We start from the raw sequence: 144179 nt of genomic DNA on the forward strand, positions 1-144179 counted from the left end.
CCGGTCAGCAGGAAAATACAGCAGCAGCTCTATTGTCAGGAAGCCATGGTCCAAGACTTTCCTGCAGACAAGATCTTAATGGATTCTGCCTCCCTCAGCCTGTTTCTCAGTTCTTCTTACCTCTGCTCATCCTCATGGCTTGCTTAAGGTGCCACAGAGACATCCTCTCTCGTGATCAAAATCCCTACAAGTGGATCCCATCTTTTCCTCTCCCCCTGCCCCAACTGCTCCTGCTCTTTCTCACCATTCAGAAGTCCCTGAGGTACTATGAAACAATTCGCCAAAAAGGTAGATGAAAGTCTCTGCTTTTGCCCAACTATAGGCTGAATTTATACTTAAGATTAAATTCTGTCAAGGAGGTAAGTTACAGTGGCAAAAAAGCTGAACAATTTAAATTTTTTACACAGGATGCATACATACTTTATTCGGGAAATACATTAAAAATTGTTTCTTAGACTAGGATGTCTATACAGAATTCAGAATATGCAGAGTGCCCTTTTAAACTCAAGAAATATTTGTCAAATGTACAAAAGCGTTACAGAGAAACACTTGTTAATCAAAGCACAGTAAATGGATGCCATTCTTCAACAGTTCAAATCCGTCTCTAAGCCAGTGCAAATTTTATTGCATTAAAGAAAGCTTCCCAACTCACTTAATAAATTCATTATTTATTCACACTACATCCTTTCCATCCTCATTACAATAGTTTATTTTAAACTCCTAGAAGTTTAATGTGCTTCTAAAAAACAGCAAACAATCCCTTTTATTTGCACCATTGATTGATGCAGACTGAAAGAACAAATAAGAACCCCATCCATTTCTCTCCTTGTATGCATCACAATATACAGCACTGTAGGATACAGAACTAGAGTCCAATTCAACCATTCAGTTTCAAGACTTAAAAGTTACAAGGTTGTGTGTTTGTTTTTTAAAAAGTTCCATAATGAGAAGCTGATATACAGAAGGCATTTTAAGATTTTTATTAGTTAAAAGAAAAAAACCCCTTTGTTGGAAATGTACAGTTATATGAATGTAATGACCTGCTTACCATTTAAATGACCTGCTTACCATTTATATATTTAATGGAATATTGTTAACTGCGTTGAAATAATTGTTGAATAAAGAGTTTCAAAAAGAGAAAATGACTAAGTGGATTCTTCAGTTACTTACATTTTAACAATTTGTTTTAAAAATATAATTTCAATGATCTAATGTAATATACATTTTTAAAATATCCCCTATGTTGCAGTTATTCAAGGAAAGCAGTAAACTCAATGAATGGTATATTCTTCTAGCTGCAGCAATATAAAAAGCCATTAATTCACAGTTAAAATGGAATAAAATTACTCATTCACAAGTGCAATGTAGCTTGAGCTTAACCATTGTGAAATTCCACTAGGAACAAGACTAAGTTACTAGCAAAACAAATGAATGTAGTTTGGAACACATATACTAAATTATTTTCCATTAAAATTGTATTGTCTAAACTCGAGTTATACAAAATGTGAAGACACGACTATAAGTAACATAACGTATAGATGCTTCTAGTAACATGTAAAAGCTGGTACCTATTACTGTGCCGATACTGCAGTCTCTATACCTATGGGGCTTTGAAAGTTCTTACGTCTTGGTAATGTGACAGAATATATTTATAATTCACAAAGAAAAACTTTGTCACTTAAGAATCCTGATTCTAAACTTTTAAGACACTATTTGTTGTTTCAATTCTACAAAAAAATAGCTATTTTGATATGAACACACAAGCTATATGTAACTGCTTTACAGCTGGGTGAAAGGTGCAGAATGGTATCTTCTCACCATAACTTACTGCAGTTCAACATCCTTGGGGCAACGGTGCAAGGAAGCTTCTCTGTGATAACTGTTCTTCCTGCACAAACTTTCTAAGTTCTTGGGCTTACCTGAAATTCATTAACGGTTTGCATCCACGTATACAATCAGTTTGCTTTACACCCTCACTTTGTGCATGCATTGCAGGTTTTGAAATTAACACTGATCTGCAAGCATTTTCTTCACGTTTATACATGAGAATTCCAAACACACAGAGAAGAGCCATCTCCTCCTGAACACTGGCTGTTGAGTTACTAGACAGAGTATTTGGAGGCAAGAGTTTTGCAAGTGAGCAAAATGCTACTTTTTCTGCTTACATGGAGAGGAAAACAGAACCAAGATCAAGCTTATTGACACCCCTCCTTCGCAACACTTCATCAAGCTCATTCATGCATTATGGATTCAGATAAATTTGGATTACTAGGAGTGGGGTGTCAAACACACTAAGACACATTTGTAGGTGACTAACACACTCCTAAGTAGCCCAAGAAGTTCATGCTGTTACTGACCTGCAGAGAAGAACTATGCCTTTAGCACCCAATTTTCAGAAAGACAAAAGTGTTCACAATGCACTCACAAAAAACTTTTGAAGTCCTTTCGCTGTTTATTTTTGGCCAAATTTTCAACCATACAAATACCGAACCATGCTATGCTATTTTATGCCATGCCCTTTTCTTACGCATGCTCACAGTTCTTTCAGTGTTCAGATTAGGGAAGCCTGCATCTCAGAAAGTTTGTGTAGGAAGAACTGCAGTCTCTACCTTTTTGTAGGAGGAGACCTGAAAGTCAATGGAAGAACAGGCAGTGCCATCATGCATTTGAAAGGAGAGAAAGCAGCTAGGAAAAACCCACTCAGTTCTTAATTCCTTTCAAATTTTTGTGATCTTTTTTCCTACAAAAAAAAAAAAAAAAAAAAAAAAAAGCACCTCCTTAGATGAAAACTTAATAAACAAATTGCTTTCACAGATCTGACTTTTCATTTGAACTATGGACTTCACTCAAGAACCAGATGATAAGTTAACTATTAAAAACTAGGCATTAAAAAATCCAAATTAAAAAAAGCAAGTGCTTACTTTTGTCACTCTGCATTAAAGAATTAGTATCAATAGGCTGATGCAAGATTTCAAGTAGTCACATGCAGGACTTCTACCACAGGAAGGCAGGAACAGAAGTTGATTTGTAGTGTACAGAAATGCCAATATGCAGCAGCAAACCAAAGCAAGTTCAGTCCTGCAGCTGTGCTCTTCTCCTCAGGCTTTAGGTTTTCTTTTTTTTGTTTAGTGTATATATACCCAGGGAAAGTCTAATATTTAGCACTAGATGCTGTGACACAATCTGCTTTGCTGTTTCTACAGCAAATGAATCTGGATTTTCAACAACAGATGAGAAGTTTGTTTTGAAAGAAGGTAAACTGCTTACAGAATTTATTTTATAGTAGTATTATTTACAATGGTTTGTCATTTGGATGTCACCAATTTACAACTGGATGTCACCAATTACCTAAAACAGCACTCACCAAACAGATTTTCTTTGTAATTTAATGGGCTGGGAGAATTTAAGGGTAACGAAAACTTGATTCCTTGCAAGTTGCATCACATAATCATATGGTTTGTCCATTTAACACTCAAAAATTATCTTTGTATAGCTGTATGTTTAAGATCAGTATAAAATTATACAGGAAAATTTGCCATTTTGATTTGTAGAACTATCAATTTGTTTGGACGAATGCTTCAGGCAGATTTTTACTTTAAAAGGATGGAACCGCACATGTCAACTATGTAATAGAAGAAGAGAGGAAAATACAAAGAATCAGGCTCCACCCTTCATTGTGATGTAGGTTAGGTATCTGCAAGCAAACATGCATAAACCCAAATAATAAAGAATGAAAAAAAAAGACAGTGTGTGCTCTCCTGCTTTTAATTGTTGAGAAAGCACAGTATTTTCATCAGGAGAGAATCTGTCCAGACAATATCCCCATATTTACTTAGAATCAGCACTTTTAGACAAAATACAAGGAATCAGTCTAGGATGCAAATGTATTTTGTCACAAATAGTGCAAATCCTATGTTTTAGCCTCATGAAAAAAACAAAACTTGGGTTTTCTTTTTTCATGTAAAAGCTGTTCCAGACAGATCTTCATCCCTCATCATTTTCAAGAATGAAAATTTTTAAGAAAGAGAGTAGCATGAAGTAAATACATTCATACTTAAGATGTGATTATAGTTTTAGCTATGCTCCTTTAACATGATATAGATCTTAGAGGTGGTTTTTTTTCCTAGGAATAATTCCATCAGAAAAGCTACACCATTAAATTTCAGAAAAAAACCTGGAATAAATCTTACGATATTCCTCAAGTAACAGAAACATTTAAACTGTTGAACGGTATACAGGCTCTTCTGGTCAAGACTACAACTACTGTAGTCAATTACGTATGTGAGGTGACAAATTGTCTTACCTACTAGAAGCAATCAAAAAGTTAGATTCATTTTTTCATGCATACACTCAAGCACTTTGTTTGTGATAATATACACCTTGAAGACCACATTTTAAAATATATTTAAATTGAAATATTGAATTTGGACTATCAGTGCAAAATAACTAACCCACAGGCTAGCATGAAACCATGGACAGGATGATAAAGAATTCCAGGAAAAGACACTTTTTAAGCATACATGTATACAATATAAAGCATTTTTTTTCCCACACAGTATCTGTTTAACAAACCTTGTATGTATCCTAATGCCATATAAGTTTCCCATCTAATTTTTAGACCACCACCTATTTCTGAGCTCTTAGTGTAGAATGCTATCATTCTTCTGGAGAAACCAGCAGTATGTTCATAAGATCCTGAATTTGTGATATTGAGAATACAGGAAAACTGAGTGTAAGCTTCTGTTTTTTACAACTATAGACATACATTATGAAAAGATCAATCAAAGATAATTTAGAACACTGATTGGGCAAGGGTCAGGAGAAGGGTAGCAATTTTAGGTGCTATAATCTGACAAAAGCAAATGCATTGCAACTTCCAATCCCAGGACTCAAATATTTACATACAAGACTTAAGTATTCTGCTGCAACAAAGGTATTTCATTGGAATACACAAATATTGCTGGCCCTTAAGAAAGTCACCAACTATAGGCTGCTGGTTAATTATCACCCTTTTGAACAACTTGGTATCATGGGGGAAAAGATTTGAGGGAGGAAAAGGAGAAGTATATACAGGGGGAAAAAAAGCAGGTCAATCACTGAAACCAATTCACCCTATTAATGCAGTCTGTAATCACTTTAATGTATTTCACACTGTGTCTCATGAGATGAAAGACAAGAATGTATGTTGTAGCTTAATGAAATTGCTTTGTCAAATTGCTCAATTATCACCTTTTGGGATTCAAAGTGTATATCACCATGCTCCTGGTTTGTTCACCTCTACTTCTGTCTCACTGAAGTATAGCATGTGTCTTCCTCATTTTTATATCAAAGGTGCTCCAAAGCACTTCCTACAACACTCAACCCTGCTGCTTGGTGGAGCATCTATTTTCTGCATCTTTTCAAGAACATCCTTTGGTAGATTTTTATGTGCAAGTCTGTATTCACTATCAAAGACCTCTGAAATAGAAAAAGAATGGTAGAAGTTATTAAAGAAAGAAACCCCGTACAGTGCATGCTACTGTTAATATAAAATACTTCTGGTCATTTTTATATAACAACAAAATAATTAACTTAATTAGCCACTGATTTATTTTTTTCAGAATGCATCCTCTCAGAGAACCTGAAAAGCATCTTCATGCTGGAGCATCACAGAGCACCACAGTAGGTGCCCATTACCTCTATCACAGTTTAGCTTGCCTGTTCCCAGGGTATTTCCCCTGCCACACCCCATAAGGGAGTCCCTTCACTTGCATACTACCAAATAGAAGTCAGTTTAGAGGAGATGAGGAAAGGGTGAGCAATCAGGTGGCTAGATGTCATAGGTCTAATATTTGGGTCAGAGAAAGATGGACCAGACTGGGAACAAGTTTTCAGACACGAGGAGTTAAAGCTTCAAGCTAATACATTTTGTTTAGATTAACCGATTACTGGTTTCAAACAAAGTCAGAATTAATGGCCTCATCTGAATTACATTTTCATAAAAGCAACACCTAATTGAAGAGTGACAGCCCTGTACTTTTCACTATAACAGCTATTAAAAAGTTAGCTGGAAAGTCATAGATGAAAAGTCAATTTTATACACTAGTCTTCATATAAAGTACTTATATATTTCATACACAGACACTATGCACTTCACAGTATTTTTCGCTTACCAATGTCAATGTTCTCTCTTCCAAGAGACACCAGAGACAGGAAAAGAATTTCTCTGTAAAAACTCCTAGGAAATATTTTAAAGGGCAAGTCAATGAAAGCACCAGCTATCCGAAGTTTAGAAAGTCAATGTTGAAGACACTAATCTTCCATTATGTAGTTTCTGCAACTGTTCCGTTAATCTTGCTTGTGAAGAAAGTGATCTATCTACATGATTACTAGCTTAAGGTTTTCTCATGCCTGAGTATTTTTCCTTAATGCATGCAGTTATGTTATCGCCAAATCCCAGCAGTTACATTTTCTATGAAAAATCTCTTTGATAAACATGCCATAAAAACTCCAGAAACCCAAGACATATAAAATTAAGCACCATTTATTAATTCATTCCTGCCTCATGGTGAAGTACAGGGAGCAGTCTTATTTTAGATCTCCCACACTTTTTGTTTTAGGATGTCACCATCTGTCTCAGAACTAGGTGTCACTGAACAATTTTTTTCTTGTGGAACTCAAAAGATTCTCCTCTAGGCAGATTAATTCTTGCTTCTTTTTAAGAACTACAAACCACAGAAGCAAAGGTAACTTAGCATGACAGACTCCAAACACATCTTGTATCTGCTGTAATTTATTTCAAAAGCTATGCTTTTGTGGGAAGCCCTCTTTGAATTGTAGTGTAGATGGAAAAATGTACCGTACAAGTGTTATTTACAAGTCTCACTTTGTTTGTGGATCATGCAGTATCCACTTTTCTTAGCCAATTCTCCAGGCTGGTAGAATTTCTATAGATATAACTAGGTAGTTTGGAGAATACTCCAGACACTGCAACAGGATGCCACATGCTTGTACTCATCAATTTGCTAGATATGGAACAACATGAAAATCTGCATAATTGACATCTGTGTTTTTCTTACTCATTTGTAAAACGTCAATTTTGATAACAGAATTGCATTTAACTATTTGGATGAATTATGCATCTAGCTACAGAATGCACCTGTGTGTAAACATGGGCATAAACAAATTCACACAGTGTTTAGTGGACACAAATGAAACTGAATATTCCCAAGAGGTCTTTATGGAATAATCATTATGAAGTGTATATGGTCTGATCTTGTTTAAGTTTGAATGGAGTCAAAGTAAGAACAAATCACCCCTTTACCTCTGTCGTTTCACATCTGGCTTAACTTTCTGTAGGAGGAGGTTGATTGGTTTAACAATGTCATTGTGTTGAATACTTAGTTTGATGTTCTCCAACAAAGTGTTTGTTGCCAGCTGATCTTCTGCCATTGTGGAGGGTCTCTTTTCAGAAGAATCTGGGAAATGTAACCATATAGATTACTAGAACAGTGAAGATATTTTTTTCCACTTTAATAACCAGAAGGTATTTCAGAAATTGAGATACATATACAGAACCTCTAATCAAACTACAGAACCATATTCAAGAGCTCCCACATGACAGAGAAATACAAGAGATTGAAGAGCATCCAGCATCAGATGTTGCCTGTAATGTTTTTTTAGCTCAGATTTATCGTTGTACTTCAGTTTCAAAAACTATGTTCAATCCAATAAAGTTATTTTTTACACAAAAAGAAATAAACCAAAAGAAAACACTGTCACATTTCTTATCAACGAAACTTCTCTTATCAAAGACCTTCCTAAAAGCCACCTAGAATTTATTGATAACTTTGGGCTACATGGTAATGCACAGTTGCGTCAAACAGGAAAGAAAATTATCAGGACATATACCATCATGATTTTTTGCTTATATTACCATTTCCAGAAAAACACTGAACTATTATTCTTTGGAAAACAATGACTTATGAGGGAATGAGTCCATTTACTGGCAAAAAAAATAAGGCTACAAATTAGGCAGCAAGAACATGGCACAAATGAAATGTAGACTTAGACTGAAGCCAGTAATCAAAATCACACCAGCCTAAAGTTTTCATATAACTGACATATATGATGGCTTACAAATATAATTTCCTGTTTTCCATATAGTTTCTGACACTGCTGTAGACCCTATCTACAATACTATCACTTTTCTTCAACATGTAAACCAGGCCTTTTGCTCCTTTATTTACATAAGAAAAATATATTTCTGCATCTTCATTCACATCTGAATGCTTTAGGGATGCTTTTCATGTATTGTGCTCAAATCAATATGCTTTTGTAGAAACTAAAGGAAACATCACATCTTACCCTGTGCTCTTGTCTGTAATTTTCTGATCAGCCTGTTTATTTTTAGGACTGACTTCAAATACACCCTTTTTTCTTCCTTAGACCCAGAATATCCATGCTACGTATTTTTTAGCATAGTTTTAAAAATTAAATACAGGCTGAGAAGTTTAGGTTGATGAAGGGGGTTTTGCTGATCAGAAGTAATGAAATTCCAAAGTTCTCATAACCAGTCTGTCTGTCTTTTGTTCATTATGGCAGACGATGGCTTTCTTGGACCTTATTTTTTGACAGTCAAGTAGGCTGCCAAATGTTATTAATGGGGCTTGTATCTTTCATTCCTCTATAGAAACACAAGATACTTTTTTGTAATACAGTCTTCTTTTTCATGCCTGCATAGATATAACCAGATAATGCACTGAAACACTCAGATCAGGTGAAGCTTATTTAGCACCATATCTAGAAAAAATCCTCCCACTCTGTTTTTAAGTGTATGACATATAAAGGATGAGTGACATACCTTTTCACACAGATCAGGAAGATATTTTCACAAATAATTTGACACTGAGACTAATGTTTACTACCTAAGGGAATGTGGATGCTTCACACACTAAAAAAGCTTTCCAACTTGATAGGCTGTGTACACTCCAGACACTACAAAACTCTTTCTTTCCACAGCTTCTGCTCCCTCTGCTTTCTGTAACATTTGTTTTACTTACTGAGATTTCTCCAAGATATATACAGGGGCTGCCCTGGCTCTTGGTGGAGGTTGATATTGTCCCACAGAAGATGGATGTATACTAGCTTGCTATCTTGAGCAAGAGATGTCAAAGGAAGCTAAAAAACATGAGGAAAGGGAAGAAGTTTTAAAAACAACAGGACAGTCTTACTGTTTAAAAAACCTGGTTTTTGACTCATTTTGGAAACAAAGAAGGTTTACTTTCTTTATCTTGAATCCAACAAACAGAAAAGTTGATATCTTCTAGAGGAAACTGCACTCAACCAGAGCAAAGTCACAAGAATCGCAACATTTAGTTCCTTTTTTTTAGTTTACACTAGTGTATGAAGACCATTCAGTCTTCTTCTACATCTATCTGAAGAAAATATTTATGGGTATTGTCCTGGCTGTGGCTGAGATAAGAGTTCATTTTCACCTCAGTAGCTGGTGCTGTGCTGTGTCTTGGATTTGGTGTGAGAGCCATGTTGATGGCACATGGATGTTTCTAGTTGTTGCTGGGTGATGTTTGTACCAAGTCAAGGACTTTTCAGTTTCTCAGGCCCTGCCAGCCAGAGGGCTGGAGGGGCACAGGGAATGGGGAGGGGGCACAGCCAGGACAGCTGGCCCCAACTGGCCAAGAGGTATTCCATACCATAGAATATCATGCTGAGTATATGAACAGGGGGGAGTTGACCGGGGCCTGTCAGTTGCTGCTGGGGGACTGGCTGGGCAGCAGGCAGCAGGTGGCAAGCAACTGTATTGTTCATCACTAGGGTTTTTTTCTCGCTTCCCTTTGGATTTTATTCCTCTCCTCTACTCCTTCCTTTTCATTATAATTGCTATTACTATAATTATTGTTTTGGGTGGTTTCCTCCTATTTTATTTTAATTATAAAATTGTTCTTAATCTCACACCTTGGCTTTACATTCTGTTCCATTTCTTCTCCCCATCCCCTCAGGGGGCAGGGGGAGTGAGTGAGCAGCTGCATGGTACTTAGTTTCAGGCTGGGGTTAAACCATTACAAGCATATATCCAAAAATGTTTTTTGTGCACCAAACACGTTACTTAATTTGTACTGCTCATCATGCCCTGCCTTAGTATTTTCTGACCTGATTAAGACCTGGTATGCACGTCTATGTGTTGGTCTTCCCATCAAGAAGAAACAATCTGTATTTGCATACAAATATGAACCCTTTCTTCCCATGAAAAATATATATCACTCAAAACCATAGTTCTGTAATCATTTTGTAATTATAAGTGCCTCTGGAATCATTAATACAACAAGAATTAGTGGACATGAAAACTGACCAATAGTGTGCTGATTTAGAGTATTAATTACAAGGTATTTATTATGTCCCACCTTGTGGTTTTCCCTGATACTACATTGTATTTTGCCAGTATGCTTTAACTTTCATTATTATTGGTCTTCAACTACATTTCCTGGAAGACTGTTCTTGGTTCTGCGTGGGTTTGTTAGTTGTTGGGTTTTTTTCAAATTGAGGGAGAGAATTTTAAAAGCAAAGTTCATACACGTAGATAGGAAAATACTACTTTTTCGCATGAATCATATACTTATTAAATTTGGTACTTACATACACAAATTATATAGGTTTCAGAAAAACACCTGCTCCTTAAATGGGAAAAGCAAAATACTAAAACCACAGCATCCATTCTGCGTTTTTGTGTTCTATTCATATAATAATGAAACTTGGTGGAGTATGAATAGTAAAAAATATTAGTTTAAAAGAATAAAAAATATTGACCAATAACTTAAAAGGTTTGTATACTGAAGTATGTAACCCACACTATGTGGATTAAAACGTATTGCAGTTTCTGAGTTCTCCACAGACACGTCTTGTTTCCTTCTATATATCAGGCCTCTCTTTAATGAATTCTAATGCCTGGCTTTTTAAAAAGAGAACAGCCTGACTAGAATTTGAATGCTATCTTCATTCATCTTCCTTCAAGATTCCTTGCAGAAAACAAACCTATCTGTATTACAAAAAAAAAGGAACCCAGATCCAAGCTACTCAGAAATTACTTACCCACTTTTTTTGAAGCAAACTCTCACATTTAGCTTACTCTAATATCTGCAGTTCTAATTTGAGGAAGCCACTTACCTGCACTCCATCATTACAGTGTTCGGATGTTAGAATGAGTCCAGGTAAGTTGCTAGGTAGATCCAACCGCCGGAAATACCAAACTAGGTTCCAGAAAATTATGGGGTGTTGATTGATGAATTTGGATGTATGAATTACTTGCTCTCCCTCATTTTCCAACAGTGATTCAAGCTCTTTATGCAGTACCAAAGGACTCAAGTAGGGCACAGATACAGGAAGAGGGTTAGGTCTTTTTATTAAAGGATCCTAAAAACAAAACAATACACACAAAATAAAATCAGTAATTTTTTACAAAATCAAAAAAAAATTCTTCCAGAAATATGCTTCAGTATTACTTGCCTAGAAAATCCCTGATTGCACAGTTTCTTTTGATATTTGTACTGAACACACAACAACTTTAGTAGCATCAGCAGGTTTGACTGTTGAGGTGTTTCTTAAAGAAGAAGAACTTAAGCTCTATTATGTGAAAAAGAGAAAACATTAATTTGTTCTAAGGTGTTCCTGACTGTGCAGTTTCAAGCTGTCTCAGCTGGTACTAAGCCAGTGGTGATGGAGATTGCAGAAATATGTCAGTAATTACATCAGCTATGGAACTGAATCATGAGTTCACGTTAAGACAGCTTCTTGCCAATAAAAAGCACCAAGAGAGAGGAGAAACACTGTTTCATATGTAAGAATAATGCAATAGTCTCAATCCTGCCTCTTACCTTCTCCCATACACTCAGTGGGTGAGCCTACCAGAATACAGAGGAGTGCAAGTAAATAACGTCAAAAAGGAACAAAAACTTTCACTCTTGCAACAGTGTGTTGGTTGTACTACCGTGTTTAGTCTGCTGTAGAAGTTGTGTTATTTTTAAAAAGAACTTCCAGTTTCAGAAAGACAAAGGGTAGCTTCATTCTGCTAGGGAGAACATTTCAAATCAAGCAGCACTGTTTGTATAATGTACGGAAAAAGCAATTTTAGATTAACTGAACCAAGATTTTTTTTTGTCATATGAAAATATGCTTGGCCATTCCCATTCCCCAGATGGACAAGAATGCTAGTAGTAGAATATTATTAATTGTAAGTTTATTGTATTCAGTATTTTGCTGTCAACTGAATGTGCAGGTTCTAGACGTACCACAACTTCTTGCAAACTATTTGGAAGGCTAACTGTTGAAATGCCATGAGACGGTCTCTGGGAAAGATCAATGTTTTGCAGTGGACCTCCAACGCTGTGGCTCCGAGTCAAGGACACTCCCCTTTTTGGTGGATTATTGGCAGATGTCTTCAAGGTTGTGGGATCTTTACTCTGTTCTTCTGTCACATCACTGTTTGGATTTTAGAAGAGAATATGCTAATATGAAACTATTCAGCATTCCTATGGCAACAGGAAGGACACAGAGAAAGGCTGCCAGGTAAGTTATCCCAAACCAAGTTTCTCGATTAATATTTGCCCAGTTAGCTCTACCATTGAGGGAAAACAAAACCAAATGCCTTTAAAAACAGTACAACCATCCCTCCAGAAAAGCAGCTAGGTATAACCTAAGACATGAATCTGAAAGCAATTAAGTTCTGTATGGGTACTATTGCTCTGGTACAGTTTCACCTTGCTTAGAAAAATGGCAATGTACAGTTTTGTCAACACACAAAGATTATCTTGTTCTGACTATGCTCCTTTTTCCTTTCCCTTAAGTTTACTTCCTCTAAACGCCATAAGCAGAGAGCAAAAATATTATAGAAAACAATTTATAAGTTGCATGCTAAAATAGCTGAAAAACTAAAATTGGAAGTGTCAATGTCATCCTACAGGATAATTTAGGCAAACTCCTACTACAGGCTTGTCAAACTTAACCCAAGCAATCAAGCTGCTTGCAGATCTGGGAATATTTAATTTGTGCCTGTTATAACAGAAACAATGGATAAAAACAATCCAACTACAATACAGAAGAAAAAACATCAAGTGAAACAGAAGTGCCTGCTTCCAAATCTGCAAAGAGAGGGAAGAGATTAATGTAGAGGTGATCTTCACTCCTAAGTTTGACTTGAGTTAAAAATATCCTACATCAGAGTTAAGAGATTAACATAAGCAATACTACTTTTCATTTTTAGAGTATTAAGACTAAGTACTATCACGTTGATTGAAGTTTTAATAGTCTGACACAGGCATTAGCTCATTAGCTCACAGGTACTGATAAGAATTCCCAACTGAACAACGATTTTAAAAAAAACTTTACAACAAAACGTCAAGAAAACCCTGCAAAAAGGTCACAGTTCAGAACAGCACTGTTTCAGTTCTTCATTCTACCAACATGACACCTTCTCCTTAATGCTTTTTTCTATAAGCTGTTTCACAAGTGGTATTGTTTTTCTGAGTTTCAGTTTTACATCAGTGTTAATTTGTCACAGAATGCATGCTCAGTACCAGCATCGAGTGCTCCAAGACCTTTCCCTCAAAAAAGAGCATTCCAGCAAGTGAACTTCTTTTTCCCCATAATGCTGTGTTGTCCTTCTTGTTAAATTCTAAACTCAAGCAAAGGAGAAAGTTCTGTGTGACTTTAAAAGGTGAGTGCGTTCTAACAGTACCGAGTAGAAGTTTTACTTACTACTCAGTAGTGGATGGACCTGAAGGTTTATTTCTATAGTTTTATCTCTAAAACCTGCTCATTTAGTGGAACCAGCATTGCTAAAAGCATGCTTCAAACATGCAAAAAAACCAAGAGAAAACAGATGAACAAGTCACAATTGTAATTCTCCACTGTATTTGGTACATAAGTCAACCTTCACTTTTTAAGTAGAGGAAAAATACTGGAAGCATTAATACATTTCTGACAGAAATAACAAACCTGTTTTGCCTACCTCTGCTCAGCTGCAGAGCTAGTTTCTTCAGCTATGGTGTGGCTGGATTGTGGGTGTTCTGAAAAACTGATCAAGTCAGCAACAGCTGGACTGGACAACTTCTGCTCCAGGGGATCAGTGGTTAATGGAAGGGTACCACTCTGTAAACTATCTCCTGAGGTACTTTGCTTCAGGAAAAAGCTAAGTTACAACATGAATGGCAGAGGAGAGAAATAAAAAAGTTAAGATGTAAGTATAAAGTAATTTTAAGAGTTACTATTTTCTACATTTACTTTCAAAAAGTAGCAAAAATAAGGAAACACAACATTAAAAAGCTTGACAATGGGACACAAGCTTCATCCTGCTCTTTCCACTGTAACTTATACAGGCAGAGTAAATGAACAACACAGAGATTTGAACTGCAAAAGGAGAAATCCTAAAGTGTACATAAATCATTACAAGTCACCTTAGTTTGTCACAGCTCCCAAGCGGCAACAGCATACCAATAGCTGACACATCACTGAAAATGGTTGTTATTGTAATCTGACATTGTAAGACTAGAAGACCATACACCATTCTAGGCACAAGACAACAAGAACATGTTTTGCTTTGCTAAGGTTTTCTAAGTACACACCCTACAGATGTTCAGTTTCAGCATCAGAGAACACTAGCAGAAGCTCTGTTTCATGGCAATGACTACAGTGAGAATCCGTTTTAAATTAACTTAAAGTAAGTTTCAGCCTTCAAAGTGCAATTGAAATCAGTAAAAATAGTAAGCAGAGAACCTTAAACTGGAGAGCTACTGAAGAAACTATAAGCTGGAGCATCTGTAACTAAAAGCTGTTAGCACACTTGATTTGGGATAAATTCTTTGCTGACAGATTTGAAAACTGCTTCATATGCTTTTAAAAAGTACATGATCCATTAGCTTTGTTTTAAAAGCTAAGAAAATGAAAATAGATTTATGCCTTCTAAATAGTTATGCTTACAAAGAAGACACAAAAAGAAAAAGTGGTAAAAAGGCAACCAGTTTTTTCCTTTTTGGCCATTTTACAATGAAACTCAATAGTTTTTATGACTTGGAATTTCCTTCAGTATGATCATGACCATTAAATGAACAGTGATGTTCTTATTAGCATCTAGACAAAAACATTGGGAGGTATAACTAAGAACCTTCTGTGAAAAAAATATAACCATTACAGGCGGAAAGACAGAACAAGAGTATCTATAAAACACACTAACCTTGCAGTGCCACGTAGGTCCTTAAATTCAACATTAAGTAAAGGTAGGAAGGTACTTTTACAGAAAGGACAAGTAGTGTTCAAGTTTGAATCATCTGCTGTCCATCCAGCCATGATTTCTTCATCGTAAACCAAAGCACCACAAGCTCTACATTGAGAGCAGCTTGACATCAATACCTAGAACAGCAAAGAATGAATACTATCAGTCTTGTTTCAGGGCTGTTTTATAATTGGGTTTATAGGCTTAGTAATCACAGGAGTTTAAACGGGTATCAGAATGCCAACTGGGAGGCATGAGTTCATCACTTCTTACCATGCTCACAGTTATCTTGTCTACATAACTTTTACCTATGAAATGCGAATACTAATAATTTATTTTTCTTAAGTATTTTGAGACCTGGAAGAAGCACTACCCTGAAATCTGAAATGCTACTAATTTAACATTTGCAATTGCTTGCTCCTATGAAGCCTTCATCATATATGAATTGTTTTGAATTGTGTAAGTAAACGCAAGTCTACTTTTCGAAAAAAGAAAAAAACCCTCTAAACAGCCAAACACAAAAGAAACTGTTATAGTGGTATGGTGGGTTGGCCTTAGCTGGATGCCAGGTGCCCACCAAGCTGCCCTGTCACTCCCTTCTCCTCAACTGGATAGGGAGAAAAATATGACAGAAGGCTCGTGGATCACGATAAGGACAAGGAGATCCCTCGGCAATTACTGTCAAGGGCAGAACAGATTCAACTTGGGGAAATTAATTTATTGCCAGCCAAAAGGCAGAGTAGGGTAATGAGAAATTAAAACCAAATCTTAAAACACCTTCTCACCACCCCTCTCTTCTTCATTAGCTCAACCTCACTCCTGACTTCTCCAGCTCATCCCCCTGAGCAGTGCAGGGGAACAAGAAATGGAGGTTTTGGTCAGTTCATCACACATTGTCTCTGCTGCTCCTTCCTCCTCACTCTCTTCCCCTGCCTCAGTGTGTGGACCATCCCACAGGAGATGGTTCTCCACCAACTTGCAGAACATGGGTTCTTCCCATGGGCTGCAGTTCTTCATGAACTGCTCCAGCCAGGGTCCTTTCCATATGTCCTTTCCACAGGGTGCACAGTGCTCCAGCATGGGCCCCCCATGGGGTCACAAGCCTGGCCAGCAAACCTGCTCCAGTCCAGGCTCCTCTCCACAGGTTCACAGGCCCTGCCAGGAGCCTGCTCCAGTATGGACTCCTCTCCATGGGGTGCCAGCTTCCTTCAGGAGCACCCATCTGCTCCCCGGCAGACCTCCACGGGCTGCAGGTGGACAGCCTGCCTCACCATGGTCTTTACCATGGGCTGTGGGGGAACCTGCTCTGGCACCTAGAGCACCTCCTGCCCTCCTTCTTTAATGACCTTGACGTCTGCAGGGCTGTTTCTCTCACATACTCTCACTTCTTTTCCAGCTGTGTTGCACAGCAGTTTTTTCTCCTCTTCTTAAATATGTTATCACAGAGGTGCTACCACTGTTTCTGAAAGGTTCACCTTTGGCCAGCAGTGGGTCTATCCTAGAGATGGCTGGAACTGGCTCTAATGTGACATGGGAGAAGGTTCTGGTACATTCACAGAAGCCATCCCTGTAGCCTCCCTGATACCAAAACCTTGCCATGCAAGCCAAATAAAAGTGGAAAAACCCCAGATGTTGGTGAAGATGTGATGCCCTACCAACTGCTCTGTTTCCCCAGATAAAAGGTAGGATGCTGTCAGAGGATGATCCAGAGCATCAACAGGTTCAAAGGGAATGGGAAGCTGACAGCACGTCCCTGTGTTCTTTCCTCCACAGAGCCAGCACCCTGACCATGGTAATAAGCTCCCCCCTTGCTGGGACTCCTTTCCATGGCATCAGCAGGAGACTTGCCTGTGCAGAAGGACACAGAATCAGTTTCAGCATCAGAGAACACAGCCCCATGACAGGGGCTGGCATGGCCTCACTGTCCCTCGTGAGAGGGTTCCTGCTGTCACTGAGCAGTGACTATCTCAGGGCTGCGCTCCAGTGTCACAGCAGAAACCCCCTCAAAAATGCGTTGCTCTTTACCTAATAAAATTTGGTTTTACCTAATAAAAGTCTCATCACTAAACTAGAATGAGAACTGGAGAAAAGATGATAAAAGTTATCTTGTACTAGCAGAGTAATGTTCTATAAACTGTAAATTTTAGGCCTCCTCCTCACTGTTTCACTCTCACAGGAAACAAAACCAAAAAACCACCACCAAACACATCATGTAATATATTTTAGATCTAATATATTTTAGATTTGCCCAATAGCAACATTTTTCTTTTATTATGCTATGCCCCTTATATAACAAAGTGCCAAAGTCTGACAAGATCTCCAGAAAGTCAAACATAAAAGAGAATTACATAGGACCTAGCAAAATAACACTACAGCTGAAAGAAATGTGACCAGTGCAAACACAGTGACCATTATCGTCATAGCTGAAGTCTGAAAACAACTATAAATGACAACTGAAACAGAAAGGCATATTAAAGCTTTATTGTTCTAGGCGTGGCTGGGATAGAGTTAATTTTCTTCACAGCAGTCTTTATGGTACTGTGTTTTAGAGTGGTGACCAACTCTGTGTTGATAACACACCAATGTTTTAGCTATTGATGAACAGCGCCTTACACACCATCATGGCCTTTTCTTTCTCATTGTCCCCAACCCAACAAAGGCTGGGGGCGAACAAGAGGTTGGGAGGGGAAATGCCCAGGACAGCTGACCGAAGGGATACTGTATAACGTCACACTTGGTGATAAAACTGGGGATGTGTGTGTAATTCCAAGGTAGCAGTTTCCTGGGGTGTCATGGTGCTGACTGATCACCTTTGCATCACTTTCTTCTTGTCCCCCCTCCTGTGTTCTTTTTCCCCAGTTCACTTATTAAACTGTCTTTATCTTAACTTGCTTTTTTTCTCACTTCTGCCCTTCTGAGTCTCTTCCCCATCCTGATGGGATAGGAGTAAGCAAGTACTTGGGTAACGGCCGAGCTGCTGGGTGTGGTCAACCCACCACAATTATTTAGTAATAACACATCATTTTCTTGAAGGAAGAGGGGATGGAGGGGGTAAGCTTGAAAGGGAAAAAAAACCCCATCAACTTTCCTCTCTAATTTCTCATTTCAAGTTTTGACCCTTACCTTAGTTGTCTCTTCTTTATATATATTTATATATATCTATATCTATGTATCTATCTCTCTCTATATATATCTGAGAGATACTTTGAGAGATACTTAAAAGCATTTAACACATTTTTCTTTTTTAAAGGTACTCTCATACCTTGGGCTAAAAGTATTAAGCATCTTTGAAATAGAAATGTGGAAAAAATTGTTTTGAAAAATCTAACTGCATTCAACTAAACAGGTAATTAATGTATACAGTAATACTGAATAATTATATCTTTCATCTATGAGTTTATTAATCTTACCTCCATTGCATAGTTCTGGAAAATGCTGGATAAACTAGTATTATGTGAAGAGCTGTGCTCTGACTTCTCAGAATCTAGAACTTTCATACTTCTTGGGAATGAAACTTCACCTGTGCAGAAAGAGTTGTTTGTGTCTTGTATTCAAGGAAAAAATAATTCACCTATTCCCAAAGAAAATAACTTCTATTCAACCAAGGCAGAAAATTGTACCAGAAGATCTCCAGATATGTGTAGCTCTGTAACTTCATTAATAATATAATTAAAACATAGATAGTTATAATTTTTGTGTTATCATTTTGTGCTATTATTTTTGTGAATAAGCAGGTATTCCTGGCTATACCTAGTTAGGAAGTATTTTTACAGTTAAATCCCTGTATTTTGTATCAACTTTTTAAACATTCAACAAAGAGAGAATCATTAGGTATTTGCTACTGCAAGGTAAGAATTTAGAATGGAAATACAAATTTCCTTGTACTTCTCTTAACGGCTTGAAATAATTTCAGATTACCATAGCTTCCACTGTTATGAATGATTTCACCATAATAGCTTTCCCTGTTTGTTGTATTATAAACAAGTTAGGAGAGGGAAACAAAAAAAACCCCAACAATCTCACCTGCACTGTAATGCTGTCTTCCTGCATCTCCACTGCTACTGCTACTGCCAAGACTTGTAGTGCTTTGTGCAAGCTCATTCGTAATCAGCCCTGGGACTCCAGTTCTTGATGACAGATTATCACCTAAAATATTATCTTCAAAACCAGCAGGGAAATTAAAGTCTGGTTGATTGTTCTCTTCCTTTAATACAAGAAGAAGAAAATTAGCATTTCTGAGTACTTCCAGATCCATTATTTGAGTTCCATCTTTATCCTGATAAATAAAAATTGAAGTAGCAGATTAAGACAAAATCCTGATGTAGGAATGACCAGAAAAAAAGGTCCAAGTTAAAGTCATATTTTCAGAACTTAAGACAGGAATGAAACATACCAGCTGAAATGATGCAGCAATAACACAGTCACTAAGACACAGGACATGACAAAGTATAGTAATTGGGACATTAAAAATGAAAGTTACAGAAATAAAAGAGGGGAGAATTAAAAGATCCCTGAAAGAAATTAAAATAAGTCACATTAAGGGAATTATGATGTGCCATTAAACAAAATTCTGTGGACTATGTCAGTATAATAGAAAGACACACAGGAAAACCTAGGTCCCAGGAAAAAAAAATATCAGGGAAGGCAGCCAACCAGTAAGTTTTCACTGTCACAGGCAATATCTGGGAAGGAAAAAAAAAATTTTTATATATAAAGAAAAATGTTTTATGTCATAGAAGAAGAACCCTATTAGTAACACCAGTTAAATCTGTTTCACATAGAAATAAAGCCAGACAGCTATCTTCCTCTCTCCCACCTTTTATGGAGGCTGGGGAAAAGGAGGAAGAATTTGAAAAACGTATCAAGAAGGTATCTTAACAGCCTGAAGAGGGGAGACAAAAGATCCTTAAAGCAAAACACGACATTGAGGAGTAAACTGGATCAAGCAGAAGCCTTCCAAGACAGAAAACTATGTTTGGAAGCACAACAAGAAGACATACATAGGAAGGAGGAAGTTGTAATATTCACCCCTCCATCTCCTCTTTCATTTGTGTCATTATACTCTTAAATGTTTTACTCTGAAAAAGACTGTTAATTAAGTGTGTTCACACAAGTACAAGAACACTGCTTCCAAATCTCTGATTAAATTTACTAAATCTCATGCTGTCCCTCACTATTTGCAACTTTAATCCTCATCAACCTGACTTCTTAGGTTTGTGATTTGTTTTCACAACCTTTTATTTATTAAAATAAGACAGACAGTATGATATCATTTAAGATGACATAATTTTGTTCTTACAAGCGTTTCTTGGTGCAGTTTCTTTAAACATAAATAAAAAGATAAATAAATAAATAAACAAATAAATAAATAAATGGGGAGGGGAATGTTGAGAACAAGAAGTCAAAGTATACTGCATCAAGACCTTTTAATTTGCTTTTGTCTGAAAAGTGGTTTTTAATGACAGGAAAACTGCACTATACGTTAAGTGCAATTTTCATTAGCTAACTGAAGTTGACACTTAATACAAAACACCATCTCACAAAGCAATCTAGTGGACACAAAAGTTACTCCTCTAAATTCCCAAATTTTTCATATTGAAAAACACTTGCCTCATCATCTGAGTAACTATATGCTGAAGTAACAACTCCCCACATCTTACTGGCCACATTGGCGGCCTGCTTCATGCCTGATTTCAGAACATCCATTTTTGGTCCAGACAGTATATTGTCTAACTTCAGATTTGATAAAGTTGTTACAACAGATCCTAATGAGCCATGTGGAGAACGACCCAGTCCTGTCAAAGATGAAGATCGTTCCTTTTGAACTTGAGGATGGGTTTGTTGCTTTGGTCGTCCAGTGAATGTTTTGGATCTGGAGACAGGACTTCTCCGATTTTCGTAAGACTTGGGGGATGGCAGGCCAGGATCCAAAGGCAGGCTCGACCTCCTTTCTTGGGAGTGACCAAGTGTACCAGAGGCTTCTGCTTCCCTGTCTGGTTTGTGAAGTTCCATGCTGGGAAACTTACTGCCCAATGGGTTCTTCAGATTCATATAGCTCTCTATTTCATCTGCCAAATTACGTGCTGCAACTGGTGACACCAACTTTTCCTCAGGTTCTGGATGCCTTGGTTGTGTGTTGTCAGTAGCCAGCAAAGATAAAGGGTCCAAGCCTACTTCAACATCTTCCCTTTCAACAGGCTTAACCACTCCATAAAAGCTATTCCTTTTAGTAGTTGCATCTTTGGATTCTGCTTTCTCATTTTTGGACTCAGCTGACTGTTCCAGGTTCATGTCTTCCACTGTGGTCATGTTTTCATCTCTTCCATTCTCAAGATGCTCCTGCCCTTCCCCAGGTTCTTCCAGCACTGGTGAAGACCTATGCTCCATTTCCCAGTCACTCTCAGTCACACAACCCCAGGTGCCACTTATTCCAGAAATCTGCTGGTCAACAACACTTTCAAAGCTGTGGGATTTATTCATATGACAGGGTGAAGTTTTGGCCCCAGATAGAGCTGCTGTGAGGATCTTGGCATCTGCTCCCATCATTATTGCTATTTCTTTAGAATTCAAGTCCAAGCTGCCTTTTTTCAGCAGCATTCCAGCTCTGCTTTCACTGCTGAAACTGCAGCTTCTCTCTGAAAACAGTTTCTGCCTCTTCTGTCTTTTTTCACTCGATTTCTTAAAAGAAACATCACCAAAGACTACATCTTCAACTGAATCCTCAGTAACGAATAGTGGGCTAGAACCAGTTTCTAAAAGAGAAAAGGCATTAATATGGTATCCATAGCCACCAAACATGTTTATTTCCTGAAATTACATGAAAACTCTACATCTCCTTACCTGTGAGGAGACTGGGAGCAAGTTACCCATTAGGAAATTACACTAGTATTAACAAGGGATTTTTACTGGCTGTAAAGGCATCGTACAGATCAAAAGTCATCTACTCTGACTCCTTGAAGTCAAAGCTTTTTACAGCTTCTACTTCCTTTCCCTATGCCAACACCCAGCAGACAATAGGTACTACATCCATGAACTAAAGCAAAGTATAATTAAAGATTGCACGTTTTTTGTTTTCCAGAGCTGTATTCACAGATCTATACATCAAACCCCATAGTTCACTCTGGTTCTGAAAAAAAAACTACTGTGTGTGTCTGCACAACACAGAAGCATTACTTCATTTATGATACAGGCGTATTTAGAAAACACTAATTAAATGTAGCAGGTGAAGATGTAAACTAATCTTATAATCTTATTTCCTTGGGGGAATTGGGAGTATTTATTGTCTAGAAAGCTGTCTTAGCTAGGCAAAAACCTCCAGAAGTATGGGAAATCTACTGTGTTAGGGTCACCAACAGAGGACCCAATGTATCATATCCACTGCTGGAGGATGTTTGAGTCTCACACTGATGCTGCTTCTTGACAAGTCATCCACATTCATAATTGCCAGAAACATTCTGGGCAACTTTTTGCCTGAGACTAAGTTCTTTGCTATCAAGTTATACTGAAGCTGGACTACACTGCTTCAGTATAGACAAGGACAAGCACAAAGGCAGAAAAAAAAATGGGCTCCAAGATCTGGCTTTTATGTCCATAAGTCTTCCTCATCATAAAGCTCCAGATATGTAAATAAATTTTGTATGGCACAAAGACAACATGTATTGCTCCTAGATTATACACTGGCAAAGTAAGCCACAGGAATGAAGAGATTTGTCCAATCTTAGTGAGTTTAGGTGACAAAAGTCAAGAGCAGAGACCCTAGTTCTCTTGGCTTTCTAGTACACCACTGAAACAACTCTCAGTGTGGAACAGAGACAATCTTGATTTCAATTACTCAACAGTGATTTTCAACCTTAGAATCCACAAGTTCCTTCTAAGTCACCTGCAAAGGATAATGACAGAAAGCAAATGCATGAAGTATATGCACCTCAAATAGCAGCTGTGTTTCTTTCCATAGCATGGAAAAGATTGTAAAACACTACAGCACAAGATTAAGACTTCAGCAAGTTCTATTTCACCCAGTGACTCACCACCACTGCTCTTCCTTCCACTGCTATCAAAAATGCCAGATGGAACTTTCACAATACTGTTACCTCCAGCAGGCACGTCTGTTGGATTACGGGTTTCTATATTCAGCTGTTGTTTTTCATCAGATTTCTCAGTACCAACCTCTACAAGAAAAAGAATGTGAATTTTAGTTAATTTAACTAAATAGTTGCATTTGCACTATCATGGAAAATATAAACTCAAACACTTAGAACCTAAAGGATCAGTCCTACTATGTACTGAGCATTTCCTGGAAATAATATCCAGATGGATGTCACTAGGCAGCATTATGCAGAGTGCTTAGCTGTTCAGAAGGTTAGAACACATGCAAATTTCTTCCCTTGGTATTTTTTCAAACAAGCAAAGTACAGCAGGAACCACAGTTCTCATTATTTTCATGCAGACCTATTTGTCTAATGACAACTTTAGAAGCCCTAATTCACATTAAGGATCTGGTAACACAGGTATGAAACAGATGCAATAACGAGAAAGACAAAATACAGAAAAATTAAGGGCAAAATCTGGATAGAAGACAGGAGATGACTGTATTTTCTACAGCTGGGAAGAGTCTGTAGCAAAAAGTAATGCCTTTTATTAGGTCAACTTGTACAGCTAAAAAAAAGGTCAAATTTTCAAATACAGAAGTGAGAAGAACATAATACAAAATACTGTGTGCCCCAGCACTTGTCCAATTTTTCCATCTATATTAAACTAGTCTAATAAAAGGTTATTTCTACCTATATGTATTCCACTGCTATTAGCCAGGCTACAGAAGTAGTCCATTAGATTTCACATAGTCATATTTTGACCTTGACAACATCGTGAATTCAATGCATTAAGTATTTGTGGGAGTCTAATGCATAAAGCAGATTGTGCTGGTTTTGGCTGTATTAAGAGTTAATTTTCTTCACAGTAGGTAGTATGGGGCTATGCATTTGTGCTGAAAACAGCACTGATAATACAGGGATGTTTTAGTCATTGCTAAACAGTGCTGATATAGCATCAGGGCCTTTTCTGCTTCTCACACCACACCCCACCAGTGAGAAGGCTGGGGGTGCACAAGAGGCTGGGAGGGGACACAGTCAGCACAACTGGCCTCAACTGACCAAAGCAGTATTCCATGCCATGTGATGTCATGCCCAGCATATAAAGGGGGGAATGTTCAGAATTATGTTTTGGCTTCCCAAGTAATGACTATCCATGATGGAGCCCTGCTTTCCTGAGGATGGTTGAACATCTGCTGGCTGATGGAAAGTAGCAAATGAATTCTTTATTTTGCTTTGCTTGTGTGTGCAGCTTCTGCTTTACCTGTTGAACTGTCTTTATCTCAACATATGAGTTTTCTTACTTTTACTCTTCTGATTCTCCACCCCATTTCACCAAGGGGGAGCCAGCAAGTGACTGTGTGGTGCTTTATTGACAGCTAAGGCTAAACCACGAAACAGATTTATTACAAAATGCCTTCATCAGTGTAAACATGCATACTTAACCTCCTATTAGCTTTTCAGCTTTAGAAGAAATATTCTTCTCTACTTGTGTTTCAGTTGCATGAAGACTATCACCATCATCTCTTAGAAGTTCATCCTTGGATCCATAGCCCTGGTCTGACTGACCACCTGTTTGAAGGAATACAAAGACATGCCTCAGATTTGTTTTACTTTCCTAACTTTTTTTTCAGTAAGAAAATAAAAGAACTTAAATTAATTAATTTCACATTTTGTTTCACCAGTAAAGTTCATAGTAAGATCACAGAAATGTCTAATCTGTGCACAGATCTACAGATGGTGACAGTAACAGCAGAGATAGTTAGGCCTTACAATCCAAATGTACTTTTTTCATTATTGTATTAGACACAAGTTACTCGCCCAGGAACACTACAGTGACTAACTGCCTTTAATGCTCTGTATCTCCTTTTCATTCCTTTCCCTTCTCATCAGCATGAAATACTTCATTGCTGGACAAGATAAATTCTCAAATGCATCTACAAAAGAAAGTTAGACAAGCACGACAATAATTGAGCAAGCTTCTAACAGTGACTACATCCCTGAAAAGAACTTTACCATCAATGGCCTACATCTTTGTGCTACAGTAGAAAGTATAAAATGTAATAGGAAAAAAGTAAAAATCTAAACATTTTTTAAAAGTCTGCTCCTCCACAATACCAGTTAAACTTGACAGCTGTAACTCATTCTTAAAAAAAAAAAAAAAAAAAAAAGTCCAAAAAGTCTGCCATAGGAAGCAATCCAGAAAGACACTCTTTTCTTTGTTGTTTTTACCTAAAGTGCTATTGCATGTGCAAAAATACAAAAATACTACATGGGACATATCCCACATCAAAATGCTCAACAGGATTGTTGATATGCCTTAAGAATACCTATTAGAATACATGACAGTATTTTAAAAGATCAACGTGTAAGTAAGTTACTAAGTGTGAAAGGTATTAGGAAGCTCCATAAAACTTGACTGACAGACATAATTCATCTACAATACATATAACTACTGTTTATTTTGCCAACAAAGAGTAAACGTGTAAAAAAGAATTAAATGTCAAAATGTTAAAAACCTTTTAGATAGAAAAATAAGTTCTGACATTCTTCAGCCCTTATTTTCTCTCTATCACCATTTCAATAATGTTAGTATCTCTGCTTTGCACAGAAGTGAAAACACCCTATCAATAAATGGGTGAATTACCTGCAGAAGTAACATTCAAGGGTAGAAATAATGCACACGTGCATCCAAGGCTTCACACCATATAAGTCTGCACCCCACACCGTGATAGCCAAGGACAAATGCGGCACCCAAGAGACAGCAAAGAGCAAAAAGCAGAGCAACAAAGAGCAGAGAGAAGGGAAGTTCAGTAATCTAGGTAGGCATATCAGATGAAGCACAGGAATCAGACTCAAAGTTCTCTTTACAGAAGGTCTCAAGATATTAAAAACATGAAGACCGTGCAAGAACCACTTGTACATTAAGTTTTGAAATACACACAGAAAGGAAGTTTAGTTGACACTGCACAAGTAGGATGTAATCAGTACTAAAGCAGATATGAAGAACCATGAACTTTATCTTGCTATCTCAAGTGATCAACCTTCCATGCACGCTTTTACTCCAGTTTGTCTGGGAGAGTGCACACCACGTTTAAGGCAGAGTTTTTCTCCAGCTTATCACGTGTCTTTCCACTTCCAGGGTGTCTCAAAAAGACTGTATGACAATGTTCTGATAATTTCTGTATTTATTTCCAAGTTTAGCAACTACTATTAAGAAGTTTGAATATGGCCTTTAAAAGCATAAGTTTACTATAACCAAACATAACATACTAATTCCAGGAATGCTACTTAGGCCTTTCTGGATTACCATCAACAAGCAACATTTTAAAGTGTTAGCTTCTAATCACCTCAGCAACTTTCACTCCTTTAATGCAGAGAAAGGTTTTACTCACACAGACTATCATTTCTATAAATAAATCACATTTGCAAAAATCGAACAGATTCATATATCAGAGGCTTCATGCCTCTTCAGAAGATTAACACAAAAAGCAAGGTTCATGAGACCACAGCAAGACATTTATTTTAATGTAATGGTACTTCTGCTACAGTTCACTCTAACCTAAAGCAGCTTGATCTGCGTTAAAAAGTAATACTCAACAGCAGTGTATTTATTTTTCTTTACATAGTTTAACTTCAGCTTCATTCTCTACAGCCTCAAGAGGGGAAGGATGTGGTTGTGGAGGGGAAATCAACCAGAGACTAGAAAATTTAGCCTTTTGGGGGACTGTTAGTAGTGAAACCCAGCAGAATCTAGTACCTGTGCTAGAGTGATTATCAATGGAATCAAGCCTGACTAAGTCACTGACGAAGAGAGTGTGCTCCCCACTGTTAGCATCATTAGAACTATCCACGCTACCATGGCTCACCATGTCCCCATCACTTCCACCCGTGGTACTCCGCAGAGCTAAAGACATGAACAAGAGCCGGTTAGTAAGACAGGATTTAACCGTTCAGATTTTTAAATATATCTAACCTCTTCAGACAACAGTAAATACTTTTGCTTGCACAAATAAAATAAAAATACGAAAATGTAGCAACAGAATTCAGGCAATTAATTCTTCAGTGTGCCAAAGACATTCTAAGACTGTTCCAAGCACTGAGTTGGCAATTATCAATTTTTATATACTTAGGGAAAGATTTTCCACTTGTAAAAGCCACAATGTTAGCTGCAATCCCTCAGAAAGCACGTCATGCTCTTGTTCAGCAGAAATAAATCCATTTCAACTAACTTATTACCTGATGTCACAGGTACTCGTGGGCTCTGCGTTGATTTCTTTAAGCACTGCCTAAATTGTGCTGTGCCATGAATTACATTTCGTACCTTTGTCCACAGGAATACACCACTGCGGTTACTGCTAGGCCAGGGAGACTCTAAAACTGCCTACAGTAAGAGACATTGCAATAACAAAAACAGTAAGAAACTTACACTGAGAAACATGGTACAGTGAGAAGCTTTTCTTCCCATATTCAAAAAAGGCATTTCCTGTGAACCATGTGAAGAAAGACAAATATTTGAGTTTTTATGAGCTGTACCCTCTTATGAACTGTTCCCTTTTATCCCCCAGGTCTGAATACAATACCTGAGTAACAAGAAACAATGGATCAAGATTTGTTTAAGTACCCAAGGCGGGTTTGTTCTTACTTATAAACTTCAGCAGCAACAAAAGACCACAGTAGAACCTTTTTTCCTATCACTTTACACAGTTTACTTTACTAAGAAGTTTCATCAGCATGTTACAGGAACTTGGAAGCAAGGAAATGAGGGGGAGGCTACTTCTACTAGCCTAATTCCAGCCTTCATCCACCATGGATCCTGCTACCTTAAAGGATACACATAGGAACAGATGGTTTTGACATGGAAGCATTAGATGGGTTCCAAAACTTGGAAACGGAAACACTATAAATGTATTTCAACAGAATTTTTGGTTAGCCAAACACAGCACAGGAATGTAAACTTAACAGGATAAAACCATACGGTGCAGATCCAGTGAACCGTAAGCACGACCAAAATGATAGCTTGCCCAATAAAATCAGCTAATCTAAGTGAAGAGCTGTAAGAAACCACCTCTAAATGTGCTACAGGACAAGGGGAGTGACAACAGCAAGAGAGACACTGGTACAACATCCTTCGTCAAGACTTGTCTTACCTTATTGTAATAGCCGTAGGTGATGGCATTTGGCTGTATTCCAGCATTTTTCATTTCAAAGAGGACTCTCACAGCCTGAACAGGCTGACCCCACAGTCCACAGAGCTGCATTACAACTCTGTAGCAGACCTGAAAAGACACAGAAATGCATAAATGGACTGATGACAAGGATTCTGAAACAGCTTAAGCTCTTTCCCGATTTCCAGCTTTTTACACATGTAAAAGGAAAAGCCATGTGAGAGTAGCTGCTCAGTACATAATACTCAACAGCCAGAAGAGGGAGCAAAAATTAAATAGGAAATCACAGGACCTGAGATAACATCAGCAGTCACATCTTTAGAATGCTGAATTTTTTTCCACTCGGCTCTTCTGTTTGCAAAACAAGGTAGAGAAGGAAACACCCATGCAAAAAGCAGGATAACTTGCTTCTGTGAGCCTGTGGATACTACTGCAAGAATGGTATGCTGCACACAAACCCATTATCCCTTCAGTTTAGTAAGGCTGCAAAGCATTAAATCAAAGTCCATTTTAAAATTAGGGATACTCAAGAACTTAATTCTTGAAGAAATCTGGGAGAAGACTAGCAACACTAAGTTTGAGTACTTGACCCAGCTGACACTAAGCTGGTGATAAAGGAGATGAATTTTCAGTTGCTTTAGTTAAGCAGACTTCTTTGAGATCATTTCAAGGTGGCTTTGTAACAGGTCAAACTGTAAGTATGCTTAACCTGGTGGTGGCAGTGAAACACACTATCTTTGCACCTTTTCTTCTGTTCCGTATATATATATACTAACATTTTTCTATTCGCACTTGCCTCATCCAGTGGTTCCACATCCGTTTTCCTCATTTTAATTAGAACATCATATGCCTGCTGCAGTGCTTTGACCTTGGGATGTGCAACTCTGATGTAGGCTGGCAGACAAATAAACCATAGGCTGTAACTGTGACTGAAGAGACACTTAGCCCACTGTGGAGGGCTTACGTAGTACTTCTTTGCTAATTTATGAGCTGTTTTTATCTCCTGTAAGGGTGAAACAAAACAAAAAAGCAGACAAAAGATGTAACATCCCAAATTTAAAAGCCATTACTAACTCAGCAGGATTCTTAAAAGTAAGCACTTAATAATAATGGACAAACATTCACTGAACCTCCCTTCTCACCACTCTCTCATTAAGGCTCTATGCAAGTACAAGCTAGCATGAGAATTAATCCTCTTTTTCCTTCCCCATTCAAGCCTTAATTTTACTTTCCTTTTGGTTTAAGTTACAGTCTAAAGCTTAGAAATGTGTTTGACAGTGAACTGTGATCTCAGATGCTAATTTGTTTACTTGTTGCCTTCTATTTCTTTCTTTTGCAGGTGTTGATTCTCAATAGTTACAAAGACCTAACCTTTAACAACATTAACTTATAGTATAAATAGCTAGTGGCAATTTTACAAAAAAACTTCACACCTTTCAGTGTTCACACAGTGATTACAGTAAGACTCATCTGACCTGTTTTGTCCTCTTTGCCATGAGTGCCGGACTATTTGAAATGCTGCTTCCAGCTGGGTGTCTGCTGAAGGAGAGCTTGAGCTCCTGTGGCCTGTCAAAGAGCTTGAAATCTAGTCGTGGAAAGTTTTTATAGCTACAAAGATGATTAAAAAACAAACAAACAACAGAAAAGAAAAGCTTTTTATATACCTGCTGATAGCAGGAAAGCCATTCAAAGACACCTTGCTTGCTAAGAACTGACAAACAGGAGAATAAACAACTGAGGTGGGGTGGGGAAGGAAAGAAGATAGGCAAGATCATTTTAGTCTTCACAAAGGTATCACAAGAAGATGCCTGGGACACTAAATCTCCACAGATAATGGAAACAAGACCCAGACTGCCATCCATATCATGGAAGTCAGGGAAGCACAGATGATGATTAACAAGGACAACAGCTGGAAACAGAACCTTCATGACCTCCAAGAGAGACAGGAAGGAAAAAATCATACCCAGAGTGTCTGAAATGCCACTTCCTGCACAAGGCTGAAAAACACTGAATGAAAGAAGTCTGAAAAGCGGAATGGGTGTTTTGTTCCTTTGGTTCGACAGCTGCAGATCAGTAATACTGGGCAGATCCATTACCCACCCTCTGTCATTCCCACTGTGAAACAAACTGCACTGCAGTTGCTACAAAATACAAGTAAATGGCTCAAAGAGAAAGACAGACACTGAATACATGTAGAAAAATATTACTATAAAGTTGGCAAAAAGTTACTGAAAAATTAAAATCAAGATCCACATGCCCTGAAACATACACACGCACACAAAACATTGACTTCTAGAGCTTCAGAAACTTACAAGAAGGCAGGCAGTTACTATCTTTTTGAAGATTCTTCTGAACATTGTATTAAGGCAAGTTGTGCACCAAGGCGGAACATCTGCCCCGCTTGATGTCACAAGCATTCTGGTTTCACTACATGTCGCTGTTTAACTTGTACCTGTATTTTGGCACTCGGTCCTGTCCATCATCAGCAGGAGGTTCTGGTGGCATTATGAACACTGTGTGTTCACTTTTTTGTGACTCGTCAAGCTCAATCAACCGTGTATCTTCCACAGAATCTACATCAACCTAAAAACAGAGTTTGTACTCTAAGTACAGAGTTTGGCTTCAGGAGAAAATGTCCTTTTTAACATTAGTTATGCTAGCATATGTAAAAATACATGTAATATATACAGTATTTAATTATATACATAAAATAAATTATATTTGTTCTAATTACTCAAATATCAAGTCCACAGCTTTGTCTCTCCATTTTTATTTCAGGATCAGATATCCCTAAACATTTTGAAGGACAAAGTACCTTCTCTCCTTTTTCTGTTCCTTTATCTGGAAAAAGCTGGGAAAAGAGGAAAAAAATAACTAAAATTAAAAATCCTAAATAATTCTATCAAAGCTCTGTCATTATTAAATAGGAAACATTTTCATATTACTGTGGAACCAATTAATATCTTTTTCAAATACTTCCTTTGCTGAAAGTAAGAGAATGCAGTAATCAGTACGCTTTCAATTTGTTGACATTATCTACTAAATACAAAATCCTGAATCTATCAAAAGACAATGCTTTCATTCAGTTTAGAAAGAAACTGCTGGTTTTGCAGATACTTTCAATATGACAATTTAAATATGCAAGACATAAACAATCTGCAATCATATCAAATTATTAACAATATTAAAAAAGTATACTCTAGATGCATGCTATTGATGCTTACCCCACACTCAGAAGAAAGAAAAATAAGGGCAAGGAAACATTTAAACACTTATTTTGTGGTCTGTTTACAAATGTTAATTTGATCGGAATCAAAGACTCATTCTGTAAGAACTTGGTATGAAAATGAAGGTTCTGTCCAGAAAGAATCACATATATACCCCTTAAGAACTTATCATTCTCTAGTCCCCAATTTTTATATTGTGAACTTGGTATTTTACAGATGAAACTAGAAACTCAATAACACACCTAGACCAGAACCATGCTGAAGAGACTTAATTTCGAAAAACAAGACTGGGTTAAAATACAGGCAATGAAAGGGGATCTTATCCACATAAATAATTGTTGACATTAAATGGGTTTAAGTTTAAATTGTGTGAAAAAGAGCAACAATACAGATGTCCACTGGTAGATAATTCCACATTAGAGGGAGGGTGATCAACATTTAAAGGGAAGACATGGCATTGTGCTAAAGTGTCAGCTACTGATATTTCTCACATTATCCTACAGCTTGACATCCTACAGGGCTGTAATGAAAGCTTTCTGCATCAACACATAAAATGATGACTGTGAAAGATAACGAAGGAAGAAACTGACTCTGAAAAAAACACCAAGAATTCCAGTCCTTCAAAACACTTGCTGCAGAGGCTATCTACCTTTACAAATAAAAACCCGGACAGTAACACAAAATTAATAGAAGCATACAATTTAATAGTATTGCTACATGTTTTTCACCTTTTCTATGCAGTCATCAAAAAACGCCAAGCCAGTATCCTTGTCACTCACAAAACTGCACTCTTCAATAAAGCGGCTGAATATCTGTGTTTTGGTGAGATGCATGTAGAACTTTGTATAGGCACGGTCTCTGCTTTTTAAAAATCCTGGTTATAAAAAGGAACAAACTAAATACCAGTTATGAGTACCCTTAGAAATTAACATATGAAGGGTCAATATAAAATACTTAAAGTGCTAATACATAATCACTTGATATTGTGATTAATCAATGTGATTTGTGTTTGTGTGTGATTATGTGATACATAATCAATTGATAATGCTTTATCAATAAAAACAACTACTTATCACTATTTACATTTGGAAGATTAAAATAACACTTTGGGTTTTTAATAATGCTTTTTTACCACAGTTAACAATATGTGGCAAGCAATCACCCCCATGCAATCTGCTCAATGTGTTTGTTGACTTTTTGTGCAAGAAAAAGGAGATGATGGCCTTGTACAAAAGCAGAAGTATCTAACAGTTAAAACAATACTAAATAATACTAAAACAAAAATTACGTTATCCTAAGAGGTCATAGGTGTGAAAATATTTAAGACTTCCCAAACCTTTGACTAAAAATCTCGCTTCTAGTAACTAAAAAAATAGACCAACAACCCCAAACAAAAAAACCCAAACAAAACAGCCTAACACCTCCATCACATAAAACCAAAACCAACTCTGTCATCTTATCTAGCAGTCAACACTAGAACAGATCTAAAAAGCTAATGTGCTAAGATCAGGAATATAAAATGACTTTTGCTGATCTGATCTCTGCCCGATTCTCTATTATCTTCCCATTTATATCAAGAACATTACTTTGTTCTTCATTAGTGAGCTTCTGGCATTTTTGGCCTGTACAAATTGAGAAACATTCTTTCATTCCCAAGAGCTGTCCTTATGGAATATGCCATGGAGAGAAGGCATCATGCTACTAAAAGACAGCTTTTCTAATACCTGAACTACTGCAGAATTGCAGTTCTATGTGCGTATATCCATGTTCGAATCAACTTTGAATACTTTAACTTCATAGAATTGCAATTGTAAATACTGCCAAGAATTGTACAACCGAAAAGAACTTTGACCTTTCAAAGTTAAGCAGCTCCTGAATACAAAAGTTGTAACACTGCCAGTTCACAAACAGCAGCTGATTTGCCTCACCCTCACCTTGATGATCAAACAAAGAGTCAGCAGCAGTTGCTTTATTTGAAGGTGCCTGCGTGATTGGCTTGAGGAATGTTCTGTAACCCTTTAAAATAGATGCCATGAAACGGAGAAAAGCTTCCTGGATCTCCATCTCAAGTTCTATCATCTTTTTCTGCCATGAGAAATCTGCTTCAATAGGAGTCATCTCCACTGCAGAGCCTTCTTGAGTCTTCCTGTGAACTAGCAATACGCAACACATACAATCCTATATTAAAAATTTGCAAGATGCTGAAGATGGATTTTTCTTTTTCCTACTTGCCCATATTCGGAAGTGACAAACACTAGAAATCCTGCGACTATTTTCCAGTTGACCTGGCTCATATAAAAGGTAAGTTATCTCAGAAGTTAATTATGTGGTTTTGTAGCTCACACAGCCCTCTAGGATATAAAACAAGGAGAAGGCTCTCAGCTGGGCTGATGTTATCACATACCCAACTGAATGTAGTCTTCCAGGAACATTTCAACACAAACACAAAGGACCATGTTTTCCCTGTTCTGAAGACTGCACATCGAGAAAGAAAGGGCCTAAACTATTTTTCTCATCAAAATTCTAACATTTTAGTGTACCAAAGGGTAGAACAAGTAGATGACATGCAGAGACCACTCTTGCACTCTTAAAAAAAACCAGTATCACATACTGCTGAAAATTATAGTTTCCTGTTTTTTATTATAACAGAAATACCAATTATCATAATATGAATATTTATGTAAGAATATACATAAATATTTTAACATAAATATTAGATAATTCTTCTATTTTGGCAATATTATATCAAAAAAAGAACACTGGTTCTGATCAAGTTTATATTAGGTAGTTTGCATGACATGCTACTGATTAAACCAAAAGAAAAGCCGAGGTCTTTTGACAGATGAAATAAACGCTATCTTAACAAAAAAAAAAAAAAAAAAAAAGGAAACCAGAGGCAAGACCATTTGTCTCTTAATTAATGTACTTGTCTCTTTCCGTAATTTACGAGCTTTTTGTATCTTATATACCTATGAGGCTATCATTGTCTCCTCCATAATGATGCAACCTAACATACTCTGAACCAGCTTACCTTACAGTCAGAAAGAAGCAATACCTGAAAACTCTTCGGTTAGTGATAACTTTGCTTTTACCTGTCCCAAGTCATTAGGCTGAAGATGGTAATTTTTTCTTTTTCTTTTGACAAAATATGTCAAAAATTAGCTACTTGATTATTTTTGTAGAAAAGTTATTACCTGAAATACTCAGCAGTATTTGCACAACAGCTGCAACATTATTTTACTCATATCCCCATTTGCTCTCTAATTTTTGATCAGAGCTGCGAATATTGGTTTAGGTTGAGATCCAAACAATTTTAGCTGAATCTTTGTTTGAATATAATCTAATCATGAGTAAAGTCTAAAAAAGTAGCTTATATATTAAGAAATCACAGCAAAGAAAATAAAATATTGAAAAAATAATTCACACCACACGTGACAGAAGGAAGTCCTTTACATTTATACACCAATAATTTAAGACTTGCAGGTGTGTATCAGAAAATTTACTAGTTTTCTTTGAGTATTGACTTTTCCTGCTTTAGGCAGTTTCTGTTCTTTCCCCTTCCCATTTTATTTTATATATTTCACCTGCCGCAAGCTGTGGGTGCAGTTTCTTTAAGGTGCTGAGCAGACTTTTACAGGGCTTCTTAGGAAACTGCTTCCAGTTGGTGCTCTTCTTATCGTCTGATCTAAAGCACAGAGGAGGGGAAAAGGGATATATAAAATACAAGCCATTTAAAAAATAATAGCTTCCACAGCCCTAAGTCGCTTTATTTTCAGAACATAGTAAATTAAAAAAAAAAAAGAAATTATTTTGAAAAGAAGTCTTGTCACTGTCCCTATTTGTCAAAAATAAAAAAACCAGGAGTGACACAATTCAGGACTTATTTTCCTCAGACACAGAACAGTATAAATCGAGTTAGAAGTAAAGTCTTCTCCAGCCTGTAAGGAGAATCTGCATTAAGATTTGGTTAGACTCTTTAGCTTAAATTTTACTTAGCTGATTTCCCTTTCAGAATTTTTATCAGTCTTGCTAATATAATTTAAGCACACTAATCTGTATGTGATTACTATGCGAAGTCTATACTACCATAAACCTGCTATACTGCTACAAATAAAGCCAGTCTGGAATACATGAACTTGTTACTGTAAAATGCTGGAAGACCAGTCTGGTGGCTTTATAGTCATATAGTACACTGTGACACCTCTATGGCAACCCAGTTTTTTCAGCTTAAGCCACAGGCTAGCAGGAACTAGGAAGACTGGGAGTTCAGTTCACAGTCTGAAAATGATGTGGTTGATTAAGCAGTGGGATAAATTGGCCTCAAGGGATGCTCATCTTTGTTAGGTACAATGCCAGACCTTGTTTAAGCAGTTGACATAAAGAGAGAGAGAGAGAGTAGGGAGTCAATCCTGAGAACTCCTATGCCTTTTTCTGGAAGACAGAAGGTGGGGAAGAACTGTTGTAACAAGGAATAAAACGAACCTTGCGGCTGCAAAGCCTTATCAGTTATTACTATCCAAGCTGATGCTGTCACTGCTTGTTCTGCACTTTGCAATTGGCATTGACACAGAACTGTCTTAAGAAGCAAGCCAAAGAATCAGGAGTTAAAGAAAAAATACAGACTTATGGATGCCTTTGCCCATTTTTTCTCTACCATAATGGCATGCCTATAAACAATATAAGTGGTACTGTTCCAAATACGTAAGGGAAAAAAACCCTGCTATAAAAATAAAACAAACTCTCAAATCTTTGCCCTAAAAAGGATACCTTCCTTAAGCAGCTTTCAATGTTACTTTCACAGAGATAGTTTAAAACCTCCAAAAAAAGGCATTAAGGAAGATGCTGAATGAGTAAAAGGCCTTCAGTATTTTTTGGCAGCAAATAAAGCTTCAGTCTATGATAAGGAAGATAGCAGCAAATTTGCTCTAAAAAGACATTAGGCAGACTGATGTACTAGAAAATACTGAATTTTTCAAACATTATTCTTCTATTATGTAGTATTCCAAAGTTAGCAACAGTGCTGTTAAATGCTTTTACACCTTTAAAAAAAAAAAAAAAAGCAGCAGGTTTGCCACAGAAACAAAGAGGGGCAGAAACAGGCATGGATAAAATGAAATGGAACATTAATTTTTACTCACTAATAACACAGCATTTTAGAATTCTGTATGAGCTTAACACAAGTGCTTTATGGAGATTTAGTTTTGCCTACACATCTCCAAAACTGAAAAACATTCTCATTTCCTGGTTAAAAAAAGTTTTATAACACAGGTACTAACACCTCACATTTACCCAAGTCAAATGTTACAGATGTCAAATTCCTCTGGAAGTCAATAAGTGGTACAGGTGAGATATATGCATAACATGCAGCAAAAAAGAAAAATGCCAGTTGACTACTGAAGGAGAAATGGACTTATAAGACAGTAAAAGAAAAGATGAAAAATATTTCCAGTTGAGTGTCTCGTAAGAGCTCAGCCACTGGTAGATTTTTAGTTCAGTAACCAATCCAGGTAAGGCTGGTACTTGTTCTTTCGAGCAGTCATCCCAACAGAATCTTGACATCCTTATCTGCCTGCTAAATCCCCTGTTTCTCTTTCATTTTTCTGCAACCCACTCTTCAACTTCCATTCTATTTATGACCAGGTATTTTTCACTGCAATTATCTCCACACAAACAAATTATCTTCCTTGAATTTCTTCAATACATTCTTCTTTCACAACACCTATTATGATTATTCTTTCGGTGGCATAATACTTCAACACACAGTGATAAAAAAATGGGTATTTTGCAACGTTTTTAATGGGGACCTAGGGGAAGGAGAAAAAACCAAATAAAAATAAACTTAACCTGCTCCATTGTTCAGCATTTCCTTTGATGCTACTAATAAAACAAAACATTTCAGTAATGTAAAGGAAACATTTGTTTCAGCAGAGGAAGGGTCCTTTTGACACAATGAAAATCAAGGATGCGTTCAACTGACCCATATATCAATTTACTAATTCCAACTCAAGTTAGTAAAAAAAATAAAGTTCGCGAGTTAAGAAGTGACACAAGATGAAGTAAAACTATATTGTCACAAACAAAAAGATGTGCACTTTATTTAGGGATGTTCACCTTCGTCTTCAACTAGCTCAGATGCCTCTTTCCATTTATGATCTAATTAAAAATGGAAAGGTAATTAATAAAGTTACTAAGTTAAATACCTGAAGTTTTTTCTCTCATTGAGATACATTACAGAAAAACAGAAGAGTTACTCTGACTTAGCCCCTCCTCAAGAAGGTGAGAGGAAACTTCATGCAATGCCTTAAATTTAAGAAAAGCATTAAACCCATGATAATTAAGTGAAAATGTTTTAGATTGAATGTAGTCAAGACACCAAATTTAGCTTGACTGATTTCACAAAAAATCTGGCCCTTGTAACTTGAGAAATATTTCTTTATTAACACTAACATGAAGTGCTCTGAGTGTAAGACAGCATCAAAAACTGACACAAAGGGTCCTGAAACACGTTCATACTAATAGTCACTGAACACAGGCAAACCAAATTCAAAAGCGGTAGGTCAAGATGGAAATGTAAGAAACGGTGGGGCACGAAAAAAAAACCCAAATCCCAAACACAAACCAGGAACAACTTCTCTTCCTCTGTCCTAGCTTTTATCCCCTTACCTTAATGAGCTATACTGGAAGTGGCAAAACAAAACAGAACACATTACCATTGTTACTAACTTCATAGCAACATCTGCATCACATTTTTAATGTCAGCACCAAGTGTCACCCCTTAACTTAGTAAATCTTAATTTGCTATGAAGCATTAGAAATAAGAAAAAGAACAGAGGACAGTGAGAAATAGACGATATCAGATAAAAGGGTATTTAAAAAAGTTTTATCTCCTGAGCATTTCAGCAATCTCTCCCTCTACAGATAAATGTAAAAACTCCACAGAACTTACATGTACACCATGTTTGTGTCTAAATCAATGCACACAATATCCTGTGGTGGATCGTACAGATCAAAGTATCGTGAATCAACTCCAACAATAAATGGAACAGGTGCACTGAGTACGGTGGCCAGAGACAAAGGACAGAGAGGGATATATGGACATTGCCACTGAAATGGAAATATCATCTGAAGGAAAAATTAAATGAAATCAACGCATTAAAACAAGACAACAGATACAGTACAATAAAAGCCAAGAAGTTACATGCCTCAAGTCGAAATGACAGTTACACTGTCAGAAAAAATTCTTCAAGTCTGACCACTAACTTATAGCATATCTCTTAGTAATCTATGCAAAAAACGTTGATGATTCTAACAGTTATAATAATAAGATATGCTAGAGCACTTTAAATGCTGTTTCTGGGAAAAATGATCATTTAGTGCATCAATCATTTTAACTTTAAAAAGCCTTGTAATAACTGTGGAGTTTGAACTGATTTCTCTCACTGCTGTACAGAACTCTTTGTACTTACAGCTACCACAGCTTCAGCAACTCCTGTCAACACAGCTGGTCTAAGAGAATGGAGGAGGATCTTGCCTTCTAGTAATACAAAGAGTAACAGAGTGGCACAGTTTTCCGGTCCAAGATTCATGAGCAGAGTGCTAAAGTTTGCTCCACTAAAGGGTGGATGGGAAGGGAGAAGAGAATAAGAATGTTACAGGATTTAAAAAAAATAAAATAAAAAAATCACTACTGTCAAACTTCTGACAACTGTTTGGAACCAACTAATGTATATTACCATACATTAAATGTCTATCTACTTATCTAATACCTATCACCTCAGTATGAGACTTACACTGCCACAAATAAACATTAATTCAAATTCTATCACTAAAGAAACATACGTTATACCATGCTACTGGTGAGTTTGTGTTGCTTATGGCACTCTCTCTCATATATGCGCAGGCATCTTGTCTTTGTAACAGTAAAAGATCTAACTGGTTAACAAGTAATCCAAGCACAAATAACACTAGCAGTTTCATATGATGGGTTACCTCAGGCAAAAATAATGAACTAATTTGATCTTAGAATCACAGTATCAAATTCTAATACTAGTCAAGTAAAATCAATCCATGATTCTGATAGCAACATGCATTTCTATAGTTTGTATTCCATTTCATCTGTTTGGACTGTACACATTTACAAGTTGTAATGGCATATGTAAGAGCACAGGGATGTAAAATATGTCTTTAGAAAAGCACTTGCATGCTACTTCGTGGTTTGGTGGCAGGCTTTAATTTTTCACTTAAGAGGCTGTGTAAGTTGATTAAACATGGGACTCTTCTGCATATAGAATATTGTATGATAATTTTTAAGGGAAGAAAAAATAAAAAAGGGAGAATATTTTTATTTTTAACTTAAAAACTACTCAGGCAAAACCCCATGTCATCATACCGAACTACAGCCCAGAAGATGCAGGCAGTACCCACAGCGATTGCATCAACCTTCAAGCACAAATACAAATTTTTAGGTATAATTACAAATTTCCAAAGTATCTGCATACTTGTGCATTGACTGATTTTACACATCTGCTTGATATAAATGTCTCTCTTGGATCCAAAAAGGGAAAAAACCAAGATAATAGTCTATGTTATTAAAAAAAAAGTTGCTTACTACACAGGTTTTGAAAAGACAAGATATTTAAATACATACATATTTTTTCCTTACAGCCTGCTGCTTCTTTCTGCATAGTTTCTACAATAATCTGGCAATTCATCTTTATTTCGGGATAATTAGTGATGCTATTCTTCCACAAGGGACAGGTCTATGTCAGAAAGACACACCGTATAATATTATGAATGCATATTGAGGTTTCTGTTTATAAAATCTACTAATATTGCAGTAATGTTTGGCTTCCTTCTATGACTTAATTCCTATTTACCTCTGAATTTTTCAAGTACCATACATTTAAAGCATTAATAATGATACCTTAATGGCAATGGTGTAGAAACTGGCTGAGACAGTATTAATGCATCATGGGCAGAAAGCTGAAACACAAAGTAGTATGATTGATATGGGCAACTCCAAGGTTAATACAGTTTAATATTCCAACATAAACTTATATCCACAGTCTCGTAAACTGCCTGGCAGACAGAGTCACAATGCCATGCGAGGGAAGCAAATCAGTGACAATCTTTGGACTTGTGTTCACTAGGTCAACACAGCATGTATTAGTCACTGAAACGATTCTCAGAAGTTACAGGAAATTGCCTGTGACTCAGTGTTGAACATGTCACTGCTGCTAGGTGATTAAACAGAGAAGCATAAGAGACAGGGCCCCGGGGGACTAACCTATGACCCACAGTAGTGGGTGGACAAGTGAGAGAAAGACAGAAAACAAACGGCCCCCACGGAGGTAATGCAAATGGTGCCTATAAAATGAATAGGTAATACGTGGCAGAAATTTCAAAGTGCGAGTAGGATGCTGCTACCACCTGCATCACCTTAAGTCCAAAACAGTTTGCTTTGCTAAGTTACCCGAGGTTTACACAAATAAAAGAGAAGGCGAGCCCATTCATCTCTTCCCATTTTCCTTCCTATAGATGGGTATTTAAAACTCGGAAAAAAAGCCTAAAGGAAGAAACCAGGCTTTCAAAAGCAAGAAAGATGGTTTGCTGTTACTGTAACTAAAAATGGAAACGAATGTTTTGCTTACCTGCACAAGAATTCTTGGCCTTTGTGGTGAAGGAAAAGGTATATTGTGCATAAAATGGGATATGTGCCTGCAAAGAAGACATGATGTTACAAAATCAGCACCGGGGAGTAATTAGGGACTGAAAACAGTGTTACTCGCATTTTGGAATTACTATGGTACCATGTTTTAGAAAGGCTGTTAGGATTTATTTACTGGTTTGATAAGTTTCAGAGCCTACCTATGCAAACTGAAACAAAGAAGCTCCATTCACTCACATTTCATGCATGAAAATTAATACTGGCAGCTTCAGATATGTATACAAAAGATAAGAACACACTGGCACTTAGGCAAGCCATTTAGAATCCCAGGCAGCCTCACCCCATGCTACAGAGTTTCCAACGAGGCTTAGCTAAGAGAAACTATACGCTTTACTGCCAGATGTCTAATACAGTTTTGAAGGTAACATTGTATATCAGCACACTTTTAGGACCACTAAAAGCATCCTCTACAGAGTTTACACCGACAGACAAACAAAACATGAGCAGCAGTTGCTGTGCCTGGAAACAGACACCGGTGTTTCCTCAGCTTGTATTTATTAACCTAAAATGCGGGACTGCAAAGGTTGGCATGTATCTTAAAGCTCAGCCGTCTTCTGTGTTTGACACAGTTAAGACAAAGGTAAACAGGCTTGACATTCTCTAACAGAAAAGCCACGGTAAAATTCAGTTCACTTTCCTGGCACTGCAAGAGCCACTACTATTAAACAGAAGCAACAATAATTTCTATCAATACAACATAAGCTACACAGTGCAAGCAAGAGGATGGAGCAAATATACCAACTAAGTGTGACATGTATAAATCACATGATTTCTTGAGCTGATACAGCTACCTTCCCACATTAACTTGAGAAAGGTTTTACTTACTTTTCAATGGGAAGAGGATGAGGTCCAGAGACAGACAGTTTGTAGATGAACATAAGAAATTTTCGAAAGGCTTCAAAGAAAGGCCAGTGTGAGAGAAGGCAGATGCATTTGTTGGAATTGATGGACTTGGAAGTAACTGCTTTCCTCTCCACAGCTGTCAGGAGACCCAGCTGCAATTGTTGTTTTTCTGTTAGCAGCTCCCGCGGATAAGGCTCATAAAACTGAATTGCAGCACCATAAACCTAAAAGATGAAGAAAACCAGCTGAGCATACCCAGTATTTAACAGCAGACTGGGTTAGAAATTTCGAAGCATCCGTAAGTGCCTGGTGTTCACACACATGCTATACTGCTTTTGCTGGTAGCTTGTGAAATGACCTTTTACATATGCAACATACACAAAGTACACTTATAAACTAAATTCTTTGGACTCTTGTGCCTCTCCATCTCTCTCCTTGCACTATTCCTCAACAAAGTATTCATATTCAGTAAATTGAAAGGGAAGGATAAAAAACGATTGCTGTGACAAAACCTTATCCATTAACCATTACGGTAAAAAAAACCCCAAAGACCCACAACAACAACAAACCAGAAAAACGTGATCAAAAATCCAAACAAACACAAAAATACCTCATGAAATGCTAGCATTCAGTACATTACCCTATCATTACCACACTAAACAATAAAATTATTTTAGCTTTGACTTCACTCATTTTATTAAGCTAAACAGCTATTGACCTTTTCTAATACTTCTTCCCCATTTGTCAGTTTCATAACTGACTGAATTATTCTGGCAAGCTTAGCAAAAGCAGAACAGGGAAAGATGGATACTACAGCATATATTCTCTTGGAGAAAAATACTGGCTGCTATTGCATTCCTCCTTGCAAAATAACTATTAATATATTGGAGAAAGACTTTTTTTGTTGATTGGAAATGGAGGAATATAAAATTTCCCTGATAGGGGACTGAGGCAGAGTGGAAGCTGAGCTGTTAACACTAATCAAGCTAAGTTGCTGTTTATTAGTCACAGAGAGCTAATCACACATTACATTCACTTATTCCTTCATGCAGTTCACACACAAACAGACACAGCTGGCAAGCTGAAGTAACAGCTGCGAGACCAACCTCAACCAAGGTCTCCCTTGCTTCATCAAGGTGTACCTATAATCCTGTCGTTCTGTTTGTGTATAGCAGACACTGACTTCTCACATGTGGGCTGAGTCACGCAACACACTTTTGGTGCCCATGTGTGCTAGTGGTCTTGTACGGATTCAGCAGACTGCTGGTGTCTTGTGTCTATCACTTCATGTGAATTCAACACGATCACTGGTCTCAGGAGCTCATCAGTTCTTCAGAGCCTTTCAGATGCTACCTTTCAGCACATACTTTTCCTCCCCCTACCCTGTTGTTTTTCTGGTAATTATTTTCCTATTCACACACACACAGATACTTACAGAGCCCAATTACACAAACTCACAGAGTGGCTTTTAAGTCAACCATAGGAAAACTGTTACCAACTTAAACATTGCCAATACATGTGGTACGTGAACATCTCTGTACCATGTAGGCTATGTTTCCATTCCCAGAAACTTCTTTCTTGAAAGAACAGGAAAATACATGCACTGTTATTTTGGTTTTGTTAAGTGTATGGTTCAGCTTACATGGAACTGAACAGCACATAGTCTTGCAGCTATTTCCTGTTTTGGTTTACTTCTGCCTTACACACAGGCTCAAGATTTAACAATTCATTTTGTAGTATTTCTCAAATACAGAAGAAACAATGCCTATTTATCTCCACAGCAGCCATCTGAACTAAAAGAAAAAACTAGACACAGCGTGGAGCCATACCTTTTCTGCAGAGGAGCAGGTCAGTACAAATGTTGAGAACACTGGTAGTGGATATTTGGTTTGAGGGTCCCAGCACTCTATAGTAGCCCCCATTGGAAGGCAGAAGAGTGGTACAGATTCCGACAGCGGGAATGACTCATAGTCCTCTTGAGGATATCTGAAAATCAAGCCTTCAGAATAAGAGAAGGAAAAATTAAGTACATTTGCTCTGTAAGCCCAAAATAATGTAAGCAATATATTTTCCACAATATACACCAAAGTCTCTTGGTTATCTGGACTTTATAGCTGAAGATTACATCTGCAGAACAAGAAAGTCTTTTATTTGACAGTAAGACTAAGTCATCCAAGTAACAATCATTTAAAAGTTGTTTATGAATACTGAAGCACTCCCTCTTGGTAACTGCTCAGAAAAGAGTACACAGCAAAAACTCATTAAAGATTTTTAATTTAAACCAGTTTATCTGTGCTATTTAAATGTGCTGTTGGAATAGATTTTATTACAAAGAAATTCCTCTGAAGAAAGTAATAATTTCTCTACCGTAAAACCAGCAGCAATACCTCCATTGAAAATAGGATGAACTAGCTGACTGTCCACATTTTTTGCTCATCCGTCAATATGTTCAATTAAAACAAATTGTTCATTCAGTTTTCAGAAACATATCTAACCTTGCTGGTAGACAACAGGCACACAAGCATTGGTTTACTAGTGGTGTTTATCTAGCTTATTTTATGATGCACTGACTTCACTATCTATGCTTTCCACTTTTACTTGTTAGTTTACTCTTTTCAAAGAAACTTTGTGCACTTAGTGCTCCACAGAAACTCTTCAGGAAGTTAAAATTCTTTTAAAAAAAAAAAATCTGTAATCTGTAGCAATGCACTAAAAACCTTAATAAAAGCCAGACGTAAAAGACAAGACTTTTTGTCTCTCCTCAAATAAGAAACAATTGAATAGCTGTGGAACTGAAGGAACACATTTTAATTTTCAAATTAAATGAAAGATGTTGCATTAGCTGTGAAAGATAAAAAGAAATATGAGTATGGTTGAACAGAATTTTTAATTACTACTCCTCCATCATCACCAACACAAGCAATATGAAGACTTCTGTTACAGCTGAAATGCTTGCTAAGCCTTCTGCTAAAGCATCTAAGCTACCAAAGCTGTCATCATAAGAACAAAATTAATACAGAACAATGCTATTCCTATTAAGGTGCCCTTCCCCTCCCCCCGCCCCAGGATAGAGTTAGGAGAGCAAAGACAACATTATAGGAGTTGATTTCCAATGACATGCTCTAGGAACAGAATTCTGACAGACAGCACTTAAAAGTCTTTAAAGTATTATTTGATTTCAACAAGGCATTCAAATCCTTCTGTTAGCATGTTTAGACAGTCTGCTTCTAAAATTACTTACCAGCTTTATATGCTAAAGAGTTAGAAGCTGGCACAGACTTCTTGTAACAAAGGTATACGCTGGAACCCCACTAGAAGACACAAGTTTTATCTTAGAACCAGCAAAGACAACAGGCAACAGAGAAATCAAGCATAAGCATTCGTATATACTCCCACTCATAAACAAAGCAGACATTTAAATAAAAAGTGTTATAGAATAAAATGACTGGTTGGCTGCTGAGTGCCCGTAAATCATGAAAACAAGAATTGACCCTTCTCACATTTCTTACAGGTTACAAGATTTATGTTAAATAGTCACACCACCACATTACTCTTTGACTTACAGAATAATAGGAAAAAGTGAAGCTGATACTTTGCAGCTTCATGTTTTCTTGGTCATTTAAAAGGAGACTCTTATTGGAACCTCATCAGCAGAAGTCAAATTCTAAACATCATCACTTGAAGCTTTTCCCATACTTCCATAAACTGATTATTTACATAGTGTTTTTGCAGTTTGTCTAAATACACTCTACCATTCAAAAAAACTCCACTTATTTCAGCCCAAGTAAGCTAAATGCAAAACAGGCTAAATAAAAGCACATGAAGAAACTATAAGCAGTGGTTATCGTTCTTATGCGTCTTAGTAACATAGGCATTATTGCTAACTAGAAAAAAGCATTTGTGATTCATCCTGAGTGCCAGCATCACCGAAGAGGAGGGGATAATTAAAAATAGATAAATAAATAAAAAAATCCATCACACAACTCCTAAATAGCACCTAGACATGAATATGTAACAAAGTAGTGAGTAATCAGTACAAACAAGTAATTCCTAACATGAAAGGAAATCACAGCTATAAAACTTACAAAACTGAACTGTGATAGAACGCAATGATAACAGTGCTAAGAGTTTAAGAGGCACTCCTATGGGTTTGTTTGAGGGTTATGGAAAAAAAAAAAAACAAACCCAAAAAGCAGAACTCATTTTTAAATACTCACCATACCACAATTTAAATTCTTATCAACTTTGCAGAAAGTATGAGGAGGGGTTTCTCCTTTGCTGGTAACAATTACGCAGATATCCGTCACTGCCAATGAATTTTGAGGTCGTATTGGAGAAGCCCTTCGATATGTGATAAAGATTCGTTGAGAAGAAGCTGAACTGTTGTTAACATTAGCACAACGACCATAAGGAGTAGCTTGAATCACCTCGCAGCCTGAAATGATGCGCTCCTTCCCTTCATATAGAACTCTGCAGACAGGAAGGAAACAAAATATTCTGTGCATTCAAGTATATATGAAATTACTTGAACAAATTCACAGAAATTGTCCATTTGTTAGCACCCAATGTCATCCTTGCAACATTCTAATACGCATTTTATATACTTTCATCATGCACAATGAGGCAAAGAAACTGTTCAGAAATATTTAAATATAAGAAATCTCTGTGGGCACAAATCATAGTCTTTGTAGTAAACATAGGAAAACAAAATCAAGCCATAATGAAAGGGATTTAGCTACAGAATTAGTAGGAATGCTGCACTATCAATGAAAATTAAACACAAAGGAAGCTTTACACTGCTTGCATACATTTCCATCACTAAAATGTCTGGAAAGTAATTTCAAGCTTGACTTTTTCTTTTCTTTTTTTTTTTTTTTAAGGCATGCTGTTGCAAAAGAGCCACAGAAGACAGAAGTGTGCTCCCTAGATGAATTTTTACAGACAAAAACCCCAAGCTCAGTAATGATTTACATCCATAGTTTGAATAACATTTAGGGGAACGACAACAACAACCACCACCTAGTACTCCATTCCACAGTAAAGGAAGACATAACTACAGTTAACTGTACTACTAGAAAGCACAACATATGGCCTTACAGCAACATTCACATGGTACCTGGATTTTCTAGCCAGATCACTAGTTTAGAACACCATACTCTTAGCAGGAAAAGAAAAATCCTTCATGGCTTCACAGCAGCTAAATGAACTAAAAAGTTCACACACCGTCTTTCCCAAACATAAGCTCTTAGGAAGCAACCATAAGAAGAAATGTGGAAGTCAAACTGCGCATCACTGCATATTTTTGATGCACAGCTGCAATCACAGGGCAATATCTCCCATTGCACACCCCAATAAGCAATGGTTACATTTGCTTGATTCTCTGCAGTATGTACAGAGTACTAGCCACCCACATGAGTCTTCATCTTTACAATACACGGCAAGATTTAGGTTAAAGGTAACATATTACAACTTGCTACTTTGTGACCTGCAGCTTTCCACATGTCATGTATTACAACTTCAGTTTAAAACAAAAAATAACCATACAATGTATCTTTTACTGTCCCCAAAATACCCTTGGTTAAATGCTTAACACGCTATTAGTAAGTGCAAATTTGAAAACTTCAAAAAGTCATGTGCATAAGCTAAAAAAATCCAAACCAAAGCAAGCAACCAACAAAAAACCACAGCTTTTTCCAGATCAAATAATTCTCAGCATTTTCACAAAAAAATATATATACTATTAAAATTTCCAAATTACTTAAACATTACTGTCCATCTTCAAACTGGAATATGCAAATATTACTGTTTAGTCTAATTCCACAGAACAAATGTGTATCTTGTTACAGTATTGAGGATATACATAAACTACAGTCCTAGAATATTTCAATAAACCAAAGAAATCACATAATTTGGGAGTACGTTGATGTAGCTACTAGGCTGCCACATAAATTTATTCAGCTAGTTCATGGAGGACAATATTCTTGCCTTCGATAATTGTTTCGCTTGTAAGAAGTCTTGATACTCAAACTACTATTACTTTTTAAACAATGTGTAACCTCAGGTTCAAAACCAGCCTAACACCAGTGTTTCCAAGTTGAAACAAGTTTTAGTATACTTGCTACAGTTTCAAGATACGTACAGAGAAAGTACAGGCTTCACATTACTTCTAAATTAACTCATCTTCTCAAAGAACATGTATTTTGCTTTTTTAATTGGGTTACCTACTTCCTAAGTTTAAAAAAGCCCCAAAACTAAACTAAACAAACACAAACCCAACAACTACAATGGCAGCAGCTCTCAGGCCACCTTCACTGTGCATGGAGTTTACATGAAATCTTCACATCACTGCCTTACATTATTCAGAAGATAATATTAACAGAGCAGCCTCCAATAGAAATTTCAGTTCAGTTTTATTTTGATGTCATGTATTTTAAATAAAATCCACAAATTTAAAGTTATTCCAGAATCATTTGTCAGCTGACAGCTTTTGAGAAGGAAAGCCTTATTAATCAGACAATTCCAGCAGTCCAATTTAGGTTTACAAGTATTCTCAGAAAAATACTTAAAGACTGAAGAATATCTCAGTTGTGCAAACACTTCTAAGGGGTAAGGGGCTGAGCAGTGTTCAAGAAAACTGTAACAGTGGGTTCACCTCCCATCAAAAGCAAAAAGAAAATGAAAGCAACTTTCACCCCTACTTCAATACCAGCAGAAGTAGTATTAAACCCACACCATTTCCTGACCTAACACTCAGTACTGAATTTCAGAAAACAAGCAAACAGAGGAAAATCACCCCCCATGGATCACTCAAATTAAACAATTATTTTAATGATTCAGACAAATACATTCAGAAGTCATGCATGAAATATTTAACACGATACCCTGTACACACAAAGTCCTCCCTGAGAAAGTAAGTAAAACTTACTTGTTTAAACTTCCCCTTGTCTGCCTTTGAATAGTACTGAACAGGGTAAGACTGGTTTCCTTTTCCTATGAGCTTATACCTTGGCCTTCACCCTAAGTATACCTTATTTGCTACATTATTCTATCAACTTCAATAAAGTTTAATTTCAAGCAAAACTTTACCTACCATTTCCTTTAGTAGGTCCTTTTTTTTGTAAGAAAGGCCAAAAAAATCTTTTATCTTCATAAGGCCATTTCATATTGTACATGGAAGTTCTCTCATGACCAGTTTTACTTATTTAAAGGTATACTTCAATACATCAGACAAGAGTTCAGAAAAGATAAATACTACCTTCTTGCAGCTCTTAAAAACCTTAATCCACAGAAAATAATTTCAGAATAGTTGGACTGTTGGAATTGTACTGTGTGGGACTGCTCTCTGGCCTTGACTTCTCTATGTCCAACCACATTCCTGCCTCTCACAGCCCTTATGCAAAGTAAGTATTTATAATAACCTTTCCTGTCTCATTTAGGAGAAGGCAGTAAAGGAAATAAAATAAATATACTAGGCAGTAGAAGGGTCAGAGAAGCATTGGGTCAAGTAGGGAAAAGATCGACTTATCTTTTATTTCTACTGCCACTACTATTATTATTTGTCTAAACATACAAGTGATTCGTTTCATCATTACTATCCTAGGCTGTTCCAAACACCAACTACAGCTGTCACACTGGTGGGATTTAAGGAACAATGGAAGATGTTGGCTGTTAAGAACATATTCCAGTTTCTATTATGCTTCTTGAAATCTCAGTTCGCTTTCATTTTTTAAATACATCTCTTGTAAAGCAAGATACTCCTGCAGGTATTTTCAGAAACCAGATACAGTAGGTGTTAGAAATTGCAAAACCACTTCCACTTGGAAAGCATTTTTCTGTCAGATTTTCTTCTGTTTAAGAAACAAGTGCTGGAGCTCCCCCATATTCCTAACTAAAGTGTAAAACAAAGAGAGGTGAGATCTTGTCTCACTGCACAAAACAAATCTCAGATCTCAGTTCTTGTCCATTTCTGGAACATTAGCAAAAATATTGGTTAGGAAAGCAACAGAATGACAAATAGCTGAATTACCCAAATGCAACACCCAGAAGCACAGCACATGACCTAACTATGTGCAAGTGAGCACCTGCAGCAGGGAGTCACTAGCAGCTTACAGATGCTTCAACCCAAGAATCAGTGGAAGAATAGGAAGGAAAGAGGATGGAGGAGGGTACAGAAATTGAGAACACAAGGACAATGGCAGAGAATCAGCAGAGCACGCTCCCATCTCCCCCTTTCTCAAAACAGTATTTGTTTCATTAGTTTCCCTAAAAATAGCCCTGAAAGAAATACAGAGACACACATTTACCAAGAATCATCTGAATGCTGGGGCTACAAGATAACTCAGTTTCATACACACACACACATATAAACAACCTTGACAGAAGACTATGGACTTGACTCTTTCAAGGGATACATTCTTTCTCGAGCTATTAAGTCCGCTCAGCCTGTCAGCTGACTTAATGGATATGTAAGGCTGAAAGATAAAATGCTCTTTCACACTTGGTTCTTTTTAATTAAAAGAGTATAGAACAGCATAAATTAGTCTTCAGAATGTACATACATCTCTTGCCCAAACTCCACTTTTATTTGAACACATTGAAATTCGTAACAACACAAAAAAGTTTGCTCTAACAATTTCTTGCACGTAGTTGCAAAACAGCAGGAACAGCAGGGGGAAAACACTCATATGCATCATTGCACAGAGAGAAAAGCCTGCCATGATTTGTTAGGTGTGACACTCTAACTAGAGCTGTGTAAAACAAAATATAGAATAAATACCACTTGCCAAATACCACAGTTTTCCACCAATAGTTTTAAAAAGTGTCTCTTTTCAGGAAACCCTTAGTCAGCCAACTATTTGCCTATTTTGCTTATCAAATATTCCTTATGAAAGCTACCCAAGCATTCAAGCTCCTAAAGTTGAGGGAGACGTGAAAAAAAACATGCACTAGCAGAGTTGCTTCCATAAAGGCACATGCTGAAGACTGATGGTTTAGGAATCCATGTGAGGAACTCCTCAAAATTCTTCCTTCTGCTAGAACTTACTGAAGTTTGACATACCATTCAAAAAACAACTTCATACTGCAATTCCACACAGTCAAATCCCATTGTAACAGTTATCTCATCTTGTAGTGTCAGTCACACACATGGGAACACACTATTTTAAAAATCCACAGTTTCACTGAAGATTATTATAACAAAATTTAGATTATCAAAATGAACTGAAATTAGAATGTACCATGTTAATTATACAACTTGAAGAGCAAAGATCTTGCCATGTAACTCACTTCATTACTAAAATTTCACTATCGGTTTCTTCCTGACTGGACTCTACTTGCCAGTTAGCACTCAAACTGCAGGTCAAAAGCAGGATATGTAGACATTGTGCCTAATGTGCTTAAACTTATACATTAAATCTACTAAACTTATTACAGCTTACATATAAATGCATAGGGTTTTTTCCTTTACTCTTTGCTATTTATTTAATAAATAAATAAATAAGGAAACACACATACACTCCTTATTCTGCCATCATTGTAACCGTTCCCCTCACTCATGTTCCATTTTCTTTCTCATTACATCCCCAGTAATTCTACAACATCATTATCCAAACCAGAAAAGTGCTATATAGAGCAATTTAGGCAATACTGTAGAGCTGCATGAGTTATTACAGATTGAGGACGGACTATAATATCCACCAGCTCAAGATCTTGGGGGATTTTGTGGGTTTGGTCCTGAATATTTACATTAAACTCAGGATCCTATAAGCAACAAAATTAGTTCAGAGTTTCCCTGCCAGGTTGCCCCCTGCATTTCTTAAGCACTGAACTTAAAGCATTGACTATATCTAAAGCTCTCAAACACAGTACCAGTATCTCTTTAGGAACTTACACCTCAGACATAAAAAAACCCTGGGTTTGAAATACAAGAATGATTAGAGTTACCAAGAGACTACATAATCCAGTGTTTGCAGCCAACCATGTTGTGTAAGCAACCTCACAAATACTGTGATCTGACAGTAAGGCAGGCTACAAGATTCTAGGTAGGTGGCTAGGTAGGTGGATAATTTTAAGATCTGTGTTTCAGTGTCCTATGATTTTTAAGTGATATCTTTTAAGCATTAAAGTGAATCCCACTAAGTGGTAATTTTTGTCTCCTGAAGTCAGAGCTTTCAGATTAAACACGTTATATTTTTGGCTTTGCACTATACCATTTCAATTTTGTACTATTCTTTCACTTTTCATAAAACTGCAGCAGAGAACTTCTTTTCTCACATTTAATTTGCGCCATCTCTCTATATATCTCCTGTCTGTTTAAGTAAAATATTATCATTCACTCTAAAAAGACAAGTTCACTAGAAGACTGACACTTTCTTCAGCTTATTTCAGAAAGAAAATACAACACAGATACACACAATAAGCAATATAGATTCAAAGACAATCTGTTTTTAAGTTTTCTCACATCTGTTTTCATCATCATCTATGCAGAATAAGATTTTATTATTACTGAAGGAGGAATGGAATTCTTATAGAAATCTCACCCAATGTCAGTAAGAGGTGGTTTGTCCCGGCCTCTCTTGTAGCAAAGAAAAAGTTCAGGACTCTTTAGACTTCCATAGTTTAAGTTGGCTTGAAGGGCTGTAGGGGTGGCTTCAACACAGGTGTATCCCTCTGGGACAGTTTCACCAGCTGATTTAATTATCACAGCAATGTCAGTAATTGGAGCCTTTGGACCAGTTGACGTTGTTTCATGTCTGCTTATTTCTTGGTCCAGAAGAGTTGCAGTATCTGTATCAGTGAGCCCTGCCACTACAAAGTAGTCAGCCACCCGTGGACCTTTGTCTTCTATCATGGTTATGTCAGTACTTCCTGGGGAAAATAAAGAGAAAGAAGTCAAACACTCTGTTTTCAAGCTAAACCCCTTCCCTCAACAAGTAGGAGAATTGAAAATCTTTAAAGAAACTTTTGCAAATAAAAAATTTCCTACATAAAGATTTCATGAAAATTCTAGGAAAACTCCAAAGCAAACTTTGATTTCTGCTGTTCAAAGAAATAGTATTGTTGGTAACTGGATTTCAGTTCTAGCACTGAAACAGTCACGTTTTAGTACAAGAAAGTTTAAGTGAGATAAAAACCTCAAACCTCCTAACACAGCAGCTACACAGAAAATTGCCTGGCATTAGCTATTAGACCATTCAAGTTCTTCACAAGCTATACATTAATGCAGCTATGCCTAACTTAAAGCATCTATATTTTTCATCCATTGCTTAGTGAGTAACTTGACTACAGAATCATGCTGCTTTTTCTTTTTCTTTTTTTTTTTTTTTTAATTTCATTTTTGAGGCAACAATTCCAAGTATAGGCTCACTACCTTTGGCACATTTCCTCCATTTTGTTTCATAATCTAGACCTAACAGTGCAGTCTTGAGACGTTCAGCTGGCAACTGCAACATCTGGAAGTCGTTTACAAAAAAATCACACATCCAAACCCACATTTCATCAGCTGATCAGGCTGTACACACAATTGCTTAGCTGCACATTACAGATCTAGAAAGAGTTGTTCTCACAATGCTGGTGATGTTCACTAAGCATATGATTTTAAACCTGTGAAATGCAAGTTTCTGTTAAGAGCAGACAGACTATGCTCAAATATCCCAAGTACAATTTCAAGTATCCAGTCTCATGAAATACCTAAAAGCTGAATGAGAAATACTTAAACAGTAGTGGCCAAGCAATAAAACTGAATACTATTACACCCCTTCAGGGAGCAAGGAACCACCTTCTTTTAGATCTCCATGTTTCTATCACATTTCTGGGGATCCCTTCTAGAAAACTAACCAAGAATGGAAGCTTGGTTCCCAACTTAGAAAACAAGACCACCACAGTTGCCAAGGTACCACCCAGCAAGAAGTGGCGGTCCATGGGTATTACCAGCTAACAAGTGCACCAAAATTGGAAGTCTTCTTGTATTTAGAATGTCCTAGTCTGATAATTGCAGGAACACTGGCCTCTGCCAACAGAAAGGTGGTGTGGTGGAGATAGCATAATACTGTTCCCTGCAATGTGGTTTCTCCTCCTGTTCTTATCCTGCTCTTTCTTACCGAAATTACACTGAAAAGATATGTCACATCTTCACACTTTTATAAGACTACTAAAGATTGTTCTCAAAAGTGTTCTGTGTACTCAGCTAAAGGAAAAATCAGTTATGCATTCTGCATGCTTACTAAGAAAACTTAGCATAAGATGATGAAATTTACGCACCAACCACTATTTTGCAAGGTACTGTAGCATGACATGGAAGTAGGGAGGGGAAGGAAAATAACTTCATGCAAATTTGTGATACTTCTGTACTCCAACTAACCCCACTTTTTATTTTCTAACACTGAAATGACAACTTTTCAAATCCTTTCAAACTTGAAAGAAGAGTACCGACACCCTTTAAAAGACTCTTCTCCTCTGCAATATTTTTCCACAATGCTTTTCATAACATCACTTCAGTGTTCTCTAAACACTTTGGCTAACAGCTTTTATAGGGCAATCCATAAACAGAGATCCTAGGAAGAGACACAGAAGTGTTTGACTCCCCTGAAAAGGGGAAAGCCATTGCACAGTTCCTCACAGGACTGCATTTTCAGACCTAAAAATATAGGGATGCTGTATCAGGAGATATGAAAGGCTCATTCGATTTGTCAGGTGTTCAGTGCCTAAGTCTCCCAAAGAACAAGAAAATTACTCCAAATCCACAGCAACTTGTGGAAACTTCTGAATCACCTTCAGCTACAGAACTTGCAGAAGTTTACCCTTTTTACTGTCGTAAACAACATGAAATTAGTGATAAAGCCCTTTACAGGTAAGCGAGTCAGCATAAAATGCAGGGGTAATGGCTTCAACTTGATCTCATACAAATTGGTCCTTCCATTAAAAGGTCCCTCCCCATACTGCCACTGCTCATTCCCACCTTCCCTTTTGTCCAGAACTATAGTTTGTGCAATCACGTAACGCTCAGACTGAATGCTAACCTGCCAGAGACTGTTTAGTATTCAAGCAGAGCAGTTCTCCAATGATGCACTGTGTTAGCCCAAAAGCAGCAGCGGTATGCCCCTTTCAGTAGCAGCACTGACTTGCACTGGGTTAATCATTAAACAGTGGAGTCTAAGATGTTTCAGTCTGCCTCGTAAGATGCTTGGACTTGTTCACAGAATTACAAAAATAAATAAACTAACAAACCTCTCCCTGTTCCCCTTAAAAGAATAGAAAGTCATGAACCAGAATATCTTGTAATCTGGAAAGTACTGCTCACACTTGACATATGTGAAACCAAATTACTGGAACAAGCTGCTAAAAATAGCAATATAGTTGGCATCATATAAAGTTAAAAAAACAAAACAAAACAAACAAAAAAAACCCTAAAACAAACAAACAAACCCCCAAACCCACCTTTGTTAAATAATCCAGACTTTTATTACCTGCTACACGTTCACACAGCTTGGTATCACGTTTTCTCAATGCAACATTAAAATTGTCACCCATGCTTAGGTTTACCACACAGCAGGAAATAAACCAGTAACACTAACAGTGTACGTCAAAAATCTCACAACAGTTTCTATTTTTAATCACAGCTATAGCCCCTGGACTTGCGTTAATATTATCCTTTAATGTGTTTTAAAGTGAAAATTTAGCTTTCGTAAATGGTAAATGGAGGGAGAAAAAATTTAAGGACCTGAAAAATTAAATACTAAGATTTGGAAATTTAGAACACAAATGAAGAGAATCCATTCCCACATTTTTACCAGTAAGGATCAATAGAACTGTAGTAACTCATTGCTAAGGAGCATACCCTTACATCTATGATTTTATATTTTTCTCTTAGCCAAGTCTATGATTTACTTCACAGAAACTCTGTGTAATATATGGCATGCAGAAGTCAAAGTCACCAGACAATTCAGCTGAAAAACCTGGCACACAAGCACCATATGTCAGCACAACATTTAGCAAGTTTGTCAAAATGTTCCGAGTCTCTCAAAACAGCTCCCTTCCTTTTCCACAACAATAAGAGAAGTAAGGTTTCAAGTAAGCAGTGCAACTCAGCTCTTCATGAATTTATTCTCCAAATTCAGAAAGATTTAAAGTAACACAATCTCTCAAAAGAGAACTTAAAGTAATAGCTCTTATTAAGCCATGGTTATCATCCTTAATGCAATAGCTTTACAAGTACAGATAGACACTAGCAGGTAGCCACCAAAACAAATAGAAACAGGAGAATTCAGTTAGTCTATAGGCATACTTTGCCTTCTGAACTGCAGGAAAAAATAAACATATAATCTGTGTGGGAACAAGATGAATCCACTGTCATTTTCCACTATTTTTTTTTCCTCACATAAGAATAAGTACATACACTGCTCCTTTTAATAGACAAGTGAAAAAACGTTCTTTGTTTGGTTGGTCAAGAGACCTATCTTAAGTTTTATCATGGCAACTTTTCCCCAGCATAATTTCAAGGGATACTGGCCTCTGTTAGTTTTCAATGAGACATCACAAGACTAACAGGAAAACTCAACATTTAGAAAATAATATTGGGATTTTTATTCTAACACCCCATTCCCTTGTAGGGCAAAATTCAAATACAAAAAAAATCTAAAAATAAAAACTGTTACCTTGGTGTTGGATGATGAAAACACTAGCTATATTGAAAAAAAAGTCAACATAAAAGTCCCAAGTAGGAATTTATTTTTTTTTTTTAAGTCTACTTCAGTTCCTGTCAAACTCAAACAAAACCTGGGAATTCTGTTTTAAGAGTGTGAACAGTACTGTCTGAGGAATTACAAACTTCCAAGTCCACACAGATCCACAAGTGCTACGGAGAAATTATTGAAGTTAGTTTTCCAATTCACTCATAGGCCACCAATAGGGAAGTTTGCTACCAGCAGTTTACAAACAAAATTATTTTTTAATAAAAGGAGAAAAGATAGGAAGTCTTCAGATAAGAGATGTTCTTTTAAATTCCCCTTGCGCTTCTAAAGGGAATTCCTATTGGAAGTAATTAGTTTTGTAGATGAAAAACAAAACCAACCTGCACTGACTGCACTTAAAGGCGGTTAGTACAACTAGTCTAAGTCAAGAGATCCATTTAGCACAAATATATAGGAGTGAAAAAAACCCAACTTCTTTTCACTGTAAAACACCAGAATATGGCAAAATGTTCTCTCCTACAGTCCATTTAAGTTTGACCTCTCTAAAAAGACAGTCTTTCTTACAACAAAAATGGAATTTTAAAATTCTTCCACAATGTTCTATCAAAAATACAGTAACTCAACTATTAGTGTCATATGGACCATAGCCCTTTCGTGAGGAGACATTTTATCATGAAATTGCCTTGGGGAAAAGGTTTCCATTCTTAGGATCACTTTTATGAATTCTGGACACTTTTGAAAAAAAACACATTATAAGAAATTACTTGTTTATTGACTGCTGTCTAAAAACACCAGTTAGTTTTTTTCTTTCAATGCAGCTAGACTGCATTTTCCTCTATTTACAGTTAGCTGAAATACAACAAGGAGCTGTTCATGCAAAGATAAAAAAATTTGTGAGAGCATGAGAGCAAGTTACAAACAGCCACCATGAAGTAAAGATGACAATGTAAGTATTGTATCTGTATTTCAGTTCATAGCTATGTTGCTTTTATCACGTAGTAACAAGCTTTTCAATTCCAAAATGGAGATTACTGATTTAAAGCTGTTGGTCTTCATTTACAGATATTGCCATAACCGAGGACTCCTGTTCTTTAGACATAACAAAAAGTTTTCTTCTGCATTATCTGCAACACAGAAAAAAGAGACTTCTCTAACATACACATTTGTGGAAGTCTGTTTCAGCTACCTGTCATATTCTTGAGTGACAGTAAATAATCATCTTAACATTACTGTATCCACAACTATTGTCCCAGAACTCCTCCATTTAAATCCATTAATGAACATCATTTGCTTTACTACTGCACTGGCTATTTGCAGTGAAGTAACATTTGCTTAGAATTCTCCGTAAGCACAGTACTTCATTTCTCAAGTATGCAGTTACAGGAAAGTGCTTGTCTGCTTATCTGAAGTACAGATAAAGTGCAGCAGAAGAGAGTACTAGCAAAATTAGTACACTAAAACTTTCATATCCTAAGAATTTTCATTTATTTTCTAATACTATTAAACGTTAGAAAGTTCCAAGAAAACATGCATGACATGCAATTTTTATCTTTTTAGAAAGTCTGAGAGTACGATTTCAGCCTTTCATTTCAGTTTTTTATTTTAAGATAGTATTCATTGGAATAAAAATCTGTTCTGAAAATAGTATGCGAGGTGCAAAACCCATTAACCTCATCAAATGTTTAGGCCACATTCTTCATTTTTGAAAAAGGCTCTTGGAAATGATGCTAGGAGGGTGATCTGGCAGGCAGCATGTATAGTCTTAGAAGCTTTCAAGTATTTCAGAAAGCGTTTTGAACAAACTTTGGACATCAGTGATAGCAAATGATTAGTAACATTGAATGTATTGTTAGTAGTTTGACTTTAAGAGAATTAGAACACATCAGTTGTTCAGGGCAAATTCATGTTCCAAGGGCTGTGCCTGTCCTGCTGAGCGCACCGTGAAGCACCGGCAAATCCTTCTGTTCAGGAACAGCAGCTCCCCAAGGGGAGCCCCTCCAGTGGGTGGATGGGCTGGCAGGGAGCTCACATGGGCAAGGAGCTCAGCAAAGCCAGGGGAAAGGTAACTCCGGCAGAGACAGATCGCAACCACCGACTACCGACTCGGGAAACCCCCCAGGCCCAAAAGAAGTTGAGACTGAGCATGTGAACTAACTGAGAAGTGAGAGGATTATTTGACAAATGGGAAATGGAGTAATGAAGGAGCTGGGTAACTGGTAACCAGCGAGGGGTGATGTCTTTGTATGCTTTTAAACTGTGCAAACAGTGTGGCGGTTTGACAGGCGGAGACCCGGGCATTTGTGGGTTGGCACCCAGCTCCCCGCTTCGTGCAAACCAGAATAAGGACGTAAGGAATGTCGCACCTCAGTGTGCGACCTGGTGCTGCGCGCCCACGGGGCAACATCGGCATAACTACTACGCCAAATAATGTTGTGCAGAGCACCTACAGCACCAACTCAGACGCCACGAGCAATGTGGCCATATAAGTCTAACTATGGTACCCTTCCTGGCCTATCAACAGAACTTTTGCAGCTATTTTATTTTCAGGACCACACAGCAGTGTGGTCCCACCACCATGCAGGCCTCCCATGCTGAATCAAAGAAACTTGGGCACGTCTGAACCAATCTCTAACACAGTTTAGATTCAGTCAAAAAAAACCCAGGCTAATACAGAAAATAAAACATTGTCCTCCACTTCCCAGGAACTTTCACGCCAGTAGAGACAAGAGGCCATTTCTGCAGAAAAGCTTTTCATTAATTAGAAGTCTTTCATTCCTAAAAATTCATGGCATAAGTTACACTATGTCCCTTTGAACCCATGATAAAACGATGGAAGTCTAGAATTCTAAGTACAGGTCTGTCCTAATCCTAAAAATGCATTGAACGTTGAGTTAGCCTTTAAAATTAGACTGGAAAGCCAGTGTAAGTCTAGAAACAAATGGTACAGGTAAATGTGGTTTTTGGCAAGTGGACTTGAAGAAATGGAAACAGAAGCTTTATAAAACTGCATGCCGTGGAAAAGGAAATGGTTTGCCATAAATTCTAATCTGATAATTTACATACAAATGCCTTATTTGTATCTGACACTACTAAGGAGAAGGTATTCCAGGAAACCTGTGTACACACTTAGTCCAGAGTAAGAATAACCACCCATAGCATGGGTTCAGAGGTCGTTTTTTTTAAAGCTTATGTGCAGGTAAATCCTTGAGTAATTACTTCTTCCTTTCAGCTACTGGAAAGAAGTGGCACAGACGCTGGTATCTCTGTGAATAAATAAAATAAATTTGTCAAGCATGTGTGTGGATACCAAAGGTTTTTTCAGTTCACTCCTAACTGGAGTACTGATCTTGCATTTTCTTAAAAACCCAAACAAACAACAAACAAACAACAAAAAAACCCAACAAACAGTTGCACAGGGTCCTGGAAAAATCAACTTGGTCTTAAAAGCCTCTTATTTCTTCATCTGTGACCACTCTACTACCTACAAAGAAAACTCACTGCATACTATACACAAATTGAATTTAAGAAGTTCTCTTTTTTACATAGCAAGTCTATGAAATAGAGTTGACTTCACTTATACAAATCTCACTGGCTTCAAATTCTGCTTTAAGCAAATGTCCCCTAGAAATGCATGAAACCAGATCAGTACAAGCCTAATATCAGAGAGATGGCAGCCAGTTTCATAGACAAAACACAATCTTCCTGCAACTGAAGACACTGCAGTAAGTAGCAGTAAAGTAACCATATTATCTTATACAATGCTCCCTTGAAGCAGATGCCTTTTTAATACTTTATGAGAAAGACCAACTCTTTCTTATAATCGTGACCTTTCCCTTCACTACTCACGTGAAGACTCAGAACTGAGATATTCTTGACCCTAAATCACAAATAAAACTAAAGCCATGAAGACCTTTTTCAACCTATTTTCAATATAATCCAAGTCCATACACCTCTTTAACCGAAAATACAGGTGAACTGATGGTCAAAGAAGTGAAATTATAACGGCATTTTTGCAAGTGATTGATGGCTAACATACAATTTTGCAGTTTATTAAACTAATTTGTATCTTCTTTCAGATACTGACAGTGACCAAAAACTACAATGTGTGGAAACTACTGCTTAGGAAGAAGTGTTTGCTGTGTGAAAGCCTACAGTATGCATACATAGACGACCGAAGAACTTAGACAAGATGGGATACTTTCCTCATAACCAAATAACATTTTTAGAAGCAGACTGCATAGGAAATACATTTTAATCCAGACTGAAGAATAACTTCAGCAATTTGTGTGCAATGTGGCTGAAATATTTATTTTGTAAACAGCCTGGACAGTTCAGATTTTTAAGCAATGTAGATGTTAAGCACAACTTGGAACTTCTACACAAATGCAAGCGAATTATACCCAGCTATTGGCAGTAAAGAAGTTGCAAGAAAAATGTATATGCATTCTGCTCTGAGATTTACTCTTAAATAAACTGGCCTAAAGATCATAGATCTGCTAAACTAAAAGACAAATACTCTACTGGATGGATACAAGACAGTGTGTCGGGAAGTCATTGTAACATTTGGAAAATCTATGGGCTACAATCTAAGTAAAAGGGAAGCACTACTATGTTTTCTAAACACTGTGCTAGGCAAATCTGCATAGACAACACAAGGACTACCACAGGCACCTCACTCCCCAATACAGAACTTAATAAGCTACATGAACCAAGTCTTTATACATGCAACTTCTCTATTATTTCCAGTGAACAAATCAGAAGAGAGAAGTGGCAGGCAAACTTTGTTTACCTTTCCAAAAACTCAGAAAGGAACTTCCTTTGCTGTGGTAGAGAAGGGAAAGATCTGTTTCTTTATTCACACAGACCATTCTTTTAACTTGTGTGAAGATTAAATAACATTATTGGTGAAGGGGTGGGAAAAATAATTTTTTCTCATTTGTAAAAAAGAATCTTCACTGAATCTTGTTAAATCTTAATTTTATACCACAGCAGCCACTGCAGAATTTCTTTTAATCAGTGACTTCAGAAACGTTCCTTGTTCACATTAAAAGCATTACATAATATGCATAGACAGTTAAAATAAGCAACCAGCAAGACAGCATACTTCTTGAGGTAAAGCAGCATCAGCTATTCATTAAAACTGAAAATGGAAAGAAATTAAAAGAAGATTTGTAAATTACTTTAAAAACATGTTTGAAGAAGCTAAATCACTGTCATACATGGCAAAGAGATACTGACAGATTACATCAACCCTTCAGCTTGCCCCCCACCCCACCCCCCTTTCTGCACACATTTCAAGTACCTTTATAGATTATCTAATCCAACGCCCCTGCCACGGGCAGGGGCACCTTCCACTAGACCAGGTTGCTCAAAGCCCCATCCAACCTGGCATTGAATATTGCAGGGATGGGGCAGCCACAGCTTCTCTGGGCAGCCTGTTCCAGTGTCTTACCACCTGCATCATCATAAATGTCTTATGTCCAACCTAAACCTACCCTCTTTCAGTTTAAAACTGTTGCCCCCCTTACCCTGTCACTGCAGGCCTTGTTTAAAAAAAAAAAAAAAAAAAAAAAGCAGCAGTTATATCACAACAGTGGTAAAAATAAAGGCATGACAAAGTTGGTGTGAAAAACTGACAACACTGATTAAAAAAAGACTTTTGCAGAAAAAGTGATCTTAAATCACAGCAACAAAGTTTAGTCCCCTGGGACTGGAGAAAGTAGAACCTGAAGGCCTGAACTCAGCAAGTTTGACCAAAAGTGAGGACTTGATCACTTAAAGAGTTTTGTCTCTAGGACTGCTTCTAATAATCAAATCTTAAATACAAATGCTAAAGGACTGAAACTACAATTGGATATAATAATTAGTATTAATACTATGAATAATATTTTTCAAAACTGCCTATTGGTGGAAATGCATCAACAATAGCACTTTCTTCTGTTGGTTTTTTTCTTATTCCAACTATTTCCTACTTGTAATTCACAGCAACAGAAAGAATACAGTGAAGGTCAGAATGATTGCTTTTGTTCTAACTGCCTCAGAATTTGTCCTTGTTTCAAGACATGGAAGCTAATATTGAAGTTACTTTGAAAAGCACTAAGTAATGCAATCATGGACTATCCTTGGCTATTGAAACTTCAGACTTTTTTAAAAAACGTAAAATACAGGTATGATTCTAGCACATATGTATACTCACGCAGGCTTAAATGTTCTCAGCATATGCAAAGACAGTCACTAATATTACCACTTAACAACCAGAACATAACTGGAGTATACACGCAGCGCTCCTAAAAAGCTTGCACTCCATGGCTTGCCCATTCCAGCTTGTCTTCACATTGCTACCGCTCACATCAGTATGCTTGCCCATACTATAGTCACTTCTAAGCAAGCCCATTTCTACTCAGATAAGAGTGCAACTCCAGCTGATGGGTTTCAGTTTGGTGCATGTGGGACAGCAGAAATCAGACCTTGTGTATCCATCACAGATGACTGAAAATTATTACAGGATGGAACATTATAAACCAGACTACTCAACAATGCTAAAAGAGTTCAGGTGAACTATGAGGGTTATCAAACATTATCATAATCATATCATTAGCAACACATAGGGAAGTTACATGGACATGTCTATATATGAGTTCTACGAAGCATATTTTATTATGTGTAAGAATATAGATTAATATATACAGACACATATATACATACACCACAACAAAAGACAAGACATTACTTCACAAGTACCATTAGCACTGAACAGGATTAAAACAGAGGGAAAAAACAGTTGTCCACAGATTATTAGTTACGGACAGACGGTAACAAGAGTAAAAGAACTCCTGGACATGCATTTATAGTCTTTCTTTTTTGGAATGCATATCACATTGTTGTAAATTATGAAATAAAGTAACAGTTACAGTCACTTGACTGTAAATCAAACAGTATTAGAAAAACTAGAATTACAAAAATAACTTCACAGATGTGCAATGCCCACCTTCTACCTGTCTTACACACAGCCAGCTCTGGAACAACCCCAATCACCCACGCTTGGGTCTGAACATGCACATATGCTAATACAGGACAATTCCTTCTAGCAGTTTACAAGTAAACATTTGAGAATGTAGTGGTTTCACAATGGAAATAAGTTACAAGCTACAAGCTCATTATCTTACAGAGGTCTGTAACATTGTGAAAAATAAACTTAACGACAAGGTGAAAGATAAAAAGCCTGCCAATTACATTTAATGAAGTATTTCTATAGGATTGCTTTTATCGGTTAATTGAAAACTTCATCCAGAAAAAAAGTTGTATCAAGGTCTGGTACTGCAAATAATCAAACTGTTTTTTTGTGTCAGATAGCTAAATTGTTGCAAATCTACACATATTCAAAGAAAAAAATGTTGACTCCTATACTACCTTTTTGCGTACCAGACCTTTTTCTGACAGCAGCCAAACAAAAATCAGGCATAAAATGAATGTAATCAGCTTTGTTGGTAAAAGTATTCTAAAACATTCCAAATAGATCAGGGCATGAGAGTTGGAAAGGAGCAGAAACAGAACATCAAATCACCTCAGGTAAGAAATTCCTACAGAACCAAAGGCACCACACCTAGAAACAACTCAGTGAAACAGTTCCCTTTTTTTCTTTCTCCACCTGTACAAAAAGCAGTTCTTAGAGCACAAGGGTTCTGCAAACCGTGAATGAATGAGAACAAAATCACTTCTGTTTTAAGCTCCTAAAATGTCAAACACAGCTCTACAGTTATGCTGAAAAATAAAACCTCTATTTTATAAATTGATTAAATCAAAAATTCTTAACATCAAATTAGCAGACACACCAAAGACAAAAGGCTAAAACACCACAGGTGGTAAATGAAAATATCTTTTTCACACTTCAATTTCTACAATGGCTGAAGACATCCATAGTTCTTTATAGCCTAAGCAAGACATATATTCGCTCTCTAACCTCCAGTCTTCTGGGACCTCCCCAGTTAGCCAGGACTGTTGATAACTGATGGACAGTGGCTGGGCCAGCTCCTCCACCGGCTCCCTCACTAACCCTCAGGTGGATCCCATCCAGGGTGGGTCCCATCCAGCACCGTAGACTTGTGTGTGTCCAAGTGGAGCCGCAGGTCGCTGACCGTTTCCTCCTGGACTATGGGAACCTCGTTCTGCTCCTCGTCCCCACCTTCCAGCTCAGGGGCTGAGTACGCTGAGGGTAACTGGCCTTACTATTAAAGGCTGAGGCAAAGAAAACATTAAGTACCTCAGCCTTTGTGGCAATGCTCCCTTCCCCACATCCAATAAAGGATGCAGATCACCTTTGACTGTCCTTTTGTTTCTAATGTATGTGTAAGAACATTTTTTGTTGTCTTTTACAGCAGTGGCCAGCCTGACTTTAATAATCACCCTGCATAACCTCACAACATCCTTATAGTCCTCCAGAGTTGCCTGCCCCTTCTTCCCCAGGCAGTAACCTCTCCTTTTTTCCCTGAGTTTCAGGCAAAGCTCTCTGGTTCAGCCACGCCGGTCTTCTTCCCCACCAGCTTGTCTTTCAGGACATGGGGATGCCTTCCTGAAGAATTTCCAGCCTTCCAGGAACCCTTGGCCCTCCAGGACTGTCTCCCAAGGGACTCTATTGACTTTTAACTTTAACAGGACAAAGTTTTCCTCTGGAAATCCAAGGAAATGGTTCTGCTGAGCCCCCGCTGCTTACTTCTTTGAGAATCGAAAACTATCATTTCATGATCGCTGTGCCCAAGATATCCTTCCCAGGATTCCCAGCAGTCCTTCCTGGTTTGTTAACAGCAGGTCCAGTGGAGCATCAGCCCTGGTTTGCTCACTGACCAGCTGTGTCAGGAAGTTATCTTCCACACACTCCAGGAGCCTCCTAGACTGTGTCCTCTCTGCTGTGTTTGTCACTTAAGGATCAATTTTGTCGGTGTTAAGTCTTGCAGCTTTTCAGACCCGTTTTAGAAGCAAATGGAGAACATTTTGCCCTTAAAGAAAATATATTATTGTTCTCCTTTACCCCGAATTTTCTTTGCAATTTCTATGTATTCCTGTTCTGTATATGAGTCCTTGGATTGCTAGAGCAAAAGTCAAAGGAAAGGAGGAAACTAGTCAAAAATTTTCAGCTTTATATTTAATACATCAGAATTATTCAGAAAAGACACAAAAGCATACTACTAACAATTTAAGATTTTGTCTTCAGAAGCAGAACTGAGCATTTTTCTGACTAAAATCAAACTAAAAGCAATGTGGAGGGGGAAAAAAAAAAAGAAGAAAAAAAAATCATCAAACCACCCCAACTCCAGCTACTTCTACCTCACTCAAAAGCTGAAGTTTTCCTATTGTACAGTAATTTCAAGTTGTCCAATAGTATAAAAATTGGCATGGTTACAGACATGTGAGGCCAAAAAACAAACTCCAAAGCGACCTGCAGACTCTAGAGTAGAAACAGCTGGAATCAATGAAGGCAAATTTGGTACCAGTAAATGAAGTTCTTTTGCCAAGGACAGAAAACAGAAATGGAAAAGATGTGAGAAAGGAAGAATGACAATCATCAAGCAGTCCAGATACACTCATTTAATAAACCAGTTTAATCTTGTTCCATCATTGTTGTACCCAAACTGTCCTTTCACGTAACAGGAGATGGCAACTGCTCCAGAGGCTGCAAAGAAAATAAGTCCAAGAAAGAAATCAAATAATAATAGTTCTCAGAGCAAGGGAAGTACTTTATAAAATGCACTTACTGCCCCAGTTGCAAGCTTTAAAGGTTAGCCATGCTCAGTATTATGTAATGAGTGAAACATCTGCGGCCCTGGAAACATTCTTTGTTAGAGAACTCTTTCTGTAATTGGAAACTCCATTGGAATAGAGCCAAATATAGTAGCCTGAAACAAAAATAAAACAGTGAAGAAAAAGTCAAGGCACAATAGTGCGGTGGTTAAGTGCCTTTGGGGAGCCCAAGTCTCCTAGATTGCTTGTTGTAGGTTTTTTGGTGCCCTTTTTTTGTTAGGGTGATGCTGGACTATGGTTTGGTTTTGGGAGGTCACAGGAGAGATGTTCTGTTTCAAATACACCTAAGATGTTACTTGAAGTACGCTACATATTCTCTTTCTAGTAAGAATTGAAATAATTAAGTATTAGCATTGAAATTATTTTGCCAGAATCTCCAGTGACAGAGATTGCCAGATCACTGAATCATGCTTTGATTTCATTTTTGTTAGCTGCCTACAATACAATCAGCCATATGCTTGTTGAAATTGTCTCCTAAGGGCTCCACAAATCCACAGTGGAAAACCCATTCAGTAGTTTTTGAGGAGTATGTTTTTCCTCATTATTATCTTTTGGGGAAAAAAAAAAAAAAATCAGACTGCAGGAAGATGTCATTCTTCTCTGTAGGTATTTCCATTGGCAGCTTTATCACATCAAACACAGGCTGGTTCACTGACATTTTGAGGGCCTCACAACCTGTGCCCACCCCACTGAACACCTTTCCTGGCAATCAAGATGACTACTCCCATTTTTGGTTGGCCTATGACACCAGCCTCAAATCACTTGGTTTCATGTCAGCATTTTCATTCTTTCTCAGCTGCTTTTCAAGCTTGGCAGGAGCTTATTAACACCCCACAAGCCTGTCTTTTAATCCTCTTGCCAACTCCTCATTAAGAAACTTGTCTTTTGCCAAGATGGCTTAAAAAAGTCCAAACCGCATGCTTGACAGCAGTTAGAATATTCATGGTTTTGGTCTTACGTTGCAGCAGTGAGAACCTTACAGGAGGAACTGTCTTTTTGCTCTTTATGCTGCACGGAGCATACCATGATCTTGATCTTTTTTGCACATTTTTGCAGTGAGGGTTTGCATTAGCACATCTGTAGCAAATGCAGAAAGAGTGCAAGTTAGGTCTCCAAGTGATCCCTCTACATCACTTACGTTGCAGGTCATCTTGCAATGAAGTTACCACAAACAAAAATCACACATAAAAAGCTTAGGCAGGAGTATGGTTCCTGAAAACTTAAGCCCTCAGTTTTCATAAGTATCTTCTGTATTGTCAGATGTTTTAGTGAAACTCTTTCAAAGACAAGATCTTTGTTTAGTATCTAAGCTACTCTTCCCATTCCTAGATAAAGGCTAATAGAGAAATGGATCAAGGCAATGTAAGAAAGTGCAGTAACTGTCATTGATTGCCTCTCATGTCTCTTCTGATTTATTTTAAAGAATGTCCATGAGAGGACCCATGCAACCACACTCCAGTCCAGTCACAACTCCAAAAGCCAGAATAAAATGGACCAAAGCCACCTAAAGGATAGTAAAGCCATCTTAAAATTATGGAAATGGAAAGGCATTCACAAATAAAAGTCATCAAGTGGATGGTGCATCTGTGAAACCACACATGTAAAATGAATCAAAAATTTTCATGATGACTACAACTTTTGCTCCAGAATAAACAAAAATATTGCTTAAGTTTGTACTGACAAAGTTAATTTCTATCCACAGAAAATAAAGTTTTGTCATTCTGTGGAAAATCTGACTTGTATTTTCCTTTTATGTTAAAATTTTCAGTCACTTTTGAGACAACCAGAACACCTGCTTTTTACACAAAAACTCATCACAAAATTTTTTTGCCTTTGAATTCTGCGGTATGTGTAACTTATGCTTCCACCTCTTAAAAGCCCTTGGTTATCAATCCTTGCTTCTCGCTGTGCTCACTTATATTCCTGAATAAATATATTCAGAACTATCTGAATCTATTCAAGCCCACATTTCAGTCTTCTGAATAGTCTAATGATCTCAAATTAGATGTATATTAAAGATTTGTATTATATGAACTTCTGAAGAAAATAATCATGAAAGATAACACATTAGAAAGGTACTACTTAGACAAATATTTTCCTCAAACACTAAAAAAACCTGTCAAACAGAATAGCAAGCCCATGATTGTCATGAAACCTGACCACTCACCAGATGGCAAATAAATGTAAAGTTTGACATTACATCTATTTATATTGTTTGCATAATATTATCACCTAACACTAAAATATCTATACTGTATTAGTCAACACACTGGTGGAGACAAAACACTTACAGGAAACTTGATTTTCTGGAATGAGCTATATAGATTCTGAACACGAAAATAAGTACCTTAAGTCAGAACATTGCTAGGAGTATACCTGCTTAGTTACAATACAAACAGAGAGAAAGGAAGAAAAGGTTATATTTTTTTAAAATTTCCACCAACATTACTAGCAGCCTCCAACATACTTGCCTAACAATCTGGAGAACTATCCATTCAGAGAGCATAAAACTTACCTATGGGTAGGATTCTGAAAGCAAATTCAAATATTAAGTCACATTCTCTCTTTTGCAAAGAGAAAAAAGGCAACATTGATTTACTGGTTATATTGTTGTGCTGTTCATGTTTACCCTTTATTCTTTGCAACATCCATTTCATTGATTTACTGGTTTATATTGTTGTGCTGTTCATGTTTACCCTTTATTCTTTGCAACATCCATTTCTGTCATAATTTAACACATGCACTTGTCTTCCTATTTAAAACACTATTTATGCATGGTTTTATGCATTTTTTGTTATATATCAAAACATTATGTAATGCTTATATTGATATAGTAATACACTAGAAATGAAAAATCTGGTTTCCTAAAGCAGGCTATGACTACTGTGGGCATAATTCACAGTTGTTTAGCATTCCTACTTCCAATTTAACCATCTAGGAATGGATTAATCCAATTTACTTAGATCACTGATTTCAGCTTTTTCTAAATTGTCTGGAAATTCAAACAGACATCCTTCCCCAAGGTTTGTTCCCACACACCTTACATAACCGCACAGTCCCGTCAAGTCTACCCAGTGCTCAGTTGCTGCGGCATGCAAAAAAACATTTGAGACCCCTACATTCATTTTCCTGCACAGTGTGGAGTGGAATGCACAATTTCTCCTTTGGTGGGGGAATGGAGGTGGGGGAGGTGGCGGGGAAGTATGCCAGCCCTTACTATCTGCTCCAAGTATACAGTAGTGGAACACCCTCATTCTCCTCCACTGATACTGCTCCACTGCACACTTTACTGGCTCTAGGAAGAGGCAAGTGGGACAACAGTCACATGGTCAGAAGATTTACCTGAGAGGTAGGCTACGAGCATTTCAGTTTCTGCTCAAAAAACAAAAAAAAGGGCATCACACAGCCCTCTATAACAACACAGTTTTAATCCTGTAAACTCTTCCCCTCCCCACCTTCATTCTTCCTTTGTCTTTTTTTAATAGGTCTAGGGCAGCATCAATACTCCATACAGACAAAAGGAGAAGGAATACAAATGGAGTGATACAAGATAATTTGCACATACCAATGTGGACAACTCAAATGCTTTCAACTCAAGATGTTCAATGCAGCAAGCATACCAATTAAGGATGAAATTTTTACAAAGGTACAAGAAGAGGCGTTTACACACTAGAGGCTCACAGCAGATTCCCTTCTCATACTTGTGCCTCATCTGGCTGTTAATATAGCTAGGAAACCAGCTTAAAGTTAGAGGAGTGACTTATATTTAATAAGATATATTTTTTTTCCCTACAGAATTAGTTAGACCAAAGACACTAAGAATAAGAGGTTTTGAGATGAACTGTGCATACACTGTACATCTGAATCACACAGAAGAAAAGCTGTAAATGTCTTTGTGCAGGATTTGTTCTGTTTTCTTTAAAATAAACTGAAATGTCACATTAGTCATTACATTCATGGTGAATGAGTCATCATAACCCAAAGGAACTTAAAACTTTCATATATAATTATCTTACAAGATGATGCCTACAAAAAAAAGTTCAAAGCACAAATGCAGCAAAGTATACACATCAGAGTTCAAAATGACACTCCCTTTTTAAGAAAGCGTGGGTCACATACTGTGCCTTTTTTCAAAGGTAAACTTTCTACTTGGTCTACCAAATCCTGAACAACATATTCCTTGTTTTATGCATAATGTAGATTTGGTTTATTCCTAGAACTGTACCTGCACAGCCAGGAGTGCACAGAAGAATCCTGCTCTTCAGAGACATACAGGTATTCTGGTATAAGCCCTTGTGTAAATACATCACTACCAGCAAAACCAACCTTTCATTTGCAGACTGTTCTGTTTATGAGTTGTGATCTTCTTACACCAACACAACTGGTTTATTAGTACTGGAAAAATTCAGTGGTATGCTTATACTTTATTCAAGTAACAAAACACAAACAGTCTTACACAGGGAGAATTACTACTTAAAGCCTAAGGCATAACTGAAAGAAGAAAATAACAAGTAAGGATGCATCCCCAAGGTTATGCAAGAATTTAGTGTCAGAAAAAAATTTAAGTCTTTCACTGGTGATTCTAACTGGTGATTTGAGTCAAGTAAGCAATTCATAGGAGATATAGACTTGCTTTTTCTGGTTTCATCACAACTTTGAGTAAACAGTAACATGTTCAGGCAGTGTGGAAGTTTTCTTTTCTGTCCTGCTTAGCCTTTAATACTCAGAACTGAAAACAAACCTGGATGTGACCAATAAAAGGCATACAACCCATTCATTAACAAACCAGATCTACACATCACAGTGGTTCATGACTTAGAAAGCTTACAAGAAAATTACTTGTACTCTTCCTCCTCCTGCCAATTCCAAATTTTATTTGTAGATATTTGTGGGACCTATTGGGAAAACTAAACTTAACTTCACATGGTTAGCTTTCCTAGGTTCCTTCTACAAGAAGTGTAAGTGGAGCTTCAAATGATAACTGAAGGCATCTGAAGTCAGGCTTTCATTGGGAATTACCCCCTAAAAAGTGGTGGTAACAGAGGAAGAAGGGAGCCAAGAAAGATGGGTCTCCCTAGGCTAAAACTAACTTGTCAATATCCCTCTTCAGTCACATCTTTGGTCATTTCAGAAGCTTAACAGGTATAAGACACGTATGTTTTATGTACATAAAACATTTCTCAGGCTCTCCAGATCCTTGAAATTATTTCCTCTGCAAAAACACATTTTTTATGATTTAAGGAAACCTGCAAAATATATTGCTCATGCCTTAAAAAAACAAACAAACAAACCCCCCTCAGTGTACGTAAGTTCAGATTAACCTCAAACACAACAATTTTCTGCCACTTAAACCTAGATAACCAACAGTTTATATTCTCATTAGGATCACTCATTGCTTAAAAAGTTACTGGGAGAAATTAAGCATCAAGAAAACAATGAAGGCATAGGTATAAATGACTCCATAGACTAGGCTAGCGGTTGCTGTTACTCCCAAGGATGGATGGCTGATCAACTGTTGAGAACTGGCCACACTGGTTTTAATATTTTGCAATAGTCCCATTCAATGATTAGAGTAACTGACTGGATGATCTGTTGCTGTGACTCAGCAGTGTGTTTTTCCTTTAATTTTTTCTTAGACAAAGTATGGATATCCTATAGAAGTTTCAGGGCTTAACTATATAGCTATAGATGCCTTGATTTCTAACACTAGTTAAGCGCTTGAACTACTTTTTCTTCATACGTTGCTCCTAGGTAGCTGCTTTCTAGTTGTGGTTGTCTTTCTCCCAACTTCATCTGCACTTTTATCCTTTCTCAAAGAAGAAAGATATAGTTTACACATTATATAGACATGCCTGGCGGATATCTTACTTGCAAGACTTCTACCTATGTCAGGTTTCTTATCTCAGTGAGAGTATAGTTTCTTCCCCAGAGAATAACAAAGAAGGCTGGAGCCATGTTATGTGACACCAGGAGTAGCAGCACTGGGTAGCCCAACAGGGGAAAGAAAGAAAAAAAAAAGTAAAAAAACCCCCACCAAACAACACTTGCTTTCACCAGTCACACAATGCCTCAACGTCAAAGATTTGGAGGGTATAACAGGGAAGAGGAGCACTGAAGAATGCACCAGTGACTAGACTTCAGCTCAAGCATTACTGATCAAAGGCTGTAATTAATTATAAAGGCAAAAGCTATTGCTGAAATGTGTAGGTTCAGAAAGAAAGCAAGAACATGGGGTTCCTTGCCTCTGATGAAAAATGGCTACATTTTGTAGTAGAGCTACAATTTGTTCACAACTGGAAAACACTTTCAAGAGGAAGAAAGCTTCTGCTACTTCGGAGACTGGTAATTGTAAACTCGGCTTTTGCTGCCAGAACTGAACAACTTAATTTGCAAGTCAATCCCCGATTTATTCTTAACATCTTTTAGACAGAAAAACACAGGCTCTTGGTTGATGCTTTAAAAACATCAAGTCTCTTTAGAAAGGTTTTGAGACTAAAGGAAAGGAACTCAAGTGTCACAAAATGTGAAGATGAAAGCAGAATAAGGCAAAACTGGCTCACTGCATTTAACTGAAACAAAGCAAATGGAATGTTTAATGACAGGCAAGCCAACCTTTAGGCAAGAAATCATGAGTACGTTTTTACTGTTCCCTGTATCAACAATCTCGAGTTCGCTGCTCTTAAAAAAAAAAAAAAGTCACATACATAAACTCAGAATTTCATTATAATCTTTGTTATTCTGAAAACTGTTTCCAAGTTTCCTATCTGCCAAAGCAAACAGTAAACATCAGGACCACATTTATATCCTCGAAGAGCCTGTAAGCAGAAACAAAGGACTAGAGTGAGATACTAACCAAGACAAAATTTTCTGCTCTGTTCCACCTCGGAATGCAGAGCAGTGTAACTGTATTCCTGGAACCTTAGAATAAATAAGTCTGTATGTGCACATTGTGTGACAGATGCAGTCATAAGAATAATTGAACGTGAAACAGTCACACTCCACCAGAACCCATGTTGTAGACCAGAAACAGTCTTGAACTAACTCACTTTCAACAACACAGAGGTCTGAATTGTGAGCCTTCAGCTTCACAAATCTGCAGAAAGCAGGCATTCTCATGATCATCGTTGCGGTGGAGTATTCCCAGCAACACCACCTTTTTATCCAACAAGAAAGAAGCAGCATCACATTTCTGCGTAACCGAGGGCTACGATTTTGAGAGAGGGATGATTTTTGTAGCAAGATGTAAGCTCAAAAGTACATCTAAAAATCCAAAGACTTCAGTTTACAGTTTGAAGCACTATAGGAGGAAAGCAGGCCTCGTACTGCACAGTGCAGCAAACTGATTCTCATTTTCAGATTGAAATAAGTAGTAATGGACAACTATCTGGCAACTCACATGGGGAGCAATTTAGTAACTATGACAATGATCCCTATGAACTATTTCAGAGGTCACCTACACCATGATCTTCAGCATCCTGAACATTATTCAAGAAAGTGGCGATATAAGAATTATTTAAAGAAGGAAAAGAGAGGGGGAAAAAAAAGTAAATATCTATATATACAAATATCTATAGTGAAAAACAAAAATGAATTTGAAAAACAGAGCACGTTAGTTAAATCCTTATGAACAGTTAACAAAACATGGCCTCGGGAGAAGGGATAGACATCATAAATACCTCAAGACTGGGTGCAACTGGATAAGCTCGAGGAGAACCAAATGGTTAATAAGACTAAGCAGATAATTACTGGAACTACTTGTAAACTATCCTAATTTGCATACTAAAAGATCCACCCTGGAGCAAAGAGAACCCCCTAATAACATAAGCCCCCTCCCCACAGAACATGCACGGTGAAAAAACGAACACTGTACCTTTAAATGGAGAGGAGACTTGTAAGAACCAGTGAGAAGCAAGTGTGGCTAAACGTATTTGTAAGCAATTGTTCAAAGCGTATAAAAAGTTTTGCTGCGTGTTAAGGGGTGTGCTAGCTTTGTGGATTTAACACCCAGCACCTGCTGCTGTGCAGACAGGCAATGAACAAGTATCTCCACTCTGTGTGTGGACCGGCTCCTGCACACCGGGTGAAGAACCCAGATTTGGGTAACAGGAGGGAGTGATCCATGCCTTGGGATGACTAGCAAGCACGGGGAGGGGGGGGGTGGGGAAAGTTCTACCAGAAAGATTCTTACAGTGCAAGGTACCTCTAAACAAAAAGATGCCAGATTTAGAGGTTACAGGTGCTTTTTGTTGTTATTTCAGTCAGAAGGCTATGCAAGCCAACAAAGGAAGCACTGCTACATGAAAACATTAAGATCACCAAACATTATCAGTCTTTAGCATACTGCTCTGCGCCTATGGCTGCCATTGACATTTATCTGAAAGCTTAATAAGAGATCTGATCTTACATAACAGTTGAAAGACTACATTACCTTCCTCTTACAACTTTGGAAATATACCTTGCCTACCGCATTCTACTGAGACTTTTTTCCTGTTGTACTTTTAAGCAAACCCAGATGCATGCATCAAGGCTAACACAGGAACTTTTTTGTCCTTAAAGCAAACCAAGGTTGAATTTGAAATTCAATTTTCCACTGGTCAGAGACAGACCTAAGAAAGAACCAAGCTTAAAAAGATACCATTTCAAGCACTGTATTTCAACAATACATCGCACTGCTACTCCAAACGAGAATTCACACATTTTAAATCAGAGGGATGCTATCCGTATCACCATTTGGATATCCCAATTTTGCTCAAGTTTGATGGCTTTCATTCAAAAAAATAGAAAAGTTGATTGGAAAGTAATCACACACCATCTTCAAACAAGAAAACAAACAGTAAGACTTGGTCCAAAATCTCGTTAGGTTCACTCTGGGCTACACAGTGCCCAACCTTAACCTAAAAAGTAACAACCAAACGTAACATACTTATAAATTAAGATAGGGATTTTCTTAAATACTTAAATAATTTAAAAAAATAATACCCAATTTTTTAGATTTTAGCAGTACTAAGTGTCTATGTGTGCCACTAAGCGTTTTAACATAGAAGTCAGAAGTCATGTCCGCAAGCCAATATTTACATTTCTGGTTTCTGCTGAACTCTTTCATTGCGCTCCCCAAAACAGAACGCATAATTAGCATTTCATATCCACTGGAATGGCAAAAAGCAGCTTGTCAGCCAAGTATTAAAAAAAAATTGTTAAAAAATACTTACAGTCACATTGACACTAAAAGCATTCTCAAGCTATCTAACAGTTTTGACTATTTTTAGTTTGTATCCTTTGTTTCAAACATTTGAAATACAGATGCTAGTCTGGTTAGTAAGTCTGGTTAATCACTAGAGTTTGGTCATGACTGCTTTGCATAAAAAAATATAAATAAAACCCCTTTCATTTTCCAAACAGTTATGAAGTGATTTACATTCCATCATTATTTTTCTCCCCAAGAACGCAGAGAACATTCAGTGCTGTATTCTAACATGCTACCTTAAGAAGTGATGCAGTAACTTTTACTAACTTTGTGTTTAGTCTACACAAGAAAACAGCCAACAAAAGTAACTAAAAATAAATAATTTTATTTTTACTAATGTGTCCATGTACAGGCTCAATTTAGCTTGGTTAAAAACATCACAATAAGACAAGACATACTACAGAAGTCACACTAACAGAGCTTACAGAAAAAAAGATCAAATGTCTTGTTTGTTTACAAGCTAAAAGCTCAGGAGATCTAAAAGTTTAGCCACAGGCATTAAGTTTGAAATCAGCACAACAGTCCATGTTTGTAACATGCTCAACCGTAACAGCCAAAAGAGAAAATGGCATTAAAAAGACAGTTACAAAACAGGCATTTAATTTATATTTAATACAACTTCTTTCAGTTTTTGCACCCTTTCTAAGATTGTGGCATCACGATATATTAAGTTGTACTGGGGCGCTTTGGAAGATCATGTTTGGCATTAACAGCAGAGTTAATCAGCTTACATCACATTTAAAGCTTCTGACAGCTTCTGCAACTATTTTTCCCTATTTGACATACGAAGGCCCTAGCATATCACCAGATCCAGTTGCTACAGAGGTTATCTGGTCACGCAGCAAAGACACATCACATATCCTCGGATGATAGTAGAGGCTGATGAAGAGTTACGGCCCTAGCTTTTCCTTTTTTTCAATCGGCAGAACTAAACTAAGTTTTACAACATCTTACCAATACGATCAGCTTCCAAAACACAGCACGACTATTGGAAATGGTGCCTCTGCCACCGGCTAGCAGAGCGCGGAGGGAAGGGACGACCCCTGCTATTCAAACACCCTTCCAACAGCCCCGACGCCGCTACTTCGCCATCTCCGTGCGGGCGCGGACCAAGGCCCGAGCGCCCGCAAGGGCCAACGTTCCGCCGCGGGCCCCGCTGCCGCTCGCCTCGCCTCCGACCCCGCAAGGGTTAAAGCGGCTGACGCCGCAGCCTAGGGGAGGAGCCGGAGAGGGAAAGAGAGAGAAAAATGGAGAAATAAAGGAGGGAGCAGCCCGCGGACTCACCTGCAGCGCCTGCCACCTGCGCCGTGCCCCGCTGCCGCTCCTCCGCCGGCGGCCGCGGCGGGCCCACCGCTGCCCGAAGGGCCTGGCGCTCCCGAGGGACGGCCGCGGCGGACGGGGGCAGGGAACTCAACAATAATCATGATAATAAGATTAAAAAGCTCAGAAAGCGCCTTCGCCCTCCCGGCCCCGCGCTGTGCGGGGTAAGGGCTGGCCCCAGCGCAGAGGCTCTACCAGGGCAGGGCAGAAGCCCTTCCCAGGGACGGACTCAGCGTCAGGGAAACACCCCAAACTTCCCTCCCTCTCTGGCGAGGAAGGAAGTTTCCTCCGGAGGTGGGAGAGGGAATGGGCCAGCGAGCCGGGAGGCGCGGGGGGGCTCCCCACGCCCAAGTGCCGGCTTCCCGCCGCTCCCCGAGGAGGGGGCGGCCGAAAGTCGACAAGGCGCCAGGTCCAGCGCCCGCTCCCCGCCTGTCAGGCCCCCTCCCTGCCTCCCTGCCTGCCTGCCTCCCTGCCTGCCTGCCTCCCTGCCTGCCTGCCTCCCTGCCTGCCTGCCTCCCTGCCTGCCTGCCTCCCTGCCTGCCTGCCTCCCTGCCTGCCTGCCTCCCTGCCTGCCTGCCTCCCTGCCTGCCTGCCTCCCTGCCTGCCTGCCTCCCTGCCTGCCTGCCTCCCTGCCTGCCTGCCTCCCTGCCTGCCTGCCTCCCTGCCTCCCTGCCTGCCTCCCTGCCTGCCTGCCTCCCTGCCTGCCTCCCTGCCTGCCTCCCTGCCTGCCTCCCTGCCTGCCTCCCTGCCTGCCTCCCTGCCTCCCTGCCTGCCTCCCTGCCTGCCTCCCTCCCTGCCTGCCTCCCTCCCTGCCTGCCTGCCTCCCTGCCTCCCTCCCTGCCTGCCTGCCTCCCTCCCTGCCTGCCTGCCTCCCTCCCTGCCTGCCTGCCTCCCTCCCTGCCTGCCTCCCTCCCTCCCTGCCTGCCTCCCTCCCTGCCTGCCTGCCTCCCTCCCTGCCTGCCTCCCGCGGCCGCTCACCTGCCGCCGGCCGGCCCGCCGACAGCCGCCACCGGGCGCCCCTCGCACGCCCCAGCGGTCGCGGTGCTCCCGGCCCGGAGCTACTCCGCGCGCCCGCCTCCTCCTCAGGAACCGCCGACCCCACCGCCGCTCCTGTTTGGGGAGGAAGCGGCCACCATGTTATTCTCTCCCCCTCAAACGCCTACAGGCGGGTCTAGGCCCGCCCCGAAAGGAGGCGGTGGCGGCGGGGCCGGGGAGCGGGCGCGCAGCGCGGCCGGGGTGGCTGTTGCGGGCAGGGGGCGCCCGCGGGCGGCAGCCGTCGGCCAGGCTGCGCCGGGGAGGCCCGGCAGCGCGCGGCAGCCTCGGCCGGCCGGGTTCCGCGGCCCGGGCACCTGCGTGGCGGTCTGCGCCCCGCGGCGGGGAGGCGGGGGGCGGGGTGGCCCGGGGGGCCTGCCGGGCAGGCAGCGAGGTGAAGGGTAGGCTTCTGTGAGGTGCCAGCCCCGGCTGGTGCTGGCCTGCGCCCCGGCTTCCGTAAGATATTTGTTTGTACGAGAAGACCTACCAGAAAGTTGACTCTTCAGGTCATTACAGCCATCTGCCCAGAAAAGGCCGCATGCTCCCTGTGTGATTCTCCTTACCCGCCTGGTACTCGGCGCTTTTTCTGAAAGGAGAAGCTTAGTGGGATAGACGAGCTGTGGGACATGCCTGGGCCCCCACAGGCAAGGGGTGCATGTCATTAAAGTCACAAAAGATCAGCTATATGTTTGCAAGTCCATGGGGCCTGGTGGGATTCATCCCAGAGTACTGAAGGTGCTAACAGATGTTACAGCAAGAACCTTCTTGATCACCTGCCAAAGGTCTTGGGGGCCTGGGGAGGTCCCTGCTGACTGGGAGCTAGCCAACGTTATTCCAGTTTACCAGAAGAGCACCAGGGGAGAACTAGGAAACTACAGACCTGTTAGTCTAACCTCAGTTCCTGGAAAAATTACGGAGAAGATTGTACTGGGTGCCTCTGAAAGCCATTTAAGGGACAGTGCAGTCATCGGGCACAGTCAACACGGGTTCACAAAGTAAAAGTCCTGTTTAACTAATTTCATATCCTTCGATGATAAGGTCACCCACCCAGTGGGTGAAGGGAAAGTGGTGGATGTAGTTTTTCTGGATTTTAGTGAGGCTTTTCATGCTGTCCCTCACAGCACCCTCTGGACAAGCTGTCCCACTGTGAGATGAGCAGGCTCACGGTGCACTGGGTGAGGAACTGGCTGAATGCCAGGGCTCAGAGGGCTGCAGTGGATGGGGCTCCGTCTGGCTGGTGACCGGTCACCAGTGCTGTTCCTCAGGGTTCCGTTCTAGGGATTGAACAGTTCTGTTCAATACATGTATCAACTGTCTGGATCCAGGAGTTGAACGCACCATTAGTAAATTTGTCAATGATAGTCAGCTGGGAAGTGCTGCTGACTGTCTTGAGGGACAAGAGACCTTGCAGAGGGATCTGAATAGACTGGAACATTGAGCAAGGATTAATGGCATGAAATTTCACAAATGCAAATGCCGGATTCTGCATGTGGGATGGAGTAATGCCAGGCACAAGCACAGGCTGGGAGAGGAGTGGCTGGAGAGCAGCCCTGCAGAAAGGGGACCGGCGGTGCTGGTGGGCATTAAGCTCACTTGGGTCAGCAGCGTGCCCTGGCAGCCAGGAGGGCAAACCGCGTCCTGGGGGGCACCAAACACGCCGTAACCAGCCGGTCAGAAGGGGGGATTATCCCGCTGCATTCAGCGCTGGTGCAGCCTGACCTTGGGTACTGTGTGCAGTTCTGGGCCCCGCAATTTAGGAAGGGTGTGAAGGTCCTTGAATGCACCCAGAGGAGGGCAACAGAGCTGGAGGGAAGGGCTGCAAGGAGTGTCCTATGAGGAGCGTCTGAGGATGTTGGGCTGGTCTGGTTTGGGGAGAAGAAGGCTGAGAGGTGACCTCATTGCTCCCTGAAACTTTCTGGGGAGGGTAAGTGCAGAGGGAGGTGCTGATCTCGCTGGGATCTAGTGACAGGACATGTGGGAACGGCTCAAAGCTGTGACAGAGGAGGTTTAGACTGGAGATTAGGAACCATTTCGTTACTTGGTTGATGCTCCAAGTCTGTCAGTGTCTTTAGTGTGCCTAAAGAGGCATTTGGACAATCCTCTCAGTAATAGGCTTTAACTTTTGGCCAGCCCTGGAGTGGTCAGGCAGTCAGACTAGATAATTGTTGTAGGCCCCTTCCAACTGTAACTGTTCTGTTCTGTTCTATTCTATTTTGTTCTATTATTTTCTAAATAAGGACTGTGTCTTCCCTTCTGGCTGCAGATTTCCGTCACCTCGCAGCAGCTCTGACAATCATCAGAAGTTCCATTAAGCCAGTTCAATTCTCTAACCCACTAGGAAACTCAAGATGTGTTTTAAAGTGTTCATTTTTTTTCCCCGAATTTGTGAGTTGAACAAGACACCCCAAAAAGTCACTGCCATAAAATACGAGATGACCATCCTTTTGGTAGCACTTAGTCACTGTATTGCTCATGCTATCATTAAATTTCACCTATCCAAAGGAGAGAGAGAGGCCACATGAAAGGCAGCTAATTTATGTCTTTCTGTACCACTTTGGCCTAGACAGGTTAGCTCTGATCCTTGCACCTAAAATAATTTTTTTGTTCTGGAATAACATGGGTCTCTTGATCTACCCTGCCCTTAATACCTTTTAACAGGAGCAGATAATGGAAGCATCAATGTGGTTTTTTTTGTTCAAAAATAATACTCAATAGCACACATGTGCCAGGCAGCTTGTGACTGATGCTAAAAACCTGTAATTTAAGAATTTTATGTTATAGCAAATAATTTCATTTAAGTTCGATCAGAGTAGCAAAAAAAAAAAAAACCCTTCAAGGTAGGTTCAGGTAGTTTTCAGGAATTGCCTTGATTTTCATTTGTTGCCAATTGCCAAATCTACATTTCCAGGAAGACCTGATCCTTTAGCCTCATCGCAGTAAATAATTTATTAACTTTGGGTGCCTCTGACATGAATAGGTGTGGATTTATGTTGATTCAGTCTGTGATAAGCTTATTTTGAGTCCTTGGGAATAAAAATTCCTTCCCTTGACATATTCCTGACTGAGCACTTGATAATTTCTTCATAACCACTGTAAAATTTCATTCCTTAATCCTGTAGTTGCCTCCACAGTCATACAAACTATGGACATGACATCAGAGACCACTTTGGCTTCTCTGGCTTTTGGAATTGACATATGGAGTACAAGTTTTGTCCAGAAAGCAGATAATGAAAATTAACAAAGGGATGGTTGGTTGCCTACTGTCCCAAGGAGTTCTGCTAATTGTGATCTGTTAAAAATTGCTTGAAGCAATGCTGTCACTGTAGTATGTGAAAGATCCTGATCACTGCTTACTTTTGAATAGCTGTATAAGACAGAAACCTCTGAGCCTAAATACTTCATCTTGTACAGCTGGTATGATTTCACAGTTTATTCAGTCAGGCTGTATGATATAGGGTGGAAACTGAAGATGCACAAGCTCATTCTGGCTTTAATCATTTAATCAGTGACATACAGAGACAGGGTAAACATACAGATAAACGTAACTTCAGCTTAAAAGATGTATCTGGTTCACTTTAATTAAAAATGTACTTGTAATTGACAACTCTATTTCAGCAAACCCATGTATCTGAAAACCACCATTTTGTCTGAAAGTGTCAGAATTTCAATCCAATCTTGTAAGTTTTCTCTAGTTGTCACAGTCGTCTGTCAAGTCAGACAGGCTGTTCTTGCTGAAAAGGTCTTCATAAATACCAGCAGGGGAGCAGAAAGATTCTTTTCTTTATACAGACTTTTTAAAAAAATTAACATATGCTGCTTTAAATATTGGCCTAAATTCAGGAATACTTTGAAATTATTCATTTCAGAAATCAAGTTATCGTGACCCTCTCTCCTTAAAATGTGGTAGGATTTTTTTGAAACATTTATCTTCCTAAGGCTTTTTCTGTTTATTTTTCTGGAAACATTATGTTCCCTTTCCCTCTAAAAGCTTTCAGTTGCAGAAGATAATGGGTCTTAGAACTGTTTTCAAAATGTTTATGATTTCCTCAAGTATTGTTTCTTGTATGAGTCCCCAGCAGTTGAAAAAGAGATGTTACTCCTGCTAAAAATAATTAAGCATTGTACCTCTTGGTTTTGGCAGCCCATAGAATGGGGAGTTTTAAATAACACAAGTTTCTTCCAATGTCTGCTTCTGCTACAACTCTCGGTTGTCTGGTCTTCACTGTTAGCTTTTGCTCTGTTTTTTTTAGCAGGTTCCTGGGTTTGCTGTTACACAACAGCCACTTCTGTCTACTCAGCTGAATGTTCTGTTTGCTGTTGACCTGACTGGTCAGCCTGTGCGAGCAAAAATGTACAAAAGACAGTTATTTTGTAAGTATGCTCAGATTTGTGATTTATGTGTTTTTTGATCTACCTGTAATTGATGAGATAATTGACCCTAGCCCAATAGGAATATCTCTGAACATAAATTTTGTTTCAAAGTTCAGGTCAGTTTATGCTGACTCATTCTGTCCCTTGCCTATCAAACCCAACTTACAACCTGTAGGTACTTACTTAGGTATTATTGGCTGTGTTTAGTAACATAACATAATTTTTAATTTCCTTTCCAAGAAAACTGATTTCTTGTAGCCAGTTCAGTACCATAGACCCTGAAATTCTCAGTATCTTAAGTCTTCACTGTTTTTGTTATTAATAGTCATCATGGATAACTATTTTTGTTCCATTTTGACTTTTGCAATACAATGATGGCAAAGTGACTCTGAACTCGATCTGGTTTCTCTTCTCTTGTAATCTGTTTATGTATCTGTTACACACATTATATAATGTGTGTAACAGATACATAAAGTAACAGTCAAGGTAAGGAGAATATCCTAGTGATTCATATTAAACAGAAGCTGTTGGTAGTCTGAGGCAGAAATGGTTATCAGTCCTTGGGGAATATTGTGTGGCCAAGGTACTTATTGGTATTTTGTACTGAAAAGGGCAGTCTTAGAGAAAACAGATATATAGTTTAGTTTAGAGATGCTATGATATCAGCTGAATATATTGAAAATGCCTGGAGGAGATGTTTTACAAAGAGACTAAAGGATTGTAACTTTCTCAGTTTATCAAAAGATAGGGGTTGACTTGATTAGCATAAATAATACCTTCACAAAGAGCAAACAGCAATTTTTAATTTAGACATTTAGCTCATTTATTTTAAAAAATAAAGCCTACCCCACTAGCCTTTGATTGGTCCTGTGAGGAGGACTGATTGGAAGTGTGTAACACTGAGCAAAATTAATTTATTTTATTTGCCCTTAACAGAAAGATAAAAGGTAGATGCGGAAAACTTTGTCAGTATTAATAGTAATTCCTTGAATTCCTTGTTAAGTCTGACAGATACAGTAGGAAATAGGCATGCTCCTAGAAAGCTGAACAAAACAGAAAAGGAAACGAAAGCAAGTAAACGTAGATCATTATATTGCCATTTCTATTCAAGAATTAAAGGAACAACAATTCTTACACTAGGGAAGTGCAAATGCTTCCTGAAAAGGGAGTGGTGATGTAGCTGGGGACTAGAGGTATTGTGAGGGTCTTTGAGTATGAACCCAGGTGTCTGGGAGCTGCATGGCATCAGTTACTCCTCACTAGGGGGGGTTCTCCCTGAGAGTTAGCCACAGGCTTCTGCTGCTTGACTGTAGCTTTCTCACTACTTTTCTGTCCTCTGACTCTACCGCTCCTCTTCTTCCCTGTTAACTCCCAGTTATCTAATCTCAGTGACAGCCATGTGTCCTCAGCCATCCCACTCTGTGAGGATATATATGAGGGGAAAAGCTTCCTGGTAAGCAGTTTTAGTGGTAGGATCTTTGGCTACATACTAATGAAGACTAGGTTTAGTATGTCTGCAGAGACAGATGTCTTAATGCAATCTGAGACCCTTTAACTTAGGTTATGATTACACAAACACTCAGGCCAATTGAGGAAGCCTCCATCACATCCCAGTGCCTTGTTCTTAGTTCTCTTCTTAACTCTTTTATGTCGGCAAGACAGTTCATGTTCTTGTGGAGTGAATAAGACAGACAGCTAACATATTTAAAAAAAAAAAAAAAACAAAACAAAACCCCACAGGTTTAGTTTTCTTGTGGCTTCACAAATGCTTTTGCTAGTGAAAGAAAGGCAGCAAAGGCGTTCCTTTCCCAAGCTAGTCAGTCAGCTTAAGGAATCCTTCAGAAAGTACTTCTGAAAAGCAATTACATGCTCATAGCAGGTCGAGTTACTGTGGAAGCAGGTAAGTACTGCTGGAGGTGTGGGACAGCAGGTAGAGCTGCCGCATCCAGATACTCCAGGCTTCTACAAAAAAACTTCACAGTTTGAATTCGGGGTAAATGAAGTTAAGCAGACTTAGAAGCTAAATCCACTGTTATGCTTTTAATCCTGGAAGCACCTACCTGAGACCCTTCCCTCAAAGGGAAAAATAATCAATCAGTGCAAATAATGGAGTTTGGTCCTATGTTCCAGACCGTATGTAAATATAGCAAATGGGTGTGTATGTGTTTGGGTGTTTTTCCTTTCACAGTTCCTTTTTCATTTATTAAGTACTTTACAGGGAAAAGGGTGGGAAGTCAGGTGTGAGAACACACTGAGTACTGAGATTGGTGTGTATGTAGAAACAGAATATTTGATCCTGTTGGAGAGTACAGAAGTGATTCTTTTTCAGGGCGTCATAGGTGAACAGTTAACTAGATGAATGCCACTTAGCCCTTTTATTTTCCCAGCTAATGGTGTTTTCATTTGAACACAAAAAGACTGCAGCATTCCCAGAGGCCTCTCTGTTCAAGTTTTCTACCTCCTGCTTGAAAAAGCTGGGGGGAATGACCTTGTGACATATTTCTGGCATCAGATGAGTGAGGAATGAGGTAGGATATCTCCCTACCCAAGGTTTATGTCATTGGCTCAATGACTCAGCCTTTCATCTCTCTAAAGTAAATAGAGTTCTCTGCAGTTTACCATGGGTGGTGGTTTCAGTCATGACCTTAGAAGTTTGTGTTCTCTTTGCCCCATGTATTTCTCTGCTCTTTTCAGAAGAGTAACTGCTCACTGTGCTTTTCCGCTGAATCTTTGCTGCAGCTTTCCACTTCTTTCCCAGTTTTGTTACCTACCACATAACTAAGAGACAGCATTAGGTATATGATCTATTCAGTGCTCTTTGGCAGTGAAATGTGCAGGTATGTTCCAGATTCATGTTGTTCATTTATATGTTTTCAGGAAACAGCAAAATCTAGTAGGCAGAGCATACCATAAAGGCACAAGAAATACATACAGCTACTATATTTCTATTTCCTCCCCTGGGCTTTTAAACTAGCTTGAATAAATTCCTTAATCCCTCTATGCTAATCATGATATTGTATAAATAATATTTTCCATAACTTTGTGACATATCAGGATAAAAGCACACCAAAAGTGTGAAGTACTGTTGTAATTTTACATTACTATTGACTAACTAGAAAACTTAGGACTCAACTAGAAAAATACTTCTCTGCTAAAACTGGTTTCAGACTTCATGTAACTTATGTGGGTTTATACATGAAACATTGCAAACCCCTGTAAAGTCTTTGTTTTAATCTGAGACAATCCAAAAGCAAATGTTATTTTACAAATAAAGTAAGTAATAGCAAGAATAAATGTATGGTTGGCACTGGGTGAAACACAATGATATGCATTAGTTCAGAAATAGTTGCCTGGTAAGGTAGTCAGCCTTGCTTATGTGTTGCCCAAGCACAACAGACTTAGACTATCTAGATTTGACTGAGAGCATGGACTGATGTCACATGCTTTATGACATTCTGTGGATATATAACTTCTAAGGTACTTATTTGCAGTACAGTGATATTTGTGTATTCTTTTTAATGGAGGTACGATAAGAGCTCAAACTTTTCATAAATCTAGTGTTCTTTGGCACTTCCAAAACATGAAAGGTATAAACCATTAGTTTATATACATTTATTTTTTTTTATTTTGAGTATATTTCAAATGGAGTGATTAATATTTGATAAAGAGCTTTATACATTCATAGTGGGATACTATTGTACACCAGCAGAAGTTGTTCCTTTAGCATTTTATATTATGAGCATACAGTTTAATACCTGTACAGTAATCTTAATCAAATTCAGAATAGCTTTGTACTGTAGCTTGAAGTTTATACTTACTTACTTGTACACTAAAATATGTACATTTCCAAAATAGTAAGTTTTCCTATTTGCAAAACTCTAGAAATAGAAAGGTTCCTTGCATTGTTAACAAGGACATTAAGGAGCTTTAGTGTGATTAGAATCTGGATCACTAAGTATCCTAATGAGAAACTGGTACTGTATATTTCATACTTTCATGTATTTCCATTAATAGTTAACTGGTTTTATTTTGAACACCTACAAAATTTTGCAGAACAGCCTATCTGTAAAGTGATGTTAATGACAGTGCAGTCTAACAAAAACTTAGTTGGAGTAGCTATGGTTTAGGTACAGCAAGCTTTCTTCTCAGTTCTAAACAAACTAAGACTGTTTAAAACATTATATATATTTTTGTGGCTTATTAAAAATATTTATGTTGGCACATGTTAATCTATTTCTAGGGTCTTCTTGTTGCTCTTTTCTATCTTCTTTAAACGAAGGATAACAGAGCCCTGGGAGCAGCAGTAAGGAACACTGGAGCAGAGGTGATTTTTTCAACAATTCTCCGGGTTAAAGGGAAGGAGTTAAAAAGGGCTGGTCAAATCTGGTGAATCAACAAATGCTTACAGGAGTGGTGCCACAGCCAATGGTTCACCTACTTAGACCGTGGGACCCACTTTGAGAAATGTGGTCTACTAGGGGCTGATGGGATCCATCTGACAAGAATGGGAAGAGCATCTTTGGTCATAGGCTTGTGTGGGAAAATCGCCTTGAGGGGGGGAATTAGAGAAAATTGGGTCCTAATAGAAGAATAGTATTACAGAAAGCTTTTTAGGGTAAAAGACAGCTATCGCTTTCAGGATGGTTGGCATGCACGGAATCTACATCACCTCTGTTCCCTAAGCAACACATCCTGCCAGCTCAGCACATGCTGATAGGAGTGATGGAGGATGGAGCAGATTAGAGACACCCAGGTCATGCTCTGTTAGGAATGGAACTTGATGGCATCACACAGCTGATAAACTGCATACCAGTTGTTGCATGAAGAATCCATGAGATGTCCGTGGTTTAGTCAACCATTGTAGCAAAATGGCTCTCCACAAATGAAATAATCTCATTGTAATACTAATGCACACCTCCATCTCAAAGTTACCTGCCTCCAAAGTACTACTACACCTCACTGGGCACAATATACCAGTTAGTAACCACAGTCTGTATGACTGGAGTCACTCAAGCTTGACCTGAATGTGATGGAAATGGACTAATCCTGGACTTAAATAAGTGCAGAGTTGGGGGGAATTGTAAACTTCCAAATTACCCAACTCTAATTCAGTTTCACAAAGCTAGGTCAATCTGACTCACTCTAAAGTGAAGGGACTTCTGATCAGGGTAGTCAGCCTTGGGGAGGATGAGAAACAAAGAACAGATGGTGAAAAGAACGCTGTTATCTAAGTCATGCAGAAAGAACCCTTCAAATGAGGAAAGCTCTGGCTTTTTTGAAAAAAAAAAAATCAAAAAAATTCAAAAATTCCCATATGAGTGGAAACAGGATGATAAGGTGTTGCAATTCACTGACATCAACAGAAAAGCAGTTGAAAGTAAGATAAAGATAATTGTGGTGGTGGTAGATCACAACCTCCAACTCAAATAGCCCCCTCCAAAAGAGGGCAAAACCCTGCCTGAGAAGTATGTGTAGCAAGTAAAAAACTTCAGCAGTGCTATCTGAAGATGTGTACTAATTTGCATTAAAAGCAAGAAACTTGCAACCAGTCCTGTGTATGATGAATGAATATGCAATGTACTATGAGGTATGAAAGGTGAACAGCTGAGGGGAGAAGCTGGGGAAGACTCCACTGTAACCTCTGGGATCAGTTGATGGGCTGAACCTGTCTTCTCCCCCACAGGGATGCCTGTTGGGTGAGAACCTTTTTCCTATGACTAACGTATGTTAGCTGTTATTACATATATTGTTTAAAGCTTGCTTTGCAGTCAGTGTATTTACCTCCAGCAATCTTTGAACCTTATTCTGTCACAATTTGATACTAATAAAGAGTGTTATTCCATAAACTGTTAGTGTTAGTCCTTTGTGGTGCTAGCAGTCTCTGATGTGGATAACGTATTTTAATAAAGTGGGAAGACCCACTGAGGGGTCCCCCTTATGCTGTTGGGTGTTTCCCTGAACAAGTCAGTTGAATTGCCCTCTGATCCAGCGGGAGTGTCCGGTGAAGGGTCCCTATAAGGGGAGCTGACAGACTGGTTGGGGGCAAGAGTCTCAATTTCCCTGGGGTGCTGATAGAGATCAAACATTAGGGATCAAGAAACACTCTCACCCACAGCCCACATCCCCTTTTCACATGACAGCTTGTCAAGCTGGTGAAGAGGAGAGGGCTTTAAAGTTGCTGGGGGAAGGGAACCTCAATCCATCCTGCTCCTACCAGTTTGATGCCAGTGCCAGCAAGAGATGCCATAGCTTGAAGTTCAGCAGGAGACTACCTGAAGAGCAGCACAAAGGAATTCCAGCCACTTCAGCCAGTAAGCCAGGTTTACTGGGGGCCCAACTTAAATGCCTCTACACAAACCCACATAGCATGGGGAATAAACAAGAGGAGCTAGAGATGTGCACACACCTGCAGGGCTATGATCTTATTGGCATCTCAGAGATGTGTTGGGATGGCTCCTATGACTGGAGTGTTTGAATGGAAGGATACAGGGTCTTTAGGAAGGACAGGCAGGGGAGATAAGGAAGAGGTGTCATCCTTTTTTTTCAATAACCAGCTGGAGTGCACGGAGCTCCACCTGGGGATGGATGAGGAGATGACCAAGGGCTTATGGGTCAGGATTAAAGGGAGGGCAGGGACAGGTGATTTTACAGTGGGGATCTGCTACAGGCTGCATGCCAGGAAGATCAAGCAGATGAGGCCCTCTATAAACAGACAGGAGCAGCCTCACATTCACAAGCCCTAGTCCTCATGGGGGACTTCAGCCATCCCGGTATCTGTTGAAGGGACAACACAGCAGGGCACAGGCAATTAAGGAGGTTCCTGGAATGCATTAATGATTAACTTCATTCTCCAGGTGACAGAGGAGCCAACGAGGAGAGGTGGAGAGGTGTTATGCTGGACCTTGTTCTCACCAGCAAGGAGGGGCTGGTGAGCAATGTGAAACTCAAGTGCAGCCTTGGCTGCAGTGACCATGAAAGGATGGACTTCAAGATCCTTAGGGCAGCAAGGAGGGCGCACAGCAGGCTCACTACCCTGAACTTCAGGATTGCTGACTTCTGTTTCTTCAGGGATCTGCTTCGTAGAGTACCATGGGATAAAGCCCTGGAGGGGCCCAAGAAATCTGGTTGATGTTCAAGGATTGTCTCCTCCATGCTCACGAGTGGTGCATCCCAACAAAGAAGAAGTCGGGCAAAAATACCAGGAAGCCTGCATGGATGAACAAGAAGCTCCTGGACAAACTCAAGCACAGAAAGGAAGCCTACAGAGGGTGGAAGCAAGGACAGGTAGCCTGGGATGAATACAGAGACATTGTCTGAGCCGCCAGGGACCAAGGTAGGAAAGCTAAAACCCTGATAGAATTAAATCTGGCCAGGGATGAAAGAGGCAAGAAGAAAAGCTTCTATAGGCTGATATGTCGGTGATAAAACAAAATTAAAAATGTGGGTTGTCTCTGGAAGGAAACAGGAGACCTGGTTGCCTGGGGCATGGAGAAGGCTCAGGTACTCAGTGACTTTTTTGCCTGTCTTCACCAGCAAGTGCTTCAGCCACACCATCTAGGTTGCAGAAAGCTAAGGCAGGGACTGGGAGAATGAAGAACTGCCCACTATAGAAGATCAGCCCTGAGAACATCTAAGGAACCTGAAGATGCACAGTCCATGGGACCTGGTGAGACGCATCTATGTGTCCTGAGGGAACTGGCAGATGAAGTGGCTAAGCCTCTATCCATTGTATTTGAGAAGTCATGGCAGACTGGTGAAGTTCCCATGGACTGGAAAAGGGGAAACATAACCCCATTTTTAAAAAGGGAAATAACAAAGACCCAGGAAACTCCAGGATGGTCAGTCTCACCTCTGTACCTAGCAAGATCATGGAGCAGATCCTCTCAGAAGCTATGCTAAGGCATTGGCAAGTGAATGGTGGCTTCCAACACGGCTTCACTAAGGGAAAATTGTGCCTGACAAATTAGGTGACCTTCTATGACGCAGTTACAGTATTGGTGGATGAAGAAAGAGAATCTGACATCATCTATCTGGACTTTTGAAAAGCACTGGACACTGTCCTGCACGACATCCTTCTCTCTAAACTGCAGAGACACGGATTTGATGGAGGGACCACTTGGTGGATAAGGAATTGTCTGGATGGTCACACTCAAAGAGTTGTGGTCAACAGCTCAGTGTCCAAGTGGACACCAGTGATGGGTGGTGCTCCTCAGGGGTTGGTATCAGGATGAGGATTATTTAACATGTCTGTCAGAGACATGGGTAGTGGCATTGATTGCACCCTCAGCAAGTTTGCTGATGACACCAAGCTGTGTGGTGAGGTTGACACACTGGAGAGAAGGGATGCCATTCAGAGGGACCCTGACAGGCTGGAGCGGTGGGCCTGGGCAAACCTCATGAAGTTCAGCAAGGCCAAGGCCAAGGTCCTGCACCTGGGTTGGAGCAATCCCAAGCACAAATACCGGCTGGGCACTGAGTGGATTGAGAGCGGCCCTGCGGGGAAGGGCTTGGGGGCGTTGGTGGATGCGACACTCAGTATGAGTGGGCCACGTGCGCTTGCAGCCCTGAAAGACAACCGTATCCTGGGCTGCATCAAAAGAAGTGTGGCCCGCAGGCGGAGGGAACTCTCCCCCTCTGCTCTGATCAGACCCCACCTGGAGTGCTGCCTTCAGCTCTGGGGCCCCCAGCATAAGAAGCATGTGGACCTGTTGGAGCGAGTCCAGAGGAGGGTCACAAAGATGACCAGAGGGCTGGAGCACCTCTCCTGTGAAGACAGGCTGAGAGAGTTGGGGTTGTTCAGCCTGGAGAAGAGAAGGCTCCAGGGAGACCTTATAGCGGCCTTCCAGCACCTAAAGGGGGGCTACAAGAAAGCTGGAGAGGGACCTCTCACAAGGGCATGTAGAGACAGGACATGGGGTAATGGCTTTAAACTGAACAAGGGTAGATTTACATTAGATATGAGGAAGAAATTCTTTACTGTGAGGGTGGTGAGACACTGGAACAGGCTGCCCAGAGAAGCTGTGGCTGCCCTATCCCTGCAATATTCAATGCCAGGTTGGATGGGGCTTTGAGCAACCTGGTCTAGCGGAATGTGTCCCTGCCCGTGGCAGGGGGGTTGGAACTCGATGATGTTTAAAGGTCCCTTCCAACCCAAGCCATTCTATGATCCCATGATTCTATCTGATGATGGTTTTGTCCTCTTGGGTTTTTTTTGTGTTTTTAAATAGAAAGTGCACATAAATTCCCAAGGAAGGATAGTGGTATTTGCAGAATGAACATTAAGCTACAATCCTATTTAACAGAACAGGGTATAAAATGCTTTTTGAAGTTTCTTGTGGTATGTTATTAGTTGTTCTTGGTATTTTCTTATTAGATAGCAGTGCAAGCGTCATCTTAGAAGTTGTGTCACCTGTGTATACCTCCCATCAAATTACTAAGCAGGGAAACACAGAGAGGTTACATGCTTCTGCATACAGTCTGGGACAGAATTACCCCTCCCTGAAGCTAATGACTACACAAGTCAGATCACATTTCAGCTGTATTTAGGTCCTTCATAAAAAATTTGTAACTAAGCCCAAATCTGCCCACTCTTGGTGACTTAGTGTCTAGAGCCAGAGGCACATTTTGAGATGGAAGCTACTGTGATACTGAAAGATTTTCCATGGAGATCTACCACTACTAAAAATACACTGCATACAAATTCAGATGTTATAGATGTGAGAACAGCATTAGTTTTTGGAAAACAACAAAGTGTTTAAAATCTTCCTTAGTAATTTATGGCACTTCGGGAGAATATTTTTAGTTTATATATTTCAGTGTTCACATGAATATTCAAACTGAATTACTTACTATAAGAATCTAGTTTATGCAACCCCAGGTACCTTCCCATTATTTTTCTCAAAACTTACAAGAAAGATGTTTTATGTGCATTAAGGTAAATACAGAATTTGTGCATATGAACATAAAAAAAATCCACAACATGTCACTGACTTGGCCTGATGGTCTATACTTCTAAGTTGATGCCTGGTGGGACAAAAAACACCTGCAAGTTTCTAATAAATGAGTACATTCATCTTTGAGTGGCATGTGTGAAGGACTTTGTTTTTATCTAGAGAATGCACTTTACACAAGTAACTGGTACAATATGGAACAAAGCTTCAGCAAATAAAGCAGAACATAATGACCAGATCTCCACTGATATAAGTTCATGTAGTTCCTTCAAGCACTATCAATCTTTGTGCACTAAGGATCTTTCCTATTATTTAATATACAAATGCAGTAAAAGTCAGCATGCCCTGTTCTTTGGAAACTGCTGTGCTAAATAAACATTGATCCAGCTCCAAGGACAGCATGTGTCCATTAGCTTTTAATTGTATGAGGTAAAGTTGTTGAGATAATGTTTTAATGTAACCAATAAAAGTTATTGTTGCTGTAAAGTCCTACTCATAATGTTATTTTGTTATAATGATATCTATTGCTTGGATGCACCCTATTCAATTGTGTGTTCAGATAATGATTACATAGCAAATAGGTGGACAGAAAAATCTTTTCCTTTCTGACCATTAGGTGGAGCTAAAAATCCTTTAAATGGAAGAGTTGATTTAATTTCCTACCATCAGGTTATCCCCAGTTCTATTTGATTTTGATGTGCTTTCAGTTTTCCCTGATACAATGTGGCCTTTTTATATAAACTGCTCTCAGAAAACTTCAGACACTGAAATTGGTTTCTGTGTTACCTAAAAAGCTGAAAATGTTTTCAGAAGTTCAGCAATAAAATCGTAAAAGTGAAGGCTTCTCTAATTATGGATGTTGTCAAGCTGTATTTTCCACAGAACATAAAATTGGGATCATAGTGTTTTAATACTTTGTGCTAATCCTTAGTAAATCCGTATGACCACAATGTTTTGTAAAAGGAGTCTAACACAGGAGCAGAGAGGATTTAAGTATGTCCGTATAGTAGTGAAATCCCCCAATCAATGTGTGTACCTATATTATTTAAATTAAATGAATGTTTAAGCACTTAACCGAATTGGATCTTATGAATTCCTCATATGACTGGATAAAATAAATATCTGTTGAGATAAACCTCATTATCACATGGACCTTAATACCTATCTACATACCTACCTTTCTGATGTAGATTTTTAAATTGTGAAAACAGGCTAAAATTGATGGTCTGGGAGGTCCTGACATTTCAGATGAATTCAAATGTATTGTGTCCCATTGATGCTGCATTGGCTTTGTGTAGCCAGAGTGTTACTGCACAGAGATGCAGTTACAATAGCAGGCTGTAATTTGAAATGCAAATGTTCTAGTTTTATTTGTAATTCACAGCACATACAACTGTACTGAAGCAGGGGAGGAAGGGGATGGTTTCTGGTTTATGATTTATTCCTTCATGTGGTGGTGGGAGGAAGCATAACAGGTTCTAAATGTCTTAGCAATAGTGTAATTTTTGTAGACAAAGGGAAAATATTTCAAATTATAGCTATTGCTTCCAAAACTCTGTAAATAGGTTTGTGGTTATTATACATAAACAAAGCTGCTGTTTAAGTTTCTATTTTGTTCATAATCCATGGAGATAGTTTGAAGAATTCTGGGCTGTTCCCTCCTACTGTCCTTCATACTATAGCCTTTTGTAAAGATTCTGCAATTTTTTTAGTGATGTGTGCGGCATTCATAGGAAGGTATTTAAAATTTTGTTTGTCTAAATTTTCCTTTCTACCGTGACACATGCTTCTTTCCATATGTGACATACAAATGTAGAAGCCAGCATTCTTTTAATATGTTTAATTCATGTCTTTTGTTTAAAAAAGCCTGTAAACTGGCAGCCGTAAAATATTGTTGAATTGCCTAGTTGACACCTGCAAAGCAGAAGTAAATGTTCCAACTAGTTTTATTGAGAAGAAATCTGTACTTTAGGAAAAAATAGTATTTCTGTCAAACAACTTATTGTTCTGTGGTATTTGAAGGACAGAAATTATAAACCATCATTTGCTCTAGTAGTGCCTAATACTTTTTCACTGAGATGATTATTACTACCTCTACTGGTTGTCACTGTTTTGGAGTCTGATTCAGAGATTACTTTCTCCTGAAGTGAAGCTGTCCTGGTTAGTTGTCTCAGTCCGTTGAAGGCTCTTGACCTCTAGAAAAGAGCCTCTTCCTGCCCCTTGGCACAGGGAAATCTAGTCTGTTTGAGGAGTCTTGGAAAGTCAGGCAGAATTTCATGCGGTTTGAGTTGACATTGCTTGCCCTGTAAGAATGGGGTGTCACTAACCATGTGAGTAGAGCTGGCCATCCCTCAGTATTTTGTAGGAGTAACAAAGATTCTAAGAAGAGAACAAGTAAATAGGCACCCAGGGAACAACAGAAGTTGTTTAGAATTAGTGTGGTTCTGCTCAGCATATTCATATCAGCATTAATGTAACAGGAATTGGCTTTTTCCTTCAATGATTATTTCTGTGCTGAACTGGCCAACACTTTTGTAATGCTAGTACAGTTACAGTTTTCATGTCTTATGCAACATGGTATGCTTACTGTGGTGAATTCTGAATAATTTCTTCTGAACCATTGTTTCACTCTTGCACAGATAATTTTTATGCTGATGTACGTCGAATTGCATAACAGAACTGTTACTACCGTACGAAACTTTGATCAGGCTTGTGATACTGTCAGGTTTTATGCTGTGTATGTTCTGTAGACTTTAATCAAAGCATAATGTACTAGAATTACTGGTTATGCCAGCTGTGTCACAGTGAAACACCAGGACAGGTCTAGGAAAGCATTATTCAATCAAAAATTCCCTTAGAATCACAATTACAGACAGACAGGAACACATACCTCTTCTTAGAAAAATGTAAAGAATACCACCACAACCATGTGGATTCTGTATTATTTACTTAGTCTGCAAAGGAATTTTAAAGCACTGATGACTGCAACAGCATTCTTTCTAGGATTTTGAAGGCAAAACTGACTCTTCAGTTATAGTTTGTTTCATTAGTTTTCGATGGGACATTCAATAATTTTTGAATACAGTAGCTTAAATGAGCATAAACATAATAGCTACCCAAATACGATCCAGCAGTGTGCCCAGGTGACCAAGAAGGCCAGCAGCACCCTGGCTTGTACCAGACACAGTGTGGCCAGCAGGACCAGGGCAGCGATGGTCCCCCTGTACCGGGCACTGGTGAGGCCGCACCTCGAACGCTGTGTTCAGGTTTGGGCCCCTCACTGCAAGAGGGACGCTGAGGTGCTGGAGCGTGGCCAGAGAAGGGCAACGGAGCTGGTGAAGGGTCTGGAGCACAAGGCTTATGCAGCAACTCAGCAGCAGCAACTGAGGAAACTGGGGCTGGTTAGCCTGGAGAAGGGGAGGCTGAGGGGGGGGACGTTACTGCTGTCTACAGCCACCTGAGGTGAGTGTTGATCTTTTCTCCCAGATAACAAGTGATAGGACAAGAGGAAACAGCTTCAGGTTGTGCCAGAGGACATTTAAATTGGTTAATAAGGAAAAAATTCTTCACCAAAAGGGTGGTCAAGCATTGGAACAGGTTTCCCAGGAAGGTGGTTGAGTGGTCGTCCCTGGAAAGTATTTAAAAGTTGTACAGACATGACACTTAGGGCCATGGTTTAGTGGTGGCCTTGGCATTGTTAAGTTAATGGTTGGACTCAATTGTAGAGGAATGAAGGGAGTGGATTGATTAGCATTGATAACATGCAGCTTGTGGCCTTGCCTCATAGGTAGTGTGTTGATTGACGTGGATGATGTGTGGCTGTAGCTTGTTCCTGCTAAGTAGTTAAATAGCCCTGAAGATTGGGGGAGAGGGTGTTGGATGGAGGAGGAGCAGTGTGGCCTGGCATGGCCTCTGGAGTGGAGAAAGGAGAAACAGCATGGACAGTAGAATCTGACTGATGGTAAAAGCCTTGTTGCAGCCTATTAGTTTGTTTGTGCTGCAACACTCAATGATCTTAGGAGTCTTTTCCAACCTCGGTGATTCTATGAATTTTATTTTGCAAGGAAGGTTCAGGATCAGCTAGGTACAAGACCAGGCAGAACACGCTTACATCATGCTTTGATTAGGTAAGGATCAAAAGTAAGGAACTGGGTTTAAATCCAGTTTTTTAGTGAATGGGCAGATGGTGAGCGGGTGCAGGCCTCAGACGATGCTTCTTAACAGCTCTTTCTTCCAATAGCTGTTCTCGCAATAGTCTCATCCAAGGTTGCACAGCTGCATTGATAGACCAGATTTTGGACAAAGGCAGCTGAACCCCTAGTTCACTGGGTAAAGAGTTTTTAGAAGAAAAACACAGAATGATTGTTACAGGGCTGGTAGTCTGATTAAAGCCTGCTATTGTGCTCAGGCTCCTCATGTATATTTCATACACATATATACCAGTCTTGCTGCTAATCAACAAATAATTGCAGTGTACTGAAATCATTGCCCCTGTTACATAACCCTGTGTACAGTACTGAGATTCTTCTTGTGTGTAATGTGTCTTTTTTTTTTTTTGTAGACCTAAATATTGCATTTGATTTGATGCAATTATGCTGCTGACTCCCTAGAAGCTAAGTTCATAAGACTTGTCTTTTGAAAGAGGGATGTGAAAGTGACAGTGAAATTTAAGATATTCTACAAAAGCAAATACAGTACTGTGAGGCTGTTTCACCTGGGGGAACAAAGCCTTTGCATAAAAAGTATTAAATCACATGTACTTTCATGGTTTAAAATGGTGTCTCAGCTTATGAATACCAGCCATTTTACAGCACAGTGCTTTATTTCTATGTTTTTATTCAGATCTAAATGAACCATTATCTGCCAATAACATAAAAAAATACATTTTTCCTTAGAATAACTGTCATAAAAGCATGGCCTCTAAATCCTGAGAGATTTCTGCAATAGCCATTTGAATCTTTGCCTGCTCCTTGAGGGATGTTAAACAGATCACTTGGCGTGTAATCCAAAATTGAGTGAAGTTAAGAATTTTGTCAACAAGTTTTTAATATATTTTTTAAGTCTAAGAATTACGACTGTCAGAAGTGGAGTGGCTGTTAAAGAAAAAATGTTCTTCCACTCCCAATTAGGTATTTATATCCTTTATCAATTATCAGTGCAAAATCATTGAGTATAGTTATTACTTAGTGTTACTAGCATAACGTCCATGAAGATGTTTGGTGCTCCAAATAGTGTATATTACATTTTGAGAAGATCCTTACAGTTTTGGAAAGTTAATATTTTTTCTTCAGTATGGCATTTAGAGATATCGCTGTTCATGGTTCCAAACTTTAAAATTTTTTATGAAACAATAGCACAGAGCTGGGTTTTTTTGCTTTGCTTTTATTTGTAGCTGTTCTGAGAAACATTACATGCCTGTAAAGGAAGGAAGCCATGATCTTTGTTTCCTGGTAGAAGCTCCATGATCTTCCAGTTTTATCATAAAGAGAGCTTATAAGTAGGTCCCACTGAAGGGATTTAGCAAAAAATGAGGTGCTGACATTAATTATTTAGTGCATAAATTCTTGTATTTCTGCTACCTGAATAGCTCTGCACCTAGTATTTGTGTATAGTTATTGATCTGTAAGGGCTGATCAAGTGTAAAAGGACACAGGAGCAGATACCCTAATTTGTGAATCTGTTTCCTTTCCTTATTTTTCAAATCAAGGGTGTTGACTTTGATACAAAAGACCAGGAAAGTACAAAAAGAAAGAAGAGAAATTAGGAGAAAGGTCAAAGATTAAGTATGAGGTAGTCCTGGTAAATATATATAGTAATCTGGCAACGTTTGTCTGACACATCCTACCCTGTTACAGAATAGGGGGGAAATAGGGTCTGCTGACTTCACTCAGGAAGCTTGCTGTCTGCTGACTCACTGACTCACTATTATATCACATCCAGAAAAAGTGGTTCCACAGAAGAAGACTTCAGAATTAGCTGAATAGTTCTGAAGAAAATTAAGGAAAAAAACCCTGGGTTTTTAAGTGTAAGCAGTAGTAAAGGAATGACTTTTAACTTTACATTATAGGCTTTCTGTTTTTTTAATGGCAGTTTAGCTAGAACAGGAAAATATTGACTGCAACAAAACCTGATTGTGACAAAAATAAAAATAGTTAGGGAAGCCCAGGCTTTCAATAGGGGTCAGGAAGAAAGACTAGTGATATTCTTATAAGTAATGGTTGCAGTAGGTTCTACCTGCTTAAGCTGCTAAGGGGAAGTGACTCCCAGATAATATTTTGCATATGTTCAGAAAACGGGTCTTCAGAAAGTAAGCCCTCTGGAATCCTCCCCTCACTGGGGTGGGAAGGACATGGATGTTCAAATGGGTCTGTGTGTACCTGTGGGCTCAGTGCTTGCTTGCTGGCATTTGGGTGAAAAGTCACTTGCAGAGGATTCTGAGTCTTTGTTCTTATGTGATTTTATCAGCAATTTCAATTAAATAACTGTTACTGGACATCTGTCTTAATTCTTCTTTGAAATACAGTCACAGCCTTAAAGCTATTTACTTTCCAAGCAGTTAAAACTGGGTTGAATTTCTGAATCTATTGGCCTAACTTCTTTAAGGAACAGACATACTGTTACCTCTTTTTAGCTAGCCTGTGGTAACTTAGGGCATTCCCTTCTGCTTCCCTTTTGTATCATCCTTCTGTTTTTAAGCTTAAGTGTAGAAACCTTAAGTATCTGGCAAATGAAAAAAGGAGCCAAAGAAGGCCGGATGGAGCAAGAAGTTGGTTTGACAGAGCATGAGAAGGGTTCTCAAGTCTTGAGTGAGTTTTTTTTCTCCACTCAGCAGCTGTTAATTAATGGAGCTATTAAATATACCTGCTTTAAGGGCTCCCTTCTCCTGGAGCTTTGGCTGACTGTGCTTAGGGCCAATTTAGTACAGTTGAGGACTGTCCCCTCCCTCTGGTGACCTTGGAGGGACCCCTCCTAGAGACATCCCTTCCAAACCACACTGCAAGAAGTCCTCAGCTTACTGTGGGAACTGATCTAAGGTTCTAGGCTCTAGTGCTTGGATCCCACCTGAACTATAGATGCCACTGCATTGCAAAAGCCTGCCTATTCCTGACCATTGGCCCACTGATCTGGGCCCAGATCGTGACCCACAGGATGATGTCCCAACCTGGCCTTGGACCTTCCTCATCACTATGGGTCTCTGAGTTGCTGACTTGCATTCCTGGCTTCCCCTTTACCCTGTCTCATCACCTTGAACTTGCCTGGTATTCTGGGCTCTGTGTTACTCGCAGCAGTTTTTGGTGTTGTGGTTAACCCTATCAAGAAGCTCAGCCCCACACTGCTGTTTGCTTATACCCCTCCAGTGACATGAGGGAGAGAATCAGAAGAGTAAAAGTGAGAAAACTCATGGCCTGAGATAAAGACAGCTTAAAGCAAAAGCTGCACATGAAAGCAAAGCAAAAATATGGAAGTAATTCATTACTTCCTATGGGCAGACAGCCATCTCCGAGAAAGGAGGGCTGCATCATATGTAATGGTTACTTGGGAAGACAAACACTGTAACTCCTAAAGTTCCCCCTTCCTCTTTCTTCCCCTAGCTTTTATTGCTGACCATGATGTCATATGGTCTGGGATATCCAGCTGGCCAGTTGGGGTCAGCTGTCCTGGCTGTGTCACCTCCCAGTTTCTTGCCCACCTCCAGACTCCTGGCTGGTGGGGTGATGTGAGAAGCAGAAAAGGCCTTGGTGCTGTATCATCACTGCTCAGCAATAACTAAAACCTTGGTGTGCCATCAATGCTGTTTTCATCAAAAATCCAAGACATAGCACCATAGAACTACTATGAAGAAAATTAACTCTATCCCAGCCAAAGCCAGTACACTTGAACAGGTCCTACTCATCTTGCCCAGAAGATGTGAGACAGGTTTGTGGGTGGCAAGCTCTTGGGGTCTCTCTCAGCTCCCCTCCTTTCAGGAGTAGCCAGCCTGTGTTTCACGGTGACAGTTTTGGCATTCTTGAGTCCTCGGCCCAGACAACCAAACCTCTGGGAGGAGGGATGCACTCACAGTACTTACATTTACTAAAGTATAATACTTTTCTGCTATCTGGTTTTACAGGATAAAGAACTAAACAGAGTTCTTGCTGATTTTGTATATATTAAATGTACATATACATGCATAAAGGTTTGCCATTTATTTTAGTGTTTGAAGCAGTCATACTGCTAGATATCCTGGAAGAAAACTGTGCTTGTGAGCATGCCTAACAGAACAATGAACAGTGACTGTCAAGACACAGGAAATTAGGAACTTAGAAACCAGAATTAAGTCTGCTTATAGAAAACTGCTGAACAAAATGCAGCACTACACCAGTCTGTAACAGGTACACATGAAACGTATGCCTTCCAGGAGTATATCTGAAGGAAATCTAGAAACAAAATGCCATTGTAGCTTCAGCTGGTGTTGATGCACTCCCCAAAAGAGACTGATGGCCTTGACCATTCCATTAATCTTCCCCTTCTGTATTCAAGCTGCTGTGTTCCTTACATGATCCACTGTGTGGATGGAATATGCAGTTCCAAAAGATAAGCTTTGTTGTTGTTCTGCACATGTAATTAGAGTTGGTTTTACCTTTGACCTGAAACCTCTTACAAGCACAGTTTCACTGACTTCCTGTAGAGATTTTCATAGGCTCAACATCTATAGTTTTTTTGGGTACAGAGCAGGGTTTTACACATAGAATACCTGCGTACTACACCAAGCCCTCACTCAAACTGTTTCGAAGTGAAATCCTAGGAAAGACCACTGACATATGAAATTTTACTTTGGTGAGAATGTAATTCTACCAAGTTTTGTTCTGTGATGCTCTTACTGCATGATTATACAGTGTTATACAGGGAGACACAACTTCTTTTAATTTCACTAATGCTGATGGAACAATCATTCTTTACTAAGGGTTACCAGAGTTTCTAGCAGTTGAGCTGCTTGTGTGAGTATTCATTTATTAAACCACGTGAGGTAATGTGAGATGAGTTAACAGTGTTATCTAAACTATATGAAATAGCCAAGTTTACTTAGATGGACATGGGTTGGGGAGTATTATGGAGTTGACTCATTTGGTGGATCTGACAGTGTGCTGACATCTCACGTGACACAGACCAGTAGAGCGGGGAACAGGTTAGGGTAGTAATCTCTTCTATGTTTCTTTGTATCATTTTGTCTTTGCATTTATTCAGTTGCAGGGGTAGCAGCGAAATTTGCAGGGGTAGCAGCGAAATAGGAACCTGCTGATTTTGCTAAGTAAAACGTCTTTCCAGTCCTCTTCTGTGAACCTGTACAAACAGGTTTCAGAATACTGGGTCATAATATCCTGAAACAAATGTGGTTGCTCCTCTCTGTAACAAATAGGGGATTAATATAGTTAATGCATTAATTATGTGTGAACTTGAGACACATGGATACATTGAGAGGGTAATTACTGAGCTATCAAAACCAATTGTGAACCAGTTGGTTCATGACCAATGGAATCCTTCCCTGGTAATACAGACTGCTTAGATGGTGGAAGAACAGCGAGGTGTGTGAGAAAGGAGAGCAGTTTCTTTAAGCCTTCAGATCACACTTAAAATATAGCATAACAGCTGAACTCCTTCTGCTTTCAGAAATTCAACTAAGTTTGTGGAGATACTATCTTTTATTCTGTTGTAAATGCATTTTCTTCTTCTGGCTCCATTTCAGTTGCTGTTATAGGCTTGGACTGTCATGATCTTGATGATGTCTGTACTTCTGTTGCTTTTAGTGGAAACAGGACCTGGCAAGGAACAACCTTCAATGTCTGTCTCTTTTACTAGCTTTCCTTGAACTTCAGGGGGCAGAACATTGAGAAACATCCTCCCACAGCCTAAAGCAAGTTGCTTGTTGTCTGCCTTGAACCTGTCTGAACCAGCTTAAGCCAGCAAGCTTAGCTGATCTTGCCAGAAGTAAATTAAGAAACACTCCCAGGAAGTCCCTTGCCAATAAATCTAAGGAAAAAGTAACTTCATAAAGCAAAAGGAAGACAAGCAGCTTGGGAAAATAACCTCTTCCACTTGCAAAGCTGAACCTGGAAGAGAAGATGCTGGCTAAACTATCTTAGCCTTCTCTTAAAAAAAAAATCAGTTCTTCAGTTAGCCTACTGAATGTACAGTCAGTGAAGGTATAGGCTTCACAAACTAACAGATTAGGTACCAGGCTTCCCACACTCTTCCACTGATATGAAACCTTCAAATACATTTCCTTCATTAGGATTAATTTTTATTTAGCTAGTTCAGATGAAGAATACTTTCTTGATCAGATTAAGAAAAATTTTCCCCCTCTTGCAGCAAACACCAGGCTACAAGAATGTTAGATTATATACAGACACCTTTAAACTAGAAGCTTTTCCACTGATTTCAGTCGGCTTAGATTCAACTTCTAAGCATGGAGTTATTCAGATGCTTGCTGTGGATGAAATAAGGCCTCTTGTGAAGTGTTAAGAAACACAAATGTAAACTCAGGAATTACCAATATGTCAAAAATCAATTTTACGGGCAAAGCTCTGTAACTCACCACGCACCAAGATAGAAGTCCTTTATAACAGAAACAATATGGTTCTAACACATAGAATAGCAACACTTCAGAGCATATACAGGTACTGTTAAGCCTGCCTGAAGGCTACCCGTGGGTATCTTTGCACATGGAAGCTTTGTCTGTGATAGAATGACTGTGGCAGCATCATTCATGAGCATTTTGAAGTACTTAGAAGTTGAACAGTACATTATTCAAGCCCAGAGATGAAAGAGCCCCTCCAAAGCAGCTCTTCTGCAATTCACTGGCCCTTGTCAACCCCACAAGAGCACAGCAGATGTTTGGATTGTATTCTGTGGGCAAGACTTCAAACAAAGAGAAATTTAGGACTTGGGGACTATTAAATCCTGGATTAAAATATCGAAGTGGAATTTAGAATTATTGCCAAAACAGCTGTTGTTTGCTGTCCCTTAGCAAACCAGACGACTTGAGAAAACACATTTTTAATAAGCAGATTACAGGAAACCCAGTATTCCGACAGCAGACATTTCAGGCAGCCCTAATTTTGTACTCCAGCTGCACTGTTACATCCCTTGGCAGCCTGTGTGCTCTGTCCTTTATGTAGACCTATTACTCCTAATGCACATAGCCAGGACATTCCATGCAAGAAAAGGGAATCAACATGGTTGAGCCTCATGGTGCTTAAACAGATCGGTTTACCATAAATGTGAGTCAGTCTTAGATGAATCCTTTTTCTCCAGTCAGGAGAACTGATTAACAAGTTGCCTGTGGTTGGTAAGTCTAAGGTTCAGTGAAGAGGGTTCCAAATTGGAGAGTCAGCCGAGTAATGACAATCACACCAATGTGTCTACACGTTGTCCTACTTTATTCAGCAACTTAGTCATATTTATACTCCTAATACACTGTTCACATGGTAAAAATCATTGGTTAGTTGATTGCAATTATGTCTTCAGGTTACTTGTTGATTGGACTACAATTACGTATTCAGGTTAGTTGTTGATTGGTTGTTAATTATGTATTCATGTTGCAAGTGCCTAATAAGGATGTGCTAGTTTAGCAGTTTTCATATCTTGCTTGGCATCCGTCTTTGCTCTTGTACAATGTTCATTATTCTTTATTCTGCCTATTCAAGGACAGTACAAGATCTTCAAAGTAACTTTGTAATCTGCAGGCCAGGGTTGTCCAACTCCTGCAGGGGTAGAGTATGCCCTTGTTCTGTCAGGAATTCCCCTACAGTTCAGCCCTGTTGCCTCTCAGTTGTCCAGTTGCCCCTTATTCCTCCTCCTCTTTTCCATCCATTCCTGTTCCATGTGATATACTATCAAAGACAAGAATCTTTGACTTGATGTTCCCGAGCTTCCAGTATGAATTTGTTGGACAGACTGTAGATGAAAACTTTCCCAGGCACTGAAGGTCACTGAGTGTATCTTATATTTATTTCTTTAACAACAACGTGAACTCAATATTTTTATTTTACAGTTCGGAAAAATAAAGCACTAAGAGCTAGAACTCAGCTTCTAAGGCAGCCTGATACTAGATGTCAGACTTCAAAACATGCTCTTGTGCAAAGTCATGTCAGCTACATGCCCAGGCTTGCCAATTTGAAGAATGACAACACTACGTTATAAAGCACAGTAGATACTCATCTAAAAACTGTGACATTAGCATTACATATAAATATATAAATTTGACTTTATTGCTGACTTTCAGCACTGTGGGTGAGGGGCTCTGTTTCTGCATATGAATCATAGAATCACAGAATTCATAGAATCACAGACTAATTTTGCTTGGAAAAGACCCTTAAGATCGTCAAATCCAACCATTAGTCTAACACTGCCAAGTCCACCACTAAGCCATTTCCCTAAGCACTGCATCTACATGGTTTTCAAACACTTGCAGGGATGATGATTCTACCACCGCCTTGGGCAATCTGTTCCAGTGCTTGACCACCCTTTTGGTGAAGAATTTTTCCTTATTAACCAATCTAAATGTCCCCTGACACAACTTGAGGCTGTTTCCTCTTGTCCCATCACTTGTTATCTGGGAGAAGAGACCAACACCCACCTCACTACAGCCTCTTTTCAAGTAGTTGTAGAGGACAATAAGATCCTTCCTCAGCCTCCTCCTCCTCAGGCTAAACAGCCCCGGTTCCCTCAGCTGCTCCGCATAAGCCTTGTGCTCCAGACCCTTCACCAGCTTCATTGCCCTTCTCTGGCCACGCTCCAGCACCTCCATCTCCCTCTTGCAGTGAGGGGCCCAAACCTGAACACAGCGTTCGAGGTGCGGCCTCACCAGTGCCCAGGACAGGGGGACCATCGCTGCCCTGGTCCTGCTGGCCACACTGTGTCTGGTACCAGCCAGGGTGCTGCTGGCCGCCTTGGCCACCTGGGCACACTGCTGGCTCACGCTCAGCCGGCTGTGGACCAGCACCCCCAGGCCCTTTCCCACCAGGCCCTTTCCAGCCGCTCTGCCCCAGCCTGTAGCGCCGTGTGGGGCTGCTGTGACCCAAGGGCAGGACCCGGCACTGAGCCCTGTTGAACCTCACAGGAATGGCCTCGGCCCATCGCTCCAGCCTGCCCAGATCCCTCTGCACAGCCTGCCTGCCCTAAGGACAGCAACACTCCCCCCAGCCTGGTGTCATCTGCAAACTTACTGAGGGTGCACTCAGTCCCCTCACCCAGACTGTTGATAAAGACATTAAAGGACTGGCTGTGTGGATACGCAAGCTCTGATTTCTGCTCTCCCACATGCAACAGGACTGGCCCCAATACTGAGCCCTGGGGAACACCACTTGTGACTGGTTACCAGCTGGATGTAACTGTTTACTACCACCCTTTGGGCTCAGCTATCCAGCTAGATTTTAATCCAGCACAGAGTATGCACACCCAAGCCATGAGCAGCCAGTTTCTCCAGGAGAATGCTGTGGGAGACGGCATCAAAGGTTTTACTAAGGTCCACGTAGACAACACGCACAGCCTTTCCCTAATAGGTGGGTTCACCTTGTCGTAGAAGGAAATCAAGTTCATCAGGCAGGACCTGCCTTTCATAAACCCATGCTGGCTCGGCCTCATCCCCTGATTGTCTTCGCACGTGCTCTAGGATGGTGCTCAGGGTTGTTGGCTCCATAACCTTACCCAACACTGAGGACAGCCTGAATGGCCTGTCGTTTCCCAGATCTGTCCTGCCCTTCTTGTAGATGGGTGTCACACTGGCTAACCTCCAGTCTTCTGGGACCTCCCCAGTTAGCCAGGACTGTTGATAACTGATGGACAGTGGCTGGGCCAGCTCCTCCACCGGCTCCCTCACTAACCCTCAGGTGGATCCCATCCAGGGTGGGTCCCATCCAGCACCGTAGACTTGTGTGTGTCCAAGTGGAGCCGCAGGTCGCTGACCGTTTCCTCCTGGACTATGGGAACCTTGTTCTGCTCCTCGTCCCCACCTTCCAGCTCAGGGGCTGAGTACACTGAGGGTAACTGGCCTTACTATTAAAGGCTGAGGCAAAGAAAACATTAAGTACCTCAGCCTTTGTGGCAATGCTCCCTTCCCCACATCCAATAAAGGATGCAGATCACTTTTGACCGTCCTTTTGTTTCTAATGCATGTGTAAGAACATTTTTTGTTGTCTTTTACAGCAGTGGCCAGCCTGAGTTTTAGCTGGACTTTTGCCTCTTTAATAATCACCCTGCATAACCTCACAACATCCTTATAGTCCTCCAGAGTTGCCTGCCCCTTCTTCCCCAGGCAGTAACCTCTCCTTTTTTCCCTGAGTTTCAGGCAAAGCTCTCTGGTTCAGCCACGCCGGTCTTCTTCCCCACCAGCTTGTCTTTCAGGACATGGGGATGCCTTCCTGAAGAATGTCCAGCCTTCCAGGAACCCTTGGCCCTCCAGGACTGTCTCCCAAGGGACTCTATTGACTTTTAACTTTTAACAGGACAAAGTTTTCCTCTGGAAATCCAAGGAAATGGTTCTGCTGAGCCCCCGCTGCTTACTTCTTTGAGAATCGAAAACTATCATTTCATGATCGCTGTGCCCAAGATATCCTTCCCAGGATTCCCAGCAGTCCTTCCTGGTTTGTTAACAGCAGGTCCAGTGGAGCATCAGCCCTGGTTTGCTCACTGACCAGCTGTGTCAGGAAGTTATCTTCCACACACTCCAGGAGCCTCCTAGACTGCTTCTTTTCTGCTGTGTTGCACTTCCATTGGACATCTGGTAGACTGAAGTCCCCCACAAGAAGTCGGGCTAGTGACCATGAGACTTCTCCCAGCTGCTTGTTGAATATTCCATATGACTCTTTATCCTGGTTGTGTGGTCTGTAATAGACTCCAACCAGATATCTGCCTTGTTTGCCTTCCCCTGGTCCTTACCCACAAATATTTGACCTTGTTGGCATCATTAAGGCCTAGGTAGTCAAAACATTCCCTGACGAACAGAGCTACCTCACTGCCTCTCCTTCCTTGCGTATCCCTTCTGAAGAGTTTGTAGCCATCTACGTGATAAAAGCATTCAGAGGTAAACAAAGAGTTAAACCCCGCAGCATCCCTGCAAAGCATTTTTAGAGAAGATAGGGAGAAATTAAGTAACTAGTTTGAAATTCTGTAAGTTAAGGTAGGTCAGCACAGATGGACTCCAGTTCCACAGCCTTACACTCCAGTCTGATGAGTAGACAGGCATCTGCAGTCTGGAGGTCATGTAACATTGTCAGTGAAATGGGATGCCTAAGCTCTGCCTCTCAGTGCTCTGCCTCTCAATGAAGCTGATGACTTTGAGAGGAATGGCATGCTAACATAGTGATAAAAAACTTATGGATCATGTTTTGTGTTTAGCCAGTATGAAGTCTAAGGGAGGCCCTCTACACTACCACTGGATTTGAACCTTGATCTGCTGAATCTCACTTCCTTGCATCACTGACCAGAATACATCATCTTGTGTACACGTGGAATAATTCTGGCATCTTATGCAGCACAGTGCAGCAAGCATCTAAGAGCCTGTTTTAATAGTAGTGTTTGATTTAGAAGGTTGGTGAACTCTGTACTACAGTAAAAGATGAGTCATTTTCATAGATTGTGGCAAAGCAGCCAAGTGGAATTTAACCAGGGTTTGTTAGCATGTCCATGCCCTAGTTGCACACCAGTAGATCATATGCAAAGCCAATGTCTTGTCAAAAGGACACTGGTTCAGTACTCCCTAGGGACACTAAAATGCTTTGAAGAGAAATCCATTTAGCCTTGTTTAAGAAAGAAACCACAAAGGTGGGGAGCTTGTGGAAACCTCAGACTAGCAAGGAAGGACATATATAAAGAAGTAAGAGCAAGGCTACAGTGGAAGACTCTTTGGATTCCAAAAGAATGTCTCCAACATTGTCAGACCTGAGACTTGATTCTGTCTCCAAAGGCTCTTGCAGCAAGACCTTCTGCAGCTAAGTCAGCACATAACCCCTGAAGTCAGTAATGCTAAAAGATTTACAGTATCTGTCTTGTCTGGCCTTGATTTTCTCTATCAAGTAAAAGGAAAAGTAAGTAGGGAAAGCATGAATGTTTTGTAGTGCACACCTCTTAGATTTCTATGTAATGTATAAGCCTAAATACCCTTCCAGTAAGGACCCTCTTTGAGCTTAACAAAGGAAATTCTCAGACCCAGATGGAAAATCAGTAGTTAGTTTCTTATGAGCAGCTGGTTTCTAAAAGGAAAATAAATAATACTGTTGTTTAGGTGGAGAATTACAGGAGGTAACTTAGCTTTTGTGGTGGAAGAGTCTTATATAATAGCCTGTGGGAGAAGAGGGAAAAGTACTGCTCTAAATGGGAATGCTCTGGTAAAGGAGTTACCTTTATCTTTGAGGAAGAATGGCTGATTTGGTTTCAGTGGAACACCTTTCTCCTAGGATCCTGAGATATTGTTTAAGCTCTTCCTTAAAATTACCATCTTTGGCCAGTTAATGTTTTATTTAGGATTTAATCCTTTATGTATTAGAGACCTCTGGCAATTTTCTTCTGTCATAAGGAAAACAGGATATAATTATTCTTCATTATTGAGAGAAAACAAAAAACTGTGAAAAGAAAATACTGTTCACATATGGTAATGGTATCAGCCATAAATTAATCCATCTTTCCTTATAGGTCTTCCTTTTGCAAGTGCATAGGGCTTGCAAGTTCATTGTGACTGAATCCCGTCTATGGCAATATCAAGACAGAGTACCTAATCTTGCTTCATTGTTTGCTTTGGAATCCACAGTCAGGATGCAGTATAGCAATAATGGGACCTGGATCTGACTATAACAAAAGGTTTTCATCATAACTTAAAAACCAGACTGTACAATGGTGATAAGTAAGGAAAAAAACAAATTAAAAGGACAGGGTCTCCTATGCTACAGCCAAAGAGATTGACTTAACTTTTTTAGAATTGCCTGTGATAACCTTATTTATGCTGTATTCTTATGGGCTGCATGGTGTAGATGCATTCTAGAAAGCTAAGTAAATACGCTGCACTTATATAGACTATACTTTTTGCGGTCAAATTTAGTATTTCCCTAAAAAAAAGTGAACAGAAATGCTCTCTGAAAAATGAAAACTTCTAATAACAGGTAATATCAACTCCTAAGCGCAGTAGAGAGGGCTAAATTGATGAAGAGATTCTCCTTAAATGTGTTCAGTCCTTTATTGAACTTGAGGAGATTGTAAATAAGGCACAGAAGGCACAGAGACAAAGACCTTCCTATTATTTTTCATTTTCAAGATAGCTGACTCTTTGGTATGATTTTGATATCCATTAGTTAATGAAATTGAATGTTGGTGGTGGTTTGACTTTGAGACAGTTGCAGCGAACGAGTTGTTCAGGGCAAATTCATGTTCCAAGGGCTGTGCCTGTCCTGCTGAGCGCATCGTGAAGCACCGGCAAATCCTTCTGTTCAGGAACAGCAGCTCCCCAAGGGGAGCCCCTCCAGTGGGTGGATGGGCTGGCAGGGAGCTCACATGGGCAAGGAGCTCAGCAAAGCCAGGGGAAAGGTAACTCCGGCAGAGACAGATCGCAACCACCGACTACCGACTCAGGAAACCCCCCAGGCCCAAAAGAAGTTGAGACTGAGCATGTGAACAAACTGAGAAGTGAGAGGATTATTTGACAAATGGGAAATGGAGTAATGAAGGAGCTGGGTAACTGGTAACCAGTGAGGGGTGATGTCTTTGTATGCTTTTAAACTGTGCAAACAGTGTGGCGGTTTGACAGGCGGAGACCCGGGCATTTGTGGGTTGGCACCCAGCTCCCCGCTTCGTGCAACCTGGTGCTGCGTGTCGGGTAATGAACCCGCCTATGGGGCAACATTTCAAACTATGGAAGTGCTTGTCAGGAGGACACCAGTAGATGTTTTACTGCTCAGTGAAGCAATGGGGGTTTTGGTGGAGTTCAGTTCTCATTTCAGTATTGCCAGTCATCTGCTATATGACTTCAAATAAGTCATTCTACTTTTGTATCGCTTGTAAATGGTAACAGCAACCTCCTTCATTCTTGCATTCTGCTGTCTGTGGATTGCAGAGATTTGCACCTTGTTAAGCACTGTGGTCCTAGAGAACAGTTAGGTACCTGCAGTGCTACTGAACAACAAAAGAGGTTTATTTTCTTTTAAGAAATAGAGTAGATAATGTACTGAGTCATCTCAGTCACACCTTATCATATTGCAAAGGTCAGGAGTTATATGATTAATAGTAACAGGTCTTACGGAAAACCCCAGTAACTCATTGCACACTTATGAAGGGCATCTGAATGTTACTCTGAAGCATTATGTTACATTAACAGTTGTCCTCTTGAAATGTACTCCACTATAAATAACTTGAAATATGAAGGAAAGCATCAGATTTCAAAATTAACTTGGCTTATTTGAGATACTGAAGATGTGGTCTAAATAAAAAGATGGGGTGAAATTTACTAAAGTTTAATGCAGGATGTTGTCTAATACTGGAATAATCTCCATAGGCACTGGACAATTAACAATTTGTCAGGCAGGTGTTCTTCAGGGAAGACTGAGAATTATAACAGATTGCAGGCTATCTCAATGTGGTCAACATTGCTTTATTACTAGGACAGAGATCAATATCGTACTGAGATTTTGGTGATATGAATTGACTAGGAGGGTTTCAGTTTGAGCACAGTGCTTCCTTCTGCCTGAGAATGAGCTGAGACAATTGGGAAGAATAAGTATCATCAGGCTAACAAATGAAACCAAAGAAGGAGGACTGGATGAACTAAGTTCTTTAACCCAAAGAGGAATACTTGGTCTCTATCTTTGCAGAGGACAGAAGGCCCCCCAGTGTGCTTGAAAGGCACTGGTAAAGTCTCAGTATAAACATTAAGGATACCTTATAAATGCTAAGACACAGTTTGCCTGTGTGTGATGTGAAACTTTAATTGTCAGAGGGTCTTAAAAATAAGTTGAACAGATTTCTGTCAGAAATGACAGATACTATTGCTTTTCCTTTCAGGGAAGTGAAATAATGATCTATTAATGTGTCTTCTAGCCCTTTCTTTCTGTGATAACTGCCATCCCATCAGATGATCTAGAGTCATTATCATCTAGAAAGTGTGTGGAGGAAAATATACACATCACTGCATCCACAGGAGTTCTTAAGGGTGCAAATTGTGACTTTTTGTCATGGCCATGAGTGCATTTACAAGCCTTAATTGCCTTAACTGGTCTCATTGGGAACCATCACCCATGCACCCTCTGTCGTGGCCCAGGAGTCCCATTTAAGTCCAGGCCTAAGCATCCATCCCATCCTGTCCTGAGCTGTGTTATACATGTACCTTTCTCCATTCCTGTTTTCTATCATTCTTGAATCGTTTGGGTTTCCTGACTTCACCCAGAACCTGATTCATTACTTTGCCTTAGCTGATGATTACTACACTGTTGATGGGACCTGTTATTATCAGCAACCCGAACTTGACCCTGCTTGGTTCAGACAGACTCTGTGGGACCGTACTGTGTCATCACTGAGGGCACTGCCTGTGCTGGGGTCACCCTTGACCCTTGGGTGTCTTTTTTTTTCCTTAAAGAGCAGTCTGACTCTTTTTCATCCCTGACACTTAAAGCCATTGCCTTCAGAGATATCCTAGTTCTCCATCAAAGTAGTTTCTACCAATACCAAAATGAAATTGGATAGACCACCAACCTCAGTTAAAAACTATTGCTCTGATTTATTAAAATTTCTCAGTGTTACTTTGTAGATAATACAGGCTTCACCAACAAGAGAGGCTTTGTGCAACTTTTTGAGTGAACATGAAGGTTGTTGAAAGCTACTTGTGTTCCAGCATTACACCATTTTTTTGTCAGACCACCAGTTCAAAAGTAAACCACTGTACAGAAATAGATTTTTCATATCTGTCTGTTGTCTAGAATGTACTAAACTTTAATATGAGAACACATGTCTAGCAGAGCAATTGCCAATATTAAAAGATTCTTCAACTCCTTATCCTTCCCAAACTCACAGAAATGTCTACTGAAATGGCAGCACACTCTTAAAAATAATGATAGAATAAAAAAATAAAAATAGAATGCCTTGAAAACAACCAATAGAGTGTTCTCTGGTTATGTTATAAATTCTGAATAAGATCACCTTACATATATGCCGTGATGTTATTCATGGGCATAGCATGCTGTGTAAAACGAAGGCATTATGGTAAAGTGGAAATGAGTGAAGGTATTGGAGTAGCTTAATAGGCTGATAACGTTGTCATAGCACAATCCATTTAATGTGTTGTACCCAGTGTTCTCATTGCACCAGTCAAACGCAAATGATAACTATTGTTCTATGCAGCTTAATAAATATACCACAATTTTATTGTGTAGGAAGGAGTCTGTGGTTTAGGTCTACTGTTATAATTTAAAAATCCCTGACTAAATTATCTGAAAATCAAATCGTACGAAAGTCACTAGGCTAATACTGAAAGGAATGTCTCCAAGGGACTCTTTGTAAGCATAACATTGAGAATTCTTGAATGTCAGTGTAACCACTGATGATAACTATGAACTGCTAAAGCACCAACTAACACTGATTGAACAGCATTGCATTCTCAAACAGAAATAAGCCGTAACTTCATATAAAAACACAGAAACATTTTTTGAGTGCTGATTTCTTAAGAAAAGTGCAAAGCAGCCTGAAAACTGACAGCTGGGATTTTTTCAGTAGCACAGTACTAACAATAATTCTTTTGCTCTATGCCCTACTCTTAGCACTTGTGCTACATGTGAAGAAGACGTGTCCTTGTCAAAAGTGCTTAAGAACAAAATTCTCTGCCCTCTGCTTAGTAGAATGGTTTCTGCTGCAGCTTTTAGGCAACTGTAAGTTATTACTTCAGATATATCTCCTCGACACCTCAGCTGGTGGCTTACAGTTACATGTCCACTCTCAGTTGCACTGAGTATGATATTGCCATAGTTTAAATCCTTGTAATTTGCTGTCCTTTATCCAACTAGCAATAATAGATCTATTCCTTAGTTCTAGAACAGGCCCTGGATATTTTTGTCCTGTGTATGTGTGGTATCTATCATAACAAAATCCTCATCTATAACTGCGTCTTCTGGATGTTAATGCAATGCAATTAAACAATTAAGAAATTGATATAAGAATTATTTGCTTTGAAAAGAACAACAGAGGGAAAAGCAAAAAAGTAAATATCTATAGTGAAAAAGAAGAATTTGAAAAATAGAGCATGTTCGTTAAATCCTTATGAACAGTTAACAAAACATGGCCTCAGGAGAAGGGATAGACATCATAAATACCTCAAGATGGAGCACAACCAGATAAACTCAAGAAGAACCAAATGGTTAATGAGACTAAACAGGAAATTACTGGAACTACTTGTAAACTATCCTAATTTGCATACTAAAAGATCCACCCTGGAGCAAAGAGAACCCCCTAATAACATAAGCCCCCTCCCCACAGAACATGCACGGTGAAAAAACGAACACTGTACCTTTAAATGGAGAGGAGACTTGTAAGAACCAGTGAGAAGCAAGTGTGGCTAAACGTATTTGTAAGCAATTGTTCAAAGCGTATAAAAAGTTTTGCTGCGTGTTAAGGGGTGTGCTAGCTTTGTGGATTTAACACCCAGCACCTGCTGCTGTGCAGACAGGCAATGAACAAGTATCTCCACTCTGTGTGTGGACCGGCTCCTGCACACCGGGTGAAGAACCCAGATTTGGGGTAACAGGATTATGTTAACATCAATACAAACCCTCCTGTATTGTTTAACTGATGATACCTAGATAAATCCATGCTACATGGGTAATAGTACCTGTCTGCCTGCAACATAGCACCGTTGCTTGCCTTTGCCTTTCTTCAAGTGTTCAGAGAGCTACTTTTTACCCAGTTCCTCTCTTTTGAGTCAAATGTCAGGTTAACTCAGTTACAACTGAAGAAGTAAACAGTAATGAACCTCAGAGAGCTAACAAAAGAGAAGACACATTAAGTACATTCCAGAGGAGATGGAGTATGCCTTAGAGAAAATGTGCAGATCTTGCTGCTCAGAAACAAAAGGTGGGAGTGCTTCATTTTTGGGCAGGGCAGCATACGGATGCTACTTTTTGTAAAGACAATTAGTGTGGACTCACAAAAGGAGGACCATGTCTCCCAAATCTGATATCCTCTCCTGGAGAGGGAAAATCCAAGTGAGTCACAGGAGGGGAACTGCTGGTGTGATTAACCAAGAGGAGGGGAAAGCTTTTCGTACAGGAACATACAAGATGCTTAACGCATAACCAAAGAGTAAGGTAGATAGGCAGCTTAGTGGGTAAGGAGTTAATTGCAAGTCCAAAGACAGAATGGTGCAAGGCGGTAATACAAAGCCTGGAAATGGATTCTCGTGGGATTACAAAGAAAGAGGAAAACTGAGAGAGCTGAGGGAAGACAAGTCTTGACAGTTGTGTTATTTCACAGGTAACAAGTGTCCAGGTAACACGTTGATTCCCAGTTCATTAGAATCACTTGCATCTCACATGACAAAGCAAGATTTATAAACATGGAAAAGAAAAATGTGCTCTGAATATTAGAAATCCTTAAGGCCAGAGGTACCATTATAATCAATTGACTTGATTATTTATATTATGGACCCTGAATTATGTATCTTTCACAGCTCTGAACACCTCCTTTCTCTTTGTGTCCCTACGGCAATCCTGACTGTAGTGCTGGTGCTACCGGTAAGACCCCGGGGCCGCCAGCTCCTGCTCCCGCGACCTGCGGCAGGGCCGGGCTCAGCTCCCCTCAGCCCTGCCGGGCGCTGGGCCGAGGTCCCAGCCCGGGTCCCCAATCCCCGCGGCGGGGCTGGCCCCCCCCGGCTGCCCACCCCGTCCCAGCAGCCCGGCGGCCAGCTAGGGGTGCTGCCTCGCCGGCGGGGTTCGGTGCCTCCCCCGGGGGCGCGGGGCCGGGCGCCGCTGGCGCACCTCTGCGCGGAGGCGGCTGCTGGTGGCAAACCCACAGCTCTAGCGCGGCGCTTGACACATGGTAAAACACTTGTTAACGTTTTGAACACTTGTTTACTGTTACGTTTAGCCACACTTGTTTCTCACTGAGTCCTACAAGTCTCGTCTCCATTTAAAGGTACAGTGTTCGTTTTTTCACCGTGCATGTTCTGTGGGGAGGGGGCTTTGTTATTAGGGGGTTCTCTTTGCTCCAGGGTGGATCTTTTAGTATGCGAATTAGGATAGTTTACAAGTAGTTCCAGTAATTATCTGTTTAGTGTCATTACCTACTTGGTTCTTCTTGAGTGTATCTAGGTGTGCCCCACCTTGAGGTATTTATGGAGCTTATCCCTTCTCCCGAGGACATGTCCCACCAGCTGTCTGTAACATCCGCTGTCTTTCAGACTCTCTCCTGTTCTTCACTATAGATATTCACATATTTTGGCAAAATTTCAAGTTGAATAACACACTCGCCTTCTATTTATCTTGTATCTGCAAGCCAGTCAGCGGCCGGGCAACTGGACAAAGGCTCAGCCCTGCTGCCCCACCGGGAGCTGCCCAGGCTGGGCCCTCACTTCGACACTACAGCAGGAGCTCCTATCGCTGTGCTAGGGTTGTGAGGAAAGCTGGAGGACCTGAATTCTGTCTGTTGCCGCTGTCTCTGGCAGAGAGGTGTTACAAAGCTAGTGAGGCTGAAACCTGAGGTAGTCCCTGTCAGAGAGGATGTTATCATGAGTTTAAAATAGATGCACCAGAGGACAGACATTTTTATTGTCTGATCCATCATTTTGTACCGATTTTTTCTGAAGTTGAGGATAGGTAGGTTGACTTCTGCTCTAAAGTGTTAATTAAATGGACTTGAATGGGTGAACGTGCAATGTGTTACTCAGATTGAAAGAATGAAAACGCTTTCATTAGATGCATTACATGACTTTAAACATCTGCCTTTGCCCCGTGGAAGAGAAGGCTGGATTGTACTATTACTGCCTTCCTCTTTGAGCTCACTTTTGTGTTACTTGTTACTACTTCTTCACTTGATGCTGTCCTTCCTTCCTCTTCTTCAGTCTTAACTGGGACCACACCTATCTCTCATTTAAGACATTTGAGGAATTTGGTCCATCCAAGTGCTAACACCCTTCCCCTCTTCCACCCCCCCCACTTTGTTACCAAGACAAGGTTCTCAGGGGCATGTTCCTAGTTTTTCAGATTTTTGGGCAAGCCCCTCTGAGTTCATAGAACTCAGTTCATAGTTGCAAGGAAAACCATTTCCAGAACCTGAATTCTTAGCCTGCCAAGGACTGTTGAGGGGTTGATACTATCTCCAATTACTGCATTCTGGCAGAGTGTGTCACTGGGCTGCATGAGTCACAGGTGTTCTGTAGGACAAATAATGGTGATATATGTTAGTAACTAGAATCCTTGGAATAGTCTAGAATTCCCAGTACAGACGTCCCTGACAAAAGGGGTTAATTAATTTTGTGGTTGTCATGGGTGCATTGAATGTTTCAGACCTGAGAAGCCAGGTGAGACTGTGGACAAGAAAGAACTGGAGGTTTCAGATGACAGCCATGTAAGGAAAAAGTGGAGTGTCTGTAAAGTGTTTGGTATGTCCTAACAGAGGCCTAATAAAACAGTTCAGAGAAGTGAAAATTTCTGGTTTATTCCAGAATAGTATTCTATCTGTTCTGCTGTGGAACATGAAGACAAAAGTGATATCTTTGCAGACACAAACTAAGCGACCATTGTGGGAAGGTATTCTTGAAATAGGCTGGAAAAAAAAGATGCCTCTTCTCCACCCCAGGAGTGTTCTGAGGGAGCAAAGGTCAGAATGTCTCAAGCAGTAAGCAAAGGACATTTTATAATACCATAACATGTAAGTATACGTAATAAATAATAAGAATAGATGGCTTGTATATTTTGCTACCAAGGCTTTGCAAGAAGTCTTCTCTTCTTTATAGGCAGACCTCAGACTCTTTTGGTGGTAAGTCCAACGAGGAAGAGGAAGGTGCTTTCTTCCCCTGTCCTGGTCAGATAATGATATTCTTACTGTACTGCTCTGTATTGGTATCATTCTGTCACATTATTGAGCATGATACTGTAAAGTTGTTCACAAAGAAAAACCCTCTAAGACTTGATTTGAGGGCAGGCATTCTTTATTACAGCACTGGGAGCACTGGGGAATGTCTCCACTGAGTATGCTCAGCGATTACTTGAGGGTACACATTATACAGAGTACTGACCCATTCATAGTAGATTACATATTCATTTTCATTCATGTACAGAATTGGTTAGAAGTTTCTCTTTTCTAATGCAAACTAGTAAGCATGCTCCCCAAGCCCTCTCTCAACAGGGCTGTTTGAGTCTGAGGTCATGGTCTCCCACTGTCACAATTACCTTTGTCCTACTGTCAACCAGCTTTCTGTGAATTGCAACACTTTGCCAACTTGTCTCCTCTTGCAGACAGAACTTCCTCACTTGGAGGCTTCTTTCTGCATAATTTAAGATAACAGTGTTCTTTTCACCATCCATTCTTTGTTTCCCATTCTTCCCAAGGCTGACAGCCTTGATTAGAAGTCCCTTTGTTTGTCACTTTTAATAACTTTAGAGTCAGCTTGGCCTAACCTTTGTGCACAGATTCGTTTAACATATAGCTACACACTAAATCAGTTTGGTAATTCGGGAGTTTAGACATCTTGTCCCTTATATGGCAAAAGTATTTCAACATAATCCTGAAAGAGCGAAAGGTTAAAGCCTTTTGGTGAGCCAGCAATTTTCTCTTAACAGAATACGCTGACATAAATGTATATACAGTGGTATCTATAAAGTGGCATCAAGCAGAAAAAAGAGGTCTGTTTGTTTTAAGCAGTGTAAATTAAAGCAGAATCTGTATGGCCCACTTTTGTTTAGGGAGCAGAAACAGCATAAAGGAGTCTTTGTACTGTGAGGCTTAGGGATAAAGTGATTTGTTGTCAATTTTAACCATTGAAACAAATTAAGTTTTCTGGGAAGCCAGTTTAAATTTCCTTGAGGAAAAATACTTATGCAAAAATTACTGGCCCAAGCAGAAGTTGTTTGTACAGGTTTGTAGCACATGATTACCCTTAAGGCATGAATCTTTGTGAAGCAGTTCTTTCCAGACACCCTCACTGCAACGGCACGCTGAATACAACTTGAATTATAAATATGTATTTGGACCTTTGCCCACAACCGTTTTTCCCTTCTGCTTTGATATGTCTAACTGTGATGCGTATTTTATTTGTTTATAGGTTAAAAGTGAAGTGCACCTTTGGAGTTAAAAAAGTTAAGAACACCAAACAAACGTGGGTTTAAATCTGTGGAGGTGATTATCTGTGAGTGTGCTGAACTGAACTCATAGCGCTGGAGAAGAAGACCGGAGGCTCATCTGCCTTTCCGAGCTGGTCGACCCCCGTTTCAGTACACCCTGTGTTCCAGCCCCACCTGGGACAGTCCTGCTTAAGAAGTCTGGGTAAAGGAAGAGGTGTGATTAATTTATGACCAACACAGCCTAACCTCCTGCTTCGTTCTTTTGCCCATTTGGAAGAGCTGAAAGAATTCTGAGTGAAGAGAGCAAGCATTTTGTCTGTAACCTCTGCTCCTGGCCAGGCAACTTGTGGGCCTACACACCTCGGTCTTAAAGCCTGGACCTTTCCGGCCCCTTTCTGGCCCTTGTGTTCGCACTGAGGTACTACGAACGGCTCTGCTGAAAGAGCAGTTCAACAAGCGTTTCCTTTATTACGATTTCTTTTTCTGGGTGCGGCCCTGCCCTCACGCTCTGATGCTTGACCGGCATGGGTGAACGCACGGCCACGTCCTCGCCCCGGCCCCGCCCCGCCCCCGCTGACGCGCGGCGGCAGTGACGCGTCCTCCTCTCGCGAGAGGTCGGGTGGCGCGCGGCCGGCGGCGGCCGCTCCCCATAAATAGCGGGGCGAGGCCGGGCCTGCGCAGGCCGTGGCGGTGCCCGAGCTGCGGTTGGCTGTGCCCCTCCAGGCTTTTCCCGGGTGAGTACTGCCGGTAGCGACGCTCCGGCTCGGCTGTCGTCGGCCCTGCGGGGCTGGCTCCGCAGTATGGTGGAGCCTACCGGCGGAGCGGGCGGGGGCTGCTGCTCGGGCTGCGGCCCGCCGCGGGCCCGCCCCCGCTGTCTCCGTCGCCTCCGTCATTGCGCCTGCGGGGCCCTCTGCCCCACATCCCGGTGTTTTGCGGTAGGCTGCCTAAGGCGCTCGCGGGCCCTGGAGGGCCCGGGATGCCCGTTCGCCCCCGGGGGAGGCATTGGGCAGCTCCGTCCCTGAAGAGGCCTGTGGCGGCTCCTGGAGCTGGGGCGCCGGCCTGCCCTGGCTGCCGCGGCTGGCCGGGGCGAGTGCCTGGGCTCCTCGGCGGGGTTGTCAGCCTGCTGCCTTTTGGCCTTTAGCCTCTTGTCATAGCGGGGGAGGGAAGGTAGAAATGAAAGCTGTAACTTAATTTATTTATTTTCCTGTTCAGCATCTTTTGCTGTTTCCGAAATATGCTTTTGTTTCCTGGGGGCTTTGATTCGGGCAGCTCACTCACCTGCTCCAATGAAGGGGATCCAACTTCTAGCGGTGCTGAAACAGTGCGAGGAATTCTTAAAACTGTGCAAGAGCATAGCTGTCACTGATGTCTTTAAGAGCAGGGATAACTTCACATACTAACTAGTTGACTAAAATTTACATCCATGCTGTGTTTGGCTCAATCTCTTTGGACATACTATAGATACTGAGTAATCCTTAAAGTAAGGGCCTTTCCTCTTTCAGTGGCCAGATTCTGCTCTGTTAGCCTCTTCTCGTCTTCTACAGTGTGCTTTACAGCCCAAAATGAAATTCAGCTGTACTCTGAGTAATCAGACTTGTAATGCTATGTAAGAAACATAATATGTTCCTGGGGGTATTTCAATATTAATAGATGGAAGGAAAACAACCCTTTTACTGCTGTAACCTTTGTTGGCTACCTGCTTGTATGTCCCATGTACAGTGGTTAATCTCATTACAGGCATTACCTTATGGCACATGTGTTAATATGTGCAAATATGTCTACAATGTAAACAGCATGCCTTTGTCCTTGTTCCCTGTTATGTAATGGGGAAAAGTTTTACTTGTTCCCAGGCAGGATTTTAACACACTCCTTTTGATACTGTCATACCTATGAGGAAGAAAACTGCTGGTGTCTCTTTGACAAACTTAGCAGAAAGTCTTGAAAACCACAGTCCTTTTGAGGACTGACTTTTCGGCTTGCCTTTCTGTTGCCTTTATTTATGCAGATGCGTAGGGAACTTAAGTGTCATATGAAAACATCAATGCAAAAAGTGGTTCCAGCAAATTATGTTCAGCCTGTATGTGCACATTGCATGGCGGTGCACTTCTATATTGTGCTCCTTATGTGGTACTGCAATACCCCTCTTTTCTTACAGGGTTCATATGGGTGGTAGAGCTGCTAGTGTTTTCTTCATGGGAATAGGTGTTGGAAGATAACTGAGTAGCATGGGCTTGTTGGATGACTGCCTGTTTCAGTGTGGGATAGGTAATAATTAAGTCTAAATTAACATAAAGGAGAGATTTTCTGCAGTGGGAAAGTCCTATACCTTGTGTGTTACAGGAATGCTAACTTTTGAGCAAGCTGAGCAGGGGAGTCCTGCATGGGTATTGGGCATGCCACTAGAGAGAATGAACTCCTTGAGTTTAGTGGAATGACTTCTGGGAATTGAGCTGAGGTTACTGAAATAAGTACTCCCCTTCAATCTTCCATGTGTTGTCAAGATTTGGGCAGCAGTGATGACTCAAATGTCAAACTTGACTCCCTTATGTTAACAGAAGATCTGATGTGATTAAAGACCTCGATGGTGGAGGCTTCATCTGATTTAGACATCCTAAACTAGAATTCTGGTGATTTGTTGGCTGGTGTTTCTTTGGCCTGGCTCAACAGATAAGCCCAAGTGTGTGTGTCTTCTAGAAAAATAGATTGATCAACTGACTGGTAACTCTGAGGTACAGTACTTCACTGAAGAATTACCAAAAAGCCTGTCTCTTGCATGTGCCCTACTTCTGTTGCCTAAACCAAAGTAATTGGGAAACAAAGTTTTGGATTTCTAAGTTTCTACAATAAAATGTAATTCCTGTATGCAAGAATTTGGACATGCCAGTCACCTTGATCAATGGAGTTGATAACAAAAGGGTTGTTGGTTTCAAAGTCTGGTGATTAGATGGAGTGGATATGAGAATGCTGTAACTCAAATATGCTTCTTTCACAGGCTGTGTGAGATTCAAGACCTGAAAAAATGGCATTGGCAGCAATTGATCCACAGCAGGTAGGTCTTACATAGCCCCATAGTTCTTTATGCCTAGTTCAGAAACATGAGTCAACTAACATTTTTCTTTTTTTTAAACAGAACATTGTATCGAGGGTTGCTAACCTTCCCTTGGTGAGCTCCACCTATGATATGGTGTCCACAGCTTACATCACCACAAAGGATAACCATCCTTATCTGAAATCAGTATGTGAGATAGCAGAGAAAGGAGTGAAGACGATTACTTCAGTAGCCGTGACAAGTGCTATGCCTATCATCCAGAAACTGGAACCACAAAGTAAGGCAACAATGGAACTGTTGATAACTTAATTAAACTGATTGCTTTATATATCCAGATGTACTTACAGTTTAACATGGTCATGCCAGTCTGGAGTGCCGTTTCAGGTAGCTGACTGAACCTGTTGCATGGCTTGTTAAGTAACTGATTACAGCTGGGTATGATTGAGCAAAAAAACCCCAAACCGTGTAGAGCCAAAGCAGGTTCCAGCTTTTGTAATCCTAAACTGACTGATTCCTCTTGATATGCCAGATGGTTATGTAGTCTGTTGCTCAACACCTTCATTACCTTTCACCTGGTTTCAAATGCTACTCCTGTACTTTCTCTTGCTGAGAACAACTGATTAAATTTGGCAACTGTGTCACAAGACTGTTGTAACCAGTAACCTGGTTTCATGAAGTGGCAGGCAGCCAGGTGCTTCTATCTTGTTCTAACAGTTGCTTGTAAAGTGTCAAATGGATTTAAGTGAGCTTTTTTCCTGTTGCTGTAAACCTGTGTTGTTTCTGGGCTTTCCTGCCTCAAATTTCACTGAAAAAGGGAGGAGACTACTTTAAGAGTGTTTTAGCTGAGCTCTGTTTCAAGAGGAATTCTCAACTGGATTTATTTATACTAAGGGAAAACAAACTCCAAATTTTAAACCAGCTATTGTAATTTCTTTTATAGTTGTAGTTGCCAACAACTATGCGTGCATAGGTCTGGACAAAATTGAAGAGAGACTACCTATTTTGAATCAACCCACTGACAAGGTAAGTTCTTTCATGTACCTATGTGAAGCAGAAGAACTGTACACCCTTCCTCTTTCCTATTACTAAAAATGCAGTGAGACAGGTTTCAATAAGCTGTGCTTGAAGCACAGCTTAGAAGCAGTAAGGAGGTAAAAGGCTTTTCTGTAGAATTTTGTTGCCTTTGGGATGCCATTGAGCTGCTTTTTTTTGATTTTAGAACTTGCCCAACATTTGACACATCTTAGACATCTAGGATCTGTTCACTGATGGGCATTTTTTTTTTTTAAAAAAATTTGAGTCCTTGTCTCTTTCCTGCTCAGTGTGAAGCAAATAGTACTGGAATTACATCACTGAAGTGTTTCGAGCTGAAGGCTGCATGGAAGTCATATTTTGTTTTGTCTTGTACATATGTTTTCAGGACATAATTTCTCCTAGATAATTGATAATTTTACACGCTTTAGCATAAATCTGTATTTCCTGGATTATGTATCTCCTTAGGAAATAGTTTTAGTGAATTGGCCTGTTTCTTATGGCAGGTTGTTGCTAATGCCAAGGATGTAGTTGTGGGAGCTAGAGAAGCTGTAACAACCACTGTGACTGGTGCCAAGGAAACTGTTGCTCACACGATCACTGGAGTTGTGGGCAAGACTAAAGAAGCGATGCAAGACAGCGTAGAAATGACCAAGTCAGTTGTCAATGGCAGCATTAACACTGTCCTGGGAAGTCGTGTGGTGCAGATGGTGAGCAGTGGAATGGACAGTGCTCTCACTAAATCGGAGACCCTTGTTGACCAGTATCTCCCACTTACAGAAGCAGAACTAGGTAAGACCAATTAAAGGTTTGATTTTGTTGGAATGCTGGTATTGGAGAGAAGCAAGCAATCATCCATTTATTACTTGTAATGGGGAGAAGGCATGTGCTTCCCATGCTGCCTTTGTCTTGCTGTTTGTAGTAGCATCTTCACAGGGAAGCAGAGTGAAAAATAAAGACTTCCACATGTGGTAGTATTATTAACTTACTATGGTACTAAAGGGCTACTAAACAGGTCCAGTATTCAGCTGTTAGAGGTCTGAGGCAGTTACATTTGCTTAAGTTTTCTTCCAGTGGTCAATTTGCTTCCTTTCTACATATCTAGAGAAAGAAGCTGCAAAAGTTGAAGGTTTTGAAGTTGGAGTTCGAAAGCCAAGCTACTACATTAGACTAGGATCCTTGTCTTCAAAGGTTCGCACACGTGCCTACCATCAAGCCTTAAACAAAGTTAGAGATGCTAAACAGAAAAGCCAGGAGGCAATCTCTCAGCTCCACCACACTGTTAGTTTGGTAAGTTTAAGCTTTCACTTGAGTTATGAAAAGCAAACACTGTTTGAGTGCAGAAAATAACCAAAAAGAGGCATAGGAAAACTGGAATTGCTTTCTCATACTAAGTGTGTTTTATGAGTATAAAGGATTTCCCATTCGGAGCTTTTCACCACTATTCAGGAGAGATCTTAAATCAGGCTAAGCTGTAAATGAGCCAGGAACTGCTTGTAATTTTGAGCATTGCAGGAATAGAAGTGACATTTAAAGTGATATTTCTGTTCTGAAGTGTTGAGTTTAACACAGACTTCATTCAGTGAAGTAAATGTCTTGCAACTCAACACTCCAGTCCTTTATATTAAGAAAATGGTCAGGTTCTTTGTGGGCTTGCATATCTTGCTGTGGGTATCTGAGCATTCCTGGGTACTTCAGTAGTCTTATCCTAACAACGTACCTTTATGTACAGGATAAACTGTGCATAAAGAGTCATGGCCTTCTATACACTTTCAAATCCTTGTGTAGGATGTGAATGGGGGAGGGAGAAATAGTTGAGGAAGAGGTATATGCTATATAACATCTTAAAACTGCATTCTGTCTCTGCTTTGAAGAGAAGGAATGCACGCTTATATTACCCAAAATTTTATATTGAACTTTTAAAGTATTTAAAAAGGAGCTTACAAAGCAGGTAAGTTAAGGTAGTCCTAATGGAACTTTTATAGACTCTTTGCTTTACTTCCTTATTTGGCTGTATTTCAGATCGAGTATGCCAGAAAGAACATGAATAGTGCCAATCAGAAACTTCTTGATGCTCAGGAAAAGCTTTATCAATCCTGGGTAGAATGGAAGAAAAATACAGGCCAAAATGATGGTGATGACTCACATAGCACTGAGGTAAAGAGATGTAAATGTAAACCAGAAAAAAATGGATTGTATACTGTCAAGGTAATGGCAAACCAACAGTCCTCAAAGTGCACAGCATCTTAACAGCACAGAAGCTTATGTGCAAATTGGAATTTGAATACTGAAGTGCAGGGCAGCTGACTAGCGACTGCTATGGAAAGTAGGGGACACGCAAACTCTTCAGTGAGCCTACTTGCTGCAAACACTCTGGGGTTCATTCTCCTTTCAAGAGAATGGTCATCCTGTTTAGCATATGAACTTGGGTTGGGATGTCTGTATTTAGATCAGCTAGGACTCACATACCTGATATGACCAAATGACAAATAACCGTTTGTCATCATAAAATGGTCTTAGTCACAGCCTCACTGTGTTTTACATGTAAGCAGCTACATGCAAATTATTTATTAGAATATACTTACCTACTGTGACTTCTTATCCAGATTGGAAACAAGAGCTTGCTTATCTGTTGACTGGGTAGAAGCTACCAGTATTTCTGTTCCACAAAGTACTTGAGATTTGAAGAAATATCAAGTACTTTCAAGTCTCTTACTCTTCAGGCTTAAGACCTGTTTTATTATCTGCTGTAGCTTTATTTTACTTGCATCCTGTTTACTTTGCTTCTTGATATATCTTGAGCAACATGAAGCTGCTACAGTCATAAAAAGATATTGACGTGCTGTTAAACTTTTTGTTTCCAGTACATTGAGTCAAGAACTCTAGCTATTGCCCGGACCCTCACTCAGCAGCTTCAGACCACCTGCCTCACACTGGTTTCAAGCCTACAGGGGCTGCCACAGAATGTGCAGGATCAGGTTTACAATGTTGGGTCAATGGCAGGTGATGTCTACCAGAGCTTTCGGTCAGCATCCTCCTTCCAGGAGTTATCAGACAGCTTTCTCACAACTAGCAAAGGACAGCTGAAGAAAATGAAGGAGTCTCTGGATGATGTGATGGATTATCTTGTTAACAACACACCGCTCAACTGGCTGGTAGGTCCCTTTTACCCACAACTGCCTGGCCTTCAGCATGCTGAGAGCAAAGGTGAAGGGGAGAAAAATTCCAGCCAGAAAGACAAACAGCCTGAACACGCTATTGAATAAACTGCATGGCACATGTGTACTCTGCTGACTGACCAAACAAGTAGCCTTAGCAAGTGTAGCTGTCAAAAGCCTTGGAGAAAAATCCATAAACATACAAGTGGAATAAGCATAGAGGAAAAAGGACACTCACGCATGACCTGCATTGTCCTTTGTAGTTAAGCCACTCTTAACTTAAACTGTCTTGAGTGCCAAAATACTGGCAGCTTACAGTTGTCAAGATGCTTGTTTGTCAAGTTAAGAAACCTCACCATGCTTATTAATGGTATTAATACCATTAGTCTAAATAAAACGTGCCATAGGTAAAAGCATTTGATTTGTTGCTTAATCTGTACCAGAATGATATAAAAACCTTGCATACTATGAAATGCATTTAAAAGCCCTGCAGTCTAGCTAGATATGTGCGATCCACAGCAAATATGGAATTCAGACATTTGATGATTATGGATTTGACTGTCTCAAATTCTGCTGCTACACAGTTCATGACAAAAGGTCTGTGAGTACAGAATTCCAAAGCTGAAAGTGGGGTTTCTGAATGAGTCAGCTGGAGTTACTTAAATGCTGTGACAGTGTTAACATTAACTATTAACTATCTAAACTTAACTATTGTATAACATAGTAACCTGACCACAGAATTCTGGAGTATCTAAACTTGTAAGGGGATCCATAAGGATCATGGAGTCCAACTCCCTGCTCCTTGCAGGACTACCTAATACTAAACCATATGACTCAGTGTTGTCTGCATGCTCCTTGAACTCTTGACAGGCTTGGTGCCATGACTGCTTCCCTGGTGAGCCTGTTGCAGTAACAGACCAAATCATTATCAACATGTTTTTCTAATATACAGTATAAAGACAAGATTCATGCTGTTTGTACCCAGGTGCCTGATGTTGTGTGGGTTGTTGTTTTTTTTGTAGCCATCTTTTTGTAATTCATTTTGTATATTAGCAATAAATGCTTCAGTAGCCAAAGTCTGTCTCCATTTCAGTGGTGTTTAAAACAAATGTAACTTGCTGTTCTGTGACTCCTTCAAACTGAGTCCAGCAGAAAGCAAGCCTGAAATGCAAATGAAGTAGACATGCATTGAAAATATATGTGTGTGCGTATGTACAGATAGGTAAGAGATTGCTGCAGCATGTCCTTCCTTCCTTTGAGTTCCTGTGCATCCTTCCATTCAGTCTTAGCTTAGCTTTACTGCTGCTTTTTTGGTGTTTTCTGTTGCTTGCCTTTAATGATGACCTAACCTGTGAGCTGATGGATATATTAATATTGAGAAGAGAAGGATACAGACAAAAAAAATGCCCTGTCCTAACTTTGCAGTAGATATTCTGTGTGCATGGGACTGCTGGCTAGCTGCTTTGGCAGCTGGCTCCCTATAAACAGTATATACTTGGCTGCAAAGACCAGTTTTAACCTGTTTAACTTTATTTACCCTCTTCTGAACTTGAGTGACTAGCATATATTAACACTCAGCTACTTGGGTGCAATCATTCCTCAGTAGATTCTGTGAATCCCTCTCCTGGAAGAGAATTACAGTCACTGAGAAATAGGCTTTCTTGGTTTAGGGCTGTCCAGGTAAGTTGTGTCTCTGTTCTTAATGCGTGCTGCCCTGTGCAAATTTGAGTTTTGTGTAGCAATGCTGACCACCATTTTCAGAGGTCACCAAGGAAGTGTAAAGGAAAATAAAGAGTTCAGAGGAAGCTTGCCACCTGGTGGCATGTTGCTACATGGAGCAATACCTCTGTACTGCTGGTACAACGTGGGCACTAAAGCAAATGACATGTACTGTAGCCTACTGTGAGAGGGCTTGCATCAAGACTGTTTTAAGCACAGTATTAAAAAAAGAAAGAACAGAGGATTACAGATAAAGATTCTGTAACTTCCAGGTATAAATACTTGGGTTTTGTAAGGGGGCTGTTTAACAAGAAATTGACATGAGATAGTGAAACTTCTTTCCAGCTAGGGCCTGTGTGAAGGCTTCTGGAATTCTTTCAGCAATTCATTCTGTTTACTTCAAGTATTGAATGAGTCAACCAGAGAATATTCTTTTTCATCTCTGTTTGTAATAACTTGTAAAGTGTATCTACTGTTGTGGAGGTGCTGAGGAACAGAATGGGACTAATCTGGTCTGGGAGCAGCTGGTAGTTCAAAGAAGGGAATTCCCATTCTTACATGTATTTTAAAATCTGATGCCTGTGAGCTTTTGTTCTGAGGTGATCCATCAAGTTAGATATTCAAAGTGCTCACTGTCTTTTGGGGACTGAGGAATAAGCAGCACCTCCTAGTACTAATGCAAAAGCAATACCTCTCTCTGTTCTGCCTTAAGTTGGACTACTGATTTGGACTCTCTTAGATGCCTGTCCAGCCTTGCTAAATGTCAGCGAGCAGATGAAGTAAAAAACAAGGGAAAATATTACCAGCCTAGACCTCCAAATTATTTTGCCCTCACTGTGGACTGTGGGTGGATTCTGTGCAAAAGTTCCTTTGATTTCTGACAGCTGGCCCACAACTGATGGCCATGAATGGAGAAATGCCTGGTTAATTGCTTACCTAATGGTAACAGGTAAAGCCTGTTACACCAAAATGCTGTACGCAAGTTCCTGTGTCATGCTCTTCTGGGGTGTGATTCTTCTGTTGGCTCCTGGAGCCCCCCTGCCAAGAGTGTGTAAGCTTCTGTCCACCCTCCCAGTAGAGCTAGATACCCTTCCTTGGGGGGAAAAGAGGGCTGAATAGCAGCAGTTCAGTATATTTCTGGCTTATGTTGAACACGTCTCTGGGCTGAAATTATGACTCCCATCGTAATGACAGCACTGAACTGCAACTGTAGCTTGCCAGCCTATCTTCTTGTTGGTAGTTTAGTACAGCATATCCTTAGGTTCTAGACTTGTAATTAGAATACAGACAAAACTGGGTATTTTTTTCTAGTGGAGTTAGGGTGACTATTAAAATGTCTGCTGGAGGCAAGAACTATGTGGACCTCTTTGGCTTTTTTTTCCCCACAGTGGACTGAATCTGAAGTACATGCTGATAATTGCTGAAAACTCTCAAACAGGAGGAGGAAAACCTAAGATATTGACAGAGCAGAGTCTACTCATAAATTTTTCCTGTTAGCTTAGCTGTTTCTCTGTAATTGCATGTATGAAGCAGCTCAGCTACGCTGCATAGAAATTTGCCTGCTCTTAGTCCAAAACCACTTTTGAGGATATAGCTTGGGCTAGAAAGCTGTGAAATCTTTGGAGCCTTTTAAAATAGGTAAGATTAGGTACGTTGAAAATTATAGGAAATAGTTGATCCTATTTGCAGCAAGGCAGAAAAACTAGATGAAATGGAAAAGTGTGTCAAAGGTTGCTAGTCGTGCAAAAAACTAGGATGGCAACAGAGTGCTAATGAAGTAATCACTGATAAGATTATTTATGGTTTATGTAGCGTTCAGAAAATAATTGTTTCTGTTCAAGAGATAATAAAAAAATCATTCATGCTAGTTGGAACTTCCACCTTCCGGGTGTACTTAACAGACAGCTACTCTATCATTGCTGATAATACTTAGCTACAAAAGTTTTAAATACAAACATTTGTAAATAGCTCCATATGATATGAAAGTTTAACAAACATCATATTCATAGCAGCATATGCATTGGTCAAATCCAAATTAGAGGATTTGTGTAAGAGCTGGAGTTGCAGGGATAAAGCTATTTGCCTTAAACTGAAGAAAGATGGAAAGCTTTTAAAATGTCTCACATACCTTAAGATGTCTTTTTTTATTTTTTTTCCAATAATCTTTTCCAAACTGCAACTTACAGTAATACTATATAGCCAGTAAAATAGGTGAAAGTATTTGGAAACAACTGATGAATTACTTTATTAAAAAAAAACCCTAAACCCAAACAACAATAAACGACCCAAAAACTTACCTAAGCCATCTAACTAAAAAGAGGAAACAGCATGTAACTAATTTTTTAAGCATGATCTGTTGGTCATTTGCGTGATCAGAAAGTCTTACATGAAACAGCTTGCTAGAGGTTTTGTGCACAGTTATGATAAATGTATTTCTCTTCATACTAAGATGGGAATTTTCTTTTGGGTAATACAGTCTCTGTGACTAAAAATAAGTGCTTGTTCTGAAAGTGCACAAATAAGAACCATCTCAAATTGCTAGTGGTTTAGTTCTGAAAACCCATTAAGAAAAAATGGATTAATTTAAAGTTAATATTGACATTTGCAATTTTCATATACAAATGTTAAACACTGAAGTATGTTTTGCACTATTCCATGCAAGGATTTTGCAAGTTTTGCACTGTTCTGTGTAAATGATCCAATTGCATCCTATGGAGAACTGTCACCAGGAGGAGTCATATCTGGCCTTATTCTTTGTTGCAAGAATTGACTTACTGTTGTGTTTCAACTTCCTGTCAAGTGTGAAAAGTGGTAATGGAGGTCAAGGTCCTTTACCTAAGCAAGCCTGTAACACCAAGGGCTTTGCATTGTTTTGGTTAGACTGGTGCAGGTGTCAGAATACACTGTCCTAATGTAATTTAGCATGTTCCAGAACAGATAAATCATACTGACATAAGCCCTGCTTTATTCTGATGCTGACAGATACACTCCAATCTGAAATTCTTTCATGGCTGTGAACATCTTACTAGTATGCTAAAGGAGTCAGTTGCTTATAATGTGTGCATTAAGGAGATTAAGAAAGCATGGTATCAAATTTCAGTGCTTATCCTATTGTCAGCAAGAATGGCGTGGTTATAAAAGTGTCTTAAATTTAGGATGTGGTGAAAATTGTCACTTGACAGACACAACTAACATGGTCATGTGCCCTGCTCAGTGTAAGTATAGAATAAAACCACTTGTTTAAGCCATCCGTTTGGGCACATTTTAAAACAAGTTTGCATATGGACTACTTGGCCTAAGTGTTGTTAAGACATCCCCATTTGTACTGCAATATGAAATACAGGGTCATGTGCTGATAATGGGCTAGCTTAGTGATTTCTGTAAGTGCAGTAATTAGTAAAATTACTAAAAGGTAAACTACCATAAGCAGAAAGATGCAAGATAATTCCGGCTGGTAGAAAGATGTGTCTCCTCAGTTACTAGTGCCTTTTGGTTTTTTGGGAGACAAAGATCACTGATTTCATTTTAGTTTCTCAAAGTGGTTACATGTTTCATTGTATTCACGTTAGTGCCTAATAAGTGACATGCTGCTTAAATTCTTCTGAAGCTTAGTTTTAGTTCATACTTCAATTACTAGTCGTAAGTCCCTGGTGCCTTAGGGTTTATGAGTTCTCTTAAGGAACTGATTTGTGTTCCCTGCTTTAATGTTGTCTACAACCTGATAGCTGAAACAGTAATCCTTTTATCCTTTGATGTGTTCTCTTTTTTCCAATGTCTTCCATAGCAAGCAAAGTACACATTTATCTTGCACGCTGTCTGTCATGAAAGCAAGTCATAAGCAAGGTGTTTTGCAGTTAAGGAATGGATTAAAACTGCTTCTCCAGACAGCACTGAGTTTAAGTTACACAAATGCCTGGAAGCCTTTCCAAGTTGCTGCTTCTTGTATGTGCAGAACCAAAGTCCTGTCAGCATGCAGCCATCGTTCTGTGCTGATACTGTATGTTGCTCCAAGTATGTCACATCACCTGCGTTAAAACGGTTACCATTAATGAAACTATAGATACAAATATTTTTCACTTGGGGCAAAAATCTTGTGGTTATGATGAAATTGCTTAATTATATCCCATTTTTCAGAAGTGCCTAAGTAGTCTAAGTCCTCCTAAGGGGGCTTAAGGGTTGGGATTTAAGCTCCTAAGTGTCTTAGCCAACATTTTTAGAAGTGTGTAACATCCATGCATCCACTAATGTCTCTGGCAATTCCTGAAACCTGGTGGTGCTTAACAGTGCAGAATACTCTACATGCAGTTAAAACAGAAGCCAAAGTGGGATTGCAGTTCCAGATACTTTGGTTCTTGGGAAAGGCTTGATGTGGTAGGCAGGCAGAGCAGTACAGGGCAATCCGTATCAAGCTCCTCAGGGCAGGTTCCTTTGTATAGCCCATTGCTCCCAAGGAAAGAATAAAGGCAAAATATGTTTAAAAACTTCCTTTTTTTAATTTTCTGGTAACCAATTTCACTAAATACACTCCACTAAGTTTAGCTCTGTTCCATCTCTAAAGCCCTGTGTGCTAAGCAATGGGTCTGCATCTTGTGTAGTATTTGGTCTGTCTTAATGTTGTGTTTCATGTGTGACTGGGCATATTTCACTTTGTATTTGGTATTTTGCGTGTGATTTCTAGAGGTGCTGAACGTCTTTGACTTCAGTGATTACTGCAGAAATTTGTTTGGGTTTACTTTTAAATTCATTGAAATTTCATTCCTACACAGGTTCCTGATTTCACTATTACAGACCTGTCTTCAGAGTCGGACGATATCCCAGACATTTTGGATTTGGATGAAGATGATCAACAAGACTTTTCACGCACAAATGGCCCTTACAGTACAGGGCAGAGAGCTGAATAGAGGCATAACAATGTCTTCTTGACACAATGTATTTTTGCCATGTTTAACTTAGATTTCTTCTTTTAAGTGAACCTGCCTAGCTTAGGGATTTTGGGGATATTTTTTAAATCACTGTTTCACTTAGCTGCATCAAAATTCTGATTTTTTTTCTATCTAAGGAATGCATGCTACATTAATTCATTAGCATGGCTGTCAAACTCCCATTCTACAAGCCAGGTATAGCCTAACCAGTGTATCCAACTGATCTCAACTTTGCTAATGATTTGTTCTGCTGGCAGCAGCCATGAGAACACTCCGGTGCTTTGCATAAAGGGCTGCCAACAAAAGGAGTTTTTGATGAGGATTTGCCCACAAATTTTCCCCTTTCAGTCTACATGAAAAGCACTTCTGCATCTACCTCTTTGCTGCTGGAAGGGGTAAGAGACTTTGCCTCGGATTCTCTCAGGTTCTTTTTGTAAGGCTCTGTACCTACAGAGCTTAGAGCTTCCCTTTGGCAAGAGTGCTTTATGCACAAAAAGACTCCCTTTCTCTCTACATGCCTTCTGTGTGCAAAAATTTTGGCCATCCTGATGCTGTCAGTTGTGGGGCCTGAGACTAGAAGATGGTAAATGCTTAAATGGTAAAGTTTTCCAGGAATGAGGATGACTGTTAAAAAAGAAAGGGGGAGAGACTGTAAAAAGTAAGGACAATGATACAAATGGATGTAGGGCAAAAGAACTGAAAAAACAAAAAACAAAAGAGAAGGTGGGGGGATACCTCTGGTGACGGCGATGAGCTTTTTATGTTTAAATAAACACTTCAGGTATTTGCTAAGGAATGTCGAATCCACATTTGGTTGCGCACAGCGACTTCTGTGGGAGTCGGGGTGAATGGGAGCGGGGCTGGGGGCAGGCTCCTCACGCCTCTTTCCGAGGACCGGGGGGCTCCTCCCGCAGAGATCCGGGGTGGCAGCAGCAAGGCTGGGGATGCTGCACGGTGCTGCTTCTGTGCGGCCGGGGAACACGGCGCGGCGGCTGGCACATGGCACCTCTGCTCTCGTGTCGCCTAGCGCTTGGCTCTTGTGGAAGCTGTGAATCCTAGTCGCTGAAATGCCTTGGAATAAACGTTTGAACGACACAGCCTGCTGCCGGTGTGAGTTTCACTCGTTCCTCGTATTAAATTTTGTAAATCGGTTACAAAACAATCTAAACCCTCTGCAGCTCGCCTGGCCCAAGCGCCGCCCGGGGCTTCTCGCCCCCTACGGTCGGCTCAGGCTGCTCGGCGCGGGCTCCCAGCAACGGGCCGCCGCTCTCCGCCCCCTACTGGGGCCCGGCCTCTTCCGGGGCCGCCCGGCGTGGTCGTGGTCGTGCTGGCGGCGGCGGGGGTGACGTCCTGCGGCTCCCCCGGCGCCGCTTCCGTCACAGCGGCGGGAGGCGCCCGCCCGTGCGTAACGGTGGCACGATGTAGCGGCGTGCCGCGCCATTCCCTCCTCCGTTTCCAGGCAACGAGGGCCGGGCGGAAGTTTCGCGGTGTCAGGGCCCGCGCGCGGGAGATTTTGGCGGGCCCGGGAAGATCTTGGCGGCCGTGAGGCGGCTGCGCTGCTGCATGCATCGGGGGGGTGCTCCGCCAGTGGCTGGGCGCTATGGGAAGCAGGTGGGAGATGGAAGACTTCTGGCTGTACGTGGGGGCCCTGGGCTTTGACCCGGGCGCTGGCAATGCCAGCTCGGGTCTCGGAGGGTAAGTACGAGGGAGAAGCGGGGCGGAGGCGGCGGCGGACGGGACCCCTTCTGCAGGTCAAGACGAGGGGGTCTGGCTACGGCCGCCGAGGGGTTCGGTGCCAGTGGCGATGGTGACAGAGGAAGCGCCTGAACTGCTGTAGTGACCTGTGTTAGCTATGAAGAAGTGAAATCCAGAAATCATAGTAACTCCTGTTCTCCCCTTGACGCATCCCGCACAGTGGTATGGAAAAAGTGAACTGGCAGGCGCCGTACCTCTTGGTTTGAAAACGTCTTTGAGAGTAAAACGCTCTTCCCGAAATTATTTAAGCTTTGTTAAATGGGCTGGAGAATGTGTGTTTTTAACTATGCAGAAAATAAGGTAATCGATACATCACTTGCAACACTTTATAATATAATATAATGCAGTATTTTGTAACCTTAAGCGGCCGGTGAAAATGCGGTGTTAATTCAGCATCCTAACTGCTTCTGATGTTTGTCTGTTAGGGTGGCGTTTGATGCATCGTACACCCAGTTTCTCGCCATTGCCCACTTCATCTTTACTAAGCTGGATCAGAACCTTGCAGAGGAAAGTTTAAAGTAAGTACTTGGCTTGTGAGGTTGCTGCTGTGCATATAATCAAGGGTATGGTTTATGCAGTTGCTGGAGGGTGGGGGTGGGGAAGTGGCTTCATGGGGAACGCTGTGAAAGTCAGAAACTTGGTTTTGTTTTGATCACAACTCTGTAATGTATCAGAAACCATCCTGTAATAAGTAACTAAGGGTAATTTGCTGATCAAAGGGGTTTTTAACAAAAGGAATGATCTTGCTGTAACAGATCTGAGAATGTTTTGTCTGGTGAGAAAAGAGATAACTGTTAACCATGAGGTTGGAGATGTACCTCCTCAAGACCAGTGTTAAACTGTTATAGATTTGCTAATAAGTTAAGATTGATTGACTTTATTTGATTGATTATTTGATTTTATAAAAATAATTTCATAAAATAGAAGTATAGAAGGATAAGAAATATATTTTAATGAAACTTACAGTTGCACAGTAAAAGCTGCTATGAGATCTTCTGTACATCCCGTACCAAGGCTAGAAGAATGGGCTAGTACCATTGTTAAAACTTAGGTAATAAATTTAGGGTTTGAAAGGTTTATTTGTATTTGACTAGTCTTCTGTATGTAGAAGGTGTATTGAAATGTCAGAATATAAGATTAATGGAAACCGGGGAGAGTTGACTGGAACAGCTTGTAATTACCTGCCAAGAAATCGTGAACTTTAGTAAAAGGTAATTCCGGCAGGGGGGATCGCAGCCACCGACTCATATACCACCTCCCTAAATCGTACCCCAGACCCATTTCTAGACCTTTCTAAGCTCTACTGCGCAGAATCAGATATAGGAGGAGAATATGTTAATGATTTACGGGAAATATTATGATTATGCATGAATACTTAATGAATATGTATGAATAAGTTCTATATATGGTGTCTGATTTTGAGACGTGGTGTGCGTTGATCGTGAGAGGACTCGCTCGTGCACCGGGCCGTCAATAAAGAAGTGTCTGCTTATCTACATCACATTGGTGTCGATAAGTTCTTCATTCTGAGATTTCGGTAACAAAACCATAATCTCAAGTTACTATGACAACTTTGTCTTCGTCTAGACTTTACTGTAAAAATAGTTTGTAATGTACAGCTTCTTGCTACGGGACTGAGAGCATAACTGTTTGCTTAAACCGGCCTTGAAGCTGAGATTAAAAGGGCTGTGTTACTTGTTGGAATTTGGGAGCCTGGATGGAGCTGTGACTCCCCGGCCGCCCAGCACGCTGTTTTTGCTTTCCTGCCTTAATAAATACTTAGTGAATTTATTTCAGACTTTAGCTATTTCAATTCAACTATAACAATCCTTTACTTAAAGTTGTTTCTGATAGGTTCTGTAACTTGGCAAGTTTGGTAAAAACTTTCCTAGCCGCAAAGTAATCTACCTTTCCTATTCCTTTCCCAGACCAAAGAGCAAGTAACATTTCCCAGTTAAGGACTGCAGCCAGGATCTTCCATGTGGGAAGAAGTCTCCATTTTCTTGAACGCTTTTTCTTACATGGCTGAGCTATTGGAGCTTACGCATTAAAGAAATGCCTGGAGAAAGATCAATGATACAAAAATTTCCTTCTTCCCTTCTCCTGAGTTAAAAAGAGTTGCAAACAAATCTGTCTCTGAAGTCTGCATTTAGCTTATTATGGCAAGAAAACCTTGTAACTGGATAAATATCATTTAGCTATTCTTGACCAAGGTTAAATGCTGGCTCCTCCAGCAGGCATCGCTAAGAAATCTTTGTCTTAGTATTGCTTATGTAGTGGTTGATTAGATAACTGAGTATTTGAACATGTTTTGATACTGCTTTTTTTTTTTTTTTCCTTCTTTTTCCCATCCTTTTTAAATGCAGAAACTGTGGCTATTCATTATTCTTTGCAGTGCCTCAGTTTTGGAAGAATTACTGTAGACGGCTAAAAGATATGGCAGTGAGTATTATGAAGAGTGGAAATTGGTGCTCTTCGGGTTTCTGTGACTGCATTCATTTTTGAGAGAATATGTAGTGCTTTTAAATAAGAGTTTTAAATCAGGCTGTTTTACTAAAGAATTCAGTTTTACCTTGTGTCTTATTTCACATGGTTTATCTTAAGACTTGTTTGAGGAAAAGATTGTGGCATGGTGGAATTTAGATGAATGACAGAGACTTAATCTTTGGTCTTGAAACTGCTGTGTCTTGCTTCAGGATAATGGTATTTGATTAAACAGAGGTGTGGAGGGTTCCTCGGCTCTGGGTGAGAATAATTTTCTTCAACTTGAGACATGTTTGCTTAGGTTGCCTGGGAAGGTGTTCATTATTGTGAAAGCGGTTTCAGACTAAAGTTTAAAGTGAACTTTCTATAGCAAAAGAGACAGACAAGCACTGATTGCTTAAGGTATCACTGGTTATTACGTTATCTTCTTATGCTGCCTTTTCTTTTAATGACAGTTCTAGAAATCAGGTCTTTATGTACTGGAATGCTTATTTTTCCGTAGCAGTGGACAAGGTGAAAGCCAACAATGCAGTACCTTTGAGTAAGATAAAACCAGAAGAAAGTACACTGATTAAGGACTTCAGTAGAAAATATGAAAGAAAACTTGAGTGTTTTTTCAAAAGTAGGGATTACCTGTGAGGAGTTAGGAGGATGGAGATTTCTAATGTTTACCCAACACTGATTTCAGTCTTTGTGTTGAAACTGTCTTTTGCATACAAAATTAGGGATGGTGGGGGAACATGGAAAAAGTTCTAGTCTCTTTTGCTGACTGGAGTTAAAATATCAGCTGTGGTGGCAAAGTAGTTTAGCTTTGTGTCAGGCTTGATAGCGAATAAGCTGCAGTATTTTGGTACTCAGCTAAATGTTTGATAGCTGTTGTTTAGGCTTTATTTCTTAGGTTAGTTTTATGTTTAAAACTGATGTGACTTTTCTAGGATGAAGATGAAGGCTGTGTTCTACAAATTCCAGCTTCTGTATTTAGTTTTCCTCTTGGTCCTAAGCTCATTCATATGTTCTATCAGTTGGCAAGACGTGTAGTGATTAAGGAGCTGAAAAATGACTCTGTAGGTAAGCCGTAATGAAACAATAAAAATGCATAATTTGTTGTGTTTGACAGTGCATCCATCAAGTCTTTAATATATGCCAAGAGCACTAAGTAGTTCTGAGTTGACTGCTCAGTTCAAAATCTTTTACAGGGTTCTGTGTGCTTGCACAGAGCTACTACTGATAGAATGATACAGATTGGTTTGCTTTGTATTGCATTATGGGTCTCGCTTCAAGATTCATCTGAGTAATGCTGTACGCTGTTACCCATACAAGCAATGGTTTGGTCCAAAAGTACTGGATCACTATACTATATTCTTACAACTTGGGGAATTCTGAAGATCAGAACTGTCCATTCTAGTCATCTTGTATTGTTTTGGTAACATAAAGAATAGGTAAAGGGTGTGAGAGTGAGGGAATGAAAATATATACAACAGAAAGAACTGTCAAAAAAGACAGTGGGCTTCTTGATTTGTGAATCTATGTAAACTAGGTAGGTTAGGAAGCTGTCTTTGCTAAAAGCAAATGATGTAATTAATCCAAACATTAATTTCCATTTAGGGACTGATGTACCTTTTGCTGTAGAGTTGAGCCCTGAGTATATGTACATGGCAGATGTAAGACACAGAGTTGCATACAATAAACTTCTGGCAGTTTTTCAAAGGGAAGATTTTGTTCTTCAGGAATATGAGGAGAAAGCACAGTAAGTAATGCATTTAAAGAAATGGAGTCTTTTCATAAAAGCTGACTTTTGTGTGTGTGTTTTTAAAAGGGTTTGAGGAGGCTGCATCTGCTTTACATCATGAATTCTGTTGAGCTTCTCCCCATTTTTTCCTCTTTTACTTCCCTTAATTGACTGTTCTGCTGTGTATAGGGACTTTGTGAAGCATAGTAGTCTAAATAAATTAGTTCTTCACTTAGGAGATGCTGGATTTTGGAAGATGTGGTTACTTGGGCATTAAAAATGATCAGGGAGCTCTGCATGTATAGTACTGATTTCTTAACATTTGAAGGGTCACATCTTAGAATATAACTGTCTCAAGATGAAACATTTAGTCTTTGCTTAACCACTGTGGGACACATTTTATTTACATCATTGTCCTGGGTTTGGCTGAGATAACTTAATATTCTTGGTAACTGGTGTAGCTGATGCCGTACTGTGTTTTGGATTTGCTGTGAGAATAATTGTTGATAATATACTGATGTTTTTAGTTGTTGCTAAATGGTGTTTGTATACTAAGTCAGAGACTTTTCTGTTTCTCAGGCCTTGCTAGCAAGAAGGCTGGAGGAACACAAGAAACTGGGAAGGGACACAGCCAGGGCAGTTGACCTGAATTGGTCAAGGGGATATTCCATACCATAGAACATCATACTGAGTATATAAGCTGAGGGAAGAAGGAAAGGGGGAATGTTTGGAGTGATGGCATTTGTCTTTGCAAGTAACCATTATGTGTGATGGAGCTCTGCTTTCCTGGAGATGGCTGAACACCTACGTGTTGAGCTTTCCCTATTAAACTGTCTTTTATCTCAGCCAACAGATTTTCTCACTTTTACCTTTCTGATTCTCCTTGATCCCACTGCGGCGGGAGGGAGCGAGTGACTTCTTAGTTGCTAGCTGGGATTGAACCATGATGATAATCCTTAGCTACTTTACCAAAATTGTGCTATTTTCATTCTTGTTTGAGAAAAGGAATAACGAGAACTTCCTATGCAGACACAGGGTTATATATCAGTGGAATTTGCAGAACTTGAGTGGGATTGTTTACAGGACTGGATGGTCTAACCCCAGTCAGCAGCTAAGAACCATGCAGCTGGTCGCTCACTTCCCCACTTGCCTGTTGGGATAGGGAGGAGAATGGGGTATAAAGGTAATGCTCATGGGTCAAGATAAGAACAATTTAATAATTGAAATAAAAATAAATATAATCATAGTACCACCACCACTTGTAATGAAAATGAAAGAAGGGGAGAGAGGAATAAAATGCAAAACTAGAAAAAACCCAAGTGATGCACAGTACAGTTGCTGACCTCCCACTGACCAATACCCAGTCAGTCCTTGAGCAGCAGTTGGCAGGCCCTGGCCAGATCCCCCCCGGGACAATATCCACCCCTTATTCCATACCATTTATGTCAGGCTAGACTTTCCAACACTGTCACCTTCCCTGTGCTTTGATATAAGGATGGACAATCCCTCTAAAAGTCCATTGAATTAATTTGGTCCATGATACTGGGCTCGTTCTGTCGTAACAGTTGAAATTTCAAGGCAGGAGAGATGGTGTGAGGTGTTGGGATTGTTGCATGTTAAAGCCAGTTCTGATTCTATCACCACGGTGCTGGTCTGGTTTCATCAAAATTCATTCCTGGTTAATATGGCAGTTGGAAGGAAGTCAGCTTCAGATGTTCAAATCCGGAATGGCAGAGGTGGACGCCTTAAGTATATGGAAGTGTCAATATACAGTGTTTTGTAACAATTAACATAACACAGTTTGAATGTTTTCACCCAAAATCAAATTACCTTGAAGCACACATTGAAGTTCCCCATCCTCTTACATTACCCACCAAGTACATCCAGGTCCTTGAGCAAAACCAATCCTGCAGATGGGTTTGCTTTTGCCTGAGGTAGGAGTAACCCAGACTGCTTTCTCCAGCATATTTTTAAGGTGCACTACAGGAACTTTATCCCCATCTACAGTAGGTAAAAGCTTTGACTGGGCAGGGCCAGCTTGGCTGGCAGTTCCTCTAGCATTGACTAACCAGGTGGCTTTTGCTAAATGTGTATACCAGCGTATGAAGGTCCCACCACCTGTTGCTCTCGGTGTAGTCTTTTAACAATCTGTTGTATCATTTGATTTTCCCAGAGGCTGCTGCATGATAGGGGATGTGATATACCCACTCAATGCCATGCCCTTTGGCCCAGGTGTCTGTGAGGTTGTTTTGGGAATGAGTCCTGTTGTCCGACTTGATTCTTTCTGCGGTGTCATGGCACCATAAGACTCACTTTTCAAGGCCCAGAACAGTGTTTCAGGCAGTGTCATGGGGCACAGGATAGTATCCAGCCATCTGGTGGTTGCTTCCATCATTTTAAGCACATGGCGCTTGCCTTGGCACGTTTGTGGGAGTGTGATACAGTCAGTCTGCCAGGCCTCCCCATATTTCAGCTGTTGCCCCTCGTATCAGAGACTAACTGCTTGGCTTGCTTAATTGCAGTGCAGGTTTCACATTCATAGGTAACTGCGGCGAATGAAGAGACGGGACGTAGCTTGATGCAAGCAAGATGTCGATTTATTGTACGCAATCACAAGTTTATATATGTTTTCAGAAGCTGCGTGCTTTAAACAGATTGGTTCTTTAAGCTAAGCATTACATACTAGGCAATCCCTGACTGGTTAGCTACAAACAAAGGACACTTTAAGTGTTTACAGTCATCAATTAACAGCCACATGTTACTTCTCCTTGGCAACATCTGTTCCTCATTCCCTTATCTTTTCTTGGCATGACTCATCCTGTTGATTGTTATCTATTCACATTCCTTGTCCTCCCAGGGTTTGTGGCCTACAAGTTCAAGCACATTCCTTTCAGCTAACTGATTGTTACTTATGGTCCTGATTTCCAGGCCCCCTCCTGCAGGTAACCTGTGTGGTCCTGTCCATGGTCAAGTCCACCCCTTGATCCCAAGCCCATCTATATGTCAGATCTTTTCCTTGATGGTTCCAAGTATCATGGGCCCACTGAGCTATAAATAATTCACCTTTATGTTGCCAATCCAGATCTACCTAAGCTACTTAAGTCTTAGCAGCCTGATCTACCTGCTGGTTGTTTTGATGCTCTTCAGTGGCCTGACACTTGGGTGTGTGAGCATCTATTTGGTGTACCTTCACAACCAGGTTCTCCACCCCGGCAGCGGTATCTTGCCACAATTGATTTAAAGAACATAGTCAAAATTTCTTCATGACTAAGTATCCTTTATTGGCAGTGCTGGATGCAGGGGGGATCCTTCTGCCTAACGTGCATGTCCAAAGTAACTAACTATCTTATATTTATACCATAAACCAATGACTATTCAATTAACGCCTATACATAGTCATTACCTAAACCCACCTACTCTCGCTTCATACGTTAATTAGCTTATCAGTCTTTTGTGCTTGTGCAAATTCTTCCATGAATTGTGGGCAGGGGTCCTCGGGACGTGGGCGGTGGTCTTTGGGAGGAAGGCCGTAGGTCTTCCTCAAGGTGTACTTTTCACCTTTTGCCAGAAAATGGTGAGCTGGCTGTTTTCAATCAGCTCTTGCTATCTGTCTTTCCTCCTTGGGTGTTAAGATGCCAACAGGTAACAGGATGTCCACAGCCTCACAAGGTGTCAGCAGACACAACACACAGGGGATGGATGCCGACAGATAACAGGATGTCGACAGCCTCACAAGGTGCTGGCGGATAACAGGATAGCATTACAAGATGTTGACAAACACAATACACATTGAGGTTGTCATTATTCTATCCTACAGTGAATTCATACGATATCACAATGCAGCAGCCCAGATGGGTTTACCTTTGTGCTGCCAGTTGCTCTGCCTACATTATTGCAACCACCCTCACAGGGCATCTGCCACCATCCATGAGTCAGTCTAAGAGGTGAATCGATTTGAAGAATCAGTCAGCAATATTCAGGCGAGCGGAGGTTATCTTTATTCGGCAGCGCCAGATGCATGGGGGATCGCTCCACCAGAGTCATGCATACTGAGGGAACCGTTCAGCCCCCTCTTTATACAAGTCACTTATGTCTATTCATTAACTTTCCGGGAACTTATTGACATATCTTACACCTGGACTATTAGCACATTCCATTCAAGGACCTAGTATATCTTCAAGTTAACAACATTAATATATCTGTGCCTGGACAATGTCCTTGAGGAGTTGTCTCTATGCAGACTCTATTCCTTAGTGGTCATGTTTAAAGTCTCCATCTTCGCCACGTTGCATGTACAATAGGAATATAAGACAAAATGTCCCTTCTAAAGATAACCAACCCAAGGACTTAGCAGTCTGTGCATCCGTCATGTTGCAGTAAGGGTCTTTGGACATCTCCCGACTTTAACTAAACATAGGTGCGTCATCCTTTAGATAAGTGGTACAGCTTTCACTATTCAGAAGTTTTGGCCACCTTTCTTGTTCAGCAATGTCTAACCTCTGCAAACTGACTCAATTCATCTTCTTCAGCAGTTTCTTGTAGAGGACTCCATAGCAGCTCCATTCCCCTGATGCTTTCCTACAACATGGCAGGACTCATCAGTAAACTAAGCATACTGCTTCTCATTTTCTGGTAATTTATTATACGATGGGACCTCTTTAGCACATCACCTCCTCCTCTGGTGATATTCTGAAATCTTTGCTTTCTGGCCAGTCCACGATCACTTCCAAGATTCCTGAATGACAGGGATTTTCTGTTTGAGCTTGTGTGATCAGTATGACCCACTTGACGTAACATCAGTTGTGTGATGTGTAGAGCAGACTCTCCCTTTGAACGTCCAGGCCAGCACAGGCAACAGGTGCGAGGAGGAGCTGCGCTTCAATAGTGATCGCTTCCGAAGCAGTCTGAATCCCTTTGTAAGTGGCCATATCTCTTTCTCAGTTGGAGTGTAGCGAGCCTTAGATCCTTTGTATCCCCAGCTCCAAAAGCCTAACGGTCGACCTCAAGTCTCCCCTGATGCTTTCTGTCAGAGGCTCCAGGTAGGGCCATTCTCCCAACCTGCGGTGCAGAGCACATTCTGTACATATTGCCCTGTCTGGACTGGCCCAAGACCTACTGCTTAAACCGTCTCCTGTTTAATTTGTTCAAAGGCTTGTTGTTGCTCAGGGCCCAGTTAAAATCATTCTTCTTCCGGGTCACATGATAAAGAGTGCTTACTATCGTACTGTAATTTGGAATGTGCGTTCTGCAAAAACCCGTCACAGCTAAGAAAGCTTGTGTTTCTTATTAGTTGGTGGAGACATTGCTTTTATTTTGTTGATCACATCCATTGGGATGTC

At 40.0% G+C, this 144179-nt stretch overlaps 3 protein-coding genes and 1 long non-coding RNA gene across 12 annotated transcripts in view; 3 read left to right on the forward strand and 1 right to left on the reverse strand.

The window, feature by feature from the left end:
• Nucleotides 1-395: 395 nt before the first annotated feature.
• Nucleotides 396-78515, reverse strand: DENND4C (DENN domain containing 4C). Of its 6 annotated transcripts, none has more exons than XM_055791036.1 (33): nt 78336-78515; nt 52850-53177; nt 46529-46781; nt 45553-45622; nt 44141-44310; nt 42294-42535; nt 41392-41458; nt 40665-40723; nt 39208-39352; nt 38688-38863; nt 35326-35426; nt 33676-33894; nt 32470-32615; nt 31330-31365; nt 30967-31097; nt 29990-30122; nt 29311-29517; nt 28497-28625; nt 27586-27730; nt 27107-27253; nt 24793-24918; nt 23287-23427; nt 20866-22011; nt 19283-19459; nt 18670-18779; nt 15221-15396; nt 14000-14179; nt 12282-12471; nt 11161-11406; nt 9042-9159; nt 7304-7457; nt 6153-6217; nt 396-5457 (listed from the first exon to the last, which is right to left on the reverse strand). In XM_055791036.1, the coding sequence occupies exons 2-33, from the start codon at nt 53158-53160 to the stop codon at nt 5321-5323; spliced, it is 5853 nt and encodes a 1950-aa protein (XP_055647011.1). In that variant the 5' UTR covers nt 53161-53177; nt 78336-78515; the 3' UTR covers nt 396-5320. The 6 variants fall into 6 exon arrangements, with proteins under 6 accessions (XP_055647011.1, XP_055647013.1, XP_055647009.1 ...); XM_055791038.1 differs by having other exon boundaries at nt 19283-19463; nt 20870-22011; nt 27206-27253; nt 78336-78514; XM_055791034.1 differs by having other exon boundaries at nt 19283-19463; nt 20870-22011; nt 78336-78514.
• LOC114013505 (uncharacterized) lies at nt 33901-61486 on the forward strand. Its single transcript, XR_008744803.1, has 3 exons — nt 33901-34042; nt 44093-44159; nt 61075-61486. It is a non-coding gene; the product is annotated as an uncharacterized LOC114013505 (long non-coding RNA).
• Nucleotides 78516-119577: 41062 nt separating the features above from the next.
• PLIN2 (perilipin 2) lies at nt 119578-133589 on the forward strand. Of its 4 annotated transcripts, XM_055791120.1 has the most exons (10): nt 119578-119726; nt 121985-122041; nt 122123-122261; nt 122292-122318; nt 122982-123064; nt 123580-123865; nt 124179-124363; nt 125096-125230; nt 125938-126228; nt 132717-133589. In XM_055791120.1, exons 2-10 carry the CDS (start codon nt 122012-122014, stop codon nt 132849-132851), a joined length of 1311 nt encoding a protein of 436 aa, XP_055647095.1. In that variant the 5' UTR covers nt 119578-119726; nt 121985-122011; the 3' UTR covers nt 132852-133589. The 4 variants fall into 4 exon arrangements, with proteins under 4 accessions (XP_055647095.1, XP_055647094.1, XP_055647096.1 ...); XM_055791119.1 differs by having other exon boundaries at nt 122123-122318; XM_055791121.1 differs by lacking the exon at nt 125096-125230 and having other exon boundaries at nt 122123-122318.
• Nucleotides 133590-134168: 579 nt separating this feature from the next.
• HAUS6 (HAUS augmin like complex subunit 6) overlaps nt 134169-144179 on the forward strand; it is a 46741-nt gene continuing 36730 nt past the window's right edge. The window contains 5 exon segments of the mRNA XM_055790307.1: nt 134169-134567; nt 135053-135145; nt 136994-137069; nt 138047-138179; nt 138717-138858. Coding sequence (XP_055646282.1) covers nt 134473-134567; nt 135053-135145; nt 136994-137069; nt 138047-138179; nt 138717-138858 — 539 coding nt within the window. The 5' untranslated portion in view covers nt 134169-134472.

This window comes from Falco peregrinus, chromosome Z, assembly GCF_023634155.1.
Source record: "Falco peregrinus isolate bFalPer1 chromosome Z, bFalPer1.pri, whole genome shotgun sequence".
NCBI lineage: Eukaryota > Metazoa > Chordata > Aves > Falconiformes > Falconidae > Falco > Falco peregrinus.

Excerpts from the sequence above, each read along its gene's own strand:
- PLIN2 (XM_055791119.1), top strand. The coding sequence starts at position 122,012 with ATGGCATTGGCAGCAATTGATCCACAGCAG. Across the intron at positions 122,042-122,122 it reads CAGCAATTGATCCACAGCAG|AACATTGTATCGAGGGTTGC; the intron begins GTAGGTCTTACA and ends TTTTTTAAACAG. Across the intron at positions 123,065-123,579 it reads TGAATCAACCCACTGACAAG|GTTGTTGCTAATGCCAAGGA; the intron begins GTAAGTTCTTTC and ends TTCTTATGGCAG.
- DENND4C (XM_055791036.1), bottom strand. The coding sequence starts at position 53,160 with ATGATAGAAGACAAAGGTCCACGGGTGGCTGACTACTTTGTAGTGGCA. Across the intron at positions 42,536-44,140 it reads CCTGCTCCTCTGCAGAAAAG|GTTTATGGTGCTGCAATTCA; the intron begins GTATGGCTCCAC and ends TTCATCTTTTAG. Across the intron at positions 35,427-38,687 it reads GACACAAACATGGTGTACAT|ATCAGACGATAAGAAGAGCA; the intron begins GTAAGTTCTGTG and ends TCTGTGCTTTAG.